At 35.8% G+C, this 144,179-nt stretch overlaps 7 protein-coding genes, 2 long non-coding RNA genes and 1 pseudogene across 30 annotated transcripts; 3 read left to right on the top strand and 7 right to left on the bottom strand.

The window, feature by feature from the left end:
- Window positions 1–3,238: 3,238 nt before the first annotated feature.
- Window positions 3,239–7,325, top strand: LOC18429283 (epoxide hydrolase 1). Its single transcript, XM_006838569.4, has 4 exons — window positions 3,239–3,660; window positions 3,844–4,026; window positions 5,772–6,013; window positions 6,811–7,325. Exons 1-4 carry the CDS (start codon window positions 3,379–3,381, stop codon window positions 7,049–7,051), a joined length of 948 nt encoding a protein of 315 aa, XP_006838632.1. The 5' UTR covers window positions 3,239–3,378; the 3' UTR covers window positions 7,052–7,325.
- Window positions 7,326–13,537: 6,212 nt separating this feature from the next.
- On the bottom strand, window positions 13,538–17,013 carry LOC18429282 (epoxide hydrolase 1). The gene is made up of 4 exons (XM_006838568.4): window positions 16,695–17,013; window positions 16,370–16,552; window positions 15,301–15,542; window positions 13,538–14,086 (listed from the first exon to the last, which is right to left on the bottom strand). Exons 1-4 carry the CDS (start codon window positions 16,983–16,985, stop codon window positions 13,837–13,839), a joined length of 966 nt encoding a protein of 321 aa, XP_006838631.1. The 5' UTR covers window positions 16,986–17,013; the 3' UTR covers window positions 13,538–13,836.
- A 13,751-nt stretch (window positions 17,014–30,764) lies between these two features.
- LOC110006832 (epoxide hydrolase 1-like) lies at window positions 30,765–39,534 on the bottom strand (annotated as a pseudogene).
- A 2,962-nt stretch (window positions 39,535–42,496) lies between these two features.
- On the bottom strand, window positions 42,497–52,472 carry LOC18429280 (epoxide hydrolase 1). The gene is made up of 4 exons (XM_006838566.4): window positions 52,082–52,472; window positions 51,728–51,910; window positions 43,807–44,048; window positions 42,497–43,052 (listed from the first exon to the last, which is right to left on the bottom strand). The coding sequence occupies exons 1-4, from the start codon at window positions 52,370–52,372 to the stop codon at window positions 42,803–42,805; spliced, it is 966 nt and encodes a 321-aa protein (XP_006838629.3). The 5' UTR covers window positions 52,373–52,472; the 3' UTR covers window positions 42,497–42,802.
- LOC148782957 (uncharacterized) lies at window positions 46,475–48,116 on the bottom strand. Its single transcript, XR_016051655.1, has 2 exons — window positions 47,126–48,116; window positions 46,475–46,645 (listed from the first exon to the last, which is right to left on the bottom strand). It is a non-coding gene; the product is annotated as an uncharacterized LOC148782957 (long non-coding RNA).
- A 12,928-nt stretch (window positions 52,473–65,400) lies between the features above and the next one.
- LOC18429279 (putative ubiquitin-conjugating enzyme E2 16) lies at window positions 65,401–79,684 on the top strand. Of its 2 annotated transcripts, XM_011623237.3 has the most exons (6): window positions 65,401–65,479; window positions 65,628–65,731; window positions 65,855–65,957; window positions 66,121–66,184; window positions 79,065–79,153; window positions 79,263–79,684. In XM_011623237.3, exons 1-6 carry the CDS (start codon window positions 65,456–65,458, stop codon window positions 79,356–79,358), a joined length of 480 nt encoding a protein of 159 aa, XP_011621539.1. In that variant the 5' UTR covers window positions 65,401–65,455; the 3' UTR covers window positions 79,359–79,684. The 2 variants fall into 2 exon arrangements, with proteins under 2 accessions (XP_011621539.1, XP_088717408.1); XM_088861282.1 differs by lacking the exons at window positions 79,065–79,153; window positions 79,263–79,684 and adding an exon at window positions 74,222–74,346.
- Window positions 79,685–83,608: 3,924 nt separating this feature from the next.
- LOC18429277 (Tetrapyrrole (Corrin/Porphyrin) Methylase) lies at window positions 83,609–98,512 on the top strand. 17 transcript variants are annotated; one of them, XR_016051650.1, is made up of 10 exons: window positions 83,649–84,036; window positions 89,270–89,337; window positions 90,588–90,683; window positions 92,115–92,211; window positions 92,313–92,441; window positions 92,630–92,711; window positions 92,805–93,021; window positions 96,356–96,398; window positions 97,088–97,244; window positions 97,501–98,512. XR_016051650.1 is itself a non-coding variant. In XM_088861276.1 (10 exons), exons 1-10 carry the CDS (start codon window positions 83,851–83,853, stop codon window positions 97,611–97,613), a joined length of 1,143 nt encoding a protein of 380 aa, XP_088717402.1. In that variant the 5' UTR covers window positions 83,649–83,850; the 3' UTR covers window positions 97,614–98,512. The 17 variants fall into 17 exon arrangements, 8 of the variants coding, with proteins under 8 accessions (XP_011621535.1, XP_011621536.1, XP_088717406.1 ...); XR_016051649.1 differs by having other exon boundaries at window positions 97,088–97,261; XR_016051647.1 differs by having other exon boundaries at window positions 92,630–92,738; window positions 92,858–93,021; window positions 97,088–97,261.
- Window positions 98,513–100,381: 1,869 nt separating this feature from the next.
- LOC105420251 (uncharacterized) lies at window positions 100,382–100,723 on the bottom strand. Its single transcript, XR_016051654.1, has 2 exons — window positions 100,636–100,723; window positions 100,382–100,495 (listed from the first exon to the last, which is right to left on the bottom strand). It is a non-coding gene; the product is annotated as an uncharacterized LOC105420251 (long non-coding RNA).
- A 3,863-nt stretch (window positions 100,724–104,586) lies between these two features.
- SAE2 (SUMO-activating enzyme 2) lies at window positions 104,587–124,869 on the bottom strand. Of its 4 annotated transcripts, XM_088861275.1 has the most exons (12): window positions 124,771–124,869; window positions 124,535–124,624; window positions 124,048–124,107; window positions 122,704–122,787; window positions 120,821–121,039; window positions 119,708–119,809; window positions 115,978–116,433; window positions 115,639–115,868; window positions 107,098–107,191; window positions 106,817–106,999; window positions 106,301–106,398; window positions 104,587–105,269 (listed from the first exon to the last, which is right to left on the bottom strand). In XM_088861275.1, the coding sequence occupies exons 4-12, from the start codon at window positions 122,779–122,781 to the stop codon at window positions 104,900–104,902; spliced, it is 1,830 nt and encodes a 609-aa protein (XP_088717401.1). In that variant the 5' UTR covers window positions 122,782–122,787; window positions 124,048–124,107; window positions 124,535–124,624; window positions 124,771–124,869; the 3' UTR covers window positions 104,587–104,899. The 4 variants fall into 4 exon arrangements, 3 of the variants coding, with proteins under 3 accessions (XP_088717401.1, XP_006838625.1, XP_088717400.1); XM_006838562.4 differs by lacking the exon at window positions 124,048–124,107; XR_016051643.1 differs by lacking the exons at window positions 107,098–107,191; window positions 124,048–124,107.
- Window positions 124,870–127,990: 3,121 nt separating this feature from the next.
- On the bottom strand, window positions 127,991–143,838 carry LOC18429275 (GTP-binding protein, HflX). Of its 2 annotated transcripts, XM_088861273.1 has the most exons (14): window positions 143,407–143,838; window positions 141,965–142,107; window positions 140,646–140,762; window positions 137,299–137,355; window positions 137,097–137,211; window positions 136,579–136,716; window positions 132,473–132,568; window positions 132,251–132,364; window positions 131,142–131,210; window positions 129,788–129,858; window positions 129,560–129,653; window positions 129,297–129,425; window positions 129,122–129,211; window positions 127,991–128,329 (listed from the first exon to the last, which is right to left on the bottom strand). In XM_088861273.1, the coding sequence occupies exons 1-14, from the start codon at window positions 143,767–143,769 to the stop codon at window positions 128,237–128,239; spliced, it is 1,689 nt and encodes a 562-aa protein (XP_088717399.1). In that variant the 5' UTR covers window positions 143,770–143,838; the 3' UTR covers window positions 127,991–128,236. The 2 variants fall into 2 exon arrangements, with proteins under 2 accessions (XP_088717399.1, XP_006838624.1); XM_006838561.4 differs by lacking the exon at window positions 137,299–137,355.
- Between the last annotated feature and the right edge of the window lie 341 nt (window positions 143,839–144,179).

Raw genomic sequence — 144,179 nt, 5'->3', positions numbered from 1 at the left:
ATCCTTCAATATGACTTTTGTACCATTATTGAAAAATGAATTTTCAGAAGAAAATGGTCTAATAGGCCACATTTCCAACAAATAGTGCACATTTCCAACAAATAGTACACCTTGTAATGCATTATCGATACCATCAATTTTTAATATTTTCAAATGTTCACATACCAGCTTTGATTTATCTACACTATTTTTGAACAAATAGTGCACCTTGTAATGCATTATCGAGACCGTCAATTTTTAATATTTTCAAATGTTTACATATCAGTTTTGATTTATCTACACTATTTTTTAAGCTTTAAAGTTTATGATTAGATATTAAAATAAATTCAATCCATCGTAGAAATTTTCAATATTGAAATGACATTAGTCACTAGTGGAAGGTCCACCGTACTTTGATCATTTGGGACAAGCAAACCTCACCCGATTCTAGATGTCGCAAAACAAAATTTGATGGATCAATAAAAACGGTGGGTAATTGATTATGATGCAACAACCTCCGCAAATGGTGCAATGGAGGTGGAGACAGGTGATGGACAAGATTCAATACTGCATTTAACACAAGGAGGTCATTTTCCAACATGTTAAAAGAGAGAGGAACAATGATGCTGATTTTTTGGCTAAGTCAGGGGACTTACGGAGCTGGACTCCATTGAACCAAAATCACTAATTGAGAGGACAAGAAGAGGCTCGGACTTTGTCCAATACTGGCCATACATTTTTTAAGGTTGGTGTCCATTCTTGTGACTAGTATCATCTAATGGTTGCAAAATATATATATATATATATATATTTTTAATAATTATATTTTTTGAGAATTTAGTGAGTAGATATATTTTTATATTGCATACAAATAATAAAAATATTTTGGGTAAAAAATTGACTAAAGTACCCCTAAATGTTTTAGGGGTATTTGGGTCAACTCAATATATATTTTACTACTTTTATATGGCACTTCATATAAAATTGCAATTACTCACTAAATTTTGGATAAACATGATTTATAAATAAAATAAAAAATAAAAAATAAAACTATTTTGTGGCCTTGGATGTGCTTTGTTAATCCAGTTCTCATGAGGTGGATTGGGGACTTTGTTTGTTTTTTGAGTCTTGTTTGCATCTTGTAAGAGTATAATTTATTATTTGTACCTCACACTCAATGTACTAGAAAATACTACATTGATGAAGTATACTTAATATTAAAATAAAAAAAAAACAAAAAAAAACAAAAAAAACAAAAATACAAAACAAAACAACGAAGGGAATCATTTGGGGAAAGCATCAGAGGCAATGGAATGGAATTATGTGGTAAAAGCATCAAAGGAAACCGAATGTAATTATGTAGGGAAACCATATTAAAACAAAAAAACAAAAATAAAAAACGAATGGAATTGTGCGAGGAAATCATCGAAATAAACAAGGGAATGGGGATAAGGCATTGGTGGTTACAACTCAGTAATCACCAATGCTTCAACATTACTATTAAAACAAAAAAACAAAAAAAAAAAACGAATGGAATTGTGCGAGGAAATCATCGAAATAAACAAAAGAATGGGGATAAGGCATTGGTGGTTACAACTCAGTAATTACCAATGCTTCAACATTACGACCCACCTTCCATTTCCACTGTGAACATGTCGAAAAAAAGAAGAAGAAGCGGAAATTGGGTTTGTAAACGTGTGGATAAACCTTGTTGAACACCTAGCTTGCTCCACACCTGCATGTTGCTTTTTGTTTTGTGAAATTACAATGGTATAAATGCCCTTAATTATTTTCATTTGGAATAGACCCATGCATATTGACTTTAAAATAAGCCTACAATTTCTTTCTAATGAAAAGGAAAATATAATTTAAAGGTCATAAGCCTTAAAGAAATTATTATTAAGGGGGTAAAAATATAAATTTTAATTTTTATTTCACTTGTATACCTCCTCACAATATATTATTCGAAATACCTAAAGCGCAATTCAGGGTTGGAATGTGAACAAGTGAGGTCCTTTTAGTAATTTAACCAATCCAAAACAAAGAGGTACCAACAAAACGATGGGAGGAAGGGGCGGGCCCATGCTGAGCTGTACCAACACTGGCCCTAAGCTGGCCCGGTCCACACAAGCTAAAGCGGCGCTAACCTTAGGCCTATTAAGGTTGCGCACATCGGTCCTAGCCAAATATAATAATAATAGTAAGCATAAAGAAAACAAGGTTGGGCTGCCCCGATTCGGCCTGACTTATAATGCCCCAGGCCTTAGTTTTTTTAAGGCGGGGCGGACCGCCCCTTTGCCACTCCTATCCTAGGAGTACCGTGATTGTTCAAGGGAGATAAAAGTACTAAAATGCTCCCTACTTGTTAAGGAATGAAAATTTAAAAGTAAATCCATTAATAAGAGCTTTTGAACCGTTGTAATTATAATTTCCAGGCAGTGTTGGGTAGGGGTGGCAATGGGTTGAGTATGGGTCAGATCCGGTTGGATCCAGACTCGGATTCGATGCGTTGGGTCCAAAAGTTGAACCCATACCCGTACCCGTTGGGTCTCGGGTCTGGTCTTTTTTGTATCCTACAATTGTGAAACAGACAACTAATTTTTGAAGGATAGGCGATTAGAAGTCCATTGCCACATTCACCATGAACTTCTTTTTTGTAGCCTACAATTGTGAAATTGATAACTAATTTTTGAGTAATAGGCAATTAGAGAGATAGACATTCGAGATCCAAAGAGAGAGATAGCTATGTCTCCAACAAATTGAGAGAGGGAGGATGGTGATGGCATTTGGCCGTTTGAGGAACTAGAGGAAAACGAAAAGTATTGAAACGATTTAGGGTTGGGGCTTTGGCCTTTAGATCTATTGCCACCGTCACCAAGTCTAGTCCTATATTGCAGGACCCGTACCCAGACCAAAGACTATCTGGGTATCGTTTATTGGACCCGGACACTACTCATAGGTCCAAAACTTGGACTCATATTCGGACCCGTGTCGGGTATAACCCCCGGGTATGGTTCGGGTCGCGGTCTTGCCACCCCTAGCGTTCGGAACTTAAATGTTATCACGTGGGAGAACTTGGACACATACCCGGATCCACGTCGGCTATAACCCCCGGCTATGGGTCGGGTCCCGGTCATTACACCCATAGTGTTCGGAGCTTAAATGATATTATCCATTTTTATGAAATGTTATCACGTGGGAGATGAAAGAGTAGCTCTACGAGGTCTTAAACGGACGTGCAATAATGACACCCGATACTGCTCAACAATCAAGTAAACTACTTGCAACTCTGCAAGCTGCAAACGGGAGATACAGAGAGTAGAGAGAGAAAGAAGAGAAACGGTCGAGAGAGAGAGAGAGAGAGAGAGAGAGAGAGAGAGGAGAGAGAATTAGGTGGAGATGGAGGTGGTGCACAGGAGTGTTAAAACGAATGGGATGGATATGCACGTTGCGGAGCAAGGGAGCGGGCCACTGGTTCTGTTTATTCATGGGTTTCCTGAGCTCTGGTTTTCATGGCGGCACCAGATGGATTTCATGGCGAGGCATGGGTACAGAGCGGTGGCTCCTGACCTTCGAGGCTATGGCGACACCGAAGCCCCAGCTCTGCCTCATACCTCTTACACTGTGTTCCACATTGTTGGGGACCTTATCGGCCTTCTCGATGCCCTAGGACAGGATCAGGTGTGGTTTCTATCTCCATTCCGCTTTAGAGAGAGAGGAGAGAGAAATTCACCATGGTTTGGAAAAAAATCATTAGTTAGTTTTCTTTTTTAGTAGGAATTAACTTCTGTGCTAGAGAGAGAGAGATCATATTTATAAGGAGAATGATTTTGAGAATAACAACAATTAGGGATATTTTTTCAGGTTTTTGTGGTTGGGCATGACTGGGGTGCCATCATAGCTTGGCACCTCTGCCTCTTCCGGCCCGACAGGGTGAGGGCTCTCGTCAATCTTAGCGTCCCCTATCACCCTCGCTCTCCACTTCACAAACCAGTCGAGTCGTGGACTCGAGCCTTTGGTGATGGCTTCTACGTCACCCAGTTCCAGGTTAGGTTACAGTTCTTTTGCTTGGTTCCGGTGCTATGTATTCTGTACGTAATGTTGCAAACATTGAATTGGGAGTTTACTAATGGAATCCTTTGTTTCATGAACAAAATAAAAAATTATGGATCATTTGTTTATGATTCTTACCGGTTGAGGATGAAGGCATAAATGGCTCAGGTCAGGTCCGGACCTTGCCCCGACCTGACAAGTCCAAGTCCGGCTTAGACCCCTGGAGACAGAGTCGGGTTTAGGTCGATCGAACTTGGACACGACCCGGACGGGTCCGGGTCAAAATATACATCGTTATCATTCCAGCCTTATTGACCGCATCAAAGGGTTATGCCCTCAATTGAAATTATCATTATCTTTTCTCCCCTGTTAAAAAAAGAAGAAGCATATTTACTCCCCCTGTTAAAAAAAGAAGAAGCATATTTACTCCCCCATTAAAAAGACTTATTGAGAGGATTTTTCTCTGTTTGAAATTTGAGGTACCACATCAGAATTGAGATTGATTATTTTCAAAAGAAAAAATTTGAATTTTGAGATTCTTTTACTCTTAGATATCTGCCCTTCAAAAGTTGGGCCGAGAAATTATTTTTCTCTAGCTGATAGAGTGCTCAATTTGGATTTTTTTTTATTGAGGTTAGTCTATAGGTTTAAAAGGTTATATCTTCAAAATTTGGGTTCCTAAAATTACTGCTATATTGGGTATGTTGGTTCTACTGAAGGGAATAAGTGGACAATATACTGCCGTGAGAGTATAAAATCTTTTAGCTTAAAAAGTATATTTATTATTTAACATTTTAATATTTGTGATATAAAATGTATGTATATACATGTGTGCATGAATGTATATACATATACATGTACGCCACTGATTAGGCTATGGCTAGACCCTAATCCAATACCACGTGACTCGCACATCCGTGCTTCTGGGCAAGGGCCTGACCCTCCGGGTCCTGAAGTCAAACTTGAACTCAGACCGAATTCAGGCCCCCCTGCCCAATTTACAGACCTAATTGAGGAGGGCTTGGGCTCGACTGCTTACGGCATGGACTATCATAACAATACGTCCTAAGTTCAAATCCCTTCTCACAGGAGCTGAACAATAAAAGCTCAAATCATCTCAAAAATAGATCATGAAGAAGGGCTGCATATCTACATATGAGCCATAGGAATCATGAATACGAGTCAATAGGAAACATGAAAACTATGTCCCTTTTTTATATTTCATTTTTTCTAAGTTCATTGCAAGGGTGACGAGATTGCATCTCCAAATCTTGGGCTTCTATAAGACTCCTAAGTTTGGTTTTAACCGAGGAAAGGAGTGAATATAGATATATAGAAGACTTAAGAGCCTGTCACAAGCACACAATTTCCTTTTCTTTAACGCTCTCTCTCTCTACCATTGGATTTATATTTTTAGTAAGAAAGAAAAATGAATATCTGATTGTCAGCCAAACATCCAAATTTCAAATTTACCAGAATTGTTAATACAGGTTCATAGTCAGAATTTTCAAATTTAATAAGATGGGTTCACATATTTTACTTATTTTGGTATATTTCCATGATACTATTCTTGTTTGTATCCTCTGATGATATAGTTATTGAAAAACAAATCCCATGCTGACTTTTCTCTTTGGTCGTATCCATTCATTTTCTGAATGCATTCGATATATATTTGATGAGTTAAAATATCCAACTTTTATAACCTACTTCATATATTCCAATCAAAATTGTATTTGTAGGAGCCTGGAAAAGCTGAAATGGCCTTCGCCCGATATGATACTTTGACAGTAATCAAGAAGATTTTACTGTCAAACACCTCAGACCTATTGGCAGCTCCTCTTGGGAAGGAGATCATTGATATTTTGGAAGCTCCATCGTCATTACCATCATGGATTACTGAAGAAGAGCTCCAATATTACGCCTCCAAATTCCAGAAATCAGGATTCACGGGCCCGCTGAACTATTATCGAGCACTGGACCTGTATGTTTGATACTCAAGCTATTACTTCATAAATTTACTAAAAGAGAAAGGGAATTGTATGTTGATCATTACTTTCCAATTTCATTTTGTTTTAAATACTCAATTTACTGATGGTCCATCTATGCTTAGGTATTTTATTTGAATAGCTGGATAGAAAAATATTCATTAGTACCCCAAATGTGATGGCAGTTGGACAAAATATTTGATCGATTTTCACTGCTTTTCTAGCTTACTGTATTCACCGTACATTATCAAGTTACAGATCATGAATATTTGCCCCGATGGAAAGGAGTGTCTTGTTTCCCTATTGAATCTTGAAGTTAACCTTCTAGGCGCCTCACATGTACACAAGGTACCTTCTGAGAAGGTGTAGTTTCAAAGATGGATCTATGGAAAAGCGAACTAGTTAAACTTCATTCTCACATTTTTCAAAGTAAAATTCTCAATTCAAACTGATGATATGGTTATTTGAGAAATATCTATTTTATTATTGTTATATCCTTTTAATGTATTTTGGTTATTAATTCAAAATGATGATGAAAGGTATTTTATTTCCTTCACCTTATTGATGGAAATATGGAGACTCTGGTTTAAAAGGCATAATGTTGGAAGCATAGTTATTCATCTATGACAATTCATTTATATTTTTTTTCAAGGTTAATGGAATGAATCTTCTGTGGATCATGTTAAACCATTTTTCTTGTTCACTCATGCATTCATCTGGTCATATGCACTTGGTATTTCTGTGGTACACACACTAGAGATCTGGGCTGATGGATCATACTAACTTGTTGTAGGAATTGGGAGCTTATGGCGCCATTGCAAGGGGCCAAAATAAATGTCCCCACAAAGTTTATAGTGGGCAATAAAGACTTTGGCTTTGAAGCTTATAGGACAAGGGATTATGTCCTCGGATCCACATTTAAGGAATATGTACCAAATCTCGAAGTTGTTATCATTGACGGGCATCATTTTATACAGCAAGAGAAGGCAGAGCAAGTAAATGATGAGATACTTTCCTTCTTCAAAACTTATTGATCCTGTAACCTATTCCACACAAATGCTTAAGTCCACCACCTCTTGTTGTTTATTTGTTGTATTTCTTATTTTCTCTGGGTGTCTAATGAGATTTCTCAGCTACAAGATTATACAAATAAAACCAAATCATGTATGTTACGCCTTGGCTTTTTGAGGACTTGCTTTTAGTATGTATATGGAGTATTTGAATCATATTTTGAATCTCATTAAGAGTCAAAAAGTGATGCATGAATTGTATGATAATAAATGTTTGTATCAGAATTTGATTGCTGGAGATGATTTGAGTTTAAATTTTTGAGATTTGGTGTTGAGGCTTTTTTCTTGTGTTTCTTGTATTTCTTATTTTCTCTTGGTGTCTAATGAGATTTCTCAGCTACAAGATCATACAAATAAAACCAAATCATGTATGTTACGCCTTGGCTTTTTGAGGACTTGCTTTTAGTATGTATATGGAGTATTTGAATCATATTTTGAGTCTCATTAAGAGTCAAAAAGTGATGCATGAATTGTATGATAATAAATGTTTGTATCAGAATTTGATTGCTGGAGATGATTTGAGTTTATATTATTGAGATTTGGTGTTGAGGCTTTTTTCTTGTGTTTCTTCTTTTGAAGTATTGGGGGGAAAGGTATGCCAAAGGCAACTTCATTTTTTGAGCAAGTATCATGTGCAAGCACATTGAGTTTCCTACAGTTTCGTAATAACTCTCCATCAATGTATATAAATTCTGCCCGATTTTACTAATTTTCTAGCACCTCCCAAGCCATCATTGGAGGTTCTCATGCGTCAAATCCAAATTTGTCGGTTACGCTCTAAATAACTTAGATCGTAACCTCTCCTTTAAATCCTTTTGATTTAAATGGGTTCTTTCCTCTGTATCTCATCTCAAGCATATATTTCTAATTTAATATTTGTTCGCATCACAAAGCCGACTCTCTGAATGATAATGTTATATTTGTGAAGAGTGTCTGGTTTTTGTGAAGAGACTTATGGCCTGTTTGATAACTGGCTGTTATCAAACATGCCCTTAGTGTCCATTTATTGATATGAATATACCGACTTATCTTTTATAGACAAATTACAGATGACACTAATAGAAACTAAATCATAGACACCTAAACTATACCTATAGTTATCATAAAATACAGGACACAATATCTTACCCTTTCCATATTTACTGATTACAATATACACCTTCTATATTATATTAGCCAGATGTGCAATATATACTTTCCTTTCACACTCCCCTTCAAACTCAAGATGCTATGAAATAGAACAGTTGGATCTTCACGTGCATACTCAGATTGCTTGATCAACAAGCACAGAAAGCAACGGCGAATCAACAAACCTCGAGAACAAATGGCTTTAAGAACTCTTGAAAAGATCAAACAGATAAGAGAGTTGAAACACGACTCGGCGTAGAGACAGATCAGAGAGTCGAAACACGACTTGACAGAGAGACAGATCAAAGAGTCGAAAAACGACTTAGTAGAGAGGACAGATCAAATAGTCGAATCACGACTCAATATAGATGACAAATCAAAAAGTCAAAACATAACTCAACATAGAGTTGAAACATGACTTGAAAAAAGTTGCACAACTAGGTGAGCAACAGACTTGTCGTGAAAATTGGCAACAATGCTTCAGGTACGAGGAATGGACACAGCTAAGATGAATTTATAAATTTGGCTCTGATATCATGTGAAGAGTGTCAGGTTTATCTGAAGAGACTCAATGTCCATTCATTGATACGAATATACAAACTTATCTTTTATAGACAAATTATAGATGACACTAATAGAAACTAAATCATAGACACCAAAACTATACCCATACTTACCATAAAATACATGATACAATATCCTACCCTTTCCATATTTACTTATTATAATATACACCTTCTATATTAACCAGATAGACAATATATACTTTCCTTTCACAATATTCATATCACGAAGCAGATTGTTCTATGTGATCATTCAATGAGATCAATACCCTATACATAGAGGTCAGAAACACCCTAAGCCACTAAATGTAAAATTACACGTGCATTATCTCTTTGCACAAAAGCAATGGCAATCTTTTGAGGATTTAAGCCTGATTAATACCACACCCTCACCCTTCGATTTTAAATTTGATGGCTAGAGATGATTTTAACTTTCAGTAGAAAAAGTAAACTATCGTATACTTTTATAGAATGATGTTTTTGTGTACTTTATATATATAGAATGAGGTTTTTGTAAGGGGCATGGTGAGTGAGTGAGTGAGTGTAAGTGAGTGAGTGAGTGAATGACTGAGTGTGTGAGTGTGCATGTGTGGGCATGCATGTGTGAATGCGTGTGTGTGGCATGCGTGCATGTGCGTGTTTGTGTGTGGCATGCGTGCATGTGCATGTTTGTGTGTGGTATGCGTGCATGTGCGTGTTTGTGTGGCATGCGTGTGTGTGTGTATATATATATAGAAAAGTTTATATAGGGTGTCAACTTTATACTATAGAAGTAAGGTGTGCCTATAAAACCATTGGAGAAGGTTGTTATGATGCTAGAAAACCCTCACATTGATCATCTAGGCCTTGAGATTCCTAGACATAGAAAAACAAGATTTTAGGAATTAAAAATAGTTTTTCTTCAAACACATTATCTAGACCGTCCATTTTTAAGATTTTCAAGTATTTACAGATTTGCTTGATTATCAATATTTTTGGAACTTTAAATTTTATAATTAGTGATGATGATAGATTTCATGCCAAGCAATGTTTTCTGACACCACATCTTTTGGTGTAGTTTTGAGGTGCACCTTTCTTCAACAGTATAAGGTGACACCTTACATAAATCTCGCCCATATATATATATATATATATATATATATATATATATATATATATATATATATATATATATATATATATATATATATATATATATATAAAAGCTGGGATTAGCCCACTAGCTCATATGAACATTTGAGCCCAACGGCCCAGATTGAATCTGGGTCGATCTGACGATCACGAAAGTCTGGTAGTGCTTGAATTTTATTTTTTTTCTACAAATCCAAATCACTTAAAATTTTAGATGTGTGTTCTTTTCATCAAAGCGCACTTAATAAAAACGTAAAAAAAGATTATTCGTGAAAAAAAGACCAAAATACCCCCCGAATCTTTTTAGGGGTATTTTGGTCAATTTATTTCATGTAAAATATTTTTTTGATATTTTTCGAAGATTCATCTATTTTTTATGAACACATGCCTAAAATTTCAAGTGATTTGGATTTGTAGAAATAAAATAAAATTTAAACACTACCGGACATCCGTGATTGTCAGATCTGCCCAGATTCAATTTGGACCGTTGGGCTCATATGTTCATATGAGCTAGTGGGCTAATCCCATCTTTTTCCTATATATATATATATATATATATATATATATATATATATATATATATATATATATATATATATAACAATCAAATTAGAGCCTACCTTCAAAATTTTACTAGAAAAGGTTGTTTTGATGCCCAAATATCATCAAATTGATCGTATTGACATCAAGATGTGTGGACATGAGAAAAAATGGATTTTAAATTTTGGAAATAGTGCATTTTATAATGCTTTTTTGGACCTTCAATTTTCAAGATTTTGAAGTTTTCAAAGATTTGCTTGATCTATATTATTTTTGAAGATTAAAAATTTATAAATAAAAATAAAAATATATTTTAAAGCTATCACAAAACTCTCTAATATTGAAACCACATTCTCGACACTATTTGAAGGTAGGCTCTAATTTGATTGTTTAGAACTTAGGCTCTATACAAACCGCACGCTCTATATATATATAACATTTCACAACCATTGAATTGCAAGGGTTAACACTAGAACGTATTGCATGGTGGATTTATTAACTATATACCACACTCTATATTAGCTCCCTTGGGTAAAAGAGATATTTCAAAATTTTTGTTTTTTTGTTTATTTTTTTTTCGTTCTGAGTTTTTGAGATCCAACTAAAAATAACTACATGATTATTCTCCAAAAAAAGAAGAAGTGGAGTTTGAGTTCTTCAACACATAGATCTTGCCATTTGAAAATTTGATGTTCCATGTTCATTCTTGGGATGTTATTTTTTCAAGCACATAAAACATGCGATTTTTTGAGTTTGATCGATAGGATTAAGGCGTTATATCCCCAAGCCTAGCTTGAGATTTACCCGAGGGAACAAATCGACAGTATGCTCTAGCAGCAGCAGCATATCTTTTAGCATTAATAAAATAATTCTGATCTAATTAAATTGATATCCTAATGATAATTATATTACTATAAATATTAACGAAAATAAAAATATGAATAACCAATAATTACAAGAGTTGTATAATTTACACAATAATTTTCATGAGTGCTGCAATCTTTTCTACCAAGAGATGCTATGAATGGCACAACTCTACATAACAAATATCCGAACATTACAAATGGTTTCCCCATGTTTGGGCAAGAAACCTTTTGGGACTCCAAAATCAGCAATATTTCTTTTTCATTTTAATCCTGTTAAATGCGTGGACTTTAATGATCATATATACATCATTTCCAGAGTGTATGTGCACTGTAACCAAATTGTTTTCATCAATAAATAGGGGCCGGCCTACGCACTTTCATCACTGTTATAGCCTTGTAGTTTTGCTCCAAATCCAGTTGGAAGTGATCGATTTGTTCTAGCCAAAACTTTCCTTGATCGTATTGACCATATCCAAGTTGATTCTAGAGCTTAGTGTTTTTAAATTGACATGTTCTGAGCCCACACGCATGCTCCCCAAGGGCTATAACTGGGTCTAATCAGCCTCTGATTTAAAAAAATTTGAAGCATTCTCCCTCTTTAACATTGACTTTGGTCATTTTGACCTTCATAGCCTCTCTTTGCTCTCACCACGGTTAAGCCTTCTCTTTTGTTCTTTTGAACTTGGGTTGATAAAAAAACCACCTAAGACTGTTGATGAAGTTGCTACAGCCAACCATACTGGAGATTATTCTCCCCGCTTTTATTTTTATGCTGAAATCTCCCCCAATGCAGCATGGCAGGGAGTACTCAACTGGACGTGGTGTAGTTCAGCCCAAGAATCTTCCCTGAGACTGGGGGTCACACATGGTCGAAAACCACAATTTGAAGCCATAGGAGGGACAAGAGAACAAAATTGACAATAAAAACAAACCAAGATTATGAAAGACTCTGGAGAAGACAGTTTGTAGCCCAAATAACTCGAAGGCAGCCTGCTCAAGAAGGCAGCCTAAGCAGGGATAGTGATCCATATTTTCGCAGCTCCAAAAATGGTACAGATTTGATGATTTATAAAAGAATAACGTGAATGGTGCAAAAAAGAATTTCAAAAAATCCATTTTTAAATTTAAAAATTTATTTATTATTTTAGATTCATGATCACCGTGATCAAGACCGATGACTCCAGAAATTTTGGATCCAAAATCCATGTCTAAGATGGATGTTGGAGGGGGAATGCACATAAACAAGTTCGTCAGCTAACACAATCAAACTTCACCCATTGCTGAAAGGACCAGGTTTATAGGAGATCTCATCAATCCAAGCTTTCAACCATACTCTCTTTTGTGTTTTCGGCCCCTAAAAATCCATGGACTCAATTTGAGACACGCTCTTGTAAAATTACATATTTATGGTGTGGTGAGCTTGCTGAGCTTCGCTATAATTGGGGAAGAGAAGAGGAAGAGAGGCAAACTCCATAGTTTCCTTGCCCACATTATGATGCCACTGAGATTGCCTCAAGGAGGGGAGAAGGTTCAAACACAGGAGGAACTAAGTAGAGCAGTCCTTTTGGCATAGTGCTCCTCATGAACTGAAATTGATGGATATGCTTCATTCGAGATTTGGTTTATCTGTGAGGGAAGAGCCCAGGGAGCCTGGATGGGGTATGGATGTGTTTCTGAGCTTACTAGGTATGGTTAGGGAGATTCACAGGGGATTTAGGGTTTGTGGGTGACGAAAGTTTGGATTCTGGTGGTTGCTTTTTGGAGAGACCTCAATTTTTTGGTTAAGTTCGGAGGTTTTGGCAAATGTTCTTGTAGGTCAAGGTATGGATATGGAGATTTGCAATATTTTGTTTTTGGGTATGGTTAGGGAGATTCGGAAGGGATTTAAGGTTTTGGCATTCTGATGTAGGGTATGGAACTGTGGAAGGGATTGCTGACAGGGTATGACACTCTGCAGGAATGCATAGGTTAATTGGAGTGGAGAGGGACTGAGAAGCTCTCTCACTCTTAAAGACATGATTATCCCCTGGAAGAGAAAACATTCTGGCAGATGGGGACTATAAAGAACATAAACGGGGAGAAATCCTCAGTAATATAGCTGAAACCGTACACTCATGAGGATTTGGGCTCTTGGCATGGTGCCAAGGACAGTGCAATGTAATGTCAAGGGCTTGAATTCCACTGCTTGTCCATCCAAAACGAACAGAGAAATGATGATGTCATTGTGAGAAGTCCAGCACCCATACAAGACTTATTTATAATACAATCAAGAGAATAATTACTATTCACATGCTTTCAAAGAGACTCAATAGACATTTTGATACTTGATAGCTCACTCAGGTCCTTCATATACAGGACATCATAAACAGGACTGTTTCATTCATATTGTTGTGAAGCAAAAGAAACTTATTTAGCAACTTGAGCCATCAAAGAAGAAAAGGAAAACAAGGAAAGAGAAACTCTAACCCTTGCTCATGAGATTGGTGGAAAGGTGTTGCTAGTGCATTTTTTGTGGGATGGGTTACAGAGCTGAACGGTTTCCAAAGAAGGAGAGTATCTCATCATTCACTTGTTTGGCCTTCTCTTGCTGTATAAAGTGGTGCCCCTCAATTATCATGACTTCAAGATTTGGTACGTACTCCTTGAATGTAGGCCCAATGACGTAATACTTTGTCCCAAAAGATTGAAACCCAATGTCTTCATTACCTACTATAAATTTTGTGGGGACACTGATTTTTGCCCCTTGCCATGGCGCCATAAGCTCCCAATTCCTACAATAGGTTATTCAATACAAACGTTCAGTCCGATAACTTTCTAAATTTTGAGAGCATTCATAAACCAATTTGCAACAATGTGAGAAATAGGAAAGTCAAAGAAAGTTCAGAAACTATAGGGATAAATCATTTACTAAATTTCCGCAAACAACATCATCATTTCCTAGTTCCTAAAACCATGATGCCATACTTGCCGTACATGAAAACCATTCACACTCGGTTCATATACCAGCAATATAAGAGCTGCTTTTGAGTGTCAAAAATGTAAAAGTAATAAGAAATTAGCAATTAAATTGAACATTCTCCCAATAGATTAGCTACTACATTATAAACCCCCCACCTCTCTCTCTCTCTCTCTCTCTCTCTCTCTTTGTAATGTTTCTGCACATTAACGGGTCTGTGGGATGCTAGACTGAAACCTTGAGGTAAGGTACATATAGATTTAGTCTACAACCATATTTTGACATAGTTTGCATCTACTAATTTTGAATGAATTTATGAATGCATCATAATGAATATATAACTAAATTTGAAATATTTCTGTGTCTAACAAGTGCCTCTGTGCAGATATAAAGCAGTTGTAGTATCTTTAATACTAAATATATAGATATAAAATGTCTTTCATTACCATCTCCAATCTAATAAACAAAAGCCAGTAAAACAGGTAAAAATAACAAGATATTTATTTGTCAAATAACGATACCATTTGCTTATATTGAAATTGAAGAAAATAAGCATCAGAATAAATATAGTTTATAAGTAAATCAACCCTTTCATGGACATTTCTTTGAAGCTATGCCTTCTCAAACCGTATGAAGTTATGTACGCACCGGTGTAAGGGACAAGAAAGCCTCTTTTGGATAGACAAGATAGGCAAAGAAGAAAGTTACTCCTTTTGGGGCACTATACATGATCTTTTAACTTGCATGAGTTGTAAAGAAATTGTAGAAAGCATACCATCAGTCAGATCAAGCACAGAAAATCATCTGATCTATTTAAACATTTAAGCCAATATTACTTAATTGCTGCATACTCAGCACAAAATCCTCGTCTCTCTCCAGCCGTGAAATAAAATAATAAAAGATAATATACATAGATTATTCGGTAACTTCAAGGGTTAGAGTGGAGCAAAAATCTAAACAAACTTAGCAAAGAAAAAACAAGCATCTTTCAGTAAAAATATCAAGTAATGGCTTGGGTATTGAACATACAGATCCATCGCTCGATAGTAGTTCAGAGGCCCCGTGAACCCCGATTTCTGGAATTTGGAGGCAAAATATTGCAGTTCTTCTTCAGTAATCCAAGGTGGTAGTGATGATGGAATTTCCAAAGAATCAATGACCTCCTGCCCAGGCGGAGCAATCAATAGATCCTGCTTGTTGATCAGCAAAAACTTCTTCATAATTGTCAAAGCATCATAGCAGGCAAATGCCTTTTCAGCTCTTCCAGGCTCCTACAAATACAAAGTTCACTAAGACTACATATGGAGTAAAATTTCAAATTCTTGTAAAATTGTGAATTACCAGTACTGGAACATAAAGAAAGTCTAATTTTTATTTTTTTTGGGCAATTGAAAGTAAAAAATTTTCATTTCATAGAAAGTGACATCACTGAATAAGAATAAGCTCAATTCGTGGAACAACCTGAAGGAAGGTGAAATATTTAACTTGTTAAAGAGGGTTGTAAATTTTTGTTTGCTATCATAAATTCATATACTGTTTGGATACCCTTGAGCGCGTGTTATAATAGTATGCAAGTTTTTCATGTCCATTGATTGTCCAAGTATGAATTGGACCTATGTTATGAGGTACAAAAGTGGAGTATTTGATCTGCTAAATTTCTAAGTACTAATCAATATGGAATATTCACTCAAGTTGAGAAAAAATGTTGGAGAAGAATACAACGACTGAAATGAGTTTGGATTGTATCATAGAGTTTGTGATATCGAGCACCAAACCACTTTCCCCAATTCTCAGAAAAAAGATGCATCAAGTAAGAGATTACGAGACCATGAGAAGGTCTTCAGAAGAAAGGTGTTTCTCAAAAATTTTCAGAGTACAAAACTAAATATCACTGATGAATGAAGAAGGATATAGATAAAAAAAACTACTATATAAAAAACTTTAAAAACAAAAAACCCAGATTACCCATGAGGAGCTCAACAGGAATCAATTCTAGAGTCCAAACGAAGATCAATTGACAAGTCCCTATCCAAATTTTAGTATAGAAAATTAGATAACACATGAGGTATTTGAGCAAAGTAGATAGAGAAATTGTAACCTGAAACTGGTTGATGTAGAACCCATCGCCATAGGCTCGAGCCATGGACTCAACGGGTTTGCGAAGCGGCGAGCGAGGCCAAAAGGGGACGCCCAAATTGACGAGAGCCTTGACCTTGTCGGGCCTGAGCAAACAGAGGTGCCAAGCTATCAGCGCACCCCAGTCATGTCCAACCACAAAAGCCTGAAAAAGTTATCGTCAGTGTCATTCTCCCTATAAATGAAAATCTCTCTCTCTCTCTGGAAGGAGAGCAACAAATTATTTCTCTCTCCAATCACTGTGTTTTAATCTCTCTCTGAAAAGGTTATAGATAGAGAAAGTACACCTGCGCCTCTCCTAGAGTATCAAGAAGGCCGACAATGTCTCCGACAATGTGGAACACCGTGTAAGACGTGTACGGCAGAGGCGGGGCTTCGGTGTCGCCATAGCCTCGAAGGTCAGGAGCCACTGCTCTGTACCCATGCCTCGCCATGAATGCCATCTGGTGTCGCCATGAAAACCAGAGCTCAGGAAAACCATGAAGAAACAGAACCAGTGGCCCGCTCCCTTGCTCCGCTATGTGCATCTCTATCCCATTCGTCTTGACACTCCTGTGCACCACCTCCATCGTTGCCATCTCTCTCTCTCTACTTGCTCAGAAGCACTGTTGGAGTCTTGGTCTGCGTTTCATATTAAAGTCATGGTTGGGTGACGTAGAATCCCGGTAAACGTTGAAAGTCCGTGCCGTTGCCGGGTGATAGTCTCGGCTTTTCTCTGGCTGCTATCTCATGGGGTGTTTGGTGCAGCCGCGGCTGCGGGGGCTGCAACCTTGTCCCAAATCCAATAAAAGTTTATGGTGTAAATTTGTCAAATCTGGTTTATTTTAAGGGTGTGATTTAAATAAGGTTGCAATCATTGACAATCGAATTAAGGCGCACTTTTAATTTTATCATAAACAAAATTTTGATAAAAAATTTTTCTTAGAATGGCTTGAGAATCTATTTTTATTTCTAATTATAAAATTTTAAAATATAAAAAAAAATTCAGATCAAGTAGATCTATGAACACATGAAAATTTTAAAAATGGGTAGTCCAGATAATGTGCTGCACTTGAAATCTTTTTTTTCTTTCATATTCATACAAATGATCAATTAGAGGGTTTTTCAACTTCTAAACAACTTTCTATGTTATTTTGTTCTATTAAAGATCATATCCTCATTAAAAGTAGTTTTTATATCTTTTCTCTTTACTTTCAATTATGCCCTTTTGGGCTTACGTCTTGTTTAGGGGTGAGAATGGATCAGATTTTGATCTGGATCCAACAAGATCGAGATCTGGATCTAAATACTATACATTAGATTCTTGTTGGATCTGCGTTCAAATTGGATCTTGGATAGTTGGATTTGGATATAGATTCGAATAATATACATCGGATATGCATCTGGATTCAAATCCATATTATATACTATTTTTTAAAAAAATTATATATAGAAAATAAAAATTTACTATTTTAAAAAATTGGGTTGGATTAGGATCGGATCCACCTGCCCAATCCGACATGAATTTCAATTCGGATTTGATTTTTGGATTTGAAGCCGGATTTTAGATCCAAATTTTGTGTCCAACCCAAATCTGAATAAGGTCCGAAATCTAGGTTTCGGATCCAAATTGGGTAAATTTTTACCCCTACCCTTGTTCCATTTATTTGAATTACCTAGTATTCCTTAACGAGCATTGTTCTAGGCCTGCATCATATATGGTATTGTATTGAGTCTGCTATCATACATGGTCAATCCACCTTAGTCTACTTTTGCATGCTACATTACATTCTTCACCACCATGGCACCCTCTTTTGAACGAATGAGCTCTCATAGGCAACATGAGAGGTGCATCAGGGTCCTCTTCCTGAGGGTTTGAGATCAACCTGCTTCAGCAAATCTCTCTCTTCTCCCATTATACTTGTCATGGGCCTCAAATCAATATTGTTGCAGACCACGGAGGGAGGCGGGCATGTTCGGTAGACGCATCCTCAACCCATGGAATGGAAGAGTGAGGGCTGTTGAGGGGCATGTTAGGTAGACGCTATGGAAGAGTGAGGCCTGTTGAGCGATGCTCTGACCACTCGCCCCCGATACGTCCAAGAAAAAGAGCATGCCGCCGACTCGCCCCAGATACGTCGGTCCAAGAAATAGAGCATGCCGCCGCACTCAGACATGACAAGGCGATGGCGATTGTGCTCTTCTTTTCCTCATCGAGGAAACTCTCCGAGACCTCAATCACTGTAAAACCCACAGAAACAAGAAGGTTGAAATCAACCTCAAGGGAGGAGGAAGCATCAATGCTGATGATCTGCTTAAGGAATGTGGTCTTTCCTGTCTTCGAGGAGCCAAATAGAAGGACAGATTTGAAATTCTGGTCGATGGAAGAGCATGCGCTGCGTTGCTCGCTCTAGGTATTCCAAAGTGGAGCCCAGATTTGTGACCCACGCGGACATTTGAGCAAGCAATGGCAGTGATCTTCAGAGACTTGCAATGTCTAAGAGATTTCGCCTCTTTCAAGAGGCGGCCACAGTCCTTGCAGATTTCTTCGATTATTTGTGACCCACGCGCACATTTGAGCAAGCGATGGCAGTGATCTTCAGAGACTTTCACTGTCTAAGAGATTTCGCCTCTTTCAAGAGGCGACCACAGTCCTTGGAGATTTCTTCGATTATTTGTGACCCACGCGCACATTTGAGCAAGCAATGGCAGTGATCTTCAGAGACTTTCACTGTCTAAGAGATTTCGCCTCTTTCAAGAGGCGGCCACACTCCTTGGAGATTTCTTCGATTATTTGTGACCCACGCGCACAGTTGAGCAAGCAATGGCAGTGATCTTCCGAGACTTTCACTGTCTAAGAGATTTCGCCTCTTTCAAGAGGCGGCCACATTCCTTGGAGATTTCTTCGATTATTTGTGACCCACGCGCACATTTAAGCAAGCAATGGCAGTGATCTTCAGAGACTTTCACTGTCTAAGAGATTTCGCCTCTTTCAAGAGGCGGCCACACTCCTTGGAGATTTCTTCGATTATTTGTGACCCACGCGCACAGTTGAGCAAGCAATGGCAGTGATCTTCCGAGACTTTCACTGTCTAAGAGATTTCGCCTCTTTCAAGAGGCGGCCACATTCCTTGGAGATTTCTTCGATTATTTGTGACCCACGCGCACATTTAAGCAAGCAATGGCAGTGATCTTCAGAGACTTTCACTGTCTAAGAGATTTCGCCTCTTTCAAGAGGCGGCCCCACTCCTTGGAGATTTCTTCGATTATTTGTGACCCACGCGCACATTTGAGCAAGCAATGGCAGTGATCTTCAGAGACTTTCACTGTCTAAGAGATTTCGCCTCTTTCAAGAGGCGGCCACACTCCTTGGAGATTTCTTCGATCATTTGCGACCCACGCGCACATTTGAGCAAGCAATGGCAGTGATCTTCAGAGACTTTCACTGTCTAAGAGATTTCGCCTCTTTCAAGAGGCGGCCACACTCCTTGGAGATTTCTTCGATTATTTGTGACCCACGAGCACATTTGAGCAAGCAATGGCAGTGATCTTCAGAGACTTTCACTGTCTAAGAGATTTCGCCTCTTTCAAGAGGCAGCCACACTCCTTGGAGATTTCTTCGATTGCAGTTCCTGCGGCAGGCTTTCATCATACTCAAGTGTGCTTCATAACAACCTTGCTCTTCTGGGGGAATCCATGGTTCTCATCGTCAATTTCTCCATTTTGGTTTTTTTTCCCCATTCTCCTCTTCATAAATGGTGGTGTTTCTTACGAGGAGAGCTCGACGTAGAAACGAGGGATATTAAGGAATCCGGGAAAATAACCACAGATCGTCATGAGAATGCGGAGGAGGCTGCGGCGAGCATGCATGACCTTGCGCAAGTAGAACTCGCCCAAGCATTCGAGGAAGGGGATCCGTTTCAGAGATAGGGAATGGGTGGTGCTGGATGGGGGAGAAGATGATGTCGAGAAGCTCTTCGCATGAGGGCACAGCCGTAAGCCGCTAGAACCTGTAAGTCATCATTGTTGCACTCTCTCTCGGTGTGAGTTGCGTTGCATAAGCTCATCACTCTGCAACTTCCTCCTCTATTCTGCAACGTCGAACCCTAGTCACAAATTCGTTAGGATTAGCAATGCAACATATTTATGATATACCTTATGAATTATCATCGAGTACCGGTAAAAATCTCTTATCTTTTTTCATGGGAAAATTCGATTTGATTTAACATTCAAAAAAGGAAATATATACATTCGAATTGATTTCCTAATTAAAACTCCCAATAAAAATTCTCTTTATTTTGAATGTCACATTAAAGTCCCACTCTGGTTATGCTAACTTTTAGGCATTCATATTCCTCACATGTAAAAAAATATTACAAAATATAATTAATTTAAACAAAAATAACCAAAATGCCTCTATCACTGTCAAAACTTTAAGGAGTATTTTTTATTTAAAATATCTTTAGGTAAGATTAACAAATCTAAGATGGTGAAAAGCATTAACTCCCAAAGTTTAGTTTACTTTTATGTGACGAAAAGAAAAGAAAATAAAATTAAAATATTATACACACTTAAAAAGGTCGGACTCGAGCTACAAATAGAAAATATACATGATTATTTTTTAATTTTGAACAAAAATTGGGAATCTTTATTAAATTTGTTTAATTTTTTGACATCACATTAATCTATCTCATTTATAAAAACTAATGGGGTGTAAATTACTTTAATGCTAGTTGATATTTTTTTATTGATTATAATTAACTTATAATAAAGCGTAGAATTACCTCGAGAAAATCTTATCGTAGTCAATAATAATTATTTTATCAAGTAATCACATGATTATTTATTGAGTAATGATACACATGATTATTTATCAAGTAATCACCATTAAATTTAGACAAGATCTCTAGGAAAGTTATCAATAAACCCATTAACGTCTCACACCCATATGATAACTTTTTTAGAGATCTGTGTAAAAAACTTAATGGTAATCTTTGGGGGTCCTACTCACATGAGTGTGGGAGGGTCTCATAGTATCATTACTCTTATTTATTAATCATATGACTGGCCCAATACTAAAATTTATGAAATAATTAAATAATAAGAAAATGTAATTTTGAACCCTAAAAATATTACTTATTTTAATCCTCAAACTAATTGTCATGTAGCACTCACATCTTATCTCTCTATTCCCTCTTAACTTCTTATTTCTCAAACTCTCTATTCCTTCTTAACTTCTTATTTCTCAAAATAATTTGTATTTTGGTGAATCATAAAAGCACATAAATCACCACCAATATGCTTCAATACTTCATGCTACCATGGGAGGGCCGCAAAGGGTTAGGTTTTGGGTTTTGAAAAATAAAAAAAAATAGAAAAAAAAAAGAGGAAAAGGACATGCGTGACATCTACGAATTAGTTTGAGGTACTTAATATGGATCAAATTAGAAATCGTCAGCAGGAGGGAGAGGAACAAAATTCAAACCCTTGATAGGGATGAAAGGTGGGGTACTAACACGAAATGAGTGGGATTTTGAGAAGTCCGCAAACTTATAGAATCACCAATATAAAAGTGGAATAATTATTACATCATAAAAGCATCATTCTTGCACCTATTTTAGTCGGGGATTGTATACTACGAGGCTACTTTTCTTTTTTAGAAAACTGTTACATGTCAAATTGGATGGCTTATAATTGCAAAGTTTTAGAAATTTTTATAAATTAAATGGCTTAGAGCGTTATAAAGTTTAAGAAATTTTTTTTCAACTTGAGTCAAGTCAATCACACATTTCACACACCAACCGATTTGAAATATGATGGACAAGATCGACTGCAACCTATTTTGCATTAAAAGTAAAAGGTAACTTTGTATACTTTCATTTCGTTATATATAAACTTCCGAAGTTTTGATCCCATTAGTCAAAGACAAGTAATAACACTCTTGGATACAATTCTAAATCCATTAATTCATGTATGCGTTTAGTTTTTTATGTAGAAAGTCTTTTTAAAAGAAGTATATAATGAGACCATTTACGTTTGGTACAAGATAGTCACAATTAATTTTGATCAATGGATGTGAAATTGGATGGTTGCATTCATTACATCAACTAAAACGAACATTTAAGTAATTTTCCCTATAATAAAACATCAACTAAAACGAATATTTAAGTAATTTTCCCTATAATAAAATATCAACTAAAACGGATATTTAAGTAATTTTCCCTATAATAAAACATCAATATTTAAGTATTTTTCCCTATAATAAAACATCATAGTAGTGCCCAAAAACCAAAAGAACTCAGCGTAAAACATAAATAAATAAAGGACAAGGGACTAAGGAGTAATTATGTATAAAATTAACCCGATCAGTAAGTAAATGTGCCTTTCAGGTAAACCGGTTCATCTTCTTCCCGTGGCCTGCTAGCTGAAGCCCCTCTCGCGCCTCCACTTCCTCCAGTCAGTCTTTGGAAAATATCAGGGCACACTACTTTTAAATCCATTCTCAACAATACTTCCTCCTCCGTTTCTGAAGCATCATTCAGATTCATGGAGTCCTTCACGCCGATCCCGACTCCTCCTTTCTAAGATTACCATTCTTCACCGCCATGGCGCCGCGCCCTCCTTCTTCGGAATGAGCCGGCAACATGAGCACTGCATCGAGGCCTCAGCTTTAGTCTGACTCAGCAAATCCCTCGCCTAAACTTTCCATAGACCGACCTCAAATCGATTTTGTTGCATTCCACTCTACGGACAAGGGTTTGTTTCTGCCTCAACTTGCGGAAAAGTAAGTGAGGCCTGAGCAACGGTCTGACGACCCTGATACATCGAATCGAAGAAGAAGAGTAAGGTGCAGGCCCCCACACGACACAAGACGTTATGTGCATGAATTCCCACAGAAATACCTGCGTATCAATGCAAGTGATCTGCTTAAGGAATGAGGTCTTTCCCGTCTTCGAGGAGCCTTGCTCGCTCTAGGTAGGTAATCAAAGGCGGAGTCGTCGCGCTGCTCATTCGAGAAATGGCAGCGACCTTCAGAGATTTGAATTGTCTAAGAGTTTTTGCTTCTTTCAAGAGGTGGCCGATTCATGTGTCTCTGATTAGGGTTATGGCTCCTTCCATAATAAATAGGTGTGCTGCATAAAGGTCCTGCTCTTTAGGGACTGCATTGTTCTCGTTGTCATCCTCTCCCGGGTATCCATCGTTTTCATTGTCATGCTCTCTAATGGTTTTGTACTTACTCCTCTTCATATATGGTGGTGGAGTCTTTGTGCAGGTAGAACTCGCGCATTAAAGAAAGGGAATAGGTTTCGGAGATGGGGAATTGGTGGTGCTGGGTGGGAGAGAGGATAATGTCGAAAAACTCTTGGTATGAGGGCACAGCCTTCATCCTCTTCAACCTGGAAATCACCATGGTTGTACTCTTTCTCTTGGTCTTGGTGGGAGTTGCAGAAGCTGATTTCCTCTATGCCTAACCCTAAGCACAAATTAGTTACGACTTACGATTAGCAACTCAAGTTATTTATATTATGGGTGCCGTTTGTATAGAGCTTAGGCTTTAAACAATCAAATTAGCGCATGTCTTCAAATAGCAATGAGGAATATGATTTAAATATTGAAAATCTTTATGTTAGACTTAAATTATATTTTTATATTTATTTATAAAGTTTAAAGCTTCAAAGCTAGTGTAGATCGACAGATCTATGAAATTTTTGAAAATTGACGATCCAAAAATTCATTACAAAATACACTATTTTCAAAACTTGAAATCCATTTTTTTCATGGGCATACATCTTAATGTCGAGATGATTAATTTGAAGATATTTGAGCATCAAAACAACCTCTTCTAATGAAATATTTGTGGTAGGCTCAAATTTGATTGGGCTTTATGTATACTCTTCCCTGATAAATTATAAATGGCGTGATGTCCCTTTTCATCAACTACCTGTAAAATCTCTTATTGTCTTTCTTCACTAAAATGCGTATCCTTTGTTACTCAATTATTCGATTTGATTTTTTTTTTAAAGTTTATTCGATTTGATTTCCTAATAAAAACTGCTAAGCAGCCCGTGCAATTGCAAATCATATCAATCAGATCGTCCGAAGTTATCATCTAAAAGAAGAGTTTAGGAAAATAAACTTCCAATATCATCATCCAAGCTTTATCGCAATTATTTTGGGTTGGCAAAATCAAGTCTTAAGATATTTGTTATAAAAAGTTCAGGAAAACTAACAGAAAAATCTTTTTTTGTTTTAAAAAGGCAAGCTTTCGATGCTTCTCTTATTGCAAAAAAAAATTATATATTTCTCCTATCCAATAATACATTCTGAATAGACCGCTGAGATAACACCAATCACAACGTCATGTTTTTATACTATTTTATTTTTAGTTATTTTTATACAAACTATTTACACACCAAATTTAGGGCGTCCACTCCTCTCTTAAAGTCCTACTTATAAAAAAAATTATTTTCAATAAAATAAAACGACCAAAAATACCTCTGAAAGATTCAAAGGGTAACTTTATCATTATATTATATTGAATAACTCTTTCTAATATATTTTTAGGTGCATCCGATGGAGAAGATGACACGTACCAAATTTCATATTCATACAATTTATAGAGAAAAAACTAAAAATAAACTTCTCTCAAGCATCAGATCTCGATCAAATGGTAAGTAGCTCACTTGATCTAAATAGAACCACTGGATGAAGGGTGAAGTATATATCTTCTATGTTGTAGAGGAAATATAGAAATATTTTCCTTTTAAAAATTAAAAATAGTTCTACAAATTTTATATTTTACACCTAGTTTTTACCGTAAATATTTTATTTTGGGTTCGGTTTGTATAGAGTCGAGCCTCTAAACAATCAAATTAGAGTCCACCTTCAAATACTATCGAGAAATATGGTTTCAATACTGGAAAGTTTTGTGATAGCCTTAAATTATATTTTCATCTTTAGTTATAAAATTTAAAGCTTTAAAAATAGTGTAGATCGAGCCGAAGTATGAAAATCTTGAAAATTAATGGTCCAAAAATGCGTTACAAGATGCACTATTTCCAAACTTGAAATCCATTTTTTTTCTCATGTCCATGCATCTTGATGTCGAGATGATCAATTTGATGATATTTGGGCATCAAAACAACCTCTTCTAGTAAAAATTTTGAGTTAGGCTCTAATTTGATTGTTTAGAGCCTAGGCTCTATATAAACTTTTCCCTTTTATTTTAATTTTATTTATTTTTTTATATATACAATTATGTTAAACTTTTAGTCATCCATACTTCTCACGAGATTGGCTTTTTTTTTTTAGAAAATATAATTAATTTAAATAAAAAACCAAAATACCCATATAAGTATCAAATTTTAAGGGGTATTTTAGTTATTTTATTTAAAAATATATTTTGGGTATTTTCAAATGCGTGGTACAACCTTGAGTTTATTTTAATGTATAGCAAAACTTAAAAACTTGAGTTTATTTTAATGTATAGCAAAACTTGAGTTTATTTTAATGTATAGGCACTTGAATGTCCTTGAAAATTTTCAACATAACGAAGGATGCACTATATATCTCTCTAAAAATTTTATATACTTTCTCTCTTTAAATCTCAAAATTTGTGATAGTGTATCTATAAAAATTTTGAAACAGTTTCTCCCTAAAATTTGATAGGGTTTCTCTCTTTAAAATTTACTGTACTTTCTATCTAAAATTTAAAATTTGAAATTGTCTCTCTAAAATTTTTGAGATAATTTCTCTCTCTAAATTTTTTAGGTGTTTACTCTCTCCAAAATTTAATAGCGTTTCTCTTTCTAAAAGTTTAAGAAACTCTCTTTTTAAAACTTAAAACTTGAGATAGCTGCTCTCTTCAATATTTTTGAGATAGTTTCTCTCTCTAAACATTTTTAAGTAGTTTAGCTCTCTAAAATATGATATAGTTGTTTTCTCAAATTTCAAAATACTTTCTCTTCCTAAAAGCTAAAATTTGAGATAATCTTTCCAAAATTTTTGTGATAGTTTCTTTTTTTTAAAAAAATTATGTACCTTCTCTCTCTAAAATTTGATAAAGTTACCTCGTTAAATTTTAATATGCTTTCTCTCTCTAAAATTTTGAAACAGTTTATCTCTTTAAAATTTGATATAGTTTCGCTTTGAAATTTGATGTACTTTCTCTCTCTAAAGTTTAAAATTTGAGATGCTTTTTCACTTTAAAACTTAAATTTTGAGATAGTTTCTTTTTAAACTTTTTGAGATAGTTTCTCTCTCTTAAAATTTCATGAATTTTTTCTATTTAAAATTTGATATAATTTCTTACCAAAATTTAAAAATATTTTCTCTCTCTAAAACATAAATTTTATGATTGTTTCTCTCTCCAAAATTTTTGAGAGAGTTTCTATTTCTAAATTTGTGTAGGTAGTTTCTCTCAATAAAATTTGATATAATTTTTATGTTTAAAACTTTAATATTTTTCTCTCTCTAAAAAACCAAATTCGAGAAAGTTTCTCTCTAAAAAATGAGATATTTCTCTTTAAAAAAATTTTGGCAGTTTCTCTTTCTAGAATTTATAATAATTTCACTCTAAAAGTTTAAAAATACTTTCTCTCTACAATTTTAAGAATACTTTATCTCTCTAAACTTAAGATTTGATCTACATTCTCTCTCTAAAAATTAAAATATGAGATTGTTTCTCTTCCTAAAAGTTTTGAAATAGTTTTTCGGGAAAATTTCGTATAGAATCTTAATTCCTTGTATTATTTTATGGTAAACCGTCTTTGTGTTTTTCTTTCAAATGCGGCATAAGGAAATCTCTAAATATTTTATCGTACCCCTTCATCTTTTTTATTGACTTTTAATCATAAAAATTAGCTCCAACAAATCTTTTTATACCATTTCAATCCAAAAGAAAAAAATTAATTTAACCCTCTTTTTCCTTGCCACGTATTAAAAAAAAATTTGAGTAAAATGATTTAAAAAAATTTGTTGGGGCAAATTTTTAGGAGAAAAAATAAATAAAAGAAAGAGATAGAGATGAAGGGGTATGGTGAAATCTTTAAAGTTTTTTTATGTGGCTTGAAATAAAAACGGAATGAGGGTAAATAATATGAGAAATTAGGGTTCTATACAAAATTTTTCTTAGTTTTTCTCTCTAAAAAAATTGATATAATTTCTCTCTCTAAAAATTTGCATGTACTTTCTCTCTCTAAAATATCATAGTTTCTCTCTAAAATTTAAAATTTGAGATAGTTTCTCTCTCTAAAATTTTAAGATAGTTTATCTCTCAAAAAAAATTGGTACTTTATCTCTCTAAAATTTTAACATATTTTTTTTAAAAAATTTTAACATACTATCTCTCTAAAAGTTAAAATTTGATATATTTTATCTCTCAAAAATTTTGAGATAGTTCATCTCTCTAAAAAAATTTGGTGCTTTCTTTCTCTAAAATTTTCACATATTTTCTCTCTCTAAAGTTAAAATTTGAGAGTTCTCTCTCTAAAATTTTGAGATAGTTCATATCTCCAAAAACTTTGGTACTTTCTCTATCTAAAATTTTAAAATACTGTCTATCTAAAAGTTAAAATTTGAGATAGTTTCTCTATTTAAAAAATTTAGATACTTTCTCTCTCTAAAATTTTTATACTTACAAAATGCTCCCTATGTTAGGGGTCGACGGAGCCAATGAGTGAAATCCATGGGCATTGGAAATGCAAAAAAAAATATTTTTGGTGTAGAAATGAAATCATGGAAAAGTAGGTCTTATTTTCATGATTTTGATTTTCCTGATTTCAAGTATCCTAGTCATTAAGCAATCCAAATGGGGTATTTTGGCAAAATCCAAGATATTAGGAATCCATGCCTTGAAATTTATGTACCCAAACAGGAATCAAAATCATGGAAATAAGACTTACTTTTCCATGATTTCATTTCCATACTAAAACCTTTTTTTTGAAGTTCCAAGGCCCATGGATTTCACTCATTGGCTCCTTCGACCCGAGACATAGGGAGTATTTGATAGGTACAAAATTTTTATCCCATAATTTTTAAAGAAATAAACTATCTCACATTTTAACTTTTAGAGAGAGAAAGTATGTTAAAATTTAGAGAGAGAAATTACGTTAAAGTTTTAAATAGAGAAAGTACCAAATTTTTTAGAGAGATGAATTATCTCAAAATTTTAGAGAGAGAAACTATCTCAAATTTTAACTTTTAGAAAGAGAAAATATGTTAAACTTTTAGAGAGAGAAAGTATATTAAATTTTAGAGAGAGAAAGTACCAAAAAATTTAGAGAGAGAAACTATCTCAAATTTTAAGTTTTAGAGAGAAACTATCATATTTTAGAGAGAGAAAGTACATGCAAAATTTTAGAGAGAGAAACCATCTCAATTATTTAGAGAGATATTTCAAAATATTTAGAAAGAGAAACAATCTCATATTTTAATTTTTAGAGAGAGAAACTACATCAAAATTTAGAGAGTAACTAAAAAGTTTTAGAAATAGAAACTATCTCAAAAAAATTTAGAGAGAAACTATATCAAATCTTAAGTTTTAGATAAAATTGTAGAGAGAGAAAGCATTCTTAAACTTTTACAGAGAAACTATTATACATTTTAGAAAGAGAAACGGCAAAAAAAATTTAGAGAGAGAAATATCTCGTTGTTTAGAGAGAGAAACTATTTCGAATTTTGAGTTTTAGAGATAAATTATCTCAAATTTTGAATTTTAGAAAGAGAAAATATATTTAAATTTTAGAAATAGAAATTATATCAAAATTTAGAGAGATAAATTACGTAAAAAAATTTAGAGCTCAATATTTTTGTAGAGAGAAAATATTGCAAAATTTATGTTTTAGAAAGAAAAAGTATATTAAAATTTGCAAGAGATAAACTATATCAAATTTTAAATAGAAAAGTGCATGAAATATTTAGATAGAGAAACTATCTCAAAATTTAAGTTTTAAAGAGAGAATGTTTCTCAAATTTTTAAACTTTAGAAAGAAAATGTATATCAATGTTTAGAGAGACACTATTTCAAATTTTAAAGAAAAACTGTTTCAAAAATTTTAGAAAGAGAAACTATCTCAAACTTGAAGTTTTAGAGAGAAAAACCATCTTAAAATTTAAGAGAATAACTATATCAAAGTTTAGAGAGAGAAAGGAAAAAAATTTTAAAATTTTTGCGAGATTATCTCAAAATTTTGCTTTAAGAAAGAGAAACTATCTTAAAATTTGAGAGAACAGCTGTCATATTTTAGAGAGTAAAACTACTTAAAAATGTTTAGAGAGAGAAACAATCTCAAAAATATTAAAGACGGGAACTATCTCAAGTTTTAAGTTTTAGAAAGAGAGTATCTTGAAATTTTAGAAAGAGAAACCTTATTAAATTTTACAGAGAGTAAAGCACCTAAAAATTTTAGAAAGAAATTATCTCAAAATTTTTAAAGAGACGATTTCAAATTTTAAAATTTGGATAGAAAGTATAGTAAATTTTAGAGAGAGAAACCATATCAAATTTTAGGGAGAGAAACTATCTCAAAAAATTTATAGATACATTGTCCCAAATTTTGAGTTTTAGAAAGAGAAAGCATATAAAAATTTTAGAGAGAGAAATTGAATCAAGTTTTGTTACCAAACAATGGACATGGAAGTGAATCCATGAATTTTGTATAGTTTATCCAAACAAGAGATTTGAGCAATCCATGATAAAAATACTTAGATATTGAAAATCCATAGATTTCTTTCGGATTTTAAATATCCAAGATTCCTAATTTCTTCCTATCCAAACGGGCCCTAAAGAAAAATTGATAATCTAGGGTTTGGACACTAAGTTAGCCAAAGGAGGTCTCATAAGCTTTTAGGGTTTTTAGATGAATAGTTTGAGATATATGGGCAACTTTCATTTGACAATATATATGGCTTGTAGAAGGTTGCAACTTTAAACAATCCAATTAAAAACCCACCTACAAATTTTATCATAACATGTAATTTTGATGTAAAACATTCTTAGGATTTATCTGAAAATCGATTTTCATATCTAATTATAAAATTTTAAACTTAAAAAATGGTTAATAGCAAGTAGATCTATAAACACATGAAAATCTTGAAAATAAACAATCTAGATAATGTGTTGCAAAATGTACTATTTATAGGGACTCAATTTTTTTTTTTTTTTAATAATTATTTATCTCAATGTCTATTTTTCAACATTAAAACATAGGTTTATTGAGGTTCATCTTTAATACATATATTCATTAGAATACCATGCAGGCGTCAATAATTAACTCTTAGTGAAACTCAAGAGATGTACTCCATAGATCAACATAATACACGCGACTCCTCACAAAGAGAGGCCATTAGCTGCATGATATACTTTTATTTATGCAATCCTAGAGCTGAACCCAGCCGTTCAATGGGAAAAAGACACCTAAAGGAAAGAAAAAACACAACAAAAACACAGGAAGAGCTTATAGGGCTGGAGCAAATTCAGGCTTGAGCAGTTGCGACAATGGGTTACAGTGCCGATATGTTTTTGAATGATGGAAACTTGGACATTTGGTCCTATCTCCTCCATACACATAATCACCTATCCCATAAGCTTCAAACCCAATGTCTTCATTACCTGTTATAAACTTTGTGGGCACATTGATTTTGGCCCCTTGCCATGCCGCCGTAAGCTCCAAATTCCTGCAACAAGTTACTAAGTATAATCAACCGATCCACTTGTTCAATGTGCATGCCATAGAAATGCACAGTGCATATGAACAAATGAATGCATCAGTTGCAAAAGAGAACTGGTTCAAAAGGTCAATACAACAATCGTATTACATTAACTTTGAATAAAATTCCGAATGAATTGCCATGAATAACTGTCATGGAGTTTAATCCACTCTACATCAATAAGTCGAGGAAAATAATCTCTCACACTCATAACTACTTTCGAATTATTAAACAAAAGTTGAATTATTAAACAAAAGTCATTGGAAGAGGTATAAACAATGGCTACTTCTCAGATTACCATATCATCAGTTTAAAACTGAAAATTAAGCTTTGAGTCTTTGACAAATATGAGAATCAAGAGAAACTCATGAGCATTTCCAATTTTTCATAGACCCATCTTTGGGATGAAGCCTAACCAAAAGGCCTCTTATGTACATGTGGGCATAGAAAGATAATTTTAAGATTCAATCAGCAAACAAGACACATTTCCTTCAGGGCAAATGTGAGTGATCCATAACTGGACAGAATTAATGTACAGAGAATACACTAAATTAGATTAAGCAGTGGAAACCAATTAGATATATGATTATTTGTTTAAATGGCATCTCAATGGCATTATTAAGCTAATAGTTTTCTCTCTCTGACCATGCAAATAAAGGTTAACGTGGAGTATAAAGTAACTACTGAGTATTTAGAACAAAGCAAAACTGGTAATCAATTATCAAAAGGCATTTGCCTTTAGCATTCAATAAATTTATTGAAGTAATATCTTGAGTACTGAACATACAGATCAAATGCTCGATAGTAGTTCAGCCTGCCCGTGTAATGACGATGGAACTTCCAAAACATCGATGATCTCCTTCCCAGGAGGAGCAACCAATAGATCTGACTTGTTGATCAGTAAAAACTTCTTGATTACGGTCAAAGTATCGTAGCCGGCAAATGCCTTTTCTGCTCTTCCAGGCTCCTAGAAAAAAAAATTGGAGTAGATGCTTAAAGTTAGATATGTCATCTCATCAAATATATATTCGAATGCATTCAGAAAATGAAAATTTGCAACCGACGTAAAAACTGAGCAAGGGATTCGCATTTAATAGGCCATATCACCATAAGATAAGAACAAGAATAATGCATGGAAATATCCCAAAATTAGTACAGGAAATGTTCAAAAAGGGTTGCAAGCTTCCTTTTATCATCATGGCAATTCGTGTTTAATTTTGTCCATCAATTCTCTGTGATGCATCAAAAAGACATACAAAGAATCCATATTTTCCTAAGTGTTCATAAATCATAACCAAAGGAGACATTGATAAGCCCACCATTCAATCTTTGTTCTTTTGGGGCCATTTGGATCCATAGAAAAAGATACGTGGAAAAATTTATTTCCTTTAAAATGTATTTCTTTCGAAAAGTATTTCATATAAAATAGATTTCTGCTGTTTAGATCGAACATGGATGCATAATATTTTCATGGCTTTTTATTTATTTATTTATTTATGTTTTTCGTTAAATGCTTTTGATTGTATTATTAGTTATAATGTCATTTTTTTTATTAAATTTGAGATAATTTCTCTTTAAAAATTTTCATGTAGTTCCTCTCATAAAAATTTGATACAGTTTCTCTCTCTAAAATTTTAACATATTTTCTCTCTAAAATCTTACGATATTTTTTCCCTTAAACTTAAAATATGAAATACTTTCTCTCTCTAAAATTTGATGTAATTTCTCTCTAAAATTTTAAAATACTTTCTCTCTCTAAAACTTAAAATTTGAGATAGTTTCTCTCTCTGAAAATTTTCAAGTACTATTTCTAAAACGTAAAATTTGGGATAGTTTCTCACTAAAAATTTTCAAGTACTATCTCTAAAACATAAAATTTGAGATACATTATCTTTAAAAATTTTGAGGTAGTTTCTCTCTCTAAATATTTTGAGATATGTTCTCTCTAAAATTTTGTAAGTACTTGCTCTCTCAAAAACTTAAAATATGAGATAATTTTCCTCTTTAAAATTTGATATAATTTCTTTTCTAAAATTTGAAGATAGTTTCTCTCTCTAAAATTTAAAATTTGAGATAGTTTCTCTCTTTAAAAATTTTGATGTAGCTTGTCTCTCTAAAAACTTTCAAGTTCTCTTCTCTCAAAAATTTAAAATTTGAGATAATTTCTCTTTTTAAAAAATTTGAGATAAATTCTTTATCTAAAAATTTTGAGGTAGTTTCTCTCTCTAAGACTTAAAATTTGAGATAATTTCTTTCTTTAAAAATTTTGAGATAGTTTCTGTCTCTAAATATTTTTAGGACTTCCTTTATCTAAAGTTTAAAATTTGAGATAGTTTTTTTCTCTAAAAAAATGTAGGTACTCTCTCTATAAAACTTAGAACTTGAAACTTGAGAGAGTTTCTCTCAAAAGAAATTGAGATGGTTTCTCTTTTTTAAAGTTTTGAGATAATTTCTCTCTAAAAATTTTGATGTACTCGCTCTCTCTAAAACTTAAAATTTAGCTGGGGTTTCTCTCTTTAAGATTTAAAATTTGGGATAGTTTCTCTCACTAAAAATTTTGAGATAGTTTCTCTCATTAAATTTTTTTTTGTACTTTCTTTCTATAAAATTTATAATTTGATAGTTTCTCTTTTTAGGTACTTTCACTTTATAAAATTTAAAATTTGAGATTGTTTCTCTCTATTGATTTGGAGATAGTTTGATGCAGCCTTGCCCTTTGTGACTAGGCCAAAGAAGGGTCGCAAAACCCAATAGGAAAAAAAATGGCAATGACGTAATAAGGAGATATTATTAGGGTTATTAATGAAGATTATTTTAATTATTCTTTTGTTTAGCGAGTGCGCACGGATAATTAGCAGAGCAAAATTTTAGAGTTTATATTGTGTTTGTCTTGTATCGATTGGGTTAGTTAGAGAGATATAATAAGGATAACAGTAAATTTAGAAGTGAGTTTATCTTTATCAACAATAATTAACTTGGAAGGGTTTTTTGGTAAAACAAAAGAGGGAAAAGGTTGCTATCTAAAAGCCCAATTTTGGCACATGAATATGAGAGAGAGAAAATAGAAATAGGTGTAGAGAAAAGTTTTTTATTAGTTATTGTTTAGTCTATTTAAAGGAATATATCCTTTCATTGTAAATCAGTCTATGTATTGAATAAAAATGTCTTTTGAAAGAGTTTGTTTTGGGGGCGGATTCCCTTGCACACATTTGAGAGGGGGTATTTTTCTCTCAACCTTCTTTCTTTTTATTGTCAATTTCTTGGTTTTATTCTCTCCCTGCATCAATTGGTATCAGAGCGGGTTCCGATGGCGTCACAAGAGCACCACTCGATGGATTAAAGGTATTGATTGGATTAGTTCAAACCTTAACAGAGAGAGTAGACCAATTCGTGCCTGTCGCTGCGAAAGTCGATGAGCTTGTGCAAAGGTTCTCTCAGCTTCAAGATGGAAGGAATCCCGAGACCAGTGATGGAACTCAAGGAGACAAAGATGAAAGAAGTATGCATCTTGTTCCTAACCACCTCAGTTAGCCTCGGCTAATAACGAATTCAATGAACGAATTCTTTGTTTGTTGGAAAGAAAAAGAGAACCTGGAATAAAAATTGATATTCCAGAGTTCCATGGTCGATTGCATGTAGATGATTTTCTTAATTGGCTAATTAAAGTAGAGAAATTGTTTGAGTACAAAGATATTGCAGATCACAAAAAAAGTAAAATTAGTAGCCACAAAGGTTCCTGACCATGCATTGGTTTGGTGGGATGATTTGCAACATGATCGTCTTCGACAAAGCAATGAAAAGATTAATTCGTGGGAAAATATGAAGACGAAGATGCACCAAAAATTTTTACCAGTAAATTATGCTCGAACTTTGTACCAAAGGTGTCAAAACCTCAAGCAACTATACTGAAGAGTTCTATATTTTGACATCTAGGGCAAATTTACAAAAGTATGAAGATCAAAAAATAAGTCGTTACTTGAATGGGCTAAATCAAGCCATTCATAATGAATTGCCCTTCAAAGATGTCTATAAGATGTTTGATGCCTATAGTTTGGCCATCAAAGCAGAGGAAATAGTCAACCTGGGCCTTGAGAGAAATAACTCAGTGACAAGAGACTCTACTTCAATATAGGGGCAGCAAGCTTTAAACTTTAGAAGACCACTTATAGGGCGTAGAAACCAAACCTATTAGTATTTCCTAACTACGTCAAACCCTAATATGGGGAGATGTAGTGTTGGGAGAGGGCTGGGAGTACCTAAAACACTTCGTGATAATACACAAATAGTGTGTTTTAAGTGCCAACAGCCCAGACATATAGCATTCAATTGCCCCTCACGTCAACCCATGGTCAAAGTTAATTTGGCTGAAGAAAATTATGAAGAAGAAGTTGATGAAGAATACACATATGAAGGCCAAGGTGATATTGGGACGAGCCAGTCTTATGAAGGGACTGAGCCTTTCAAAGGTGAAGTTGAGGATTTGTATGGAGATGAAGAGGGTGAAGCCTTAATTGTCCAGCAAACTATGTTATCAACCCCAATACCTAATGAGGATGAGAAGTGACTGCGACATAATATTTTTCGAACAATTTGCACATCAAGAAGCAAGTTATGCACAGTACTAATTGATGGTGGGAGCAACGAAAACATTGTGTCTAAAGAGATGGTAGCTCAACTTCAATTAAAGGAACATAAACACCCACGCCCATATCACATCCAGTGGTGAAAGGAGGTAAGGTACTAGTTTTTACTTGTTGTTTAATCCTTTTTTCCATTGGTGCTAATTATAAAGATAAAGTTTGGTATGATGTAGCACCTATGGACGCATGCTACATATTATTTGATAGACCATGACTTTACGATCATGATATGGTGCATTAAACTAAACCAAACACTTATTCTTTTGTTAAGGATGGTATTAATATAATACTCCACCCTATAAAGCAGCTTCCTGCACCCAAATCCACTAAAGATGAGGGTTCAAAGTTGCTTAATGTTCAAAAATTAAAAAGGGACAGCAAGGATATGGATTTGATTTATATATTGGTTGCAAAAGAAAATTCTGCACTGACTGCAATTTTTAGGTCTCTTGAACCTCTACTTGATAAATATAAAGATTTGATGCTTGAAGAATTACCTGGTGGTTTTCCTCCGATGAGAAATATTCAGCATCACATTGACTTGGTGCCCGGATCTAGCCTACCAAATTTGGCTCATTATCGAATGAGCCCCATGGAACATGAGGAGTTGCACAGACAAGTTGTTGCTTTGCTTAGGAAGGGATTGCTTCGAGAAAGCATGTCATCATGCGCCGTCTCTGCATTACTGACTCTAAAAAATGATGGGTCATAGAGGATGTGCGTGGACAGTCGGGCAATCAACAAAATCACAATCAAGTACCGATTTCTCATACCTATGCTCGATGATATGTTAGATATGCTTAATGAAGCCAAGGTTTTCTCAAAGATTGATTTAAGGAGTGGGTACCATTAAATTCAGATTCATCATGGAGATGAATGGAAAATCGCAATCAAAACTTGAGATGGACTGTATAAGTGGCTTGTGATGCCATTCGGCCTTTCTAATACACCAAGCACATTTATGCGCCTAATGACTGAGGTACTTCGTCCTTTTATTGGCAAATTTGTGGTTGTTTATTTTGATGATATCTTAGTTTTTAGCGCTAACCCACATGATCATCTTAACCACTTGGAACAAGTTTTTTATGTGCTAAGGGAAAAATCACTTACTATGAATTTGAAAAAATGCTCATTTATAACAAACAATGTCGTCTTTTTGGGTATATTGTTTCATCTGAGGGAATTAAAGTGGATAAAAAAAAAGTAAAAGTCATAACTGAGTGGCCGGTGCCAAAGTCACTCACTGAGGTGCGTTCTTTTCATGGCCTAACGACTTTTTTATCATCGATTTATCAGAAATTTCAACACTCTAACAGCACCAGTGACTGATTGTATGAGGGCTGGAAAGTTTTCGTAGAGTCCCGCTACTGAAAAGAGCTTCACTCTAATTAAACAAAAAATGATGCAAGCACCATTACTTGCCTTACCAGATTTTTCTAAGGTGTTTGAGGTTGAAACTGATGCATCAAATGTTGGCATAAGGGCAGTTCTAAGTCAAGAAGGATGACCATTGGCCTTCTTTAGTGAGAAATTGAATGATGCACGTAAGAAATGTTGGGTTTATGACCTCGAGTTTTATACAGTCGTGCAAGCCTTACGCTACTTGATGCACTACCTGATTCATAGAGAGTTTGTTCTATACTCAGATCATGAAGCACTACAGCATTTGAGTTCCCAGAAAAAGTTGAATGTGCAACATGCTAAGTGGATGGCATTCCTTCAAGAATACACCTTCCTATTAAAGCACAAGGCTGGAACCCAAAATCAGGCAGTTCATGCTTTAAGTAGAAGGGTACTGTTGCTTAGAACTTGGTCTATGGAAGTGTTGGGGTTTGAAATGATAAAAGATCAATATAAAGTTTATCCAATTTTTAACAAGATCCTTGAAAGGTGTATTGATAGGCGAAACCCTATGGGTGAGTATCTCATACATGATAGTTGGTTACATAAAGGTGTGCGGTTATGTATACCTGATTGCTCCCCAAGGGAGAAAGTATGGAGCTTCATGGTGGGGGCTTGGGTGGATATTTTGGGAAGGACAAAACTATGGTTAAGGTTGGAGAAAAATATTTTTTGCTACTTATGCGACGAGATGTTGATCAATTTGTGACCCGATGTCGAACTTGCAAAGCATCTAAAGGTCACACACAAAATACAGGCCTTTATACTCCTCTTCCTGTTCTAGATGCCCCATGGGTTGATATTTCGATGGACTTTGTACTTGGACTTCCACGTACCACACGAATTATGGACTCTATTTTTGTTGTTGTTTATCGATTTTCCAAAATGGCACATTTTATTCTTTGTAGAAGAACTATGGATGCTACACATATCGCGAATCTCTTTTTCAAATATATTGTAAGGCTACATGGTGTTCTTAAGTCTATTACATCTAATCGAGATACAAAAATTTTAAGTAATTTTTAACGCACTTCATGAAAGCGCATGGGAACCAAACTTCAATTTTCTAGTGCCTATCATCCTCAATCAAATTGACATAAGTAGTTAATAAGAGCCTTGGTAACCTCTTGAAGAGTATTGTTGGTGATAACATATCTCAGTGGGACGTCACTTTACCTTAGGCTGAGTTTGCTTACAACAGTTCAATAAATCGATCTATAGGAAAATCACCATTTTAGATTGTTAATGGGCAGACGTCTAATCATGTGCTGGACCTAGTGCCATTACCCATGCCATGCAAGATAAGTGATGCTGGTAATGCTTTTACTGAGCATATTCGAGATTTGTAAGCTCGAATCAAGAAGAAAATTGAGGAGAGCAATGCAAAATATCAAAAAGCCTCAAATGAGCATAGAAGAGAGAAGATTTTCAAGGAGGGTGACTTAGTAATGGTGCATTTGGGAAAAGAAAGGTTTCTGTTGGGAACCTATAATAAACTCAAGTCCAAGAAAATGGGTCATTGCCGCATCTTGAAGCAATATGGGAACAATACATATAATGTAGAATTACCAAAAGCATTGGATATATGCCTGATATTTAATGTTGCTGACTTATTTGAGTTTCATGGAGACCTTTTAGAAATCGCAGAAGATGTAGTTGATATGATGAAGAAATTACCAAGGAAGAAAGATGATGAAATTGCGCAAGTTTTGAAAACTGAAAGCTTTTAAACTCGAAAGGGTTCTTATCGCCAATTTCTAGTCAAATGGAAGGGCAGATCATACTCTGATAGCACGTGGATTTCTGAGCCAGAGTTCAAAAGAGTGGATCTAAACTTCTATTATATATATAATGAAGCCCAGTCATGCCCTACCACAAAAGCCTGAGAAGAAAAAAAAAAATCCTAAATTTTTATCGTCAGGGTCATTCTCCTCGTAAATGATCTCTGTCTCTCTCTCTCAAAAGCACAAAGGTTGATTCCTAATGATATTTCCAAATCATAATGGATTTCTCTCTCCTCACTCTGTTTTCCTCTCTCTCCAAAAGGAGAAACCAAACCTGGGGCTCTCCTAGGGCATCAAAAAGGCCGATGAGGTCCCCAACGATGTGAAAAACCGTGTAAGAGGTGTACGACAGAGGCGGGGCTTTGGTGTCGCCATAGCCTCGAAGGTCAAGAACCACCGCTCTCTACCCATGCCTCGCCATGAACTCCATCTGGTGCCTCCATGAAAACCAGAGCTCAGGAAAGCCATGAAGAAAGAGAACCAGTGGCCCACACCCTTGCTCCGCCACGTGCATCTCTATCCCATCCGTCTTAACGCTCCTGTGCACCACCTCCTTCCCCGCCATCTTTCTCTCTCTTCTCTCTCCCTCTCCCCCTCTCTCTCTCCCTCGCTTGCAACTGAATGTGACAACGTGTTTCTTGCGTTGTGCAGTAACTCATCTCTCTGTTGCAACTGAGTGTGACGACGCGTTTCTCGCTATGTGCAATAATTCATGTGGTTTGGGCATACGAGAAGACAAGAAAACCTTATATTCATGGGAAGTGGAGGACATTTTTTCACTCTGGAGGCCAAAGTGAAGCGACTCGTGTGGCCACCTTTTAGCAACCCAGTTCCTTTTCATTGATTGTTTCCCCGAGATAACTTTAGGAAACCGTGATTTGGGACCTTTGGGGCTGGGAACGGGTCATGTAGTTCGGGTCAATCTGAACCCGAAAATCCCTACATGGGACCTGGACTTGACGAGGTCAATAATATCTCGACCCAGCCTTGGATCCAGATTTTAATTGGAGGACCCGTACCCGTATCCTACGGATTATGCATAAAATAAATAAATAAATTTTAAACAAATAGCTAACCATTTAAAAATTACCAAAAAATGTTTATCCAAAAATTACCTAAGAAATACTAAAAAATATTTAAAAAAAGTAAATACCTAATAAAAAGATTTGTAAAGAAAAAAATAGAAAACAAAATATAAAATTATGTATATTAATCTATGTAACCTGTGCAACGTTTTATCAAATAACATTGAAGTTACGTGCGGTATAACACTAATTCTTAGTGTCAACATCACTCATGCGGTCAGCGGCTCTAGATTTTAATGGGATGGATGGAGGCCGTGGCTGAAGCTACATGCGGGCATCCACATAGAGGCAAGAATTAGAAAGAGCACCCTTATTACTTTGGATCAAAATAGTGAAGGAGACATTAGCGTTATAGGAAACATTGACTTAGAAATAAATGCACAAAGTGTACATTTGGATCCCCGAAAAAACGTAATAATTTGTTTTAAGTAAAAATTACAAAATTCCTCTCAAGTATTCAACTAACCCCAGCTAATCTTTCCTCTTAACTTTTTTTCCCACTTTCTTCTCAAAAACCCCCATCCAAAATAAAAGAAAAAAAAAATTAAAATACCTTTATGTCTTTCATCATGGCTTTTACCCACGATTCTCTCCCCATACGTTCCGGCATTCATTTAAACACTCTGACAATGAAAACAAGCGATGCGGCAATGCAAGAACTCGCTCCTACAGTACATCTTCTAGAGCCATAGTGCTCCGACGATTGAATAGATCGCTCCGGCAGTATAAAGACGTGCTCCGGCAATATACCTTCTGGTGCCACATCGCTCCGGCAGTTGAATAGGTTGCGCTCCGGCAATAAAAACAAGCGCTCTGGCAATACGCTACTTGGGAACGTCAATTGACTTTTTTTTTTGGTAGGGAATAGCATTTCCGTCCAAAAAATAACAACTTTTTACCTAGGGGGTTTTGTGAGAAAAGGTGATTGTGGAGAAAAAAGTGAGAACTAAAGTTAGCTAATACGCTAATTGGGAACGTCAATTGACTTCTTTTTTTTGGTAGGGAATAGCATTTCCGTCCAAAAAATAACATAGCATTTCCGTCCAAAAAATAACAACTTTTTACCTAGGGGGTTTTGTGAGAAAAGGTGACTGTGGAGAAAAAAGTGGAAAAGTTAGCTAAAGGTAAGTTGCATAGATAATATACGTGAAGGGGGTTTTGTAATTCTCTTATTTTTTATCAAAATTTTTTTTTTTTTTTTGCTTGCTAAAAGTCAATTTTTCCATTTTGAATCCAAAAAGCACTGACTATGATAAATCCTAGCCCTACAAGCTCTCTCTACATATATCTCTTCCCTTTCTCTCATCCAATGGAAGCATACATTTGCTCTCTCTCCATTGTGTGATTAGGCTCCTTTCTTCATATCCTTTTTTTTAGTTTTGATGATCGCCTCGCACCCGTAGAAGCCTCTAGCTATGGTTTTAAGGCATTTTTTTTAAAAAAAAAAAACATGCTCCATGAAAGTTCCTAGATTTTCCTAAAAAAACTGATAATCTAGGGTTTGGACACTATCTGAGTTAGCCGAAGGTCTTGTAAGCTTTTAGGGTTTTTAAAAGCATAAATTGAGATATATGGGCCATTTTCATTTGGCAATATATAAAGGCAAGCTTTCTATACTTCCCAGCATAAAACTTATATACTTCCCCTTATCCAACCATCCATTTTGAATGGAAGGCTAAAATTGTCCCAATCCCAATGTCACGTTTCTTCACTATTTGATTTTTAATGTTTTTTCTATAAACTATTTTGACACTAAATTTTGGAGATCCAATCCTATATTAAACTCGCACTAACAAAAATATAAAAACAATATTTTCAATAAAATAAAATAATCAAAATACCTTTGAAAGTTTGAAGAGGCATTTTGATCATTATATTTTATCAAAAAATTATTTTTAATATTTTTTATAAGTGCGCCACAATGAAAATATCGCATGTACCAAATTTCGTATTCATACAATTTGTATAAAAAAACTAAAAATAAAATACTTTGAGGCGTCGGATCTAAAATCAAACAGTGAATGGCTCTATTGATCAAAATTGGACGGCCGGATGATAAGAAAAGCATAGATTTTCTATACTGTAGGGGAAATATAGAAACATTTCCCACATATGAACATACTATCATACTAAGCATACCTTAAAAATATAAAACAACAAAACAACATCTCGTTTCTTTGATAAAGTAGGAATCTTGTTAATGAGTTTGAGAATAATTACAAGTAAAATTAATTCAATGAATTTCTCTCAGACCAAAAGGTAGAAATGCATCTTCTCGGTTCATCCGGACGCTATCCACATAGCAAAAACTCGAAACATTTTTCATAGGATATATATATCACAAGGAAGAGTTTTTCTTGACAATATTTTTCAAAAATTCAATCAGCCCCTAAAAAAGAAAGATAAAGACCTCTAGGAAATAGATTTACTTTGGGTTACCTTCCCTGCTACTAGTTGCAAAGGACAAACACGAATAAAAGTCTCAATCATCTCCAGTAATCAAATTCTGATACATATATTCATTAAAATACCATGCAGGCATCAATAGTTAACTCTTAGTGAGACTCAAGAGATGTACTCCAAGGATCAACATAATACACGCAACTCCTCATAAAGAGAGGCCATTAAGTGCATGATATACTTTTATTTCTACAATCCTATAGCTGAAACTCTTATCAGCCAAGAGTTTCAGCCAACCCAGCCGTTCAATGAGAAAAACACACCTGATGGGAAGAAAAAACACAATAAATACAAAGGAAGTGCTTATAGGGCGGGCTTGAACAGTTGTAAGGATGGGTTACAGTGGCGATATGGTTTTGAAAAAGGAAAGGATCTCATCATTCACTTGCTCTGCCTTCTCTTGTTGTATGAAATGGTGCCCATCAATGATGGAAACTTCGAGATTTGGCACTATTTCCTTGAATATGGCACCATTGACATAATCACGCATCCTATAAGCTTCAAAGCCAATGTCTTCATTGCCCGTTATAAACTTTGTGGGCACATTGATTTTGGCCCTTTGCCATGGTGCCGTAAGCTCCCAGTTCCTGCAATAAGTTACTAAATATAATCAACCGGTCCACTTGTTCAATGTGCATGCCATAGAAATGCACAGTGCATATGAACAAATGAATGAATCCCCAGGGATGCATAACTACAAAGTGTGGAGTTTAAACTGTAAACCAGAGTATCCATGGATACGTCATCTGGACTAATGTCTCCATCATTAAATTGAGGAAAATAAAATATCTTTCATAACCATTTTCAAATTATTAACCAAAAGTCATTCAAAGAGATAAAAAAAATGGCTATTTCTGATATTACCATATTATCAATTTAAATTGAAAATTTATCTCTTGAGTCTTTGACAAATATGAGAATCAAGTTGAACCCATTAGCCTTCCCATAGATCACCTTTGAGACTATGCCTTCTGAAAAGGTGTCTTATGTAGATGGAGGGCCTTGAAGGATAATTTTAAGACACAATAAGCAAACAAGACACACATTTCCATCAGGGAAAATGTGTGTGATCCATAACTGGACAGAATTAATGTACAGAGAATACACTCAATTAGATCAAGCAGTGGAAACCAATAAGATGTATGTTTATTTGTTTAACTGTCATCTCAATGGCATTATTAAGCTAATAGTTTTCTCATGCATAAAAAATTTAAATGTCGATGGAGCATAAGATAACTACAAGTATTTAGAACAAAGCAATACTGGAAATCAATTATCAAAAGGCATTTGCCTTTCGCATTCAATAAATTTATGAAGTAATAGCTTGAGTTCTGAACATACAGATCGAATGCTCGATAGTAGTTCAGCGGGCCTGTGAAACCCGATTTCTGGAATTTGGAGGCATAATATTCGAGCTCCTCCTCAGTGATCCATGATGGTAATGACGATGGAACTTCTAAAACGTCAATAATCTCCTTCCCAGGGGGAGCAACCAATAGATCTGACTTGTTGATCAGTAAAAACTTCTTCACTACAGTCAAAGTATCATAGCGGGCAAATGCCTTTTCAGCTCTTCCAGGTTCCTAGAAATAAAAATTTGAGTAGATGCTTAAAGTTAGATATGTCATCTCATCAAATATATATTCAAATGCATTCAGAAAACGAAAATTTGCAACCAAAGCAAAAACTGAGCAAGAGATTCGCTTTTCATAGGCCATATCATCACAAGATAAGAACAACGATAATGCATGGAAATATCCCAAAATTAGTATAGGAAATGTTCAAAAAGGATTGCAAGCTTCCTTTTATCATCATGCCAATTTGTGTTCTAAAAGTTTTTGCAACCATTCACTCAATTGTCTGGCATTTCTCTCACTTGTTTAATAACGCGTTCATGTGTCACATTCTTTGATGATCACCTGAGAATGATTTGGACATCATTTGTGAGAAGCAAATGTGAAGAATCTCATCTGTTCAAAATGCCTCATGCGATGGTCATAAATTATAAGTTTCTAATCCAAAATCTAATATCATCTAAATTTTCAGAACAAGCGATGGAGAATGTAGATGATAAAAACCATGGTTTGGGTAAAAATGAAGGGATTGATAATTTGTTCCCAAATTTAAAAGAATGATATATAGCGAGATATGTGGTTCGGCAACTGCCTACATCGACGGAGCAGCAAACTTCTCTTCCACTAATCAGAAAAATACTATGCAAGCATAGAGAGTACTAGGTTTCAAGCTCTCTTTCACAAGCCCTAAAACAAGATTTTTCTCTCTCTAGAATACCCACTTAAAGGACTACAACAACTCATCTTTCTTTTTTTTGAAATATGTTAAACTCATCTTTTTTCTCCCTCTTTTTTCGTATTAACTTCCTCTCTTTACAACTAACCCTTTATAAAGAGTAAACCCTTCCTAATCATTTTTCTAGTTTTGTTAAGTTTCCTACATGCATTAGGATTTCATACTCTATGAAATAAGAATTTTTATAGGAGTCAAATCAATTAACTCCATGAAACATGGTTTCACGCTAACAGAGAATATGTCACATCAGTTTTTCATCCATAAAATTGTGGTATTGTGCATGAAACTACCTCCCTTATACATCAGACAAATGAACATAACAACCAGCTCCCCCTCTTCATAAACAAAAATGGAAAGGAATGGGCTCTAGTGGGGCATGAGCAAGTGTGGTGAAGTCATCAGTAACAAAATAAAGGAGAAAAAAAGAAGAAGGTGAAGCCCATTTCCAGTTCTAGTTCAAATTGTCTCAAGTACCAGAGTGTGGTGAAGTCATAAGTAAGAAAATAAAGGAGAAAAAAAAAAAGGTGAAGCCTATTTCAAGTTCTAGTTCAAATTGTCTCAAGTTCTGGAGTTTTAGAAGTGATGGTTGTAGAATCCAAAGTGCTTCCACAAAGAAGCCAAAGGACATAGACAATGGGATAATGGAGAGGTTTAGTTTTAAGCTGGTTTTTTTGTTCCCACTCAAATGTTAACTGGGGTCTGGTGGGAGACATCGCATTGTGAATCGCACCCTCACCACCTCACCTTCATCTTTATCCATGACATTCCATTATTAACAAGGGGGGAAGACTTTGATGAGCAAATGTTAATTTCTTGGAAGTTGTCCAAAACTTCAAAGGAGACTTGCATTATAGGTCGATGCATTATGTTGTTCCCCTAATAAGCTTTGAATTAGATATACAATGACCCCAAGATCTTTTTACCAGTATTTTTCTTAGGGTTAAGTAAGATCTTGTTACTATTTAATAATTAGAACAGAAGAAAAGAAAGACAGCCCCAAGATGACAACAGAAAGGCCTCAAGTAAAAGCACTATTAAAAAAATTTAAGAAAAAAATTTAAAAAAATTAGTATTGAGCATTGCAGCGACATTAGCATTAGAGCTTTCAATTCAACAACAAATAGTACTAGAAATTTCAGTGCCCATGTTTATAGATTTCATATTTCATCACAATTCCCTTTTGAAAAGGACAGGCTTGTTCACCCAAAAATGGACTTTCACTTTATCCAAAAAAGAAAAAATAAAGAGAAGATATACAAAGTATACATTAATCCAGCCCAAAAAGTGATACAGTCCTGCTGATGTCATCTCCAACATTAATTCCTATTTTATTATTTTACTGTTCCATGGTTAGTGTTTGATTATTATTCACAGATTACTGTTTGCAAAGGCATTTCTGGATTTTTTTGATATTTAGGGGTGGTGTGGAGGTTTTGAGAACTGTTTGCAATTTATTAATTAGTAGGGGTATTTTGGTATTTTGTTACAATTTAGGGTTAAACTTTGCAAAGAGGTTAGAGAATAGTTTCGCAAATTTTATCATTGCACAGAGAGACTTTTCTCAATTGAAGCATCTTGAGCTTCACTTTTAATGAGTCTATTGAATCTCCATCCCTAATTTTTGTTTAATCTTGTGCAGCAATAGTCCGTGCTACATCAATTGGTAATAAAGCATATAGATTTTTTCCACGCACCACGGTTTCTTTGGAGACAAAAGGATGGTTGCATGAGGGTTGCAAGGAAGAGGCCCTGTGAGAGGAGGTCGCAGTTGACATGCCAGAGTTATACCCAGGATCGTGATTCGTAGGCTGTTCCTCAAAGATTTGACGCACTTACTGCCGAGGTGCGTCAAATCACGCTAGAATTGCACCTACAAAGGGGTGAACAAAAGGATAATAACTTGCATCCCCAGAGTTCTAAACATAAGCCAGATCCAAATTCGAAAGACAATTCAGACTCAGATAAGCTAGGATCACATCGGAAACAGGCAAGAAAACCTATCCTGTTTAAAGATCTGTTGTTTCAGGAGCTGGAAGGCTCTAACAAAGTATTAGGGTTGATGTGCCACATTTTACAGGGAGATTACAACCAGATGACCTCTTTGACTGGCTTGCAAGTGTTGACCAAGTTTTTCAATGGAAGGATATGGAGGAGCATAAAAAATGTACCATTTGTTGCTACTAGATTAAAGAGACCATGTTTTGTTGTGGTGGCAACAAACACAGGTCGATCACACAAGAAAAGTAAAGCAAAAGGCGCGCAGTTGGGAGAAGATGAAGTGGTACTTGGAAGAGAAAATTTCTACCCTCAGATTATATGCAAGATCTTTAACAATGACTGCATCACTTACCAGCAAAAAGATGTCTCAGCACAGGAATATAAGGAAGCCTTCTATCAATTGTTGAGTCGGAATGATATTCAGGAATGGCAAGATATATCAGTGGCAGTGGGTTGCATGTTGCAATACAAGATGAGTTATCTATGCATCAGATTTTTACTTTGGATCAGGCACATTAGCTTGCTTTGAAGCCCAAACCAAATTGCTTGGATATGGGCCCAATCATTTTGCAGATAAGCGGCCAGCCCCTACAAAATCCAAAGGCACACTGGGGCCAAGCTCTAACCACTCCCGTGGTGAGGAAGGAGGGAGGTGAGGAAGGAGGTTGATTTAAGGGCCAAACCCATCAAAGCAAGCCTAACACAGAAAAACAGCCCCAAAACAGCAGTAAACTAGAAACATGCTTCAAGGGTGGCGAGTTGGGACATAGGTCTTATGATTACCCAAAGCACCAAGCTGGTGTACACTTACAAGGGATCATCAGAGGGCAATGAGGAGGAAAACGTACACACTGATGAAGGGATTGAAGTTGATATTAAGGAGGTGAAGAGGACACATAACCCGATGAGGGCGAGTTCTTGGTGATTTGACCTATGCTAGCAGCAGCCGTTGTTAACGAGCCATAACTCGCAATAACATGTTTCGCACAAGATGCAAGGTGCAAGGGAAGATATAAACAAACATTGTTCATAGCAGGAGCTGCAGGAACATGGTATCTGAAGAGATGGTGAACAAATTGAAGTTAAAGAATGAGAAGCACCCCACCCAAACAAGATACAATTGTCCAAACAAGGTAACAAAGTTCTTGTTGATTCTTGTTGCTTGGTATCTTTTTCTATTGGTAAATGGTATGAAGACTCTGTATGGCGTGACGTATTACCAATGGATGTCTATCACTTGTTGTTGGGACGTCCTTAGCAGTACGACTATTACGTGATTCATAATGGCAGGAACAATACGTATTTGTTTTACCAAGGATGGCGTGAATGTAGAATTGTACCTCCTGAGACATGAAGATAAAGAGAGGGTTAAGGTGGAAAAGAGAAGAAGCTCTGTCCATGAATTGTTTTTTGGCTGAAAGTAGTGGAGAAAGGGTTATGTTTGCCTTAATTATGGAGGACAACAATGGTGTTCAGGTAGAGAACGAGGTAGTTTAGCCATTACTAGATGAATTCCAGGATTTGATGCCTAAAGAATTACCCAATGGGTTACCTCCCATGAGAGATATCCAGCACCCCATAGACTTGGCTAGTTTACCAAACCTACCACACCACTGCATGAGTCTCTGCGAGTATGATGAACTCCATAGGCAAATTTATTGGCTATGGGTTCAATACCTGAGAATTTAACTCTTAAGTGCTATCCCAGCACTATTGACTCCCAAGTAAAGGGCACCTGGTGAATGTGTGTGGACAGTATGCCATAAAAAGATCACGATCAAGTACAGATTTCCTATACCCGGCTTAGATAATATGTCAAACATGTCATCAGAATCCAAGGTGTTTTCCAATCGACTTACAAAGTGGGTATCATCAGATCAGGATTAGACAGCGAGGTGAATGGAAAACAATATTCGAGACTCGAGAGGAATTATATGAATGGTTGGTGACGTCTTTTGGCTTGTTTAACGCACTCAATACCTTTTTGTTAGGTAATGGATCGGGTGCTAAACCCATTCATAGGGAAATTTGTTGGATTATATCTCGAAGGCATTTTGATTTACAGCAGTACAATGGAGGAATGTTTGATACAGACTCTTGAAACCTATGGGATGAAAAGCTAGTTATCAGTCTTAAGTAACGAGCATTCTTTATTGACTAATAGTCTTATTTTCTTGGGTTATGTGGTATCTACTGAAACAATTAGAGCGGATCCAATAATGGTTCTTGTGATTGTCGATTGCCCAGCACCAACTTGTACTGGGGAGGTGCGAAGCTTTCACAGCCTAGCTACATTTTATGGTGGTTTATTAAAAATTTCAACAGCTTAGTAGCTCCCATTATAGCGTATGCAAAGGGACAACTTTGATTGGGTAAGATGTAGCCATCGATTGCTTCCTGTTGATTAAAAATAAATAAATTACACAGGCCCCCATCATATCTTTGCTGAATTTTGACAAAGTCCTTCAGGTGGATTGTAAGGTATCCCATGTTGGGATTTAGGTATTTTGAGCAAGAGAGGAGACCTGTTGCTTTCTTTAGTGAGAAGTTAAGCAACTCTAAGTTACGATATTCAGACATATGATTGGAGTTTTATGCGATAGTGCATGCACGTAGGCAATAGAGGCACTATTTAATTCAGCATAAATTTGTATTGTATTCCAATTATGAGGACTTGAGGTTCCCAAGTACTCATAAATGTCCGAAAAGAAGGCATGCCACATGGGTTTCGCACTTGTAAGAACTCACAGATGTGATCAAGCACAAGGTGGGAAGTCAAAAATCGATAACACTGCCTTGAGCAGGAGATCTGTGGTGTTAAGTGTTACGTCAAAATCAAATTGTGGGCTTTGAAACAGTCCCACAAGAAGATGCTGCAGAGCAATATTTTGTTGAAATTGTTAAAATGTACAACAGAGAGATCCAAAAGGTACTAAACATTATGTTTTGCAAGATGGTTTTCTTTTCCTGGGAAATCACCTTTGCATACTAGATGGCTCCTTAATGTTGAAGATACTTTCTGAATTGCACGGTGATGGACTGGAAGGTCACACTGGTATAAACAGTACTTTAGCTTTGGTGAAGGACATGTATTTTTGGCCATGACAGAGAAGAGATGTTGCTAGGTATGTGGAGATATGCTGCATACTCCAGCCTGCAAAATGAATGACTCATAACACGGTTGTACACTCAGTTATCGGTACCACGACACCTTGGGAAATGTGAATATGGAGTTTGAGGTGAGATTGCAATGAACAGCCCGACGAATGGACTCAATCTTCATAGTAGTTTATCAGGACTCGAAGATGGCGAATTTTATAGCTTGCTGAAACATTTTGGATACTACAAAGTCCGCCACTTGTATTTCAAAGATGTTCAGCTTCACGGTGTTTCCAAAAGTATCACTTCAGATCGAGATACACGCTTCATGAGCCACTTTTGGAGGACCTTGAGGCATAAGATGGGGACAAAATTGCAGTTCAGTAGTGCATAACATCCTCAAACGGATGGTCAGACGAGGGCAATTAACTGGAGTTTGGGCAAACTTGTATGTTGTTTGATACGGGGACAACTGGAATAGTGGGATTTGTTCGTCTCAAGTTGAGTTCACATATAAGAGTTCCAGAAATAAAACCACAGAGTGATCAACTCTCGGAAGTAGTTTATAGCAGAATTCCGAAATAGATATTGGATCTAGTGAATTTGCCTGGTACGGAGTGAGTTTGTGATATGCAGAGGCTTAGGCAGAACATATTCGGGACATCCAATCCGAGGTGACAGAAAAGTTGAAGATGAACCCAACACTTTACAAGGAAGTCGACACATGCAGGAAAAATAGTTTTAAAAAGGGAGATTTGGTTATTGTCTATCTAAGGAATGAAAAATTTTCTCTCAGGCAGTACCATAAGCTAAAGTTTAGGCATGTTGGGCCTTGCAGTGTTCTGAAGAGATTGGCAGGGAATTCGTATAATGTGGAGCTTCTGGCAGGTTGATATTTCACCAATACTTAACATTGATGATCTAAATGATTATCATGGTGAAAACGAGGAATTGATGGAGATTGATTGGCAGGACCAATTGCAGAATTTAAGGCCGAGGTGATTGATTATGTGCTTGATACTAGGACTATTATTACGAGCCGTGCATACATGATCTTGTGCACTTGAAAAATAAATATGAAGCTGAAGATTCGTGGATTTTTCAGAGACAGTTTCAAAGGGTAGATCCTGACAGTTTTAAGTATTCACAATCTTCCGGTCATGGATTACCAATCAACGGTTCCCATTTCCAAGGGCATTTATGGGTTTTTCATATTTTTTTAGGGATGGTGTGGAGCTTTCGAGAATTACCAGGAATTTATTAATTAGTAGGGATAGTTTGGTATTTTATTACAAGAAAGTTTGTTAAGATGTTGTGGGGGCAGATTTCCTAACGAGAAACGGATTCTATAAGACCCTCCCCCACTCCTATGTACGACTTTAAGACCCTCTTCCGTACTCATGTGCCAAAGGATACTATTAAATTTTGTGCGGATCTACAGAAAAATCAAGTCTTACACGCTCGAGGTAATTTTTCTAGTTATATGCGTAAGCCAACTTTAATGTTGATTCTGTGAGGTCCTGTGCATTGGTGGGGAGGGTCCTATTTGATCATTACTCTTTCCTAAATTTAATATTTTAGAAAGAAAGAAGTTTCCCTTTTCTTCATTGAAATATGTTGATCTTCACTTTACTAAACCTAAGGAGTTCTCTCTCAGCCTTAATTTCTGTTTAATCGTGTCCATCGATACTCTGTGCTGTATCGAAAGATATATAAAGGCTCCATCTTTTTTTTAACAATTCATCAATCATAACCAAAAGAGAGATTGATAAGCCCTGGGTTCAATCTTTATTCTTTAGTGAAGAACATGGAAAAGGCATGGTATTTGAACAGATCAGAGCAACTGTAATCTCACCTGAAACTGGGTGATGTAGAAGCCATTGCCATAGGCGTGAGTCCATGACTGGACTGGTTTGTAGAGTGGAGAGCGAGGTTGATAGGGGATGCTAAGACTGACGAGAGCCCTCACTCTGTCGGGCCGGAAAAGGCAGAGGTGCCAAGCTATGAACGCACCCCAATCATGCCCAACCACAAAAGCCTGAAAAAAATAATCCTCAGGATCATTCTCCTTGTAAATGATCTCTCTCTCTCTCTCTCTCTCTCTCTCTCTCTCTCTCTCAAGAGCACAGAGGTTGATTCCTAATGAATTTCTCTCTCCTCACTCGGTTTTCCTCTCTCTCCAAAAGGGGAATGGAGAAAGAAATCAAACCTGAGCCTCTCCTAGGGCATCGAGAAGGCCAATAAGGTCCCCAACAATGTGGAAAACCGTGTAAGAGGTGTAGGGCAGAGGCGGGGCTTCGGTGTCGCCATAGCCTCTAAGGTCAGGAGCCACCGCTCTGTACCCATGCCTCGCCATGAACTCCATCTGGTGCCGCCATGAAAACCAGAGCTCAGGAAAGCCATGAAGAAACAGAACCAGTGGCCCACTCCCTTGCTCCGCCACGTGCATCTCTATCCCATTCGTCTTAACGCTCCTGTGCACCACCTCCATCCCCGCCATCTTTCTCTCTCTTCTCTCTCTTCTCTCCCCCTCTCCCTCGCCCTCTCCCTCGCTTGCAACTGAATGTGACAACGTGTTTCTTGCGTTGTGCAATAACTCATCTCTCTCTTGCAACTGAGTGTGACGACGCGTTTGCTTTGTGCAATAATTCATATGGTGTGACAACGTGTTTCGCCCTTTGTGCAATAACTCATCTCTCGGTTGCAACTGAGTGTGACAACGCGTTTCTCGCTTTGTGCAATAATTCATATGGTTTGGGCATACGAGAAGACAAGAAAACCTCATATTCATGGGAAGTGGAGGACATTTTTTCACTCTGGAGGCCAAAGTGAAGCGACTCGTGTAGCCACCCTATGAGAACTTGTATGAGCATTTTATATAGTGAAACATAAACTCTGTGAGAGTTATGGTCCTCGTATAGACCATACCAGGTAAATGTGATTTGTCGATATTCGGATTAAGCTCAACATGCTAAGCCAGGCGAGTTTATTTAGAAAAACCCAAGATACTTGAGCATAGGGATCTTTCGAGAATGGTTTGGTGAGTTAGCCCTGAGGTCGAAGTATGCGTAGATAAGCGCCCAGGGACTGTGTAGCCCTTGCATGTGATGAATAGCCTTTAGAGACATAGCTAAAAAAGTCATCATTATATTATAACATGATATGTACATAGATAACCCTATTGAGATTCACCAATGAGAGTGTAGCGTGTTTGAAATTCATAAACTATAATTGCATCACCTAATATATTAGCTAACTTTAATTGTTCAATCATGAGCCTTTGCAGTAGACTAAGGGGTCACCTAGTCTATTGGCTAACTTGAATGGTCTAGTCATGAGCATTTGCAATAGACTTAGGGTCATGATAACTGCTAGGTCAGTTTGAGAAAGCTAGGTGGATCATGGTCCACAATTGAAGATGGAGTGCTCCTGTATATTGATAAATTCATAGATCTAACGGATCTGATTCCCATCAAAATTAATTCGTTTTAATTAATTTTATGTTATATGATTATTTAGAATGTTTATTTAAATTTTTGTAAATCTTCTGATATTTTATCATTTGGATTTATAAATTAAAATAAATTAATTTTTTAATGTTTTAAATAAAAGATGAGATTTAAAAATTCTAAAATCAAAATAAAATATTTTTTAAAATTATGTGGACCCTCCATAAATATGGGCCCAATTTATCACATGTGGGAATTGGATGGGGCCCACGTATGGCCACCAAAGGGTGGCACGCTCCACCCATAGCGACAAAACTTGATTACCAAGTTTAGGATATAGTTATTCCGTATAGGTTGGTTTTTCTTTTTAGGATAAAGCCAACTTACATCGTAGACTTATATATTTGAAATATTTTGTAAATATTTGAATCAGTATGGCTTGATCCAAGAAATAACAGATATACTAAAATAAAAGTAATAGGTATACTTTTTTTTTATTTAAAGATATGATGGGAATAGATTTAGAAGATTGAGGATAAGACTCTAGGATATCTCTTTGAATCTTGATAGTAGAACAAAAATATGAATGACTCGCATTTCTCATCCCACAATCAGCGGTCAATAAATCCTAAGGTATAGAAAAGAGGCTCTCCCACTTCATAGATCTCTACATGCATATTATCTCTTCTATTTGTAAGGGGATATCTCTCTCTACAAGATTTCTCCATAAGGTGGCACACACCACCCAAGGCTTCAATCTCTCTCTCCAAGGTTTAAGACGGGAACACGACCCAATCAGCATCGTCTCTCTTTTTCTTGCTTCTTGTTGGAACTCCCGAGGTTAGGGTGGTGGTGGTTTTTTATATTGGGTAGTAAAGGAGAGGATTCCCTTGTTAGTAGATTTCTTTTTCTCTCGTTAATTTTTGTCACTCATATCTCTAAAGATCAAGCCAAGGGGCTTGAGTAAAATTAAAGCATTGAGTTCTTAATTAGTTGGTTCTAAGTTGAGATCTATACCAAAGGGCTTGAGTTAAAGACTCAAGCACTGAGGCCTTACATATTTGGTTTGAGATTGAGATATATATGCCTAGATTGAGATTCATATGCCATTGAAATAGTTTTTGCCATAGAAATCATATATCCCGAGTACTATCGAAAAGATGAGACTCGGTGTGGGGTGTACTAAGCCCGATTGAGGTAATATTTTACAATTTTACTTCTTTAAATCTTTATTTATTATTTGCTATTCTCTTCCCATAAAGCAATAAGTATTGTTTTGATTGTTGAATAAAGACTTGTATTTGAAGAGGTAGCAATTGAGAATCGCTTTTTTATTTATTTCAAGAGTGGTTTGTTTATACTTGGGCACATTGTAAATTATCTTTGCTTGTTGATGTAGGAATAAAAAAAAAATTTAAATATATACACCGTGCTTGATCACATAGTCCAAGTTTCAACACAATCACAACAATATCGACCAAACTATAGCTTTCAAAAGAGGAATTTCTAGTAAACTATGAGGTCACTGTTAGAGTTATTGAGACAGTTATAACAATTTTTACTAAGTTACAAAGTCATCTGTAGAGGGCATTGAAACTTATTCTCCTTCCCATTAAGAAATTCAACCTTTCACATGCATCGAGTTATGGATTACCGGACTCTTGGGATTGTGGTTTGGAGCTGATTATTAGGCTATAGTTTGAATTTCCGCTCCGCTCAAACAATATGGCGTGTTTGATTTTTGGATGCGGTGGCATCTAGAACCATCTCTTTCAGCCATTGTAGCACTCCCATATTTGATAATAGGGGAAGTCTTATGCAAAATTTGGAATCAAAAGAGTTAAAACAGTGGTTTAAAAAAATAAGTCGGTGCCCCTGATCGGGTACCCAAAAACCCATCTTTTTAGGTGCATCGGTGATTCGGATCAGGTCGATTGAATCGGTCGGATTTAATCTTAAAAAAAATCTAAAAAGATTATTAAAATTTATTATAAATGTTGTTTTTTAGGAATCCAATAAGTAACGGGGGTACTCCATTAAGAATTTTCTTTTTTTTACATGAATATGTGAATATTGAGATGTTCTTTACCTCCATGAACTAATGTTTATCATTAAATTTACATAACACAAAAGTATAAGCATAGAATTATCATGGATGAAGTATATCATCATACATGGACTACAATAAAACATATAATTCGTAAAATAAAACCTAATAATGAAATGAAAGACGACGTCGTTCTTCTTTTTGGTCACGTTGGTACCAATGATTGAATTCGTGTGACAATTCATTACAAATTAATATATTGAGATTTATTCTAACTGATTTGGTATCTTTCCATGTTCTCCCGCTGTCTCTTTTCATTATCCACTACAATATGCATATGTTGAAGGGTTTAAACATATAGAGAGGAGTGAGGATCTTGAGAGAACTTTAGAGGAGAGATATAAGAGCGTCATATTTAGGAGGAGATTCGGAATTTTCATTGGGGACCTAAAATATTGGAGAGAGATTTTTGGATAGAAAATGCAAGATGATATAGGGAACAATGTGCTTGTCAATGGAGAGAAAATGCATAGCAGAACAATGTGCTTGTCAATGGACAAATGTGCGTGTGGGCATAAAAGAGAGAGAGAGAGATGTGAAACTTCAGGTGACAGTCTTTACTATTTTACATCTATGAGCTTCAATTGAAAAGCAGCACCCTGGTGGATGTAACAAAATTACCCATCCCAGCTTATTAACAATCCATAGCACATGAATACATACAATGGGAAGAGTTTAGCGATACTGCATATTGTGCCCTAAACTTGAAATTGTTACAATACAGTAAATTTACAGGGAAAATGCATGCACCTTCAGTAATTACTTCACTTCTGCTGAACGAACAGAATCCAATATAGTTGTAAAAACATTAAATATACATACATTTGATGCATCAACATACATTTTTTTGTCTTAAAAAATTTAGCAATAAAAATAAAAAATACAATTTATTTCTCATGATAATCAAAGCTTGGTCACGATTTTTCAGAAAATCACGTTTTTTCAATAAAAAATGATCATCAAATTTTCATTTTTTTTAAAAATACAGCCACAGCTTCATTTCTTAAAAAATCGAGCAATAAAAATTGCTTAATCCGATAAATTACACCCAAAATCATATGAAGAACAATATACCTTCAAAAACCTCAAAAATACTTCATAGTGGTGCTTCAATTCGTCCCAAATTTGTAGTTTGGCGTGAAAAAAAAACCCCTATCTGTTCTTGACAAAACCGTGACTCAAAATAAAAAATCCAGACTAAAAAAGAGAAAATAAGATACACATATTCATTAATAACATCATAAAGAACTAAAATCCCATGATATGAACAAAAAATTTGCTAAAAATAGATCAGAATCAATTAAATGGTGGAAAAGTACCTGTTTTCCTGAAACCGTGACTTCAAATCCAAACTTCATTTGTAATCGACCAAAATAAAAAAAATGGTGTACAATTTCTATTGAATACACACAATCACAAGTAATTACCTTCTGATTTCATAAAAAATAGTGGCCTATTTCTTCTATAATCCAATGAATGACGGAAAACCCTAAAAAACATGCGTTCTTGAGAAAACCCAAAATTTGTGATCCAAAATGGAGCTTGAACTCCATTATAATGGTGAAAAAATACGATAAACACATGAATTATTGATCAAAAAGCCTGAAAGATTCATCTTTACATGAATTATTGATAAAAAAAAATGTCAAGATTCAATGATTTCTCACGGGTCTTAATGTTCACCGAGTCGTAAACAGTACGTGAGCGTGTTATCTCTAAAAACTTGGCGAGTTTCTCTTGAAACAGGCATTTCAACGTCTTCATACTTGAACCGTTTTGGGGGGTCCAAAAATCGTGTCGAACCGGGCGATTCTGGTTCGACTTAGCGGTTTTTTAATCATCAGTTAAAAATAATGTTGAAAAGTGGATATTAGGGGTTTTATAAACCCATTGATATCCACGTTTTTTGAAGACGTAGTTTCCAAAGTCACGTCTTTCAAAATTCAAGTGCGCCACAGTTTTAGTGTCTCTTTGGGTGTTGCCATCAGTACTGTATGTCTTAATTTATAAGATGCACTTTATTAAATGGATCCGGTTTCTATGCAGTCAAGCTTACATATGTAGAAATGTGGGTCTATTAATAAATCTATTTTTGAGATGTATTTTTTAACTTAATTTTTAAAGACATCTCTAACATGGACATCATGAATATGAAAAAATAAGTAAATTTTAAAAACTAGAAATAATAATTCTAGTAAGAAAATATTTTGACCGTTAGTTTCCATTGGTTTTAGATGGAACACCTACTTGCATCTATCTTTAAGATGGATGCTTTACACTTTATGGACCGTATATGTAGTCATGCGGTCCAGCCCGCATGAAACAATTTTCCTTATCAAATTAATGATTCCTTATTTTTAAGAGATAATTACTTTAATTGGCCTAGATTAAAGTTTCTTCACATAAGACCCTATTAATTTTGTTATTATGCCTAATTATTTATTAGGGTTTACCTTTGCAAAGACATTACTGGTGAATTTTTTGGGCCATTTTAGATGAAAATGCCCTTACAACGTGAAAATTAGTCTAAACCTTTTTTTCATTCTATGTTCCACGAATCGAGGTTGCTTAGGTACTAAAAGGGAAATTGCACATTAAATATGCCTTGGGGTGTGTCACGAAATTCAATATATTTTTTTGAACTTTAAGTCTAGTTAACGATACTCTTATATCTATCCAATTTGAAATATGACTGTTGAGACCTCCTTATATTAAAAATAAATAATGGATTTGTGTATTTTTCAAAGAATGAGTTGGCCTATGTGGTAACGTCCTACAGTGGAACATCTTGAGATCCATTTTTACCATATCCAAGTCAACATTCAAAAAAGAAAAAACATTTATGCAATCTACACGATGCAGTCAGATTAGCGGCCATCATTCTTGGTTGCTTCTGGTTTGCACACATTTGGAACCCTTGATTCAATGTAAGTCCTTATTTGCTCAGGGAAGAAGAGAGACCTAAAGTTAGCAGAGAAAACATACAATGAAAATGGAAGATGGGTAAACAAAAAACAAAAAAAAAAACACGCAAATAATTCATGGGCCTGGCAACTGGCCAATCCTGATGTTGGACCAGGCCCAGCCTGAGGCCAACGGGGTTGTGGCCTAAAACTACCCCTAGACCTAGCTAGGGCTGATTTAAGAAAATAAACAAAAAAAAAAAAAAATTGCAAAGAACAATAGGGCTGGGCCAATTCGGGTTGGCCCAGGCCCGTCCTTGGCTTGGCCCTCGGGACACATTTTCCCTTATTTTTTAGGGCCATTGCCACCCTTAATAAATCATTGTGCGTTTTCTCCTTCAAGCATTGATTTTAATGGTTCCAAAATTAGAAGGACTTGCCAACAATCATATTAGTTATCGTTCATCGACAAGGTTATCATACCAAATGGATGAGATCATTGGATAAACTGGGGGTGCATGTCTAGAAAGCTCCAGCCATGGTTTCTATATGATCCACACTCACAATACAAGCATTGGTTTTCCTTCCAGCCAGGGTTTTAAAAACGAGCTTTTTGTTTTTCCGACCTTTTGCCCCCACTTTCTCTTTGATTCACGTGGGAATTGCCGATCGAAATCAAGAATCGAGCCAGTTCCATCAAGGAGCCAAGATAAGGACCAGCAGATCGCCCATTTCCCACACATCACGTCTTCTTTTTTTCCTTTTCTTTAATATTTTGATATTTTTTTAGTATTTTTATGGACCGATTCACGCACAGAGAGTTGGTCCAATTTGCTGAGCTAGATTGGAAATTCGCTGATTTGAACCAATTTTCCAGAGGGCTAACTGGCCGGGCTGATGCGATGTCGCTAAACATTTCATATTCAGGGTACACACACCCGTATACCAGTCCATCTCAAAGTAGGCCTTGCTTCTTTTTCTCAATATCATGGAGCAACTTAAATACACAAAAGATCAATTCTAAAGAAATGTGATGCAGGAATTTATCTTAGCTATCAATGCATATAATTTTATTCCCTTCTAGTTACTAATCCTAGTTCTTATCTACCATGCATGAATGTCCTCTCTTATATATAAATGGGTCCCTCTTCTTCCCTTTTACTTCATTTCTATCTATATTTCAATACATTCGAAAATTTCTATTTGATTTCTTTTTCCTTTATTTGTAGCTTTAGCCACTTGCTTTATAAAGCTCCTCGTCCTTGGCATCCAATTCTCTTGAATATCTTACACACGTATTACGTTTAGCAACTTTCATGCTTTATCAAAGAACACACATTCCATTAGTCAGAAGGAGGTAAAGAAAAAACAAGCAATTCTTTCAAAAACATGGTTTCTATAGGTCCATGTAGAAATGAGTCACCTCTTAAATATCTATTTTTTAGATGGATTTTTTACCTAATGTTTAAGGACTTGTAATCTCTAACATGGACATCATGAATATGAAAAATAAATAAAAAATGAAAAAATTGAAAATTAAAAATAATAATTCTATTAGGAAAACATTTGAACTGTTAGTTTCAATTATTTTTAGATGAACCACCTATTTGCATCCATCTTAAAAGATAGATGCTTTATAACTTGGGGACCACAAATGTAGAAATACGGTCTCCGCCGCATGAAACAATTTTCCTTCTTTCAATGCGTGCATCTGAAGAAGCAAGTCTATAGGGTAACCAATATATGGTCATTGCATGTTTGGATGCTACTTCAAAATTTGGTTTAGTGAGCCAAACCATGACCTGATATAACAAAGTAGGTTTCCTATTTGAAGCATGTTTGAATGCCCTATTGCATATAAATAACCATCTATGATTAATGTTCATAATAAATAGTTCATAATAAATAAATAAAGGAAAAGTATAGAAAGAGACCATTACTTTTTTATACAAGAAAGACACAATTGCACTTGTCCATTTTAAATCGGGTGGTTGTGAGAGTGTCATTGACTAGAGTAAAATAATTTTAAAAAAATTCATAACACACCTTAAACCATCCAATTTGACATCTAATGGTTAGGAGAAATTGTGACCTCATTGTACTGAAAATAAATACTCTCATAGTGTACAATCCCATAAATAAATAACCCTATGAGGGTTAAACTATATCATTATCACCGTCATCCGAGCCTTATCCTAACTAAGAATTGGCTGCATAAATCTTGTTATGTCATTCCGCTCTATCAAGGGTCATACTCTTAGGCAGACCTTAAAGAGAACGCCCTAACATGAACATATAATGTTGAATCAAAATTCATGATAGGGATGTGACAAAAGCTTTTTGTTGGCTATCAACCTAATACAATCGGCTTTCTTTTTCATCCGGGCTTTCGACGGGCAATGGCGGAGTTATGGGGTCAAACTACATATGAAAATAAAAAAAGAGAGGTCTTACCCTCAACTAATAGCATCTCTCACGCTCAAGAAAAGCTCCCAGTATCTGAATAATTTGTTTCATACGCATGTAAAAACTAAAATGTATTGAGAATCGAATATATCCTAATGCATTATCTTGGGTCAAATGGAACGAGGGAAACAAATGTAAGAAGTTACCCTTTATCCTCCTATGAAGCAAGGATAAAGGTGATACCCCCTATATTTTCACAGTGAGAATATTTAAAAGCACCAATAATTATTGAACAACACCCTCACAATATATTCTTAGACGGTCTCAAGCATAATAAGAACAGTGTAAGCAACTGGAGAAACAAAGCTTGAGAGCCTCGAGAAACATTGGATCCAGATACTTGTCTGCCACTCCACAAAAAAGGCATAGACATTCCAAAAGAATACACCTCAGATGCACTTCTAGAACAAGGAATATCCTTTATGGGTTGGAAAGCTATCCCAAAAGTCATGAGATAACCATTTTACTAGGTTCGCAATGGACCCCGACCTGGGTATGAGTTGAAAAACTGCACCCGGCTGATCAGGTACGGGTCCACATGGACCCGACCTGAATAGTGTTATTATTTAAATAGTAGTTAATATATAATATTTTAATAATATTTAATTAATATTTAAATAACTACAATTATATATTTTATTTATAATATTTAAATAATAAATATATGCATTTAATATAATATTTAAATCTATTTATATATATATATATATATATTTATTTATATATTATTTTGAATTGAGTCCGGTCGGGTCTGGGTCTGATAACTTCCGGTCAAATTCGGTCCTACATTTTACTAAAAGAAAGAATATGGCAATGTAGTGGATGATGGGGTTGCCATTGAAGATAATTTAGAGACAAACAAGATGAAGACATGCTATCTCGTCCCTCAAGTATCCAACATCATAACAAAAAAGAGCTCACTACTCTCCCCTTCAATCCTATTTGTGGATATATATTCACGCAAGGACTGCTATCGTAAAGAAATGTATGGGGCTGAGGCCCGAAACAATTAAAATAAGGCGCGCCTTTGAATAGTATTGGAGCATGTTTTTCGGAAATATTTGTGTTGGCTTGAAACTTTATTTTCATAACTAACTATAAAGTTTGAAGCTTCAAGAATATAGTGTATATTGAGTGTATCTCTGAACACTTGAAAAATCTAAAAAATTGACAGGTTAAAAATACATTACAAGATAGACAATTTCTAAGACTTGGAACCTATTTTTTCTCAAAGCCATACATCTTGAGGTCGAGATGACTTATTTGAGGATTTTTGGGTATCAAAATAACATTTTCTATTGGATTTTTGAAGTGCTCCTTAATTTAGTTCTTTGGGACCTTGCCCTTATGTAAGCTTTTTCCTCTAGATAAAGGGGGGCGCTAGGGCTATAAGGTTATATTAGAGTACTTTTACAGTGAAATCTCAACAATAAAGGTTAATACAGATTTCTAACTTTTCAAAATATCAAACACAAGTGTCGTGACACAACCTGCACAAAAAACCATAAACACGGGTGTCCATGGGTAAGGCCCAATAGAAACCCTAAAAATTCATCAAGAATCTCATTCTATATGCTTTTGGTACACACCGCCCTTCCATTTCATGTAAAGTGTTCATGCATAGTGGGGAATAAGGGTGGAAGTCAAACAGGGAGGACCACAAAAGAGACTTCAATGATTTACTAGGAAAAATAATTGAAAAAGAAAGAGATCCCAGATGAGGGCAAGAGAGAAGTGATCCCTATCCCCCCAGTTCAATGATGGAAGGAAGAAGGATAAGAGAGAACCAACAAAGGGCGGTTGTGATGAATAAAGGCAAAGGGGTGATGCCGGAATACTCTACCCCACGGGCTTTGCAAGGCCCGAGGAAAGGGATCACGGCAAAATCACACCCCTTGACCATTTTTTCAGGTTAGAGATAGAGAGAGAAAATAATAATAATGACTAAAATGCCCCTTATCAGTTTTTCTGTCGGCTGCACGGCATTCGTTACAGGGTGAGGTTTGTATAGAGCCGAGGCTCTAAACAGTCACAGTAGAGCGCACCTACTAAAATTGATGGGTTTTCTATGAGTCGGCCAACTCATATGCATCTCCCTACTAAAAAATTTCTTAGATGATTTTTTTTTCTATTTTTTTTTTTTAGATCCATCATCTAGGCTAAGATGATCAAAAATATGAAAATAAAAATAAACTTTTATAATTAGAAATATAAATTTTTTAATTTTTTTTTATGCACAGCAAATATCTTATTTATGGACAATACACTTTAGGTAACGTGAAACAATTTTCCTTCATTAATTTAGTAAGCAGGTATGTTAGTAGTGAGGATCATTGAAAAACCCATAGTCCCCTAGAGGGGATTGAAACAATCTTGGTGGTTCTCATAAATGATGGAGGGAGAGTAGGGCTTATTAGAATTTCCCATGACCACAATTGTGGACAGAGTCCATCTCCACCACCTTCCACTATTTCCATGGACCATGATGATCTTTAAGGACTTTGCTGATAGCAGCCTCATAAAAAATAAAAGAAAAAGAAAAAAAAAAGTATTATGACCCTTATACAAAAAAATTAAAAGCTAAGTTAGCTTGTTGGGCTTTTTCGTGGCAAATTTCCCAGTTCAAACACTTGACTCCTATGTGCACCACTAAATTAGAGTACAATCTCATGACCATAAAATATGAAGTCAACCAACCAATCAATGAGGTAGGCGGTGATGGAGAACGGGACCTACAATGTGAGTCACGTTTTTGGTTTGGACCACTGCATCTTCTCACACTCCCATCGATTGTTTTAATGGTGATGACCACGTATTAATCATATTAATAGCATTATTAACCTTACACTTTTAAAGTCCATTATCCTTAGAATAATAGTAGACTTCCCCTAATTTCTTTATGGATGCAGTTTTTTGAAGGGAGTGGTTTTTATAAGGTTGCAACTTTAAACAATCCAATTAAGGCACACTTTCAAATTTTACCATAACATGTAATTTTGATATAAAAAATTCTTAGGATTATCTAAAAATCTATTTTTATATTTAATTATAAAATTTTAGATACCAAAATTGGTTAAAATCAAATATATCTATAAACATATGAAAATCTTAAAAATAGATGGTTTAGATAATATGTTGCAAGTTGCACTATTTTTGGGATTTAAATTTTTTTTTTTCTTTTCATATTCATACTTCTCAATGTCGAGATGATCAGTTGGAAGGTTTTTCAACATTAAAACAACCTTTTATTATGGATTTTTGAGGTGCATCTATAATTCTACATTTTATGGTTACAACCTTATATAAACTTTTTCCTTTCTTGAATGCCTAGAACTTATAAAAAAAAATATGGAAATTATTACAAATATACTTTAATTTTCGTCTATTAAAAACAATCCAACTTTCATAGACCTCGTTCACACCTTTTTTTCTTTCAATTTTGGTTGTTTTGTGACCAAAATAACCTTCACATAATTACGACTACCACAATAACTTGAATTGATATTACGATACTTTAAACACCGTAAAACCTAAACTATATTATACAACATTTTAGCTACAACATAAAACGGTATTTAGGTGGTATCTATCATCTCTACATATAGATATCCACAAATGGTGTTTATCCAAAACTATTTATCCTTAATTGTTAAGGGCGGATAAACACATCAAATAAACTCGTTTGTCAAAAAAATAAAATAAAATAAATATTATCATAATCAAGAGATATGAACACCAATCCATAACTTATGGTATTTATTCTTAATGTTACTAGCGGATAAATACATATAAATATCAAATCTTCTCATAATAATCAAGAGCTATGAACACCAATAACCTCAACATATATTTGTCCATATAGATATCTATATTGATATGTACCTAACGTATATCCATACGGTAGCTAAAATGATATCAATTCAAGTTTTATTTACCGTGAATGTTATTTTGTTCACAAAATAACCAAAATTGAAGAAAAAGAGTATTGATGAACTTTATGAAAGTTGGGTTTTTTTTTTTCTCTTTTAAATAGGCGAAAATTAATGTATATTTGTAATAATTTCCCAACTAAATAAAGCCCCACCTTGAAACTTCATCTGAAATATATTTTGAGTAAGGAATAACTCCGTAATGGCTCTAAAATCAATTTTTACCATTGGTTATGAAATTTATAATTCAAAAAATAATATAGATCTTACTGATTTATAAACAATTAAAAATAGATGGTCTAGGCAATGTGGTCTCTAATGTATAATATTTTTAGAGCTTGAAATCTTAATTTTTCAATGGTCTAAGGTAGATACGACTGATTTTAAAGTTTTCTTACGAGAGATCGCAGTGGGTTTTGTTACTTATTTGATAGGCTGCAGGCCCATCAAAATATTTTCTTTCATTTATTATTTACATTTTCTTTTATATAAATAATCGAATAACCTGCTCATAGCAAGGAGAAGCGTAAATGGAAAACCGAGATGGTGACGGAGGGTATTTTGGTCATATTTACAAAAGCTGGGTGTATTCGAGGTTCTCGCCAGAATTAATATAGAGGGGAAATATGGCAGTCTTCCTTCCACTTTGTTTCCCCACAATATCTCTCTCTCTCTCTCTCTCTCTCTCTCTCTCTCTCTTTCCCTTCCTCTCTCTTCCCCTTCTCAAGCATGAGCGCCTCTGCATCTCGCAAGGTTCTCTCTCTTTCTCTCTCCTCTCTCTCTTCTCTTTCTCTGATTTCTCATAGCTTCGCTTTAGAATTCAGTTCTCGTGACTTTTCTCTCATCTCTTCTGAAATCTAATGGTCTTGCTTTCTTTTTTGGTGTTTTTACTTTTATACAGGCCCTGAGTAAGATCGCATGCAATAGACTCCAGAAAGAGCTCGTGGAATGGCAAGTCAATCCACCTGCTGGATTCAAGCACAAAGTCACTGATAATCTACAGAGGTTCTTGTTTTCTTTTTTCTTTTTTCTTTTAAAATATTTTTCTGATTTTTCAGGGTTTTCAGTTACAAAAAAATTATATGTTTTTACCTTTAATTTAACTGTTTTTGGTATTTGTCTTTAAAGGTGGGTTATTGAAGTTCATGGCGCACCAGGAACTCTCTATGCGAACGAAACTTTTCAACTTCAAGTTGATTTTCCTGAGCATTATCCAATGGAGGCTCCTCAGGCAATTAATAACCTTCAGAATTTTAAGTTTTTACATTATTTTTTTTGCAATGCTATTTGTAATCTTGATAGTTTCCCTGTCTAGTAATTGCATTATGTATTGTTTTTTTGACAATAATTGCATTATGTATTATTTTTATTGATTTTGTTTTGTTTCATGGCAGGTTATTTTTCTCAATCCTGCTCCTATGCATCCTCACATCTACAGCAATGGCCACATCTGCTTAGGTAATTTTTTTTCTTTTGATTTGTGTAATAATTGTTTTTTTGTCTGGTGATGTGCATAACTGTATTCAATTTTTAGTTAGCATTTGTGTGTTAATATTGCATGTGAATTGGATGGATGATAAGAATATCTGCTTAGTTGTTTTAGAACATTGCGATCATATTTTCTAAGACATCATAGCAATCCTCTATGGATCACATCTGGGCATGGCCTTTAAGGTGATTCTGTGTTCTTGGTGATCATATGATTTTTGAGGACTACGGAATTTTTTTGGTATCCTACATTACATTCTAAGTCTAAAGTTTACATGTTTATTACATGCTTTCACTGTTTGAATTGAGGAAAACATGATGTTCTGTTTTTGTCTGCTGAAAAGTTGATGAGTTTTTTCTATGCATAATTTTCTGTCCGGGCATGTGATGTGCATTCCTTGTTCTTAGAGTCTAGATTCATTTCGTTGCTGCCTACCTTTTATGGTAATTAGCAACTTGTGTTTCTAAACTGGAAGTTGCCTTTCGTGTTTTTGCAGTGTTCACTTTGAATATATGATTGTAACTGTTGCTTCTTACTTAATAGGTTACTATTTTTAAACTGTGTTTCTCGTTACAGGATATAATCCATAATGTGCAATATCCCTTACCTTTGGCACCATTCAGAAAAAAATCTCTTGCCTTTGGAAGGAGTAACTCAGTTTTAAAGTTCCTATTAACTGCTTTCAACTCAATGTGACCTCTTTTCTGGCTTGATGATGGCAGTCTAGCCAATGGGGTTTTTTCTTGTGTCTATTTGAGTTGTCTTTATTGATTTTTGGCTGTGAAGGCTTCATGTGAATCAGGGCTCATCACAATGAAACTAGAGATTGCCTTCTCTAAAGAAGTTGGACCTGATCTAAGAAACCTCTTTGATTCTAAGAACAGTTATGACTATGTTTAAATAAAAGGTTATGGATTGAGATGCAAATGGTTACATGATGGAACTGTAAATGGAAGTTTAAGTGGTTCGTGAATGATAGAGACAGATATGAATGATAATTGATTGAATTGCATATGTGGATGATTCCAATTATCTTTGGAAAATTGTTTATTACTATCCAATTATTATTCAAAACATATTTATCAATCAAAAGATATTTTCATTGTTTTAACTTTTCATATCTAAAAAAACATCAAATATCTTCTAGAAGAGGTTGAAAACTAAAGAGATCCTGAATCAAATATGAGAACATTGGGAGATGCATTGATGAACCATCATTCCCAGATAGATCTTTTCACAAATTTGGGAATAGGTACATGAAACAGAATGCAAGGAGTGTTGCGAAATTTGGGATATGAGTTTCCTTATAAGCATGATTGTCCATGTGGTCCAGAGTGTTTTGAGGTGATCGCCATGGTACAGAAGCATATCTGGGATGTTTGGTGGTGGTGGTGGTGTTTGAGTTTACCCTGTTGGTTACTATCCCCTAAGTAAATACTTCTGCATTCCCAATCTCCCATTATTAGGGGCAAAGTTTGGTATATTTAGCAAATGTGATATCCTGAAAATATGCAGTTCCCCATATGAATCATGTATTATTTTATGCAAATCATTTGGCTTTACATTGCTCTTGCACACATTGATGCCCAAGTAACCTGGCTCGAAAAAGCTGGATAACACTTAATAGACTTTGAAAGGTCTCAAGCAGAGTGATTTTGAGGATGAGGAAACCTAGGACTGCAAGTCACTCAGATCCTCCATGTTGACCATCGACTAAAACTCTAGCTGAACCAAAATTTGTTAATTCTTTTGGCCTTGAGAATCACAACTGCAGTGTTAGCTCAGGAGATACCATTCATCCTATACCTGTACATCCTTACTGCAACAAAAGTTTGTCACACTTAATAATCAGAAAGAAAAAGGACTGCAAAATTTGGTTTGACATTATTTGGACAAAGTCTGGATGTCATATAATTGTGAAATTATGAAGATGAGAAGAAGTAAAGACGATATGGTTTATCATGATTTTGTGAAAAGAGAGCAGTTGCCCTTATGGAGGACAGAAAGATACGATTAAGTAAAAGGGTGGGCTTGTGTTCTCAGCAATTGTGAAAGGAGAGTTAGCAATACTTGAGATGGACATATCATGAAGATGTTTGCAAAGTTGCTATTATTATTCTTCGGTAAATCGATTTGTTGCTTGTACTATGGTGGCTGATGCGAATGAGCTGTTCTAGCAGTTTCTGTTGTTGCAAAGATGGAATAACTAACTGTTGAACTGTAGGCTGGAGTCCATGGGCTTGTGCATAGTTTCATCTATGGTACTGGTGAAGTCTTTATATTATTGACAAGTTGATTGCATGGCTTCTTGTCCCAGTTGCACTTAAAAAGAAAAAAAAAAGTGAAAGCGACCAGTACTCTGTCTTGTGTAATTGTTATCCCAAATGAACCCCCGGGTCCATGAAAAGCCCATGGACTCCCTTGAAATTATAAAAGTTGTACTTTAAACCCCCTCTATTCTTCCCCAGTCCAAATCACAAAATTTACCCCTTTAAATAATTCCCCTGTTATCCACACCCTTAAAAAGCTCGCTCTCTCTCTCTCTCTCTCTCTCTCTCTCTCTCCTCCCCCGTGAACCCACCTCTCACAGCCTGAAATCCCCCTTTGTCTCTCTTCCTTTTACCCTATGAAGTGTGAACGTCTCTCTCTCCTCTCCTAAAAACTCCAACTCTCTCTTCCTCACCCATGAACCTTTCTCTAAACCTGTTCGTGTTGGTTATTTTCTCTCTCTAGAGTTGCCTTTCTGCTTACTTTTTGGCTCTGAAACTTGTTTCTTTCTTCTTTTTTTTTGCTTTTCTCTTATATTTTCTTAAACCAACTTCTAACTTCTCTTCATGTCTGCCTTGCGTTTTGAGTTCCCTTCTCATCACAAAAACTTGCCTTTGGGTTCTTCTTTCATCATAAACTGGCCCTTGGAGGGATCAGAAGCTCATTTTCTCATTCTAAATGTCGGGTTCTCTTGTCATCATTAAAACTGGGTTCTTTGAGGGATTGAAAGCTCATTTTCACAATAAAAAGTTTGGTTCTCTCTGATCCTTCTGGCAGAGCAGTTCTGTTTGATATCTTTTACCTAAAACTCAACAGTTCCCTACACGGATTTCTTCAACTCTGAAACTAGTCAAAATGTCCCCAAAAACATAAATGAGAACTCAATTCTTAAAATCTTGCCCAAAGAAGTTGCACAGAGGAAAACCCAAGTCTCATGAGAAGTTACAAAGAAGGATGTGGATATTAAAGGACAGTTTGCTGAAGAAAGTGGGGGGAAAGGTGGGTATCGGAGATCAGAGAACCAGGAAAGAAATTAAAGATATGGCTTGGAAGTTTTGAAATGCCACAAATGGTGGCCTCTGCTCTTGTTGCAGCTATTTTTTGCCTCAAAGGAAGATCATCTCACCTGAATTTCCTCGAATTTACTGATAAACTCCCAAAGCCATTAAACGAAGACCCAAAAGACATAAGGTCAGTGGGTCTTGAGGCAGCTTTAAGCAAAAGGAGAGAGAGAGTTTTCTGGAAAAAACCAAAGCTTTCCAGCCATCCAGGTTCCAATTTGTCAAATAATTTATTAGTTTTCGTTTCTTTATCTTTTTAGCTTTCCTAGCATTTTCTTGGTTTTGTAAAGTTTTTGCTGCACTTTCGTTCTCCAAGTTTCTTTACCAAATCTGCTAACCAAAGTTTTCCCACAGTTTCTCTCTCTAGCATTATTCCCCATTCCTTTCTTATGTCACCACCTTTTATTTTAAAATGTTTCTCTTTCTCTCTTTAGAGAGAGAAAGGAGAGAAAGGAACTGTCAAGGGAGAAAGAAGGGGAGATAATTCTACATATGTTCGATAGAGGGGTTTACAGGTGAGGAATAGAGAAAGTGGGGTTTTAGGAGGGAGAGAAAAAATGGGGTTCACACTTGACAAGGTGAAGTAAGAGAGTGAGAGTGGGGCTTCGAGGGAGGTTGAAAGAGAGGGAGATGAGTGTCACGGGATAAGGAAGATAGATTTTTGGGTCAGGACGATGGGGAATTCGTAAAAAAGGGGTAATTCTATAATTTCTACAGTGAAAAAAAGCAAAGAGGGGGGGGGTTAAGCATCCCATTTTTTGACTTGGAGGTGGTCCATTGGTTTGCCATGGACTCGAGGGTCTCTTTGGGGCCACAGTTACGCAGGGAGGGGTATAGGTCTTTTTCCGCAAATGAAAATCAGTAGTGTTAGAAATCCTAATAGGATGAGTTAGTTATTTATGGTTGCAATTTGTTAAGTTTTTGATAACTTAGGAGGCCAGGAAGTCTGCACCATGGCATATCACGTCTTTTCTACTTGGACATTGGCTATTCCGCGTAAACAAAAGAAGGCTGGGGTTGCTGGTTTCACTTTTGTTTGTGACAAACTTCAAAGGTTGCAACCCTTGACCACTTTCACCCAATTGATATGTCTACCACAAAGCTGAAGCCCAAGGACACTAGCTATGGCCTCAAATCGAGAGACCTTAAGGTCTTGACCTCTTGGGATATATGTGCCACTATGGTCTCTAAAAGTCAACCTGGGCAACAGCCTGGAAACATAAAGAATAGCCAAGACCGATCATGTATTCCTAATCGATATGTGGAATCTCAGCTTGCATTTGATAGTACAAATACAGTTGTGCATGTTATATGTTCCATATTATATTGATTTAGGCTCAAAGTAATTCACATACAAGGGAACATAAAAACTGGTGTGCCACAGGAGCTATAGTTTATCCTTTTTGTTCCCTTTCTTTCTTGTCTAGGTAAAATAGGTACTCCTTTGTTTCTTTGTGAGAATAGCCGATCTTTTGATCAAGGGTGTAAAAAAAGGCACACTTCCAAACCTTGTCAGAAGATGCAATTGTGGTTTCAGAAATCCTTATGAGGGCTTTATGATCTATTTTCGTCGAAATTTGAAGCTTAAAAAATTGTACAGATCGAGCAAATCTATAAGCACTTAAAAATCTTTAAAAATGGACCGTCCAGATAATATGTTACAAGATGCACTGTTTTTTTAGGACGTGTCGACTTGAAATCTTTTTTTTTTTCTTCTCACATTCATACATCTCGAGGTTGAGATGTTGGAGGGTTTTCTGGTGTCAAAACAACCTTTCGGTTTGTTTTTGAGGTTAACCTATCTTCTACAACATAAGGTTAGTGCTTTATATAAACTCTTTTCTCTGATCAATAAAATGTTAACTATCAAATGATAAAAAATGTAATACTAACTGTATATTGGAATACGGGCTTGGGCAAGTTTGCTTAAGGCAGTGACATTTGTGACACTACGTCCCCAGTTCTATTCGTTGTGATGAACTAACCCCAAAAGACATGTTAATTCTACGAGTGCTGACAGACTTCCATATGAGCACTTCTTTAACCTAGTTTTCGTTCATTGAGTCTTAGTCTTGATCCTTAAACAACATGCCATCTTAGTCTTAAAGTATTAGTGGTGGAAACTTCCCATCTTTTGCATGTGGGAAACATTTCATGATGGAAGACAATCTAAAATGAGGTATATGAAGTGTCCATTTTTAATACCGACATAGAGGTATAATTCGTGAAATTTGTCAAGAGAGGGCTACTTGTGTTTAAACTGATAGAGAAATGTCATATAATTTCTGAAGCAACAAAAAGCTAGGGTCTTGAGTCCCGCTTAATCATCAGATTGCAGCAATATGTTGAGGCAAGAGTTTTGGGCATACTCAACAGATATGTGCCGCCCTACTCATATTGTTCCTATTAATGCAAAAAATTTAATGCATGCGACTTAAAAGGTTGGTTTCAAAACAATTATGGATCTCACCTTGGCACTCGTAAAAGAGTCCTAAATTTGAACTGGAGTACATGTGTCATTGAATCATGCATAACTAGATACATGCAAAAACATTCTTTTGCATGTATGCAAATATATAGACACAAATTGATTAATATGTATTTATATTTGTACGTGTATAGAGATGTGACTGATTGATTTGACATGAAAATGTTATCTCGGCATAAGTTTCTGTGCTTAATTCATGTAAACAATAAGGGAAAGGATGCTCAAAGACTCCTAAGGTTTGAGAAAATATTTTCACAACAAAGAAAATTTATTAGGAAAAACAGTACCGAATTGACAAGGCCTGGAGAGTGACGAAGTGGAGGTATATAGGGAAGTTTGATAGTTCAGATATTGATCTTAGACAAACGCAAATAGACATGCAAGAAAATGCACTACTAGTATGTGCTTTGACCCTCAAACTTTAGATTTTCAATGCTTTGAAACTGTATGAAATTGAAAGGAAATGGCCAAAATCCTCTCCTAGCTCGATAATAATGGAATTAGACCTCCTCTAGCTTGCATAAGCAATAATATGATCTAAGGTTTTGTAATACAGACCCAGTGTTTCAAAAAGCGCTAGGCGGCACCTAGGCGGTCGGGGGGGTCTAAGCCGCCCAGCACTTAGGAGGGCGCCCAGAACCTAGGCGGCCCAATAGAAAAATAGTTTTTTTTGGGTTTTCTCTCTCTAAAATAGCCTCTAATGGGTTTTGGGTTTCAAATGAACCTAAAACCCACAATTTTACCCATTTAGTATTAAAAAAAAGACTAAAAAATACCTTCAAGGAGCCGCATTTTTGCCCCTGGGTGGGGCGTAGGCCTTGGGCGGCTGCCTAGGCGGGTTCAGGTAGGCGCCCGGGGATATCCACCCAGGCGGCCTCCTAAGCGTTGGGCGGTTTGCTTTTTGAAACAGTGGATAGACCTAAGTGTTACGCTCCTTTCATCTTACAAATTTTAGTCATGTGGGTACTTAAGCACATTTCTTTTGTTTTCATCTATGATAATCTGCACCTTCAATGATTGGTTTGATTTGTGGAACACATAAGCAATAATATGTTCCGTCATTTCCCTTTATCAAGGGCCATACCCTTGGTCAAACCTGCAAATCATCATATACTTTCTCACTACTTCTATCCATGCCCTTTGGGGCCTTACCTTTACCTTTTTAGAGTTTCCACTTGAACCAAGTTACCCCTCTTATCCGGTGCACTTTTAGGTCAACACTGCACATGACAAGACCACATAAGTCGACTTTTCCTCATTTTACTGTCTATTGGGGTTCCCCTTAAGTTCCCTGAAATATATTCCTTTATAATTCTATCCCTTCGTTGTCTTGCTACTTATCCATCTCAACATCCTCATCGCAGCTACGCTCATTCTATGGATAAATTGTTTTTTGACCGCCCAAAATTTCGTCCCATAAAGCATGATTGGTTTTACAACCGTCCTGTAGAAGTTCCCCTTCAGTTTCATTAGTATACGAGGATCGCATAAGATTCCAGAAGCACATCTCCACTTCGTCCACCCAACTCTTATTCTATGAGCAACATCTTCCTCAATCTCTCCTTTCTCACAGTTTATCGATACAATATATTGAAAATAATCTCTTTAGTTACTTCTTGGCCATCAATCTTAATTAATTCCTATTTATGCTCCTATTATTACTAAAAAAATTGAGCATCTCTCCAAAGTACTAACTTTACGTTTACATGGTCTCCAATCACATGATAGGTGTTATTTGCCAGAGTAGGTGTTATATACCATTAAATCTTCATGAATTTGCCAGATATCTTTATAGCTGAAGATTAGGGGACTTGTGGTTTCTTAGTGCGCATGATTCAAGTTCTCATTAGAACTGTGTCTTAGTTCAGTACATTTCCATTGGTTTTGTTATAGAAATCATTACTCTAACCAACTATGCTCCCAAGACAATTACCAACTTGTATTTTCCTTTTGATATGGGTAAATAAAAAAGATAATTTATATCATGAAACCATGTAAAATTTGATATTTTCTTTCTTAGCAATCCCAAAAGTTTGTTATTTCATCATGATACTCAGCAGATTTTGTAAATTCCTGGTTTATATATTTTTGTCTGCTTCTTAATTACTTCCATTGACTTAAAAGAGCTTGATTATAACTATTGTTGAACATATCATTGTACGTTGTATCAAATCTGATGTGAGAATCAGGTGCCAGTGGTAGGATCAAGCACTGTTTTCATCAAACCATCTCAACTTATGGTGCGTTATTTCACAAGTGATAAACATTTAATTTGGGCCGGAGGTGGATCCCTTTTTATTGTTCTTTCTTAAAAGATATGTATGACTGGAGTCTGTAAAGGACACAAGCAAAGGCACCTATGGGAGTGTGATGAATATAGATTCCTACCTTGTCCAAAAACAAAAAAATACTAGGAGTCAATTTTAAGTATGATTGCAAAAGACCAACAATTAAAACCGTAACCATTCACCTCAGAAACTTCGTAAGATCTAAACCAGTAAACATAAAAAAAAATTACAGCATGGAAAAATTAGATGAACCGCAAAAATATCATATGCTTGTAAGCCAGTAAACAGGACAAATGTACTATAGTAGGCAAAGGTATGGCGATAATTATGCTAAAATGAAGTTTCCCTGCTCAGAATTAAATACTATTATTGCAATTAAAAATTGAATGTTTCGAACTTTCATTGTGATATTATTTTTCCATGAATATTTTTAATTGCAGTATTGGTATTCTTCTGGCATGAGTAGAATTTTATTGTAATATTACGTCTGGTTCTATGATTCAATCCCCCTCTTGATTTAGGCCAAGGTGCTCCAACTAAGAATAACTCTGGTACCAGAGGTATCAAAAATATTTATCAGAAATGGTGTTATTTATCAAAATATCAGGATTATTTATTAGAAGTATTTATGGTAGAGGATAAGGGGACTTGTAGTTCAGTAGTGGGCGTAATGCATGTTCTCACTAGAACTATCTCGTAATAACTACGCTTCCAGATATTTTGCTACAGAAATTATACCCGATAGTAATTATCAACTATGCACCTAAGAGAATTACTAACTTTTAGTTTTTATTATCAATAAAGAAAAAAAGTTAAAGAAACCATACGAAATTCTGATACTTTCCTTTCTCTGCAATTCTAAAGTTCTATTATGGCAGTCAGTAGTTTTTGTAAATTTCTGGTTATATTTCTGCTTTGTAATTTCTCTCTTCTAACTTGAGCTTGATTAGAACTAGTGTTAAACATATCCCTATACCAGATTTGTTATGAAAATCAAGCACCAATAGTAGTATCAGGTACTGTATTCGTTAAAGTACATTCATGTGAAAGACTAGTTCCCCATTTCTCTTTGCCCTATCTCACTTGATGGTGTTTTATTTCCAAGCCTAATAATGTTCAGGCTGATGGACTTAACGATGGATATTTTTTCATCGTTCTTTTCTGGAAATTTGTTTGACTAGGAGAGATAGAAGCAAAAGGAAAGGCACCTGCGGGGATTAAGACTCCCAAATTCCCAACTTATTCATAGTTGTACTGAAATTTACCTGTCATAATGTTTACAAAATTAAATTTCATAATATTTCTCTCATTTCTGTCACTATTCCCCATCTAATCTCCAACTGGTTCTGTTATCCTTTGCAATCATCTAATGGATTTTGTGAATGGTTGTCGATAAATGATGTTCAGCTCAACATTATATTTGTTTCTTTGGTAATTATTGTTCACAAAATAAAACTTTATAATGTTTCTGGTTCCAGTTACTATTCCGTCTGATCTCCATGTGATTCTGAAATACTGTGTAGTCATCTACTGCATTTTGTGAACTGCTGATTGCTGGCCTCCTGGATTCCTAGTCCTAGGCCAGAATGGGAGATGTTAGTTGTCGGGTTTGCTTTTACTACATTTCAAATAGTTCAGTAGAAGTCGGGCCGTGCCAATAATAAATTGGCAAAGATTATTGGATTACTGCAATGCAACCTCCTCTAAAGTTGGGCAAAATTTTCATGACTATGCTTAAGTAGAGGTGTTGGTCAATTGATCATGGTTGAAAATCCTGTATCGATGGTAATGGTTCTTTTTTTTAATTATAATGTGAAATCCTGTTTATATGCTCAATTGTGCCATGAAGAGTGGGCGCTATGTCTACCTACAGATATAGCGTTTAACAAGATCAACATAGATGAACGAACTTGTCAAAGCAGCAAAAACGAAGGCTATGATTAACGCTTTCTAGCCTTCTATACCATTAATTACGTGTCTTTTTACTCCTTGGGATGCGCTTTGATTTATTGTGCCTAGAACATGTCACTTAGTTGCTGTTTAAAATAATATATTCAGAAAACTTGGATTAGTGGTTGTTCTATATATGTTTTTGGATTACTCATTATTGTATTCAAGTAGCTATGGCATGTGCATACATGATATTCCAACTGACAAATTAAGTGCAAATTAATTTTTATAATATTGGGTTTAAGTGGAATTTTCAATCTAAATCTTATTTTATTTTTAGGTCATCCAATATTAGTTAAATAGCTGTTTAATTTTATAGCTAAATATTTTATATTTTTTGGATTAGGTAAATTCTATTGTGGAATTCCTATTTTGGTAGGGTAGGAATATCTAACATTTATGATGCCTTTCTTAAATTTTCTTCATTATGGATGAGCCATGTACGTTGACATTCACTCTTATTTCTTCTCCACAATGGATTATTTCTTAAAAAATGGGATTTGGATAAAACACGAAAGATATTTTTAAGGGGTGATAGATACATTTTTTTCTTGTCAACTTCTTCATTGGATTTAGATGACAAACCACAAATAATTTTAAGTAGATATTAGGGATTATTGATAATGAATGTGTGTGTGTGTGTGTGTGTGTGTGAGAGAGAGAGAGAGAGAGAGAGAGATGTACGATGCTCCTGCTGAGAGATTTGCTGAAAAATAAAATTTATTAATTAAAAAGGAATGTGATGTTTTGTTTATAAAAAATGTAATGTTTTTTTTTTTCACTTTTTAGTCTTTCAGTATTTAGTTGTTTAATTTTCTATCCATCCATTTCATTTTATTTTTTTCTTATGCTTTTGTTGGCCAGTTAGAGACACTATGAAAAGTTCCTATTTTTTATAGCAATAAGTATGATGTAAATCTATTTCATAATGTTTAATTGAGTTTTCATTTTCTGCTTGTTCCTATTTATTCTGCATAATATATTTCTTTTAAATCAGAATTCTAATAAAACACATATATTCAAAGGAAGATGGATATGATTTGTATGATTTTTTCTTTTGGTACTTCTATCATTGCATTTTGAACAAATCAAAGAGATTTTAAGTTTTAGAGATTTTTGGATGAACGTTTAGGGAGGAAGATAGAAAGGTAGATTTTTTTCTGAAATTTGGAGGAAAAATAAGAGTGAAGAAATTTGTAAGTGACACTGTCCCTTCCCTTATAAATTAAGAAATTTCAAGAAGGAATCCACTACGCAACGCCTATGGGAATGGTGCCATCCGATTTAATCGGAAGCCACTGATAGAACAACCGCCATGGACATAGCATGTCCGTGCCGGTCAAAAAAACATGCGGTACTGCCACGAACATGGCGCCTTCCGTTGGGGGTCCGTTTAATAAACCGCCACGATCATGCTATGTTTGTGGCGGGGTGAAACGCTGTTTAAAATCGCTTAAAAGTGTTTTCAAGACTTTTCCTTTCAAGAATGATCATCGTAATGATCTTTTGTTTGTATTGTATTCATACTTCTCACTATCACACACTTTTAAAAAACACAAACATAAAGATTTTAAATAAATAAAATAACTCTAAAATTTGTACCAATATCTTAGTCATTTTAATTAATTATTTCTTCTTCTTTTTTTTGCAAATGTGTGATAGTGAGAAGAATGAGAAATAAAATTTGAGCTCTAATTTTTATTAAAAAATATAGAATTAATAAACTAGACATACTCTTACAAGTAGGACATGAATGTAAAATAAGAAATATTAGGGATATTTTGAAGGGAAATTATCATATATATCCTATAACGTTCTCCTTATTTCGAATATATCAAAATTTACCGTTTAATACACCCATAGCCATATTTTCCTTTTTTTTCATAAAATGACATTTTTGCTCCCACCACAGACATAATAGGTTTGTCGCAGTGTATTAAACCTCAAACCCACCCATTGCTCTTGGTTTACACTCCTCGCTGCATCTCTATTAGAGTCGTAGCGATTCAGATGTTCCTGAAATCCCTTATGGATGCCTTTAGCATGTGAGGCTGGATAAACATTACAATGGTAATAATTCATTGTGCCCGAAACTCCAGGATATCAGCTTATGAAGGCAAATATCGGATCTTCTGATTGAAGCAATTCAACAGCCTAATGCTTTATGTGATAAAAATCACAAACTAGGTTTAAAGGAACTCTGGATGGGAATCAGAATGTTGATTTGGACCATGACTTGATTGTTTCTCTCTTATTCTTGAAATGAAACTTATAACAGAGTCAATTTTGGTTTGAGGGAGTGAGTATCAAAATCATTCCTTGTAATACTGTAGTTCACCCATAGTAGCTGCTTTGTTTTGCTTTGGTGTCATACGCTTTTTTCAGCCCATATTTGGCATGTATAGGCATTCTTTTCAATGAATGAAAATTAATCATCAAGAAATAAAATAACCTCTGTAGCTTCATTAATAGATGATATCAACATTATTAAAGCAAACGTTTGAAATATCAAAATTATGTGAGTTTTAGGTGTCAAGATCAACTTCAGGAAGATGGGTTTCTTTTTTAAATTGGCCATAGATATTTGATTGCAAATGTTCCATCTCCTATGCTATGCCACTTTATCCCTTTTTGTTGTTTGTGTATTTGCTGCTGTAGTAAGACTTGAACTTGATGCAGATTGCATCTGTATCCCTATTTCTCTTTACATGAACATGTTTCTCAACAACATATGAATATGCTATGTAGTTTACTTAGCTTGTGATTCCTTGGGTGTTTCTTATTATTTGGGCAGATATTTTGTACGACTCGTGGTCCCCAGCCATGACTGTTAGCTCCATCTGCATCAGCATTCTATCCATGCTGTCAAGCTCAACTGTTAAGGTCTCGCCACAACTCTCTCTCTCTCTCTCTTTCTTTCGCTCTCTCACACACTTTTGACATGTACAAATGCTAATATGATTATTTTTGGCTCTGGAAACTTTGGGTACAGCAACGCCCTGCGGATAACGATCGTTATGTGAAGAACTGTAGAAACGGGAGGGGTCCGAAGGAGACGAGATGGTGGTTCCATGACGACAAAGTGTAAATAATGAGAGCCAATGCCTGAAAGAGTTGGGTCACTTCACAAGCGTCTGATCAGTCTCTAGGTTAGAAAAAGAAAGATGGTGGTTCCTTAAGCAGCAGTCGTAGTGAGCTTTCCTGACAGTGCCAGTCCCAAGAGTCACCTGGTTAAAAGCCTTCTTCAGCTGCTGTATATTTCCATTTTAATTTGTGTAAAGGGAACGCTCTGTGTTGTATGTAGTCGATAGGACCAAAAGACCTTGTGTCGCGTTTTAAGTCAACTTGTGTGCCGCCCTCAGCCAACTCATTCCGGACTAATCCTCTTTAACTGATTCGTGAGTGGTTCATTTTTCTCTTGCTCTCGTAGTTTGGTTGTAGAGGCCCAACTAATTAGGGAAAAGGTTGAAATAATGCTTAGGTCGTGTAGAAAAAGTAAAGGCGCACCTTAAAATTTGTAGTTTTGGTGTCGAGAAATCTTCAAATTAATTATATCGACCTTGCATTTTATGGAAGAGGAAAAAAATAAGGATCTTGAGTCTTGAGAGCAGTGTGATTATGTAGATCTATCTATCTTGAGTCTTTAAGAGCAGTGTGATTATGTAGATCTATCCATAGATGTATAAGATTTGTATCTTATTTGGAGCTTCAATTTTTATAATTATAGGTAAAATAGATTTATGAGCAATAATAAGGGTTTTTATAAAAAAGTTTATTTTGTGATCGGGTTTAGAAGTGACCTCCTTTTTTCCCTGAAGTCTAGGCTGTTGTAGCAAGTGTGAGGTTGCGGCTTTATGATAAAAGTAAAGCTACACCTCGAAACTTCATTGGAACATGTGGTTGATGAAATTTGAAGATCTAAAAAAGATGTGTGGTAAATCTGTCATTTTTATCATCAAAGCTTTTTCTCAACTATCCGGTGTTGGTTATACGAATCTTGGTTTGTCATTGTGCCTCTCAGTGTTCCATCAAGAGCGATACTTTCTTTATTTACTACTAAAAATGTCTTTTTGAGCTTATCTGTTGTTCTTTTGTAAGCTTTTCATTGCAATTAACTCTACCTCCTAACAGGTGTGTGTGTCATATTTATGAACAACTTAATAACAATGTAAAAATTCTCATAGATATAATTGTGGTCCCTATTCTTCGAAGTAGACAAAGATTGTAGTCAAATGTTAGATTCTCTAACTTTGACGGGCAAAATTTAAAGGGAAATTTAGGAATAAATCATATTCTTTTATCAAATTAAAAAATAGCCATGTATATTTATGTAGACAAAGTTTCTACAAGGTACAATCAATGTTATATTATGGGAATTAAGGCATGCCTTAAAAAACCTAGTAGAAAAGGTGGTTGAGGTGCTAGAGTATCTCCAATTGATTATCTGGACTTTAACGTGCGTGGATATAAAAAAAAGAAAAGAAATAAAAGAGGGTTTCAAGTCCTAAAAGCACATCTTGTAATACTATATAGATTTTCTATTTTTAAGTTTTTCAAATATCTATATAAATGTGTTTTTGGGGCTTTAAATTCATAATTAAGGATTAAAACAACATTTTTCGATGGATTTTTGAGGTGCATCTTTAATACATTGTAATTTTATTTAAACTTTTTCTATATATATGTATATGTATATGAGTAAACATTACAATAGCTGAGCTACTATAATGAATACTAATATAGGTGGAATCGCAACCATCAGATTTTCATCAAATGGTTCATAATACATATCATTATATGAATTTTAATTTTTTCTATAAATCTGATTAAAATAAAATTTTGGTTGTACATACCTACCACTATTGCGCATCATATAAAAATATAAAAAAATTATTTTCAATAATTTAAAATGACCAAATTACCTTTGCTATTGTTTAGAGGTATTTTAGTCATTTTATATTTTAGAAAATATATTTATATATTTTTTAATTGTGCGTCTTATTTTATTAGGATCTAATTTCTAGAAAAAATATTAAAATTCATATAATAATTTGCATTTTGAACCACATGATGAAGATCTAATGGTTGGGATTCCACCTATGCTATTATTCATTATAACTACCACGATATTATTATTATTTATATATATATATATATATATATATATATATATGGTTTCTATCAGTGTTTAAAAAAACGCCGAGTCGAACCGGAGGGAATCGCCATGGACGGATCGAATCGGCGAAAAAAACGGGAATCGTTCGGTTCTAGAGAGAACCGGACGATTCTGCACAGTGACTCACCGATTCACTGTACGGAATCGGCGAGTCCCATACAGTGAATCGGCAAGTCCCGTACGGATTTTTTTTTTTTTTTTTTTTTTGGTAATCCATGATAGATTTTTTTGTAATACTTGATCGATTTTTTTTTAATCATGATCGAGTTGTTTTTTTTTTTTTTTTGTAATCCATGATCGAATTTTTTATTTTTTTGTAACCCATGATAGAATTTTTTGTAATCTATGATCAAATTTTTTGTTTTTTTTTTTTTTTTGTAACCCATGATAGAATTTTTTGTAATCCATGATCGAATGTTTTGTAATCCATGATCGAAATGTTTGTTTTTTTTTTGTAATCCATGATCGAAATGTTTGTTTTTTTTTTGTAATCCATGATCGAATTTTTGGTTTTTTGTTTTTTGTTTTTTTTGTAACCCATGATAGAGTTTTTTGTAATCCATGATTGAATTTTTTGTAATCCATGATCGAATTGTTTTTTTCTTTTTTTGTAATCCACGATCAAATTTTTTGTTTTTTTTTGTAATCCATGATCGAATTTTTTTTTTTTTTGTAACCCATGATAGAATTTTTTGTAATCCATGATTGAATTTTTTGTAATCCATGATCGAATTGTTTTTTTCTTTTTTTGTAATCCACGATGGAATTTTATGTTTTTTTATGTTTTTTTTTTTTTTTTTGTAATCCATGATCGAATTTTATGTAATCCATGATCGAATTTTTTGTAATCCATGATCGAATTTTTTGTAATCCATGATTGAATTTTTTGAAAATTTGTGATGTTTTTTTTTTTAATCCATGATCGAATTTTTTTTTGTAATCCATGATAGAATTTTTTGAAAATTTGTGATTTTTTTTTTTTAATCCATGATCAAATTTTTTTTTGTAATCCTTGATAGAATTTTTTGAAAATTTGTGATTTTTTTTTTTAATCCATGATCGATTTTTTTGAAAATTTGTTATTTTTTTTTTAATCCATATTATTCAAAGAAAAAATGAGAGAGACGATGATTCTGAGGCCACCCTATCCAAGCCATATTATTCACATATCGAGTCCCAACAGCAACAGTGTAAGGATAAGCATGACAGTGCAGGTGAGCATGAAGGATGGACAAGCTTTGGGGATTTTAGATTGGGAACACAACAAAACACTAACACTCAGGGATTTGGGAATAGTCATACGCCTGCTAATATCGATGATTCGTTTTTAGATCGAATCAATGAATTGTTAAACGAATTCGATCAATGGCACCAACATGACCAAGAAGAACAATAACGTCGTCTATCATTTTATTTTTAGATCATATGTTACTAATTTTATGCTTTATTGTAGTCCATGTATGTTGATATACTTATTCCATGATAATTCTATGTTTATCCTTTTGTGTGATGTAAATTAAATACTGAATGGCAGTTCATGCAGAGAAAGAACATAACAATATTCACATATTCATTCAAAAACATGTAAATTCTTAATGGAGTACCCTCATTTTTTATTGAATTCCTAAAAAACAATATTTATAATGAATTTTAATAATTTTTTCGGATTTTTTTTAAGTTTTATTCTGACCGATTCACCCGATTCCCGATCCGGATCAGTTTTTTGGATGCCCGATCCCGGTCATCGATCCGTTTTTTAAACCATTGGTTTCTATAATGTTGCAACTTTAAACAATCCAATTATGGGGCATATCCAAATTTTATCACAACATGTATTTTTGGTGTAAAGCTGTTATGATTATCTTAAAATCCATTTTCATATCTAATTATAAAATTTCAAACTCTAAAAATAGTTAAAATCAAGTAGACCTATAAACATATGAAAATCTTGAAAATAGACGGTGTAGATAATGTTTGCAATATGCATTATTTTTTGTACTAAAAATCTTTTTTTATTTTATTTTCATATTCATACATCACGATATATCGAGAAAAATAATATATATAAAAGTCGCCCAATTTTAAAACGGTTAGACCTTGTTAAAAAATTAAAATTTCACTTTTTGTTTTGAAAATGATAATCTAGTGGTTACCAAATTTTCAGATCGAAAATAAATCCTCAAATAGGTCATCTGAGGGAGCAGAATCAAAGTATTTTCCTTAGGGAGCAAAGTATACGCACTCTTTCTCCAAAACAAGCAACTTTCTCTCTCTCCCTCTCTCTCGCACATCCCCAACTATATTTGGGCGACCCTCTCTGACCATCTCCAAATGTACTTGGGCAATCCTCTTCCTCTCTCGGATAAAACTACCTGCTTCCTTCTCTCTCTAGACCAACTGCCACATGCTGACCTCTGTGGTGATTTCATGGGGCACTCTCAGGATTCCCAATCTCCTTGTTTCTCTTTCCTCCTCTTCTCCCACTACCAGGAATTGTTTTCTCGCCTTCCCCCGTTGCTTCTCCTCTAGGCCTTTCACTAATTCTCGGCCCACTTTGAAGCTCAACTCTGACGATGAATCCCCTAAAGAGGCAAGCATCACGTATTATTTCTGCTTTTCTTTGTGTTTTTTTCTCTTACTTCTACTAACCCTTATCTTTGATTTCTCCCTATATGCTCAGATAGTCATTTTTTGAAAGCAGAGTTACTGTTTTACCTATGGATATCTATTTTCAGTTTGATTACATTTCTCTGTGTTCTTGTTTATTCAAAATTTCATTGATATGGTGTATGACTATGCTTGGCTACAACGAATAGCAACCGAGTGAATGGAGAGTTATGAAAGGGAGAGAGAGGAGGATAAAGCTTGAGAGGAGAAAGTACAGGTGAGAGCCAGTGGAGAGCCATGAGAAGAGAGGGACACTAAACACTGAGGGATAGAGGAATATAGAGAGTGAATCAGAAGTGGGAATGGTGGAAACTAGTGTTTCAAGACTCGGCTGAGTTACTCGGCCTCGCCATAAGGGCGAGGCAAGTTCTATCCTAGTAGGTTGTACTGAATTTTCGATAATAAATATATATTATTATGTCCATTGTATGTGCTTGAATGACCTTCTTAGCTTACACGTGCTTTTTGAGGTGATTAGGATTTGATTCATCTAAGACTTTTTTTTTTTTCTTTTATTTAGGGCCTTAAAAAAAAAAAAACAAAAAAAAAAAGAACAAAAAAAAAAAAAAAAAAAAAAACAAAGAAAAAAAGAATCGTGGGCTTCGAACTCCATGGGCTCTTAAATGAAACGTACAAAGGTGGAAAGCCCAACCAATATGACATCCAACATGTTATTATATAGTTATACAGGTTAAAAATATTGACTTTTAGACAATTTTTTTACTTTTTTGTTCTTTATAAAGAAGAGCTAAAAAAATAAATAGTGCTCCTGGGAATTGAACCCACAAGCTCTTATAGAGCAACATGTGAAGGCTAATGAGCCATCCAATACGGCATTCAATGACTTATGCTAAAGTGAGGCAGGTTATAATATTTATTATGTCTTTTGTTTTGTTTGTGTCTTTTATTTTGGTGAACACGACTCGGACAAGTTATTAAGACTCGGCTCAGAGACTCGCCTCGGCCATGGTCCGAGTACCTTGGCCGAGTCGTGTTTTAGAACACTGGTGGAAACTATGAAGGTCAGAAAGGAGATGTAAACTAGGGGTGAATGGAAAAATAGGATAAAAGGAATAGGTACATGGCTCGAAAGAGAGTCTAGAGTCTAGATAGGGGAGCAAGGAAGTAAAGGGCAAGAAAGAGAGATTGGAGAGGTGTTAGCGAAGGCATTCTCCTGTCAAGCTAGAATGAGGCGAGGAGTGGAACCTTTGAGGGAAAGAGAGGAGGGAATTCACAAGATACCTTGTGGTAAGACTGCTATGCCTGAAGCACCTTCCTTTGCTAGCCTGCCAGAAGTTGTGTCGTCGTCTCTCTTGATTTGTCTGAAAGTCATTTGAATGGCCCTGTCAGGAAGTCAATGTGATCAATAGTGTGAGCTAATCTCTAGGGGTCTGAGCGCCTTGGATGCCCAAGCAATGGTATTTCTGTAATCTCATTTGACTATGAGGCTCTTGTGTTTGGAGGCTACAGGGATGGACTTTTTAAGACCCTCTAACAGAGCCACCACTTCAGAAGTATATGAATCCACGAAGCTAGAGTTTGAGAACGAAGGATGGATCCTCTTGCTATTAGCAAGAATACCACCAAAACCCAAGGGGCCAAGGTTTCCTAGTGAGCAACCATCACTATGCAGCTTGAGAGAACTAAGACGAGGGGGAACCCATATTGCTCAAATCCAGTGTTTTGAAACACGACTCGGCCAAGGTACTTGGATCTTGGCCAAGATGAGTTTCATGGCCGAGTCTGAGTAACTTGCCTGGGTTGTGTTCATTTTAAAAAAATACAAAAACGAAAAAAAAAACATAATAAATATTATAACATGTCTCACTTTAGCATAAGCAATTGAATGCCGTATTGGTTGGCTCACCAACCTTTGTATGTTGCGTTGTGAGAGCTCATGGGTTCAATTCCCACAAGCGCCATTCAATTCCCACATGTTGGATGTCATATTGGTTGGGTCGTTTGCCTTTGTACGCTTCATTTAAAAGTTCATGGGTTTGATTCCCGCGATCCCTTTTTTTTTTTGCTCCTATGAAAAAGAAAAAAAGAAGTCTTGCTCGAGGGGAATCGAACCCTAGTCACTTTGAAAGCATGCACTTATGCCGTTCAAAAGGCCATTCAAGCATTTATGACATACAATTGACATAATAATAATATATATTTATTATCTAACAGCCTACTCGGATAAAACTCCCCTCGCTCCTAGGGCGAGGCCGAGTCTCAAAACACTGCTCAAATCCTAGGCGATGTCTGGAAGGACAACAAACTTTCTCAATTATTAGGGAAAGTAGAGATACCTAGGTTGCTACAGACAGGCAGCTTCTAGGTTTAGAAACAAGTTCTACTATGATGGAGTCATATAGAGATTGAGTTTGAGTAGGAGAGCTGCGAAAGATAAACGCATTTCTCTCCTTCCAAACCCTCCTCAGCAGAGAAAAGTCTCCCATAACCCAAAGACTCCTACCATTTTTAGGAAAAGGGAGAGAAGAGAAGGCCAAAAACAAGTAGTGATATGGGAAGTGGGGTTACCCAAAGAAAACCAAAAGGACAAAGCAGTCTAGACCACGGAGTGTAGGTGACCTGCAAAAAGGTGATTAGAAGACTCCTCTTCCTGGTGGCAAAGGGAACAATGATCGAGGAGCTGCAGACCTCTCTTTTGAAGTTAGTCAGCAATAAGGATCTTACCATGAGCTAGGATTCACGCAAAAGCATGGACCTTATGTGGCACAAGGGCAGATGAAATTTTGTTAAAGAGAGGACAAGAGTCATGTGGAGGGAGGAGGGAAGAGTAAAAGGAAGAGACATGGAAGGATCTTGAGGGAGAGGGAGAGGGAAGAAGTTTGAGAGTCTGTGATGCCTCTCCTGAATAAGGAAGTCCACACACACTAAAGAATTTTCCTTTTGCTCTACATACTCAGCAATTGTGGCTTCCTCATTAGAGACAATGGAGAAAAGTGAGGGCCCCAAAGTTTGGTTCCCAAATCATCGATCTCTCTAAAATCTAAGTCTCTACCCGTTGCCTATTTTGAATCTAATGTTTTTAAAAAGTCTTCTACTCTTAGCAATACTGGTCCACGCCCTTGAAGCTACACGTCAGGGAAGTTGGTAAGCCCACCACCATCATCCAATCCATATTTAGCTTCAATGACCTCCTTACAAAAGGTTTACCTTACTAGTTGTAAACCTCCATCCCCATTGTCCTAGTAAGGCAAGATTATTTTCATTGATTCTCCCTATCCCCAACCCACTGATTTTTTGGAGCACAAACCTTGTCCTAGGCAATCAGGTGGAATTTGTCGCCCTCTAAGGCCCCAGACGAAAGGAAGTTCCTCATTAGCTTCTCTAGCTTGGATGCTACAGGGAAGGAATACAGAATATTGTAATTCGGACATTGGCCAAGGTCTCTTTTATGAGGTCGATCCTGCTTCCCAAAGAACGCCCTTTCCATCTGGCTAACCTCCTATTGAATTTGTCAACTCCTATATTGTAGAGGTGTTTTCTCGGTTTTCCTATGCAGAGAGGAAGTCCAAGGTAGTTGGGAGGGAAGGCTTTTATATGACAACCCAAGTGGTGGTCAAGTTCACTGATGTCATGGGCTCCTATCTTGATCCCTAACATCATAGTTTTAGACATGTTGACCTTCATTCCCATGGAACCATCAAAACTTCTAAAGAAGAGCTAGAGGTTATCCAATTGGGTAGCTTCAAAAGATTAAAAATGTCATCTGCAGAAAGGAGGTGGGAAATTTTGGGGCCATTGATGGAGGTTTTGAAGCCCTCGAGGATACCTAGACTTTACAGTCTTGAGATGGATTTGAAAAAGAGTTCGTCCATAATGGTGAACAAGAAGGGAAATAATGGTTCACCCGGTCTAAGACCCCTAGATCCTGGAAAGAAGTCTACCAAATAACTTCCTTACCTCTAATGGGTCATTTTGAACCTTAGGATATACACATTCAGGTTTTGTACATCCAGGTTTTGATGGCTTAAGGTCGTTTGAGTGTAGTTTTCGAGATCATATCTTGGATATCCACATCCTCAAAACCACTCATATCCAGCATTTGCTCATTCCAAAAGAAAATTGGAATGTGCAAATGCAAGGTTTGGGATAGCTAGCTTTTGCATTGGGGCACGTGCCTCCTTCCCTTTTTCTTTATCCCTCTTCATAATAATGATATTCATAGTTATAATATGTTATATTTAATATTTATTATTATTATTACAATTATTATTGTTATTGTTATTTCAAATATTAGTCATAAAATATCATCAACATTATTAATATTAGTACTAATGTAATAATATTATATTGTAATCATAGTTATATTTATATTACTATATAATTATTATAATTATGATATTATTAGCTATAATATTTATATGTATTATCATTTTTATAGTATTTATTACGAAATATCATCAACATTGTGAATATTAATACTATTATATTTTAATGATATTATATTTTAATACATATTATTAAAATATAGTAATACTATAATATAATTTATACTAATAAAATGATATTTTATTATTATATAATAGGATATGTTATTATATAATTGTTGTAATTGTGATGATGATGATGATGATTATTATTATTAGTATTATTAATTTATTATTATTAGCTGTCTTATGATTAACATTATTGTTGTTGTTATTGTTGTTGTTGATATTATTACTATTATTATTTATAAAATATCGTCAACATCATTAATATTAGTATTATTATATTTTAGTATAATTATGTTATATTGCCAGAACCTGGTTTTACATTTAAATGAACCAAACAGGGGATGTGTTATACATGCCAAGTTAATCCAGAAGGTACCCAAACGACATTAATCCTTAAACCATGTTTTACAAGTACTGGAATTTGTATACCCAGGATTTGATGCATAACCAGGTGTTGCAAATTCTGGACCCCAAACGACTTATAAATGAATGTGAAATGAGGTGCTAGCAAATTTTAGCCAATTAAGCCGAATTCTCTAAAAGTTATGGGCTTGAACTAATCAGAACCTTTCATTGCTTGTGCATGAATGGATATGTTTCTTTCAATTAGTGCTCTACCTAAGTATTTTCTTGTTGCCAATACCTAAGTATTTTCTTGTTGCCAATGAAGGTGATGCTGATACGGCTGAATATTAATTACAGGGTATTTTAGAATCTGGTCTGTATCTTGTAGCAACTCCAATTGGCAATCTTGAGGACATAACTTTGCGGTATGTATTTGAGCTCTATGGATTAGTGTTGTCTCAATGTTAAATAACAATCTATTACTTTGCTCCAATATAATATATGCTTTTCCACATTGTTGTGAGCTATTGTTCCTTTATTTCGTGATGAACCTGATGGGTGGTTGCATTCCAACAATTTGATGGATTACACTTTCTTCATTAGAGATTATGCTAGTGACTGGATGTGGTAAGTATTAGGTTTAAATATTTTATGGAAAAAAGAACAGAATTAGTTTGTAATCAGGAAGAAAGGATGCATTGTCTCTCTTGTGTTATCATGATTAACACATGCTATTGAGCTAAAGTATGAGTACATGGAGTACATGACATGTTTAAGGACTGTTTCACCTTCTAGCTTCATGAAGAGTTCATGCACTCATGGATGACTACCAGACTCATCTCTGTAATTCATCATTTCCTGTAAGCAAAGGCGTGCTTGCTTTATTCATTAGTGTGAGCAACACGTTATGGTATATTGGGGGATTATTGTGACAATGGAAACTGTCGAGTTAAAGGAGCTAAGCTTAATATCATAATAGATTATCAAACACAAACTTGTCTCACATTATTGTGACTTGTGACAAGTGAATCTCATGTTGCCTTCATATGATGGGCATAAACTTTCCCACGCAGCATAATTCGTGAAGTTTATGGCGGTCCTGATACCTTTGATCTTGTACACCTATTTTGTGCAATGTTTTATTGAAATGACTCTATATTAATACGAGTAGTTAATATTGTAACGGATTGTAGCAGTCAGTAAGTTCAGATATTCCTTGTGGAAATCCCTTCTTGTCTTGCCACTCATCCATCTCAACATCCTCATCCCATCTACACTTATCCTATGGGTAATGTTGTTTCTTGACTGCTAAACATCCCACCCCATAAAGCAAAGTTGGTCTCATAGTTGTCCTATAGAACTTGCCCTTCAGCTTCATTGGTATGCGACAATCATATAAAACTCTAGTTGCACATCTCCACTTCGCCGACCCAGCTCTAATTCTGTGTGCGACATCTTTCTCAATCTCTCCATTTTTCTGGAATATCGACCCAAGGTATCCAAAGTGTGCGCTTTTTGGTATGTCTTGGCCGCCAATCTTAACTACTTCCTTGTCTCTATTGTATTATTTGTAAACTTGCATTCTATATACTCACTATTAGTCCAGCTAATTTTAAAACCTTTAGATTCTAGAGCATCCCTCTAAAGTTCTAACTTCGTATTGACGCCGCTTCAGGTCTCATCAATCAAAACTGGCGTTTGCAAACAGCATGCACCATGGTACCTCATGTTGTAGGTGTTTAGTTAAGTCGTCCATAACTAAGACAAAGAGGTATGGGCTCAACGCTGACTCCTGATGTTGGCATATTGTCACTAAAAACTCACTTGTCTCTCCACTAGTTGTCTGGGTACTAGTAAACACTCGCTCATACATATCTCTCACCAAGTTGATATAGTATCTTGAGACTTCTTTCTTTTCCAACACCTACCAAATTAAATCTCGAGGTTACTTTTTACCCTTTTTTGGTTAAATGCTGATATTCCATTATAACTTCCATTATTATTGTAAGTCAGGCCTTTTGCCATGCTCAATTCCAAAAGGCCTTTTTTTAACAATTACAGCGATGATATCGGGTTTTTATTTAAATAATTGAATAATTTCAAAAAATGAAAATAGTGATTTTCATAATAACAGACGTGATAGCCGTTATTTTGAAAAAATGTCCTTGTTGTGAAAATAAGTAATTTATCTTGAACAAAAATTGAAAATAATGATTTTCATAATAATAGAATTGATAGCCGTAATTTTGAAAAAATGTCCTTGTTGTGAAAATAAGTAATTTATATTGAAGTTATTTCCCCATGAGTTTCTTCATTTCCCAGTTCTTTCCCCTTCTTTTCAAGTTATCAGAATAACATAACTAATAGCCTTTTAAATTTTTTACAATTTTTTTTCCATTTTTGGTTAAACGTAAATTTCTCTGACATAACACTTCAACATTATAGCATGGAGATGTACGAAACCCATCCCATTCTGCTATACCAATTTTTTAAATTGTGGTTCCAAAAAAAATCCTAAAAGTACAATTTGAAGACCTATTTAATGTTTGGTTTTTAATCGACGCTGTTTGTATAAGTACATTCAACTGCAGGTCAAAGTTACAAGGATATCTATCACATCGTTTGTTTCCATTTCATGATACCCACATATGACATTTTCCCCACAGCAAGGAGTGTATAACAATAAACAATAAGCAATTTTGTCAAGTTTGAAAGTGAATGAAATTCAAGAGCTAAATATCAAAGGGTGGAGAAATTGTGGGTGATAATGCATATTCTCGTAGGAAACTGGCAGTTTGGTAAAAAGTCATGTTTGTAAAAAAGAAAAATAAAAAGAAAAAATAGAAGGGTAAAGTTGGGGAATTTCTCATGTGGAATGTCATGTCCTTTTTGGGTAAGTATACTATAACCCAGTGGACTGTGGAAAACCGTAATCTATTGGAGTTGTAATCTTCCAGTGAAATGATGAATGATGACGGGAGAGAGAGTGGGGCCCGATTATCGACATGAATATGTCATTTGGTGGATCCCAATCTCTCTATCCCCATCCATCCCTTTGAACGGTGATGACCCCAATGGACTATGATTATACCATAGTGTTGGTTTATTTATATAATATACTTATCCTTCCAGTTTCTCTGTAATTTTTATGTTTTCTCACTTATATCTGCTATTTGATTTAGACCTGGTTTTGTTGATTCAGTGCATTGCGAGTTTTAAAGACAGCTGATGTAATATTAGCAGAAGATACGAGACATTCAGGCAAGTTGCTTCAGCACTACAATATTAGGACTCATCTTGTAAGTCGTCTCAACATGTTTTGGTTGGATTGTTTTGTGGAGATCTCCAGTGATTGACTAGTTGTCTCTGTGATGGCTGGTTTACTATTCTGTGTGTATAGCTGAGTTATCACAAATTCAATGAGTCCCAACGTGAAGCAACCATCTTACAGAGGCTGCAACAAGGAGGTGTTATTGCATTAATTAGTGATGCAGGGACACCAGGCATTAGTGATCCTGGGGCTGAGCTGGTTAGTATTTGCTTCTGTTGTCCTTCTTTTATGCATGCGCCCTATAATAGTACTTGGGTTTTCCGCCCTTCATTCTATTCTATATTAGTGGCCCTAAGCATATCATCTTTTTAATCACGTTCATTTCCCTGTTATTTCTGTTCTTGCTCCAGTCATAAAATGTGTATATGCCTTTCACGTTTTTGCAGGCAAAAATGTGTGCGAGTAAAAACATTGCTGTTTTTCCTGTTCCGGGCCCCTCTGCTCTAATAGCTGCCCTTTCTGCCTCTGGTTTGAGCACCAACGAATTCACTTTTGGTAATCACTCTTCTTACATATATTATGCATTGGAAGTTGTATTAAATGTTCCTTTTGATGACACAGATTTGCATTTGAATTATTCTACTGCTCAACTAGTTAGTATTTCCATAAGGTAGCCATTCTTCATATCAACAGTTGGATTCTTACCTAAGCATGCTGGTTCAAGAAGAAAAAGGCTAATCGCTTCAGCAGATGAAACTGCGACACAGATATTTTATGTTCCTCCCCATTCCTTTCATCAATGCCTTGAAGAAATGGCATCTATATTTACCGACTCCAGGTGAGGTTTATGGGTGAAATTTATTCTAGTCTTGTAGATTGTCTTATTTCAGTAATCAGCAATGTTTGTGTGTTGATAACATCATAAAGGGCTAATGAATCTAGTGCTTATAAACATATATGATAAAGATTATACCTAACTTCTTGAAAGTTTTTGCACCAGATGGAACTTATTTGTTGATCTCCTTATTTAATGGGTCCATTTACTAACTACAGTACCTAAGTATATCTTGCCTGGATATAAGCGGCTCCCCAAAGTGTCCATTGTCAACAATGGACAGTTGGGGACTGTCATTTTTCTGCTCAAATTTCTGACAGACTTTGAGGAGAGAATGGCACCCCCCAACCGTTCATTGTTGACTTCAGAGGGTTTGAAAAGTTGTCATACTCAAATGCGTATAAAGAAGTACTATCGAATATTTCCCTAGTGTTAGCATGAGGCCCCACCTCATTCAACAACAAAAACTAACCACATCTTTTTGATGGATCGAAGATCCAAATCTATTTTAAACACCTGCAAATCCATTTCTGCACCAGAACACATGTTGAGATGACATTAAAGAGGGAGCATTTTTATGGCCCCAAATCCATTGATCTTGATCTCAGCAGTCAAGAGGATGGATTGGCAGATATTTTTTGGTTCTCAATCATCGGAAATATAGACAAGTGAGGAGGTGCCACAAGTCAGCGGAGGCCCCTGTCTCACCAATTACCTTCCTTTATTTATTTTAGCTTTTTATTTCTTTCTTTCTAACTTAGCTATAGTATTTTATAGGAACAACAGGAAAATGCAAAAGATACATGCCTTGAATAATTATGAATGGTCCAATGAATCAATTGATCATCTCTGAACACTTCTATTTGCAGATACTCTCTGTGGCTCTCTCTTTTTGTTTGGCTAATGCACTGTTTCGTTAATCGTGTAAACTTTACAAATATATGTATTTGATCCCTGGATAACAGGTGTTGCAAAAACTTTGCTTCTAAACAGTACTGAAGAGAAAAGGTAATTGAATTACAAAATTTCCCAAAGATGAGATGTCATGGGTTTGGAGTAGAAGCTTCCAAATGTATTCGTAGATCGTAGGCGCCCAACTTCTTTTTGCTGAGTCAGCCTCTACAGTTTCTTCCCTCCAAGTGTGCCTGCTAAGGGCAAGGAGATCTTTTGTTTTTCGAAGAAGTCATGTTTGCTGAATTGCTTTCGAAAAATAGATTGGTGCTCAAGTTCTTTCCAACCAGCAGGTCTAGTGTTTCAGCTTCAGGGGAGTCACAAAGTCTAGCTGGTCCTGCATATGATGCTGTGTCTGCCATAGATGATCTGGAAAGGTCATCTAACAGCAGCTGGGCATGGGTTTGCCTCTGAACTAGTGTCAAGGCGCAGTTTAGTGGTGCCTCATGAGGGGGATATCCAATGTGAGGATTTGTTAGTTGCTGAGGTTGGGAATGGATGATGTTTTTCACTGACTATTAAATAACCAAGGCTGAGTATTCCTTGAACCCTTTTCTAGTGAGTGCCTGAGTGTGATAAGGGCTCTAATTCGGGCAATCAGGTAGGGGTCCTTGAGAATTTGCCTCTTGAAGTTTGGGCATTGCTTTCTAGCCAGATTGTTCAGCTGAACAGTATGACGCTGATCTGCCATAATACCTGTCCATTTTTGGGTAGGCAGCAACAGGTAGTATTGTAGAAGTTTGGTAAAAGATTTTGGGCATGCCCAGGTGATGCCGAACAGTTGAAGAAACTCTAACCATATTCTTACTGCTATGGTACACAGTTTAGGAAAAGGTAACTGTTTGATTCCTCCTCTTCTATGAACATAAACAGCTGCTAGGAATTTGCATTCCTCGATGCAATGCTCAATAGTTAAAGCATTATTTAAGGCCACCAACCAACTAAAAGCTTGAGCCTTACATGGGGCTGATATGGCCCCAATTCGGTGAGCATTTGGAGGTCTAAGATTATTAGCATTGGTAATTGTCTGTTTGAGCCCGTCGTTCTACCCAGTCCTTTTGGCAGCAACCCTGTGGGTTTGATCCCTTTATGTCCAATCAATGTTTCACAACAGTTCTCCTGGTGTGTGGCGAAGCGCCACAGTGGGTTTTTTCAGTCTTCTAATGCCCAAACCTCCTTTTATTTTTAGTTGGCATTCATTGTCCCACTTAACTAAGCCGAACTGATGCTCCATGTTCCATAGGAATTCTCTTTGAAGTTTTCGAGTTTATGTACAATGTTTGCAGGCATGTGAAGCAAAGACATTTGGTACTTCATTATGCTCGCAAGCATGACTTTGAATAGGCGCAAACCTTTCCAGGATGGCAAGGCCAGGAAACATCCAATTTGGTGAGGATAGATCCGTCTGGCGATTGGACCAAGTACATATGGTGCCATTGAGGGGGGAGGTATGTCAGCTCGTGTCTCTTGATTAGTGAAGTAAGTCCTTCTCCATGCTTCTGGTTCTGGATCAACCACAGATGACCACAGATCTTGCGAATCTCAGCAAAATTTGGGACCTCCTGTATCTTTTCTGTGATTGCCATGATGTCACATGTCAGGTTTGAATTTTGGGGCTAAGTTTTCAACGGGTTTTTTTCTAGATGGGCTCGTTCAATCCCCAGATATTCCATGCTATGATCTCATTGGGAGGGGTAATTTGTTTGGTTCAACGGTGAGACAGGCCTTTGCCCCTGGTTGCAGAACTCTGGTGTGGTATATTTGAATTGGTATTGGTATTGCTGTTTTCCCATAGTTGATGTTGTGAGTCAAACTTTTGAGCTCTTTCTTCCCCTTCTCCCCTCTCCAGCTTTTTTGTGGTTATCTGACTGTTCTGTAGTGGCATTTGCTGGAAAGGTTTTACATCCAGCTGTCTGTTCTATGATAGACCCTGTGATCTCTATGGCTCTTTTTCCGGATTTTGTATGTCAAGGATTTGAAGGGCCATGTATCAACTCTCCAGTGTAAGCAATGCCTTTGGATTATAATCCCAACTATTTTCTGCAAGAGCAAGCAGATCTCAGTAAATCCTTATCACTTTCTCTTCAGGCTCAGAGTAAAGGGTGCAGGTTTTTGATGTTGGGTATCCCTGGCTAGTCAATCAATAGAAAGCTCTATAGCAAGTGTTACTAGGTTTTACACTCCTTAACAAGTCTCTCCTGAATGAATTATGAACATATTGCATTTGGAGTTGTGATAGACTTATTGATTATTTGGTTTGGATAATCAATGATATATTTTTGCCATGTTTTGTTCTCATCGTAATGTTGGTTGCGCCCATAATGGATAGGAGTTCTTAATGGTGAAAAAGATTATGGTAATGAATGTTCGGAATTTAATTGTGCAGGAGTTGTGTTGTTGCTCGGGAACTAACAAAAGTTCATGAAGAGGTATAGTTCCACTCTGCATCAATTTCCCTACATTGTGCTTGAAAACCCTTAATGTTGGTCACAATTTTGAAAAATGTATTCTTGTAGCACCTGGTGCTTTTATTTAGGGTAAATTTGCGTATTTTAGATGTGGCCATCTTTTTTAGTAATATTTTTGCATGTTCTTCAAATTACCTTCAATATAATTGCATCCCAGTCTTTTCTTTTGTTTGATATGTTCATGGTGGGAATGGAGGGTGGGACGTTATGTTGAGGCATCTGCCCCCCTCGCAACCAATGCCCCAACCCCATTTCAATTGCATGCCATTTTTTCTAACCAATGACGAATATTATATTTTTGTTATCATTCTCGTCCTACCTGACTGAATCCTGACAGTTATCTCCATAAAATGGACACTCATACACCACATTCTGACGATTAGTAGTTATTCCAGGGCCAAATCAATATGTAGGCTCTTCTTTTTTTAGAATAATGGCAAAAAAATCAAAATATCAACTTGGTGAGTCATGTAATGAGCTCAAGTTGGCTCAATGACAAACCATGAATATTTATATTGGCTTCTCTCTCTCCATCCTTCCGTTTGTAAAATCTGTCTTCATGATTTATAATTTTGTACATGGTTTGATCTGGTATATGCCTTGAAGTTGCTTCCGGAATGCTTCTTACTAACCTAGATGCCTCTTTTTAGTTTTGGAGGGGCACTTTGGGGGAAGCAAAGGATGCCTTTTCTTCTCGTCAACTGAAAGGGGAGATTACGCTCTTGATTCAAGGGCAATCCAGTCTGGCTTCTGATAATAAATCTGAAGCTGAAATTGAACATGAACTTAGAGAACTAGTATCCAATGGTCAGAGCCTTTCCATGGTAATTGTTTATATTAAATTTCCCAAATAGTTACTCTGCTAGTTTAGTATGGCACATTCCTTAGCCTTACCACACCCATCTGCATGTTTAGTTTTTGGTATTCAGATCATGACAGTTTGGTGAGTCTTTCATGTGGTATTTTGTTCATTTTCATAGTCTAACCATGATGGTGAGTCTCTCCTTGCATAAAGGAATTTATGAATTGTTTTCTTTTTTTTCCCTGGTCTAATGACATACAGGCGGTGAAGTTGGTGTCTCAAGGATCATCTGTGAAAAGAAAAGCAGTGTATGCATTGGCATTGAGGATATTTGGGGAAAAACTCTAGAGAATTGTTCGAGTAAGACTGCTTGAGGTATCACAGAGAGCGACATTATTGTAGAAAATTAAAGCCCTCTCTCTCTCTCTCTCTCACTCTCTCTCTCTTTCTCTTTCTCTCTCTCTCAGCCAGCACTTAAATTGCATTGAAAATAAATTGAGGAAAAAGCGGGTATCCTAATTGTATTAATTAAGAACTGGATGAATCGACGCGAGAGACTCCAACGAAGCTCCTTTGAGACCAATTCAACACATACTACAGAAGGCTTAAAACCCGGAGTTTGGAATTGATAGTGAACTGGGTGTTGATTAGAAAGGAGTGCCTGGGTATCTTAAAGATCTGATATATTAGGCAATAAGTTGTGAAGATGGGCATACATAAAAGGAGGGTGGATGTAAGATGGGCATACATAAAAGGAGGGTGGATGTCTTTGGAAGCCTCCTTCATGAGGGACCACTCAATTATGATGGAACCTCCAAGGATAACCCTAGTCCTATCAGTATTGGAGGACTGATAAGAGAGTCTATGGGTAATGCACTGACTATTGATTACTTATTTGGGACCATGTAGATCGACAACAGCAAATGAGGCAAAACTTGGAGCTATCCTCCAAGTCTTGAAGATTATATAGGCTAATCAACTTGGAACTGTCATAATTGTTGGAAGGGACTCTTTGAAAATTGTTGAATGGTGCAAGATTGAACAAAGGTTCCCTTGGAACTCGAGATCGATGTGGTTCGAAATTCGGGATAGCTGTGCTAGTTTAATAGTTTGTTTAGAGGTTGTTTGGTTTGTGTAAAAGTTCTTTCCTAAATGGAGATTTCACACATTGGATAGTCTGCCGATGAGAAAGTAGATGTGTACCTCATTAAAATTTGTTTTTTATGATACTTCCCATATTAGTGAAATTTAAGTGATTTTGTTCAAAAGAAAAGATGTATCTTTTTAATCTTTATTTTCCTTTTGTGAGACGTTTGCAAATAGTAAAACAGTTTTCCTCAAATACCCCTTGGATTAGGACTTTCCAAGAGGGATAAATTTGACCTTGTTGAAAGATTTAACTTTTGATTTCAGAAATTCATAAAATTGTTTGAAAATTCATTCTCGAATTTAAAATTTTAAAAGTGGTATAGATTAAGTAGATATATGAATATTTAAAACTCTTGAAAATAGATGGTTTAAATAATTTATTACAAGATATGTTATGTTTCTTTCTATCGAAATATCTCAATGTTGAGATGATCTGAAAGATTTTCGAACTTTGAAATACGCTTTTCTACGGGATCTTTGGGGTGACCTAATCTATGGTATAAGGTTAGCTCATAAACAAAGCAAGGGCTAAAAAGGGCTTGTAGGAATGACAAATATTTCCTCCAAGCCAATTGTAAAGGTAGTTTCAAGATCGTACAAATTATAAAAGGGTGTGGTTTGCATAAGGTTTCAACCTTAAATAATCAAATTGCGGTGCACCCCAAACTTTCAGTGACATTTTTGGTGTCGAAAATTCTTAGGATGGTATGAAATCTAATTTTATCTTTATTTATAAAATTTTAAACTCTAAAAATAGTTCAAATCAAGCAAATCTATAAGCTCGTGAAAATGGACCTTCCACATAATGTGTTGCAAGATGTACTATATTTAGGATTTGAAATCTCTTTTTTTCTTAGTATCTATACATTTTGATGTCGAGATGTTCAATTAACATTAAGGATTTGAAATCTCTTTTTTTCTTAGTATCTATACATTTTGATGTCGAGATGTTCAATTAACATTAAGACAATTTTTTCTAAAGATTTTAGAGATGTATCTTTATCCGACATTTTAAGGTGTCAACTTTAAACTTTTTCTATCATAAGGTGATGGTGTAAGGAATGGGCTCTAGCTTAGGTAGTCAGGATGGCAGGGCTCTGCAAGCATTTGCCTCTTCTTTTTTTAATCTTTTTTCAGAAGCATTTGCCTCTTCTTTTTTAATCTTTTTTCAGAGATTTAGACAAGAGAAATGACAGTCCAAACCGCCTAGTCTTACATCTCATAAGTAGATGGTCTTATCTATCTTTTTGTCTAAAATTAACTGTATCTTTGTGAATAGAAAAAGCCCAAATAAAACACATGATCCACTGCGAATACAAATACAAACAAAGACTAGAATCAGATTTGACCTTAAGTGCTTAGTGGTACAACGTCTCATGTTCAATTCCTTTCTATCACTGAACTACTCAAGAAAAAATATTGTGATCTCCACCGTTCATCAGCCTTAATAAACTTAATCACGGGCCAAGTTAATGGACGGTGGAGATGAGCGACAGCATTTGACAAGCATTTTGTCTCTGAAGCCCTAATATAATCTCCCATTGACATGAAAACCTTTCCCTTTTTTATGCCCCCAATTGCTATATTTTGGTAAACCCGAAAACAGAAAAATTGTGCCATTTATGGTGCAATTAATTGGACAATCCAAGTCTCTAGTAAATTGTCTTAGAAAATAAAAAAATATTTGTTTTCCTTATCTCACAACACCAAAAAATTACAAATAAGAACCAAATATTTGCAAAACGGCATGAGCACTCTCCACAAAAAAAAAAAAAAAAAAATCCCGTGGCCTTTTACTCCTTCAGTGTAACACCCCAATGCTTTATAGAGGTCAATGTGTAGAGCTCCTCATCAAAACTAGAAAGAGAGAGCAAAACTAGGGAGAGAAACTGTGTAAAGCTCTGCAACAAAACCATTTAGGCTTTGATTGAGGGGTTGTGTAGGAAAAATGTTGTGATGGTGGTGTACGTTGTATTTGTTCCTCTTCCTCCTCTTAGAACTTGGAGAATCACAGTCGTCGCCTTTGCTCAAATCATCCACACTCTCCACATCTCCAATGGACGCAAAAGATTGAGACTTGCCAGAAAAGAACTTGGACAAACCCCTCCTACACAGCCAGAAAAAACCCATGTCAAAAACAAGAACAAAAACCAACAAAAAAAAATTGCATTCTCATTCACAGTTTCTAACGAGAGGAGAGAGAAATCACTAACAAAGAAAGAGGGAAGTCAGTTTTCTCTCTCTTACTTGCGAGGCAGACTTAATCACTAACAAAGAAAGAGGGAAGTCAGTTTTCTCTCTCTTACTTGCGAGGCAGACTTAATCACTAACAAAGAAAGAGGGAAGTCAGTTTTCTCTCTCTTACTTGCGAGGTAGACTTTCTCTGAGAGAACCCATGTCGAAAACCGGCTTCTCGAACATGTCCACCGTTTCCTGACCGGAATTTGTTGCACCCTCCATTGTGACACAGTGAATGATGAGAGACAGAGAGGTTTTATAGAGAGAGAAAGAGGTTTTAGAGAGAGGGGTGGGGTTTTAAAGTAGGGAGGAGAGAGACATATGGGGACATGGGGGTGGACAACGTGGTTATAAGGAAGGAATGGAAGAGAAACGGTTGGAGGAGGAGGAGGAGGAGGAGGAGTTACAGGGTGTGGAACCACGTGTTAAGATTGGGAGAGACAATCTCTACTTGGCTGAGGAGGAGTTTGTGGGTCCATTCGTTGCGAGCTGCCTCACCACTTTTGGATTTGCACATGACTTGGATCCACATCTCCTCACATTTATTTTCTATCTCTCTACAACCTTATCTTTCCCCATATTCCTCTCTCTCTCTCTCTCTCTTTCTCTCTCTCCATATTCCTTTGCAACCTTATCTATCTCCTATCTCTTGTCCATATTCCTTTGACAATGACCCGGAATTATTATGATAATTCGAGCTCTATCAAAACAAGTGAAGCACATTTAAGCATGGGAAAAGTTTATTTAGAGCTTAGGCTCTAAACAATCAAATTAAAGTCTACCTCAAAAAATTAATTGTTTTGATGCTCAAATATCATCAAATTGATCATCTCGACATCGAGATGCACGGATATAAGAAAAAAATGGATTTTAAGTTTTGGAAATAGTACATCTTGTAACGTATTTTGGGACCGTCAAATTTCAAGATTTTCAAGCTTTCATAGATTTGTTCGATTTACACTATTTTTGAAGCTTTAAATTTTATAACTACAAATAAAAATATAATTTAAGGCTATCACAAGACGTTCCTGTATTTAAACCATATTTCTCAACATTATTTGAAGGTGTATTCTAATTTGATTGTTTAGAGCCTCGGCTATATACAAACCGCACCCCATAAGTATTACAAAACCTTTACATCAATAATCTTGGCTTTGAACATTAAGGTTGTGAAAAAAAAAGGATTTCAAACTATAAAAATGGTGTATATTGTAACAAATTATCTAGATCGTCTATTTCTCTCTAAAAATAAGTGTTCATAGATGTACTACTTTTTGAGTTTTGAGAGTCATGGTCGGTGTTGAAAATTAATTTTGGAGTCATATCTAAAGTGGCTATATTGGAAGTATGCCCTTTGTGCCCTTTATTTTTGTAAAAAGGGCTAGCCTTTATGCCTTTTATTTTTGTGAAAAGGGCTTCGCTTTATGCCATTTATTGTTGTGAAAATCAATTTCCATGGCATAAAGCGCTTTGGGGGGAGGTGTATTTTAATTTCATAAAGCCTAGGTCTTATAGAAATGAAAGAAAGGTTTTTATACTTCCCCTATAGCATAGAAGTTTTCTCTTCCTCCTACCATCTATCTGTCCAATTTTGATCAAGAGAGCTACTCACCGTTTGATTTCAAAGTATTTTTTTTTTTTTTTTTTTTATACAAATTCTATGAATATGAAATTTGGTATGTGCCATCTTCTCATTGGGACGCACCTATAAAAAAAATATTAAAAAGAATTTTTCAATAAAATATAATGATGAAAATACCCTTTGAAACTTTCAAAGATATTTTGGTCATTTTATTTTATTAAAAATATATTTTTTATTTATTTTTTACTACTGCGAGTTTAAAATATTTTTTTTATATTTTTTATAGAAAAAAACTAAAAATAAAATAGTATAAAGATATGACATTGTGATTGGGATAATTTTAACCCTTCATTCAAAATGGACGGTTGGATAAGAGAGAAGATGAAAACATAAAAAGCTGACCTATTTAATAATTCATTATCTTCTATCTGCTTGGACACATTTTTTCAGCAAGAAAGAGTCAACGGGGGGAGCAAGTGAATCTCAAGAAATATCTATTTTTAAGTTATTGATAAGACTTAACAAAGTTTTAGAAGAATTAATTGGCACATTTGATTTTTTAAGAAACTATAATTAGGCTAGATCTTCCTCGGGTAGCATAGATAACCTAAAATATTCATAGAGTAGCATAGATAGCCTAAAATATTCGTAGCGTAGCATAGATAACCTAAACTATTCGCATAGATAAAAAGGGTTAGAAGAGAGAGGGTTGGTAACAAAAATTGTTTTGACACCAACAACTCAATGAACATGGGTCGGTGATATTTCCTCTATTCAACAACAACATGTGTACATGTTTCATCTGTTTTTTATGAAAATAATATGTTGTTCCATGGGAAACTGAATTTCTAAATATTTTTCACAGATATCATTTAAAGCTTAAATATTTTTTCAGATAAATCGTTAAAGGATTAGTTTGCATGATTGCTACATTTACCGACATGTCAAAAAATCAAGCATCTATTTCATGTGCTCATGTGGAAGGTAGCATAGTTTTCCTTATTTATTTTTATTTTTGTGAAAAGGTCATATGCTTTTTTTGCGTTTTTTGTTTGACCCTTGATAAGTTAGGATCTTTTGAGTGGACGCAATTTGTAGTCTTCTTGTCCACACAAGAGGTGTGGATGCATCTTTCTAGATTTTGGGGTGATTTTTCTTATGCCATTAAACTATTATGACATAATTTTTGATGATTTTTTTATACGTCATTAAACTACCGGTGTATACAAAAAAAAAAAAAAAAACGATAAAGGTTTATGTGAGGCTTAGGCTTTATGAAAACAAAATAAAGCCTCATCTAAATACTTATCCAAAAAGTACTTTTAGTGATCGAAATCTTTATGCTTGCTCTAAAATCAATTTTCAATACCTACAATAGAATTTGAAATTCAAAAAATTATACAGATCTTATGGATCTACGAACACTTATTTTTAAAGCAAAATGAATAGTTTAAATAATTTATTATACTATTTACTATTTTTATAACTTGATATCTTAATTATTTTCACAATCATAATGTTCAAGTCGAAATGATCGATGTAAAGGTTTTTCAATGTTTGACTTGCAATTTTCAATTAATTAAGAAGTGAAAATTTAGGGCTGCAAGTCCTATTAAACTATTTTCCTTAAATATTCTCAATAGGCCTATAGTCCCCTATAAAAATAAATAGAATCTCACCTCAAAACTCACTGAAAGTAACAGTTCTAGCATTGAAAAACTTACCAATTGATCTCGGTCTTGACCATTACGGTGCAAAAAAAAATTTCAAACCCAAAAAAATAGTATATATTATAATATATTATCTACACCATCCATTAACCTTAAAAATAAGAGCTCACATATCCGCAAGACCTATACCATTTTTTGAATTTCTAATCTCATAATTATTGAAAATTGATTAAGGTGAAGATTTACTTTGTTTTCATGAAGCCTAAGCTTTATAGAAACCGCATCCTTTGCATATGCAATTTCACTCAAAAGACGTCCAACGCATGAAGAACGCAGAGCATTTGCATATGGACGCATGTAAACTATTGGAATATGCATGAAAGGCCAACAAAAGCATTCCTGTGTGTGCTTTATATATATATATATATATATATATATATATATATATATAAAGAGAGAGAGAGAGAAGGGTGCTTTCGCCAGAAACATCCACAAAAAGAAAATTGCTTTGATCAAGGCAAACCCGGGTTTGTGGAGTTCAAAGAAATGGACACAGGTTTCATGCCATGCAACATAGCAACATAGATCATCCAAAAACACCTGGATTTGGTGCTTTTTGCTTATTATACAGAGAGAGCGAGAGAGAGATAGTACAAACATGCATTTAATGCATTTAACAGAGAGGGCGAGAGAGAGAGAGAGAGTACAAACCGGAAACCACAGAGGGCTTTCACTCAAAGGGATGGACATCTCTTTACATATGTATCAATCCCCATTGATTCCAAAACTGATAAATGACTGAATAATTCATTGCAATGTAACTCTTTAGACTTAAATTACAGAGACTACGTCAGTTTGTCGATCAACCTCACCCCAAAATGAACTTCTCCCTTCATCATTTACAGTCGAAGGTTGATTTTTCCTGGATCCAAGAACTCAAGGGCGAAAGAATGCCCCAACTACTTTACAAAATTAGCATGGACAGATACATGTTCATCAGTTCATGACTCCACCAGATGTTTTACACCAACTTTGCTTTTTTCCTAACATCCTCGTTACAAGCTTTCATAACGACCACTTCATCGTCATGACCATCATCCAATTTTCCCACATCATTTGCCACATTGATGCCATCTTTTCCCTTGGGATCATGACTATTTGTGATTGATGTCTCAACCAACTTCCTCTTAGACCCTGCAAAGCGGTTAGACTCTTCGAGTACAACAATTTCTATCTCATCATCAGAATCGGATACAGTGGCTGGTTTTTCTTGGGGCGCCATGGATGTGCTTTCCTCAGTTGTAGCAACTTTAGACGGTTTCTCATATAGATCAGGTGTCAGTCCTAAGAGCACCATTCCTTCGGGTTCCTTCTCATCATCAAATTCTTCTCTGCGGAGTTCAAGAAAAAAACAGGCAGCGATAATTTTCAGCGCAGATGATATCCCAGTATTAAGAAACTCTCCCCCCCCCCCTTCTCTCCCTCTCTCTTTCTCTCATCATCAAGTTCTTCTCTCTATGATGTCCAAGTATTAAGAAACTCCTTCTCTCCCCCCCTTTCTCTCATCATCAAGTTCTTCTCCATATGATGTCCAAGTATTAAGAAACTCCTTCCCCACAGGCACCCCCAACACCCACCCCCCCCCAAAAAAAAAAAAAACACAGGGCTCTCTCTCACAAACTTGAATCCTTCATCGATTCATGAATAATATCACAAAACCCACACACAGCATCTACACACGAGTGATCATATCATACAGCTCCTCTACATGCTCGTGCATTCACAAATGTAAGCCTTTGGGACGGCTTTTTAGTTCTCTAGGGATCCACAATAAATAATTAACCAGTGTGGTTAACTCAAAAGCTCTAATAAAAAAAAAAAATTTGTTTCTAGTGGAGAGGTGCAAGGACATTCTGTGACAATGAAGAGTCATCTTATATGAAATAATTTCATCAATCAACTATAACACAGTTTCTTTCTTTATATGCAACTGTCATGATACTGAAAGCAAAGAATGAAAATAATAATAATAATAATAATGTGATAATAATTATAATAATAATAAGGAAAATTGTTTCATGCGGGCTGGACTGCATTTCTACATATGCAGTCCAGAAAGTGTAAAGCATCCATCTTAAATATGGATGCAAGTAGGTGCTCCATCGAAAAACAATAGAAACTAATGGTCCAAATGTTTTCTCACTAGAATTATTATTTCTAGTTTTTAAAATTTATTTATTTTTTCATATTCATGATGTCTAACATATATATTACATGTCCTTAAAAATCAAGGCTTAAAATCCATCTCAAAAATAGATTTATTAAGAGGCCCGAATTTCTACATATGCGGGCTTGGCCGCATAGAAACCGTGTCCTAATAATAATAATAGCAGTTATAATAATAATAAGAGTTATGGAATACCTGTGTGTGATGTTGATACTGCATGTGAATTCTTGCTGAAAATCTTCAACAGTAAGGACTGTCCCACTAGTGACTGGAGAAGGAAGGTCACATAGTGCCTGCAATAAAGTAATATTTGTTGAGGAATTGTTTTTAATTTTTTTCTTAGGGCATGCACAATTGCCAAGTTTCCTAACCCCAAACCAATACTACAAATCTAAGAAGTTGGGAACACCATTGGAAATTGAAAACGCCCACTTCATTATAATGCCAATGGATTCTGCAAAACCATAATCCATTGGGGTTATCAGCATCCAATGAAATGATTAATTGCGATGGAAATATTGGAACTCACCAGAATAGGACATGACCCAATGGTGGATCCGCTAACTCCATCACTGTCCATAATTTCACTGGACATGGCAATGACCCCGATGCACTATAGTATTCCATATGTCATTGGACTATAGCATCCTTTCCTACTAAAAATAATTTGCAGAATCCTGGCAGATGAAGCAGTGAAACAGAGGGATGCACCTTCTCAAGATTGAGGGCATAATTGGCAACCATATCTTCTTCTAGATCATCACCAGTCTCAAATATCAAGGTAGACCCATGCATAATGATCGGCAAATTTACCCCAAGCTTATTTTTCACAATTTTCTCAACAATCTCCCGAAGCTTTGTCTTATGGGTATTGACCTCTAGTGTGAGGGGCATCTGTTTCCAAGCACATTGGGATAAGACTAGCATCTTTGAGAAACATTACTACCCAGTTGATATTAATTTTTAAATTTCCAAAGGAGCAGGTGAGATACCTCGGAACATACGTAACAGGATTTATTAGGCTCAAATGGCTCTACTGGCATTAGAAGCATCTTTTTCAAGGGATGCTCCACACAGTATGTCATTCTGCAGACATGGTTCACATAGAGATTCAACAATTTCTATAAAAGAATTCGACAGCAAAAAAAGCATAACCATCTTTATTAAAAAAAATAAAAAACGGATAAACCCATATAAATATGCAAAAACAAACACTATGGTTTGCCTATAGAATTTTGCATTAGAACTAGTCGATTGATTTATGAAGGCTATATTGAAATATGTAATACTTCACATATATAACAGCAGAAGAGTTAGCGGAACCACAGAACTGTTCCATAAAACTAGCATGGTAACATATATCAGATATGCTTGTCCATCACGAAAAGAAGCAATTTAAATAAGAGTGATGCAGATCAGGAGATGGATGGATTCAATATTTTTATTCTTTTCAATTTTAGGGGAGTTAATCATTTCTTTATTCTTTTGACGAGTCAATCTTTAGGAATTTTATTTATTTTAGGGGTTAGCCTTTATTTCTTGGGATTTAAGTTTTTTTGGGATTCTAGGGTTTTTTTATTGTTTTATTTACTATTCATAAGTACTATTCAAGGGTTCATAGTATTGTTCACAATTACTGTTCACGGCTGTTGCGCAAACGAGAACAATAGTGTGCCCCAAACAACGACAAATCTACAGGGATAGATCCAAATCATGAGGGGCTTTTTGAAGAATGGCATGAATCAAATTCCAACTCAAAGTGGGAGTAAAATGATGATGGTTGAGTCTATTTTTTAGAACCGTTTTATGCACATGCTGCGCTTTGGGACCTCATGTTCGGGAAAGTAGATTGTGGAGTTGTAATATTGAGGTTGATCTACCTGAGTTTGAACAAGAACAAAAATGATCCAATGTTCAATTGGATTCAATCTTCTTTGAATCAATGCATAGTCCTATCTTTAATAGTGATCTTATTTTCTTTAGGAACCAAAAGATCTCATCTTTGATAAATGTCCTATTTCTTATTAAGGAACAAGATGAAATGAAAGAAGTTGGCCTTGAGGCAACAATGATATCTAATTTCCTCATCAATGGATAGATAAAGACGCAAGATGCTGACTTGAACACACAGGAGCTCGAGCTTATGGAGATTTTAGAAGAAAGGAAACAGTTGAGGAAGGAGGCACAAAGAGGGAAAGCTAGAAATGAAGATTTTAATAATATGATCAAGACTTATAAGAAACCATGGAGGTTGATGATGAAGATGGATCTTATTTCACTAATAAAAGATTGATGATGAACATACATTATCGAGTAGTTTTGTATCTACAGACATAAAAGTTTGAATATTGCTCTAAGAATCATGACAAGGCCTTCAAGATTGAAGAACATCATGGGTTGGTAGGATTCATCCTAGCTCATTTCAAAACTCGCCCATCATGGGTTGGTAGGATTCATCCTAGCTCATTTCAAAACTCAAGGGCGGGTTTTCTCCAACCAGAGGAGAATAATGCAAATGAAGAGATGGATGGATTCAATATTTTTATTCTTCTCAATTTTAGGGGAGTATTTCTTTATGGGTCAATTTTTTGGAATTTTATTTATTTTGGGTTAGGGTCTATTTCTAGGGTTTTTATTTTTTGGGGATTCTAGGGGTTTTTATATTTGTCATTTACTATTCACAGGTATTGTTCATGATTACTAGTCACGGGTACTACTCATGAGAGAACTATTCACATAGGTATTTCTGGAATTTTAATATTGTTTAGCAATATTTTAGGGGCTGTTTGGGAACCTGAAAATCTACTACATGAAAATAGATTACACGAAAATATGACATTTCCATTGTTTGGGTACACTTTAATAGTAAAGAAATGGAAAAAGATTACCGAGATTTCCCCAAAAATCAGGAAATCTATTATACGCAGTGAAGGGTAAAAACTTTGACGAGTAATCGGGAGGAGCAATCTTCTGCAGCCAATAACTCCCTTTACAAACTGAATCGCACATATATTTAAACCTCAAAAATCTCAAAAATCACAAAAATAACACAGCAGCCCCATCTTCTAAAACTAGCATCTAAAACAACTAAAACTCATCTGCTTCTTCCACTACCAGCTAAAACCCGGCAGCCCCATCTTCTGCATAGATGGTTGTAGCTATTGCTCCATAAGTGTAGCGGTTGTAGCTATTGTTTATTTCTAGATATCGATTTATTTTTTGGGTTATGCAACCACAGTTGTAACTATTGTTCCAAAAAAATGGATTTGGGTTCTCTGCTAAGATCAGCCTGTTTATTTTTTTGCTTTTATTTTTTCCTTTTTGCTGCTATTGTTTGCTGATAAATTCGAAATATTGGAGTTCACCCACAAAGAATCGTCAAATCAGTGTACTTAAATTTTATTTTATTTTTTTCAAAACTTTTTTAAATTAATTTACCGCTTCAATCTCCTCCAATGCCCCAACATAATTTCTCCCCCAATACATCTCATTTAGTCATAAAGCCTTCTAAGTTACTAGCCAAATTTCTCCAAACTTTTTTTTCTTTTGAATTTGCCATGGAAGTTTTTTGGAGAGCGATGATCGAAAGGCTTTAGCACAAGAAAAAAAACATAAAAAATATGATGGCTTATCATAATAAAAATATGTTATTCTAAAGTGTCAACATCTTGAAAACATGTGATTCCAAGTCAAGATGCAAAGGCATACAAAAGGTGTGGCTAATTCTTATGATTGATGCAATTATAAAGTTTAATCTACATATTAATAGGGATAAAGTTTAAGCTACATACTAATAGGGATTGTACGCTCAACCATGTTTTGGGTATAAAGCCAAAAAATAAATAAAAAATGTTGGTAATGCATTTCCCATATTTCTTCTGGACATTAGCCAAACAGTAACAATGTATTTCCCAGGTTGCATCTAAATACTACCCCAGTAGTGACAATCCATTTACAGGTAATGTATTACGCTAGTAATATATTTCACGGACAATATATTTCCAAGTATCCAAACAGCCCCTTAGAGTCTTAAACTCAAAAAAGTGGACCACCCAGCGCCTAGGCAGTCCAGAAGGCCTCGGCGCATCCCTGGGCGGCCGCCTAGATGATCCAGAAGGCTTAGGCGCATCGCCCAAGCCTAAGCAGCCAAACTGGGCGGTGGTCCTTGGGTGGCCCGCCTAGGGCCTGCACCTCGCCCAGAGGCGGAAAAGTTTTTTTTTTTTTTTTTTCGTTTTTTTCAAGATATAAAAGTTTAGAAAGATGAATTTTAAGTTCATTTGAAACCTAAACCTCCAAGAAACCCTTTTTGAGAGAAAGAAACCTCCAAAAACCTACATTTCATAGGATCGACTCATCAAAGTGTTTCTCAAAGTTTGGCGTTCGAGCAACCAAAGTAAGTGCAACTTTTAGATTGCTTGTTTTATTTTGAGATATGTTCTTCAGGAGTTAGTCTGAGTGGAGATCTGGGTTGGAAATATAGATACAACTCGAATCCAAATGAAAAAAATTGCGTTAGATGCAATTTTTGTGAAAAAGATACAAAGTGAGGCATAAACCGGTTTAAGAAACATATTGCCAGTATTAAGGGGGATGCTGCCCCTTGTAAAAGTGTTCCTGAAGCTATCAGAGAGGAGATTAAGCAATTAATAAATTATGTAAAACAAAAACAAGAGCAAAATCCTTGTCATAGATATATTTCTGCTACTCCTAGAAAAAGTTATCCAGGTTGGAAGTATGGGTACAACCCAAAACCAAATGATAAAAATTGTATAAAGTGTAATTTTTGTGAAAAAGATACCAATGGGGGTAATAGCCGATTCAGAAAACACATTGCTGGTGTTAGAGGTAACGTTGCTTCTTGTACAAAGGTTCCTGAAGCAGTTCGGGATAATAGTAGACATCTTCTGAATTTTGAAGAACTAGAAAAGGATAAAAATAAACTTTGTTTTATGGAAGTATCTTCTCCAGGTTCTGGAAGGAGTGGTGATCCGGGTCGGAAGTATGGTTATAACCCGAATCCAAGTGATAAAAATCGTATTAAATATAATTATTGTGGAAAGGATACTAAAGGGGGCATTTACAGGTTTAAAAAACACCTTGTCGGTATTAAGAGGGATGTTGCCCCTTGTAAAAATATTCCTGAGGCTACTAAGAAGGAAATTATACAATATTTGAGTTCAGAGATGCACAAAGCAAAAGGTAGAGCAGCCAAGACTCTTAGGGCCTCATCTGCACAGACTAGTAAGAGGAAGGTAGAAGAAAAGGAGGAGGAAGACACAGATTCAGAAGAAACAGAGGAGGGCGAGCGTTATATTGAAGAGGGAGATAACTCTGATGATGATGGCCTCAACTCTGAGGCATATGATGAGGCTTGCCCTATTGATATTCTTTCTGATGATGATGACAACGACTGAAGACTCTTGCCTCTTGTGCTGAGTGTTGAGTATGTTGACTGTTGTGTTGAGTCACGAGTGTTGACTTTTGTTATACTGCATATTTTGTAAATTTTTGTTGTGTTGAGTGTTGACTTTTATATCCTACTTATACTTGTATGGTTTTACAGTTTACTGGTTTAACAATATGGATTATCAAAATTCTCTTCTCAACATCTATCTTTTCTTTTTGAACTTGGAATATCGTATTATATTGGTAATAATTTGGTATGGTTTTTACTTTTTTTCAAATTTCAATAGGCAACCGCCCAAGTTCTGGGCGCCTGCCTAGGCGTTGGGTGGCCTGGACCTCCCAGGCTGCCTAGGATCCGCCTAGCGCTTTTTGATACACTGGTCTTAAATGTTTACTTGGATCCCAAGAGTTTCATAGGCTTATAAAAGGTTGGATGTCAAATTTTGGGATGCTTATGTTATTTGAGAGTGAATTAGGTTTTATGAAAGAAGAAAATTCTTCCTTTCTTGACTTAATTTATAGCCATGTTATTTCTCAATTATTGAAAAGGTGGATTCAATTTCCCACCTTTCCTTCTTGCATTAATGAGTCAGTTCTCTTACAACATGCATAGTTCAGCTTGATTATACAAATCCAATCATAGTGATGCTCCAAGTTACATGAGATAGCCCTTTCCTATTCTGAACATCAATTGAGATGCCCTGTAATGCAAGTGCAACGAAAGCACATATGAGGAGGCTGATCTTCAGCTTCATGACTTCACTTATTCAAACATTTTCAGAACTAGAGAATTGAAGATTACTATGAATAGGATGAAAGCAAAGTAAAATTACCATTTTCTTCTAATGAACAGTTCATTGAAAAATCATTTACTCTGATGCCTTTCATGATGAGTCCGGTGTGGGTGAAGACTCTAAAAGCACCCCTCAACGGTCCAACATGGGTGAAGACCTTAAAAGCACCCCCAATCAGTTCACATGGGTGAGGACCTTAAAAGCGCCCCCAATATGTCCAACATGGGTGAAGTAAACATCAAGTTTGCACCAATAGCGGAAACAAATAGAGACATATCAATTGGAAAGTGACAAAGTGAAATAGTTCCCAAACAAGAAAGATTCTCTGCACAGGCCCTCGCAAGATAGAGAATAAGCTTCTGCATGTTATCAATCATATCCTCCCAAATATCCATATTCCTCCAAGGTTAAAGAGAGCCTAGAGTGGGGAGACCACTGCAAGCTGTTGTTCTCCATTCAGATGACATATCACTTGTTCATTTATGGCTCTCTTGATATCACCACAACCCAAACCCAGTCTCTCACCAACTCAATTCTAGAGTAAACTCTCCATTTTTTTTTATATTATTTTTTTTGCCATTCCAAATACCCCAAAACATCTCCAAGGAAGCATACCTACATTGATCGACCTTTCTGCGGAAAAGGGAGAAGCAACCAACAACCCTTAAAAGAGTAAAAGAATGGATATACATGACAAAGGAGATATCCCACCTACTCCTTGTCACCACATAGAAAACATACATTTGGGAATTGGAGATCACAAAGTTCAAGATGGTCCTATAAACAACAACGCTCATAGTAGTCAGCTAGCCAATTGTAAGCAACTCAGCATGTTTGGTAGAGGTCAGGGTGTCGAAACAAGCTTTCCTCTATGCATTGAATCTCTGGCAAAGAACCATCGAATACCTAGACATGACTACCACAACCAGATCATCCCATCCAAACCCTGAAGGTCGTGTATACAGTACCTCTAAGCAACAGAAGTGATACAGCTCATCTACCTTCCGGTCTCCCCAATCAAACATAAACCATACCCCCTCACCTGCCCCGCAAAAGAAAAAAAAAAAAAAAACATCCTCCACAACACACACACACACTTGTGAACCAACCTTGAAGGAAATATATAAATGGTTCTTCACTTTCTTGTAATTAATACGATTCCGTTTATCAGATGGTTTGAAGAGATCATCATAAATCATCAACCGAACCAAACCCAAATTGACAAGCGCATAATTATCAATAACCAGCTTATACTCTTTAACTGAATCCCAAGAGTGAACTATAACTTCTCCAAAAAAGGTGGAGCATATAGAGGATGGCAATGGGCGAGGCTCGTTTGGCAAAGCCCAGTAGGACCAAGCCAGGGCCGTTACTTTAGATTTGGCTGGCAAGGATGGGCCAGCCCAAGAACTTCCCAATTAGGGGTGGGCAACAGGTCGGGTCGACCCAACATGGGTCCGGGTCTGGGTCCTATTTCTGGACCCAACAGATTGGGTCCGGGTCCAGAAGTAGGGACCCAAATCAAGTCAGATCGGGCCCGGTTCTACGATGACCCGACCCAAATATTTTTGATGCACTATTTAAAATTTATTATAACAATATACAATATCATATATAGACCCAACCCCAATTAGCTGGGAAAAGGCTTTGACGATGATTATATATTGACCCGACCAAACCCGATCCGACTCGAATATTTTGTCTATGCATTATATGACATAATTATTAATGTAATATACTATTATATGATATCTTACAGCTAGAAGCTCAAAGGGATTCCTAAGGAGAAGGTTTCTCTCTTCTCTTCGACTATTTTTTAAAAATAAGCATTGCTTGACCTGACCGGGTTCGGGTAGGGCCTGGATCCACTTGACCTTGATCTAACCAACCCAAATATATTGGTATAAATAACATATAAATAATCTAAATTATATTGTACAAATATATAAAATATTTTTTAAAATATTTTTTATTTATAGACCCGGACCCGATCCAAACCGACCTGACCCGGTGGATTGGGTCCGGTTCTAACTTAGACCTAGCTGGGTAGGGTCTAGGTCGGGGCCGACTTGGAACCGAGCTGACCCATTCCCACCCCTATTCCCAGTCCATGTCAGGCTGGACCATGACCCACCAGGCTTTACAGGGAACATATGCTGGCCCAGGCCTCGGCTTAGCTGAGCCAGCTGCACAACCCATTGGCATCCTTACATGTAGAAAATGACTCCACATTCAGATGTCTGCATCAATACAAGAACCAAACCCAAATTTCAAACACAACGACCCAATGGACTCCATTTAATATGCCTTATAAACGTCATATAGGCTACAGAACCCTACACTAACCTCATTTTCAAAGGAGTAAACTGTAGACTAAGAGTTCAAGCAAACCGTAGACTACGAGTTCAACTTCAGCTTCTGATTGACTCACTGAACCAATAGAAAGAAATTGAAATCTGAGACAGGCCGCACAATAAAAATCTAAATAAGTTTCAATGGTAACCTTAATTAAGATCACTAACAAAAAAGAAAAAAATCCTCGACTTAGAGCAACATATCATCCCTAAGCAATATCCTTTTCCTGAACCCCCTACTTTTCCTGAACCGCCCCACTAAGCTATAAACAAGATTCCCTTACCTCTACAACCACTAACAGGAAGAAGACATGAACTGCTGGCTGGTAAGGGACCTTCACGATACCTAGGATGGCCATCAAAAGAACTGCACTTTTATTAGACAACCTCTAAAAATATGCACATTTCCAGATGGGAGAGACCAAAATAGAATTTGTATTGCAAAATTTCTTATAAGATCGACATGTATAATATGGGATACACAGACAGAGACCCACTGCCCATCATTTGGAGGACTACAGAGATGAGCCAGGGTTCTGTTTTAATTCCTCATTGTCCAACAGTATGGAATAGCAGCCAATCTCCACCATGAATTGATGATTACGGGCCGTAGATGGCAACTATGTGTTCAATTAGTATATACATTGCACTATAGCATATGGACCTATTTTGTTCTCACATATACCTTGCCGACCAAAACTTGCCATTACAAATCAAAATTATCTCATCATCTGCATCCCAGAGAGCCATGGTAAGAAAACTATCCACCTATTAGGAAAAAAAATGCTACTACATATCACATGCAATTTATGAAGCATCCTAAAGCATCATTACATAGTACATCAATAATTCGCCCTCTTTGCACAAAAATTATCAAATCAACAGCCTAGCATTTATAACAAATCTTATGCATCTAAAAAATACCTTCCCAGACAATATCACAAAAACGCAACTGGGAAGAAAGATTCAAGAATATCACCTAAAGCTGTTAGCAGCATTTTTCAGCACCTTAATTGCTTCAATCACAATCAAGCCAGCAATAACTGCATTCGTTGTGGCAATAGCATGTACGATGTTACCAGCAATTCCTTTTGATTCAAAAAGGCTGTGCATGGGAATGCCAAATGAAGCAGCCCTGACATTAGCAGCAGCAGTAACAAACTCTACAGATAGTTGGTCATCTTTATCAAAGCTGAGGCTCCCAATATCCTAGAGACACAAGAAAGCAAGGCAACAACAATCAGAAATAGAGAATCTCCCAAAAAGAGAAAATTGCAAAATCCACCAACTTAGAAAATAAATATAAACAGAGCCAGACCTTCTCTCGCTTCTTAAGAAACAATGACAGAGCCTCCAAGAAAACCTTGCTGTTCTCAGCAAGAGTCCAAGTATCTTGTGGATTCATGAGCCCCAAAGAATGCATTGCTGAAAGTGATGATTTATCCGTTATGTCCAGTGTATTATTTGTGCCATTTTGATGCATGCCTGGCTCAGGCAGGACATCTTTAATATATATTGGCTTTGGTTTATTTCTGTTTTTCCAGGTTTCTTCATTAGAGAGAGCCAAATCAATGTTATATCCAAACACATGATCGTATATTCTTTTTCCATATTTCTCACAATCTTCATCATCTCGTTGGACAGATATATCTTCATTATTTTTTGACGAATTTGTAGCATCCGCTGAGTGCACATTGAGATCATTATCTTGCGTTCTATCTCCAAACAACTTGGCAAAGAGGAGATCCTTTGCCCAGACAATACAATGCACAAACTGCACAAGCATTAATACAAGAAGAAGCATTAATAAACAAGGAACAGGGATCTCATATTCCCATACAAAGATAATAAGCTCTAAGATACACATTATGATTCCCCTGGAATAAACAACCTCATAAAAAAATCGAATTATTGAAAAACAAAATGCAGCAATTTGAAGTCCTAAGACAAATTATGAAATATGATAGAAATTTAGAACCATAACTAGCAGATCCCATGTAGAACTGATATCTTAAGAACATGAAACAAGTTGTGTGAGACCAGCATGCACAGCAGATCCCAAGATTGCATTGGGAACAACCATAAGACAAACCACTGTAGATACTTGCAATATGACATAGAGCATTTTTAAACATTGAAACAATAGAGGCAGAACTAGGAGTCCTGCTTATGGGCAGCAAAACACATAAGAAACCTTACTAATAGCATTTCATTCTTGCTAGACAAATCCAAGAACGAGAATTCAATTAAACAGATGATCTCCATACTAAGTTAAATAGCACTCAACAACAAAAAATACACCATCTTTCAAAAGTGGTCTCAAATCAATTATGTATAGCATCATTCTAGAAACTTGAGTAATTTGTGTAGCATTTGATTAGGACTCTAGATAGTCATGTGAAACAAATTATTCGCAAATTTCAAGAAATATATGTCACAAATTATTCAAATATTTCATAAATGCATACATCACACGAGCACACATGCAACAGTTGCATCACTAATCCGCATATATATATAGTCGTGCTTCAGCAAAGCAAGAAAATAATCATACATCTGGCATACGAGAGAACTACTGAAAATCCCCTAATGCATCGACTTATATCTACAATTTGAACATTTCATAACTAATAGTCCAACACAAGCAATCGTTTAATGTTCTAAAAACACAAATTCGTATCTCATTCTGAAAAACCCATCAATAAAACTCAATCCACCATCAAATTGACATTCAACCACATAAAAGTGCAGAAATGTCTAAATCACAGGGAGGCAGCAATTCAAATTGAATCTGAGGACATCTTGCTGAAATCGTTTTTCCCATTTTTCAGCCAAGATTATTTATCACTGTTAGAATGGGTGAGCAAGGCATGTCACTAAAGAAGCAAATACCATACCCGATATTCTAGAAAAGTTGGGATTATCTAGGAAGGAACAGTATCCTGGAATATTATTATAGCTCCATGAGAAAAGTGTTGTAATCTTCTTTTTTCCTTTTATTTCTTTTGTTTTTTTTTGAGACTAGAATATTTGACTTATATTATATGAGAGATAGGGCATTGCATCATTTTCAAAAGATTGCACCCCACAAATAGGGTTACTCTATACAGTCATAAATACCAAAAAGATGGGGTGCTTGGAATGCCCCAACAATAAAGTGTTGTAATCCTCTGTACTACATGTGTTAGGTAAAGATAAATTTATATAAAAGTTTTAAAAGAAACAGAGAAAGTATAAAGATATTGGGAAGGCTATGCTCTTTGACAATTATTAGTAACCCAAAAGAAGAGAAAAGGAAAGAAGAAACTTGATAATCTCGTGACATATATTCATTAACCACTTGCCTAAGTCAATCAATGTTTTCTAGGAAAATGACTATCTGAAACTGGCAGTACTGAAAAGACATACTACTTTAGTATCTTTCTTCAACAACAAAAAAACCCCAAAAAAGAGAGAAAGAAGATGATGGGCAGAGTTGTCCCATTACTTCAAAGGACATATAAGTCATACAAGATAAATCAAGTATTTAAAAAATAACCAAGCTATACTTGGAATCATCTGAGTCGGCCTGGACATGGTGGGTCACCGGGCTGAGTCTCAATCAGATTCAGACAAGTTGGCTGGGAAACCCACCTTTTCACCTTAAAAACAACTATTGAGCAGTAATTTAGACTACTCAGCCTATAAATTATGAACTTTGTTGGCTATAAATGCACCCCAATGGATCGATTACAGCAGGAAATCGATCAAATTCGAATACAAAGAATTCCAAAAAAGTCATTTTTTTAGCCCCCTCAAAAAAAAACCTATCCCACCATTTTGTCGATTTCCCTAGCAAATCTACATGAAGAAATTTGAAACTTGTTTTTAATTGTTTGTGCTTGATTACTCCATCAACGCCCTATCCAAATTTTGTGGGTCAACTCAGATTTCAAGAAATCAAGGGTCAAAAATTTCAGGTTTATTCATCACAAGTCTCTGACTTTAGATCCAACAAATTTTGGGTTTAAAGAAACAATTTTTGGGGTGATTGTGATCTAGAGCTATTAGGATCAATCAAAACCAGGTATATGATTCTTCAATATTTATTTGTATCTATTTTAATTGTTTTCGCTTGGTTTAGGGTTTTCTAAAGAAGTACCATGAAATTTCAATAAACCAAAACTATTTGGTAAATACTATGTTGGATATTCGCCTCTCTTTATTTTCTTTTGTTTTTCTTGTTGGAGAGGTAGGATGAATGGAGAGGGGGAGGGGGGGGGCGGGGGGGTGTTCTAAGTTGGTTTAGGAGAGGATTATGAATTCTGTGTTGATCATTCCCTAATTTACGATGAAATCTTTTGAAAAATGGGCCGAAATTTTGCAAGAAAAAAAAAATGAAATTATTGGCTGGAGATTTTTTGGGGTGTTTGATCTTTAGATTGAATTAGGACCACTTATAGATAATTTTTCTGTTCATTTTTTCTTTAATTGAAATGAAATTATTTTTCTTTTTCTTTTTTTGCTTGGTCATCTATTTTTCAAAAAAAACGGACAGGAACAATATTCTCGGTATTCACACCTTTTCAAAAATTCAATCATTATGTGCTACATATTTATCAAATTTTTCACAAATCCACTTTGATTTTAGAATTTTTTGAAACAAATTTATCAAATTGTTCACAAATCCACTCTAGCTTTAGACTTTTTTGAGATTTTTTCAATTTTTTTTCTGCTTGATAATGTTGAACACGGCGAGCCACTCCATGTTCGCTGGGACACCAGGTCGATTCACACCGGCAAGTGCCCAGGTTGCCTACCCAAGTCAGATTTTGAAACCCTGTCATAAATGATAGAACAGTAGTACATAGTAACGCACTGCAAAAAATAAATACTTTGGGGCTACAAGGATAACATTTGCCAGCAATAAAAGGCCATGAAGAGACAACAACAATATTTTCTCATACGAAGACCTGACAATCAATTCAAATAGGAAGCTAGGAATAGAATGATATCAATCTGCCTTCAATTCTTAATAATTACAATAATAACAACAACAGTAGTTCCACCTTTGTTGGAGTACTAGTAATAGTGCAGACTGGATATGTCTTGGGAGTAGGTTTCGGTTGGCATTCATAGCACTCTGTCTGACCCTTAACATGAACAGTCACCTGCTCTCAATTGGAAAGAAGTAATGTTATTAAGATCACCAAAGGTGACAAGCAGCTAAGTACTAAAAACACAAACACAATCTTTGAATAACAATAATAATATGATCAGCAAATTCTGCCACTTACGTCTAGAAAAAAAAAGGAAAATAATGTGAAAAAAAATAGGGCAGTTTCTCAATCACTAAAAATTGTTTAAACTCAGCCAAAAAATAATCAACATGAATGACACTTAATAACTAATGTTCCACTGCAACAAGGAAAATCATTTTCCATTTACAAATTTCAATGTTTTCTGCAACACATTTCATTCGTAATTGCCAGAAGGATATAGATTCAGCAAAAAAAAACAGGAAACTGGATCTCAAAACAAAGAGAACAAAGAGGATAATTTTAGTTTGAATTTTTTGCAATTATAAGAAAGTAAGATCCTCAGGTGGAATACAAAACTACAACCTTTGTGTTTTGTGACAACATAAGTGATGAGTGTGATATTCTAAGAAGGCCAATCCATTCTTACAAGCTCATAAAAAGCAAGTTGGGACTGACTATCACATCATACACTCTTTCCTATTTATTTCAAGTTTCTTCCAGTAGTGAGATTTGCCAAGTGGTCTCCTATCATATGCATGCCAAGTCCCCAATTGGAATTTAAGTTTTCTGCCCTTTTTCATAAATATTAATTTTTCATCAAAGTTATCCATTCAAATATCCATCCAAATATCCATCCATAAATGCCTACTCATGGTCACAGAATACTCAATCTAATGCAGATAGAAGAATGGTTCTTGAAGATAATGACTGACTATAACAGTCACATAAAATCCAAAAAAGCAAAAACTTGTATAACCAAACAAAAAATTATTACCATGCATGACCCATAAGATGCATGTTCTCCAGCACCAGCACCATTACTATAGATTCATACTGCATCGTTACTATACATTCATAGTAACTAACAACTACAAACAATAATAATAAACAGCTGAAGAACAAGGAAAATAATAACATTACCTGGCCCAAGAATCCAGTAGTTCCACTTTCAACTAACGGAACACCAGCAGCCAAGCACAACCGATTGACATGCCTCCTTGCGTCCAAGTTATCAAGGCCATTTAGAACCACATTGAATTGCTTGAAGAAATCTACATTGAACTCAGAATTCTTGACATTCGCATGGTGTGCAGTAATATTTATGTTGGGCCTAAATTTCAATACTGCTTCACGTGCGACCTAGTCAAAATAATTGAATTAGAAATCTTTATACAAATAGTGCACACCTCTATGTTTATGTAGAAATGTAAACAACGGGTAAACTTTCTGTGGACAGCGTCATTCTTTTTTATAACATTGACAGAAGCACCAAAATCCATCATTTCTTAAACTGCAGTTCCTGCTCTAACTACTACTCTGTATCATCCATGCATGAGACAATAAGATTTACAATTTTAAGAGCTCAAAACTTTTCTTTTTTAGGATTGATCAGCGGTGAATCAAGATGTTTTTGCAAAAGTTTGGGTCCTAAAAGTCCTAAGATGATTTTAGGGCTTCTGTCGATACTGCGGAGATGGACAGCCCCTCCAACGGATATTTTTCCAAATAAATGAGTTCATGGAGCATACATGTGCAGCTGCCTAGGAACATAAATAAGAATGCATGAAGAATATATAGAAGCAAAAAAAAAAGAGAACTACAGAAGCATTGCCGACTTCTCTCTCTCTCTCTCTCTCTCTCTTTATATATATATATATATATATATATATATATATATATATATATATATACATATATATATAAAGATATATATGGAAATGGATGATGGACGCTGTCAGCCCATAAGCTGATTGCTACAGTGACAGCCAATAGCCCATAATGAATCTGAGCCGATCTGACGCTCACGACTTTATTTCATATTTGAATTTTTCATTTTTTTTTTTTTCTACAAATCCAAATTACTTGAAAATTTAGGCATACATTCTACTCATCAAGGCGCACCTAATAAAGATATAAAAAAATTAATTCGTAAAATATAAATCGACCAAAATACCCCCAAAAAGTTTCAGTAGTATTTTGGTCAATTTATAGTTTTTGAATTATTTTTTTTATATTTTTATTAGATTCTACTATTTTTTAAAAATAGATGCTCAAAATTTCAAGTTATTTGGATTTGTATAAAAAAAATGAAAATTCAAATACGAAATGAGGTCGTGATCATTGGATTAGACCCAAATTCAATCTGGGCCGTTGGCTGACATTGTAGTTGTCAGCCCGTGGGCTAACGAAATGAGGTCATGACATTGGATTGGGCCCAAATTCAATCTGGGGCGTTGGCTGACATTGTAGTTGTCAACCCGTGGGCTGACAGGATCATTTTCCATATATATATATATATATGGGAAAAGTTTATATAGAGCCAAAGATCTAAACAATCATATTGGAGCCTACCACAAAAATTTCACTAGAAGAAGTTGTTTTGATGCTTAAATATCCTCAAATTGTTCATCTCGACATCAAGATGTATGGACATGAGAAAAAAAATGGATTTCAAGTTTTGAAAATAGTGTATTTTATAACACATTTTTGGACCATCAATTTTCAAGTTTTCGTAGATCTGTCGATCTACACTATTTTTAAATCTTTAAACTTTATAAATAAAGAAGAAAATATATTTTAAAGCTCTCACAAAGATTTTCAATATTGAAACCACATATCTCGACCCTATTTGAAGGTAGGCTCTAATTTGATTGTTTAGAGCCTAGGCTCTATACAAACCGCACCCTATATATATATATGATCATTTTCTATATATATATATATATATATATATATATATATATATATATATATATATATATGATGTATGTATGTATGTATGTATGTCAGTGTTTTTCACTTACCTTGGCCTTCGACTGCCCAACATGACATTGGCGAAACAAAAACTGCCTGTTCAAGTTGCTCACTTCAATTGTATCCATGTCAATCTGCACAGATGATGCAATAAATAAAGGAAAATACACAGAGGGAAGGAACAAAGTGGAGCATTTGTTTCAATTTTAAACTACTCTTATAGAACACCATAACAAGTGGGTCTGTTGGGACATCGTGGATTCTATAAAGCAAACTGCTAATGCATACAACCTTGAAGGATCCTCATCAATTTATGAAAGATAAAACATCTCCAAGATGGGTAGATTACAAAATATATGTCTAATTTCCTTTACTAAGTATGCAAATTCAGATTCCTTTACTGAATATATTCTCAAGAAATTAATTTCCTTTACTCTGTGTGTATGTCTGCGCGCCCTGACCCATCAGGAAAAAAAAAGCAAGATGGATCCAGTTCAACTTAGGAAAAATGAACCAATGAAAACCTGAAGGGGTCCTAATGCGGGTGAGATGAGAATGCAATCTTAATGAATTGTTAGACGGAAAACCCAAGAAAGCAGGAAATAATGGCATCGTAAAGAGACCTTGAAGGGAAGTTTGAAACTCAGTCTGCGGTCCTTTTGACAATCACCCAAAGTCATAGCTGGTCCTAATAATTTAGGTTTAATAGACAGCTGAGTCATGTAAGAAATTTGGTACTTGATCACACTCCTGTTCTTGATTTTGTTAATATGTTAAGGGGAGTCCATTGAAGCCCAGCCAATTTAACCAAAATGGAAGAAAGTGAAAACCTTCCTGGCATATGCATGGGCAAAATAAGTCATCAAAAACTTACCAAGAGGAATAGGTTTTGAACCAACATGCCCTGATACACATACGGATACGAATAGTGGAGATGTGATTGTATATCTTTAAATCTAGGAAAGGGATAGGGATACGATTATCTATCCCACACATTGATAAATATACAAAATCCAACACACATGCATAAGCGCACCATATATCTTTTTCTTTTGAGAAAATGCATATGCATACCACATCATAATTCGTTACACTGTATTTTACGCATATTATGCTTTTACAGTTATGTTGATTCATATTTACAAGTATTCAAGGAGTAGCTGGTAATTCGTAGTAACAATGTATTTAAGCATATTATGTTTTTACAGTTATGTTGATTCATATTTACAAGTATTCAAGTAGTATCCGGTATCAGTGTTGGCAGAGTACAATATCACTGTGTTAAAGCAAACACAAATAACCGTGCATCATAGGTTTTGAAGCTATCTGACATATAGAAATGTGTTTTAGCATTAAATAACAAAAGGTGTCCTAATATAAGGAGAAGTGCTCACTAGAAGGTCTGAAACTCTTCCCTTCCATGTAATGGAGCTTACCAGTCAAGATCTGAAACTCTATAAAACTGATATAAAATTAGTTGCGCAAATACCGTTCTTAATTTAGGTCTATAAAAAGCAGGGAAATAAGTGTGATTTTAACCCCATAAAAAGCAGCAAGCCAATGGAAAAATCAGAATATCAACCAGTGTCAGTTACCCCCACTTGAAATAGAAATTTAACCCAATACTCACTTTTAAAACTAAGCAACGCCAATTTAAGAAAAAGCATACAAGAATCAAAAAGCCCAGGAACCATAAGTCTAAAAAACAGAGAGCGAAGTTCAAAACAAAAATAACAAAGGGAAGGGTTACTACTAAAAAGATTGAGATGACAGAGCGAGAGGCATGTACCAAAACCTAAAAGAATGCTTGTTCAAAAACGAGTAATGAATCGCACAGAGCAGAGTGAGTGAGAGAGAGAGAGAGAGAGAGAGCAAACTCACGATATGAATATCTTCAAACCCAGATAGGGCAAGAGTCTTGAGAAGCTCGCAACCAATGCCACCAGCTCCAACCATTAAAACTTTGGCGCCCTAAAATGGTTTATCAGGAAAGCATTTATAAGTAAAATACACAAAACTAGAAGCTTTCACACTTTGGATCAACACAAATCAAATCAGACAAGAAGACCGCATGAAAGGAAAAGGGGAAAGAAAAAGGATCATAATATTTATGCCACCTTGATTGCCTGCAACTCCTGTTCAGACGCCATTGGAGAGGACAGAGGAGAGAGAGAGTGAACACCAGAGTAAGTCTTCCTAGAGAGAGAGTCAAGAGCGCCAAAATGACATGAATCGCGCTGTGTGAATAAAAAGGGCAGAGAGAGAGAAAGAGGGCGCCAAAAGGGAGGGGGAGTACGCAACCCCAAAGACCCGAGACGAGAGGCGGCTCTACTCTCCCTCTCTCTTACTTCATTTTACTTCACAAATCATGAACTTCCTATTGCATGTGCTATTTACCTTACTACGTGAAAAGTGAAGTATCCTATGCACCCTTGGGACCATAATGTAGAACGGCGCCTAGGGAGAATTCATCTTGTTATATGGGGCATAGCAAATACTAGACTATTTGGAGGAAATTCACACTGCCCAAGCAACGGTGGACAATGCATGCCGATCAATTCCATAAATCTCTGCCATCCATTAGGGATCGGAAGGAAGATGCTCCTAAGGTGGGATGCTATATATATTGGATGCCCAAAAATTATCCCTCAAGATCGTGGGATGTGCAAGATACTCTTAATAACACACGGGGTGTTTAAAAAAAAAAAATTTAATCCGAAGAGCCGTTATGTTTTTTCATAGATATCGAGACCGTGATGGACTAGTGATCTAACCAGTGGGGTTGCTTACTATAGCCTTTGTTGGTTTAGCCATGAATAAAAATACGAGTTTTGAAGAAAACTAGTGAAAATCAATTTTTGATAAGTTTTGGCAGTTTTAATCAACCAATTTTGACTGGTTTAAATGGTTGAAAAAAAATAGGCAACTTTTTTTTATATATATATTGTATATTTTGAAACTATTATCCATTTTTCTCTTTGTTATATTAAAAACCTGGTGCAATCGTTCACATTGGTGATATGATTGGTCTTTATCAGGCCAAATCCCTCACTAGTTCAGCTGTTGGCCCTAGCCTACATAGATATATAATAAAAAAGTTTATAAATTGACCATTTACTTTTAGTAAAATTTTGAATCAGGTAGTTGTTAGCATGTCATTGAATAGGTTCAAAATTCCAAAAATAAATTTTAAAACTTCGATACACCCGAGCTGTCCAATTTGAAATCGTATGGCTTGGGGTAGCTGTGACCTAATAAAGGTAAACGGGTTATATCATACGTAGCCATTTAATTGTTTTTATTAGAACTACATGCGTCGTCCTCCAAATACCGCGACATACAAAACTACGAGGGTTTGGACGCTCCGTGCATGTGGATGGGAAGGAGTCCAATGATTATCAACTTTTGAAGGGAAGGGTTCGGTGTTCCCATGCACATGGCATATTCTGGTTTGACTTTTCACATGCGGGCCCATGAGTGCACGCGCATAAAGAAAAGATACATGACCAAACTTAGTTATAAATAATTTCAATTCACAGTTATTAGTTTAATTAACAAATAATCGTTAAATATTATTAAGAGTATCAATAATACCTTAAAAAACTAACTACTAAACTATTTGATAAAAGCAGTAGGGCTATGTCTTACCCACTTAATTACCAAAAAAAAAAACGAAAAGGCCAAACAAAAAAAGAAAACGTTTTATTGATTCTTAAGAGCATATTAGTTATCACTATTGCCTATCTTAGTTTTATGAAAAATGTATAAATAAGGTTGCAAGTTTGTATGTTGAAGCAAGTTTACAAGAATCTACACTATTTATCTTAGTTGCACAGTGTGGATGAGAGACTAACTTAAAAGACTTGTCATGAATTGATAGTATTTTAAAAGACGTGTTAAATTTATATTTTACTAATTATCATGAATTGATTGTGTTTTAAAAGGCATCTTAAATCTATACCAAGTAAAATAGACAATATAGAGCATTGTAACCTTTCTTGTACAAGGTTGCAGCATTATACAAACGGCACCCTAATTTTATTAGGTGTTTCAAAGCAACAGAGTGTTTTGGTAGTCTTAAAGAGCAAATCAGAAAGATCTTTCAATTTTGAGAATTGAATCCACACGCAGGTTTAAGCAGAGCTCTCCTCCATCTATAACTGAGTTGGGGCATGTTAAATTGTTTTTCCCAACTAAACTCATTCACAGTGGTTAAAAGTTACAAACCTTGTTTATAGCTGTTAACCGTGGTTAACCGGGAAGCCCAAGATTTAGCCACAATAAAGCTCAATCACTTGCCTAACCTCCGCACTTTAATTATCAAATTTAGGACAGTGTCTATCCTTTCAACTACTCCCCCATGCTTCATTTTTTCAGTAAAAGATTGATTGTTCTGTTGAAGGTCCATACCATACATTCTTGTATTGAAAAAGAGATATAATTTTGAAGAAATATATATAATGAGACCATTTGTTTTTGACATACGAAAATCACAATCATCATTATTATCAATTTTGAAATTGGGTAGTTGAAGATATGTCATTATTTAGGCGTAAATTTGAAAACAAAATTTCTTGAATTTTGTGAGACTTTTGGATTTTACATCTACAGTCCCTTCTTTTAAGCCTTTTCATAACCAACCCCTCTATTTACAAATTCTGACCTCGTTTATCAAAGATACCACAATTTCTCCTAGATTTCTCACCCATTTGTCATAAAACATGTTTTCCTAGAGCTCATTATTGGAGCCCGCGTCCTATTCAATAAAAAAAAGCAAGTTGGTGGCCTTTGCAGTCCTAGAAACTTATTGAACAGTATGTTTCTGAGAAAACTTTAACAAGTGCTTCACTTGACATAGTTATATCCTAAACGTATACTCGTCTGAGCTCTATTGCTTCTCAGAGTTTCCGAGTCGAGGGAGATTGACGCCTCAAGGGCAGGGAGAATATCTCATGCATCAAGGCCCATAGCCAAAACAATGCCAAATCGACTTTCAAAAGCTCCATGCATGAAAACCCTTTGTTTTTGTCTGCAACTTCCTCAATTTATAGAGTTATCTCACTAGCTTACGATGACTCACTACTGAAATTTCAACTCTCACTGGCTTACGATGACTCACTACTTTCACCTTGATTTACAGGTGTACTGTAATTTGGCTGCAGTTAAGCAGTGTTCTATGAATCATGGCTGCAATTAAATGAATATAACATTTTGAGACCAAAGGGAAGTGTTTTAGACAATATTAATACCTTAATCGCAGGGCCCAAAATCCAACATAAAATACGTAAATAAAAGATTCAAGCCATCTATATGGCAATGAGAAGGTACATAGCACAGTTACACCACATCTCATAATCATATTATTTGATCATAACCAATGCTATTTTCATGAAATGTCAAATGCGACTGATCTTCGATGATAATTTCACAGCACCCTGAAACCCTAATCACAATGATTGTTGGTTTCATCCAAGGGCACAAAGTTCTAAAGAAAGGCTAATCTGAAACTGTACAAATTTACATAAAATTATCAAACAATATTCTCAAAGAAGTTTATGTACAGCCTTACCAGTAAAAATTTATTTATGATATACATAGCTGTCTCATGGGAGTCAACTGCCTTGCAAGAGGAAGGGGTACATGTCCTTTTATCAGTGTCCCTTGCTCTTTATACTCCTACAGTACAATGATGAAAAAGATTGAACGTCTTGAATCCAAAGTTACAGAGAAAAACTAATGGGACAGGCTAGCACTCGTAGTCACATGCAAACAGATGGGAAACATGAAGAAGACCAATATATTCATTACAAAACGGATACAAAAACTTATCTCCTATATAAACACAAACACACAAACACACACACACAAACACACACACACAAATCATAAAGCACCCTGAGGACTCCTACTTCACAGAGTGAAAATTAGGGCAGGAAGAATCTACCAAGCCCTCACACATACATGGAACTTCTGTATCCTAAAAAAGAAACCTTCAGTGCTATACGAGAATAAAACTTTTGAGATCAAAAGAGAAACTGTATCATATCGCTCGAAGTTTTCTGATCATAAAATAAATAAACAATTAATTCCAACCTATACTTATATTGATAATATAAAGGGAAAGTATTCTATGCTAGCATTTGGTTTCAAATAGTTCACGCCCTTCAGATGTCAAAGGAGGCAACTGGGGTGTGTCGTTCTTCCAATTACAGTCCACAAAAAATTGATGGACTTTGAAAGACGAACAACATGCCGCAACGGGTTGTTGACATTGCAAAGCGGAAGGTGCTAGTGAAATGCTTGAAAGCCAAATGCTAGCATAATATATAAACACTACTAAAAATTCCCAAGTACAATAAAATATATATCTGAACATTAACTCTCTCGTGCACAACATACTAATGAATATTAAAAAATTGCAATATAGTAACAGTCTTATCATTTTTTGGGCAATTCATGCAAACTTACCGTCCATTCCACCATCCCAATCTGATAAATGGTATTGAGGAGATCTCCTTTATCATAAGGAACTAAAGCTTCAATCCACACCATAGAATCCTATTACAAACGAGCAATTAAGCACAAAGTCAAGAAGATCATAATGTTAGAGAATACAGTATGAGATAATAATGTGTATAAGCACCTTCAGTTTTCCTTGAATTGCATCACACAATTCCTTTAATCCATCACCACTAAGAGCTGATATACAAATAACATGGTCTCTTTCCAGAGCTTCCATCTTGATTTTAGTAGGATCCATAGTTTTATCAACCTGCAAAATCAGAAGCCATTGAATTACGACAATATGTAAATTTGTTGTCTCAGTAGATTACACAGCAGCCAAGAATCGAAATGAAGAGTCTTGCTCCAAGGCAGGGGGTGGGTGCGATAGAGAGAGAGAGAGACCTTGTTCCATACTACAAGTTTGGGGATTGATGCCACATCCAACTCAGAGAGAATTTTGTCTACTGCCCATGTCTGCTGCTGTGCTAAAGGATGGCTGATTCAGCACATGCAAACAATAAAGTTATCAGAACAAAAAATTAGTGGAAATATTTCTAAGGTAGCAACCCAAAAAAACATTTCGACAAATTTTCAAGAAGGAAAAAATTGTAGCAGATATGACATATAAACCTGATGTCGACAACATGAACCAAAAGAGAGGACTCTGAAATTTCTTCTAGTGTTGCTCTAAATGCAGCTACCTGTGACAAATGTAGTAGTTATCAGAGACAATGACCTCCATGGCATCTCCAAATTACTTTTGCAGCAAGATATGAAGGGATATCCTGACTTCTATGCAGCTCAGAATCTAATGCTTTTGCCATGAAAAAGGTCAAAAACAAGAACCTTATCTCCAGAGTCACATAAAACAGGAAATGGTTTCCCCATGGAGTAAGTACAATAGGGGTGCAATCGGCCCAGCTCAGCCCTGGATAACCCAGGACCCGGCCTCTACTTTTGGCCCAAGGGTAGGGTGCAGGCATCAATTCCAGGCCCGGTTGCCTGGCCAGGCCTGGGCCACGAGTCAATAGCTGGGCTGCAAGGCCCAGCCTGACTCCCTCTCCCTCTCCCTCCCTCTCCCTCTCCCTCCCTCTCTCTCTCTCTCTCTCTCTCTCTCACACACACACACACACACACAAAGAGAGAGAGAATACTACTATAATAGACAACATAAAAAATTGAATCATCAACATACATCTGTGAGTAAATGTTGGTGAACCATTAGTTTAACACTGTTAATAGATAAATTTATTAAATGATGAACAATCTTTTAAGATAAGGATCTTATATGATCTTGCTTTTTATCATGCCATTCTCACTTATCCAAACCAAGATATGTATAAAAAGGAAGTGGCTTATTTTTAAGGAGTATTAAAGAATCATCCAATAATAATAAGACTTCCATAAAATTTCTCTCTTCCCATTTTAATCTATCGTGTGCAGCTCAATACATCTCTCTCAATACCCTAAAGAACAAGAGAAGAAGAGAGAAAAAATTATTGCACAAAAACAAATTATATATGCCTGGTGGATTGTTCTCTGAAAATTTCTTTAATTCCTTTCCTAAGATATAGATGGATGGGTTATGTGAGATAAAATCAATCTAGGAGAGGGAACATAGGAAGTACAAAGCTATATTGGAGTAGTGGGAGAGAGAGAAAGAGAGAGAGAGAGAGACGTTTGATATGCGGAAAATCAAATTATCTAAAATAGCAAAAGATATACATCATGATAGGAATGAGATCTATGTTAGATGATATAGAAAGGAAATAAATACAATAGGGCCAGGGCCACCCATAGACCAAGAGAGGCCGGCCAAGGCTCAAGCCAGGGTAGGGTGCCGGCCAGGCCTCTAGGATCAAGGACAGGGCAAAGGCCAACCCCAACCGAGCCCAAATCCAGCCCATTACCACCCTCAAGTATAAATAGAGCTTAGCATTAACAGTAATTCTGAAATGAAGTCAAATTTGGAAAAAGAGATTACCAGGGTTGTTGGTAGCTTCTGTATGAATCCGACAGTGTCTGTAAGAAGGAACTCCTTTCCATTATTGAGCTGTATGGATTCCAGGATACATGTACCTTAGTGCAAGGAATATCTAGGAGATAAAGACAATGGTAACTATGCAAACAAATTGATAACTTATTAAAGAGACTAAAAAATAAATGATATGCATTCCACCAAAAACAAATTCAAAATAGCCAACTAGGTAAGCAGATCCAATCACTAGTTTAGAGATCTCAGAATTCCATGTCAATCTCTGTAAGGTTTTAATAGTTTAAGCCTCATATTACAGTATAACAATGTCTAAAAAGTAAATCAGATTTGAGTTGCCTGATGCTAGTCGAGGAATAGGCAACTTAAAAAGAGAAGCAGACATTTTTCAACAATTTTCCTTTTCAACAATTTTTGTTTCCACTCTAAATCCATTAAGTACATATGCCCCTATTATGTACCAAATCATGTTCTAATTATTATATTACAGATACGGAAAAATAGATTTTAATATTCTTAAATAATTCTCTTTTTTTTTTTTTTAAGTTTTCTTTAAAAAAGGTAAAAGAGATGATCAATCTGACATAGAATAACTCAATCTGCTTTTGCAGTGTTGAATTTCTGAAAGTATAACGCATTATTCCCTTTTAACAGAGAACAATCATTCATCAGAGACCATAAAAAGTCACAAGAATGGACAATTAATGTGCACTAATTACGTACCCCCTCTTGACAAAAAGCCTATGCAGCCCAAACCTGGGCAAGCAACATATCAGATCATTTGATTTTCCCATGCGATACTAGTATTAATGAAACCAAATTTTAGGTTAAATAGTTTAGGAAAAATGAATCACATTAACATAAATAGAAAGACTCTGACTATCTGCTCATTTTCAATTTAGCCACAACAGAGGCAAAATTAGAAAGAAATCCTTTACTGAAAACCCTTCACAAATCACTTCACCACACATTTGGGTGCGATGTGCTTTGTTAAGCCTTCACACACAAGGATGTGGTGTTTACCATTTGTATATAGAATTTAGGCTCTAAAAATTTTATTTCCCTTTGTCACATAAGTGGACTTAGAACTATTGGCTAACCTGCACCCTTCTTGTCGTCGGGTCCAGGGTTGCAAACAAGCGATCCTCAGCAAGTACATCAGCTCCAGTTAGACGATTTAGAATTGTGCTTTTCCCAGCATTTGTGTAACCAACCTTGAATAGAACAAGATCGCATGTGAGGTAAGAAGGCTTTGAGCATCCAGAGATAAATAGGGTGAAAAGTCGGACACTAGAAAATAGATAGCCCATGTTTCTACTCACCAACGATACCACTGGAACAGGTACAGACACGCGACGATTTCGATACTGTCTCCTATGCTCCCGAACAGACTCCAACTCCTTTCTCAGAGCAGTAATCTGACCAAAAAAATTTGTTGGGCAGGCTAAATGAAGAAATGTGCACAACAATTAACAAGGGTTACAAAAGCAGTGGCAAATGTGCAATTGTATGTCTGCATGCTCGACTCACAGCAGCAATGTTTACTTTTTTGGGCATCATATCAAGACTTATGTTTCTTAATCGCTTCGTAGACCTGGGTACAGTACTAGGGAAAGAAGCCAAGAATAGATTAGTAAATATTCTAAGACAGAATTTAAGAGATATCTGTTTTAAATTTTTTGAAAACAAATAACAATCAATCACAAATGAAAGAAAAAAAGAACTCAGAATATATGATGACTCAACATAGAATAATAAGTCCATTTGAGATCCTATGAGAAGCAAACATGCTCTATGTTACATGCAAAACTGAATTACGGAGATGCAAACTCATACAAAAAGATCATTGAGCCTATCAGTGAAGTGTTTCTATATTATTTAGTAAGGGGGCTAGTTTATGCACCCAAGTCTTCGTCGTGGCACCCTTTGCACCAGCATTCCGGTCACCCGACCAGTTATAACTTAGTCATTTCAAACTAACTAAAAGAATGGAGACGCAATATTTGAATTTCCTTATTCAAGACTTATCAAAATGGTAAAGGAATTCCTTCTCACTCCGCTGGCCCTCCCTCCCTTTCTCCCTCCCTCTAACCATCTCTGCCTCCTTACCATTGAAACTAAGGTGATGTAGGCAGTCAATTGTGCTACCCAATTCACTTCAGATGCCCTCCCTCCCTCAGACCATTTCTGCCACTCTGCTTCTCATCCATCGAGTCTAAGGTGATGTAGGCATTCAATTGTGCTGCGTAATTCAGATGTTTGGCACTTCATAAACAGCTTTAAAAAAAGATAAGAGGGATTTTTGGATCACCACGGGAAACCAATTCAATAAATTTTATTTATTTTTTGGTTCCCTGAAAAATTCTCGAGAATTAAAAAATAAAAAACTAAGCAATGGGTGAGAATAGACGGCCAAAACAAATCATGCGAAAGAGCCAATTACAAGGCAGATATACCACAAAATCAGAATTTCCAAATGGAATCGCAGCCTAATGGGAGTTCTTTGGGCACGTCTATATAGTAAACATCAGTTTCATGATAATAATGAATAAGAGAAGAGAAGAGGACAAAAATGTCATTAATAACAAAGGGAAACTAGTATTTCCAAATGTTGGGATTTAATGGCCATTTAAAGGCCTTATGAGAGCATGTAAAACTATGACCTTAGTGATGTGATAAACTCCAATGGGAGTAAGGTCCAGTGGGACCAAATATTATGGTTGAGAGGGACCAAGGGAGGCATTTTGATGCCGTGACTCACCTGGACTTTGACGAGCTAGGCCCAGGTTGATGTCGAGAACCATGTAGCCTTGGGCATGCGGCACAACCGTGGAGGGTTTGTGAGGTCATCCCTTGATGTAGCCTTGGCCATGCGGCACAACAAGTCAAAGGGTGGTTGGCCAAGGGACTGTGTGACCCTTGCATAAAGTTGGCTGGCCTGAGGGGACAAGAGCCAAAAATCCTTATCATTGCCATCACATGATATCTACAATAGATAGTTGTTTGGGAAGTAGCCCATTGGAGCATGTCGTGTATAGAAGCGGAAGATATGGCTCCCATGCGCCATTACAATACTGTGTGAATGTCTATGTGACCTGGGCTTGTCTTTGGGGGGACTTGTAATCCATTGAATAGAAACATGTTCTCTTCGTTTAGTGGCCGACTTCGATGAACCAATCATAAACCCCTGTGATAGGCAGTTGATCATGGGTTTCTTTAGGTCAATTGGAAAAGATGATTGTAGTTCACAGCTACAAGAATAGGTGAAGTGCCTCAGTGACTCTGCATGTTACTTGACCCAATGGATTCAATTCCCGTTGAATTATATTTAAATATATTTTATTTGAATTATTGAACATTAAAATGAATTTTAAAATGCTTTGTAAATTTTATTTCATGAAAAAAGATGTTTAGAGAGCTAAAAAATTGATTTCTCATGCTATTGCAAATACAAAGCTATTTTAAAAATGCTTATGGAGCTTTTTAAATCCTTTTATTTATATTAACATTTTTAGGGGTCAGTGGGGCCCATTTGAAATAGGGCCTCCACCACATGAGAGCCCCACCTTGATGGAGCGTGGGGCCCACATAGCTCCCACACCCCACCTCTCTCTTCTCTCTCTCTTTGACTTGTTGGACAAGTCCAGAAAAAAGGCTATATTTAAGAAAGATTTTGGTTAAAAGATTGATTGGGAGAGAGGAAGGTATGATCTATTCAAAATTTAGTGAGTTGTTCCATAACTTGATATTTTTGGAAACTATACTCTATTTTCCTTAAATCGATATTTGATGGGAATGGGTCAAGAAAACTGAGGGATAATGGTTCCAAAACCCTTTAATCATGATTGCTGATTTAGGTAACGAGTGACTAAGATCTCTTCACCCCACAAATATCCTTAGATCGACGATCAAGATTAAGTCTCAAAAGGATGGCAAATACTAGAACCCCAGAAACCTCAGATTGTATCCATATATACACCTCAAGGGGGTGGCCTCTAGGTGAGTCTCTCTCTAGACCTCTCTCTCTCCTCCCTAACTAGCACGTCACTCTCTCTTTCTTTCTTTCTCATCACATCTCTCTTTAGGTTAGGGTAAATGGGTCGCCATGGTCCAAAGTTTACTCAAGAGGTGGTGCGCCCCAACTAAACCTAGATGTAGAGATAGTTATAACTTATATCCCATGGTAATGTGATGGATCATGCTCACATATTTTAGATTAGGGTTTGCCTAGGCTTCCCATTGTGTGAGACAAAAAGTTAAGAACCTCGATCCTATATGCTATTGGTGTGGATATTTGGAGTGGAGTGTAACAAGTCCTTGGGGGTAACTCTTAGCATAGTGATCTGGTATTTTACAGCTCCATGTCTCTTGATTCATTCTTGTATATTGCATTTTGATTTTAATTAAGCAAAAAGCTTTTTTTATGGCATGCAAGTGATGATCCTAGGTCATATTAAGGTTTTATTTTATGAATTAAAGATGTATCTTGGACACCTGTAAGTGTTTTAGCCAAATGAATAAAAGAAAGAAGAGAATTTTTAACTGTATACACTTGGCTAGATTACATTGTCCACCTTTCACCAAAATAGTTATCTAACAGTTCTATGGCTACAGGCATTCCAAGAACCCAGCAGGAGAACTACCTCTCAATGATCACCCTTTGCACCCTTCCACTTATAGTTGCATGCTGAAGAGAGAAAGAGAACCATACCGATGATTTTGGGTGGTGAGAGAGACAAAGGGAGATTTGGTAAGGCCTTGGAAGAACGAAGTCTAGAGAGAGAGAGAATAGTTTCCTGGTATGGCATAAGAGAAGAGGGGGGGGAATCATTTTTTGGTAGGAGAGATAGATGGGTTCCTCTACCACTTTGTGAAGCATTTAGTAGGGAAATTTTAAGGATTGAATTTCCATAGTCTTAGTAAGTTAAAAAATGATTCACTTATAACCTGTTAGGCGACCTGTGAGGCAGCACGAAGGGAGCAGTTACAAAAACCTTGCGTGCATAAACTAGCTCCTTTATTAATAATCATAAGTTGAGCTCCTTGATAATTCAGATATTATCACTTAAATGATTATCCCTTGTGTGGTTCCCTCCAACCCCACCTAAAGCTATATTGGGAGAAAAGCACAAACCAATGAACCAACATTATACAAGAAAAAAAACATTATACAACTTCCATTTATACTCAAGTTATTTTGTCTCTTGGTTTACAACGTCAAGTTCCCAAAAGGAGTGAATCATCTATGAGAATAGCCAGCCCTAAAGAATGTTTTTTTTCGGTAGCAGTACAATTTAAGTCTCCATTCAAGGAATTTCATTACTCCCAAGTTAGGTCATGCCTCAACTACTACTTTTCCAATGAATCCATGCATAATCACACATAAATAAATGAATGGTATATTTGATTCAACAAAATGCTCACTTACCTGAGTTCGTAAGATGCGCTTGTCCACTTCAATCTGCTTTTCACCCATACCTTTGACCCTTCCTCCTGCTTGCCGTTCCAGGTGGGACCACATCTTCGTCAGCCTTGGCAGTTGGTATTCCATTTGTGCCAGTGAAACCTGATAGCAATTATGCAGTATTGCTGATAAAAAATACTAAACACATGTGACTTCCTACCATAACATGCTTTATTTTGATAATGGGCATACAGTTAAAAACGTCTTATACACTACCATTGTGTGCATGGTGGTAGCATAGTCAACTTTCAGTCATCCAATAAAGGCATTTGGTATATAGGTGCTCATGAAAATAATAATGAAAATTGATTCTCAAGTATCACGGTACCATATACTATAGTTTAAGAAAAAAAGCTATCATTCGAGTATCAAAGATGTGATGCATAAACCTAACAATTTAGTTATATCATCATCATCCGAGTCTTATTCCAACTATTTGGGATCCACTAAATTTAGTTATATAGATAGGAAAAGAATTTTGCCTGTAAAGCCGCTTCATGAGTTGCGGCCCTCTGATTGAAGATATCCAGAATTAGGGCAGTTCGGTCACAAACTCGAACATCGCCACCGAATGCCTTTTCCAAGTTACGAAGCTGCCTGAAAATGACAATTACATAAAAAAATTGAACTTGGAGTATAAGTTTAGCAACTGACAAACTGTTGGTCAGTTGTTTGAATGAGAACCTGAAAGATAACGGTATAAAAGTTCCAACATGTTTTGCTACTGGTTGCAAAAAGTATCTGAGAATAGAATACCCCCAAGATAAGTTAAAGAAAATTACTGGGTAAAATCAATAATCTTTTAAGGTATAGCAAACCATCCAATCCACGAAATAGAAACGATACTACAACTATATCATTGTAATGAAGAAATATAATGGCAGGCTTTGAATGGGCACTTTTATCCTGTGTTCTCAATATTGAAGTAATAAAAAAGGCATAAAAAGGTAATTTAATTACAATAATTTCCAATGAAATGTATGTCATTAAATAAAGCTCACCCCTAGAGGACTTTTGAGGGGCAGTGGCAGTGATTGTGCTCTAATACCGAGCCATCTCACAGAAAAGAAGTTTAAGGAGCCACATTGGGGGGCATCTGAAATAAATTTCATGAGAGTGCTCAGGAGCAACGGTTTCACAAATTTGAGAAATGCCTCACAAAGATCTTGCAGGCATTAGAGCAACAGATATACGGTTTAATTGGATTTCATAAGCTCACAGTTGTGGCTAGTAGAGCAGATCAGCAGATAGTCCAGTAGCCCCACCACTTAGCTGCTCAAGTTTAAATTTAATGTAGTTCAATTAGGAACCCTAGCCTAACAGGAACAGGACAGATGATTATGGATCCACCCAATGCACTGTATCCAGCCCAATTGGATTGAGAGATTCTGTAGAGGCCAGATTCCAAGATCTATGAGCAGGATCAATATTAAAAATACCAGTACTAAGTTTTTGAGCTAAGGGGTGTGACAATACATTATGGAATCGGCCCCTAAATCAGGGTTTAGAACAGAAAAAATAATTATCTTTATACTTTAAAATATAGCAGTCTAAATGGTGAAATTTGGGAAATATTGGATATTATGGTGGTGCCATTTTTTACTTATTAATAAATTTCAACAAGTGATAGCTTTACGACAGCTATAATAGGCATTTTTTTTAACAAAAGGATATGAACAGATTTATATCAACTGTACATTTCAAATATATAAAAGCGATATGTCAACTTTATACTGATATAAAATGGCTGCTATTAACCTCAAAATTGTCAATATCCGACTTTATAAAGCGATTTTGATTATACAGATACACCATGTCACATCAGCCATATATTGGTGTGAGCAGGGCCCAATTCATTAATACTGGCCAATATAACTGATATTTTCTATTTTAAAACATTGCACAGAACAATGGATATTCCCTCAGCGTTGACCAGGGCCATAAGTCATTGAGGGCAAATCCCTCAATGTTATTAGATGGGTCACGATTGTATTAACTCCCCCATGACATTTGGCTCATATCTTCAATGAGATCAGGAGATTGTTGCTTAGGAAATGATTTCCCTATGACACTCTCCAAAAAGCCAATACAGAAACCAGCACACTGCTTGATATGGTCTGACAAAAGAACGTATTCTGATTGTGGGCATATAAATGTCATAATATAGAGGAGACCTAACTCCCTCTCCTCTATTACCATCCACATTTCTTCTCCTCTATGTCCCCTTTCTCCCACCCCCCCCTCTCTTCCCTCTCATGTATATTTCTCCATCCTTTCTCCCACCCCCCCTCTCCCCCCTCCCCGCTCTTCCCTCTCATGTATATTTCTCCATCTTATGCACACATCTTCAGTTTTTTTATCCCAAGAGTATATACTTTGCTTGCTCTTTGTCCCTCCCTCCCTCCCTCTAAACATACATGCACATATATTCATACAAACATCATAATCATCTAAGCCTTATCTCAACTATTTGGGGTTGGATACATGAATCCTGGTCCGTCATTGTGCTCATAGGTTCAGGGTGCATGACAAGATTTGGAAAAGTTTTATGTTGGCCACACTACCTAACTCAAACCTACTCCTTTACCCGAGCTTGGGACCGGCATGATCAGCTTGGAGCCAGCCAAAGCGGAGCTATGTAGATATATTCATACATACATACATATGGAAAAAGCTTCCGATAGGTTATCACCTAAAATGAATACTAATTTAGGTTATACTCCTAGATGTCGAATCTTGATTGAATGGTTAAAAATGCATGTTACTATTTGAATTTTTAATATTTTCTATAATTTTTTCTACAAATCAGATCAAGATGAAATTTTGGGCATATGTACTGCATAATAAGGAGTGCAAAAAAATATAATGCAAATATTTCCCAAGACTTAAAATGACCAAACTACCTTTGAAATATGGTGGGGTAATTTGGTAATTTTAAGTTTTATGAGGGCCGCAACTCATAAAACTGTGCAAAAGCTTTCCTTGGGGACTGTAAATGCATCCATAACTTGACCTTTATAGCATATTTAAAACAAATAACTTTCTTCATCCTTAAATTTATATACATTGTAAATTTGCAAGCAGCTCTGTATTTCTAAAATCCAAATTGTAGTAGTGCATGAAGAATCTGATTTTCAGAAGCTCAACCATTTCATTCACATGAAGCTCTTGAAATTCTAGTTTTAAGCAGAACAACATGAACTGGAAATTAAATAAAAATAGATGTGCTAGCATATTCAATAATATGAATAGCTTCAACTTTCTTCATCCTTAAATTTATATACATTGTAAATTTGCAAGCAGCTCTGTATTTCTAAAATCCAAATTGTAGTAGTGCATGAAGAATCTGATTTTCAGAAGCTCAACCATTTCATTCACATGAAGCTCTTGAAATTCTAGTTTTAAGCAGAACAACATGAACTGGATCCCAAATAAATACAAATAGATGTGCTAGCATATTCAATAATATGAATAGCTTCAGAAATTAAACAATTATATCCCCGGTCGAGTGACAAAAATGAAGCTTTATTCATAAGCGGTAAACTGCATGCAGATTTTCCTGCAAGTAAATATGAGCGGAAAATTCAAACAGTAATCCATGAAGAGCAATTTTCAACAGCAAGCAAAAGGCCTAAAAGAATTTCAGGTTTGTATCCTGCCACAAGAAAACAAACAAACTTATACACACAACACACAAGCAGGTGAGGGCACGCACACACAGAAAAAAAGAAGAGGGGGGGCGCTTTCGCAACGTGCGCACACGCACACGCACACGCACACACACAAAAAAGGCCCCCTCCTGGGGGGTGGGGGGCTTTCGGGATATATTCGGAACTGGCAAATTCTTAGTTGCAGAAAACAAGAAGTTCAGAACTTCAGATATAAGCCTGATTTTTTTGCGATCACTTCAAAATGAACTCATATATGAATCAACCATATGAAGGTGTGTGTAAAAAAACAACAGCATTATCATCCTCTCCCTAATTCAAGTGATCATGAAGAGAGCAGTAGAATTTTTTGCTCTAATTTACCCTGCTGATAACTCATCATCAAATATTACAGTCTCCACATCAAGGGCGTGAATAGCATTCTTGATTTCTGAAACTTTGCCGGATCCAATGTACGTTCGTGAATTTGGATGGGCTAGCCTGCCAATGTATATGTTAGTTTAGAATTCAATGCCCAAAAAACGATATTTGATGAGAGAACATACTAAAAAGTTACTTGTATACAATGTGCAAACAAAATATGAACTCTGATTAGCAGGTTTATCAAGGAAAAATTACTCATGTTAAACCTTTCCTGCATTTGTCAAGCCTCAAGACAGTATCACATGATCTACAAAAAACAAATGTTACATATATTGTTGTATTCTTGAATTGGATTACTATAAGTTGGGTTTATTTTATTGATTTATTCTCGGAGGGGATTCTTTCTCACTTGTGCAAGTTGGTACCTTGAATGCATGTCCAAATCCATTATGTTTCATAATTGGGAATTTGAGAGCTCTTCACATGTGTGTAAGATCCCAATGGTGGAAAATGTACTTGAAATATTTTGTATTTTGTAACAATGTGATGGTATCAGATGTAATTAAAGACAAAGTGGGATAAATATAGGTCGTACAAGGCTTTTTTATAAATCAGAACCCCAACAATGACATGGGTTTTGGATGAATCAACAAAATCATCAATCGCATAACTCAAGTCATGGCCTGTTTCTTCTGGCAAGCAAGCCTGGTGTATGACTTGACAAAAGCTGAATCAAGACGACTTTGGTAAACCATGACTCCACTACAAGTCTACGACCTTTGGAACTACAATTCAAGGAGGTAATTAACCACTTCATCACTGCATTGCATCATGTTAATCAATTATTGATCTTCATAGGAAGTGTATGACCTTTTTATATCTGTATTATAAATAAAGATTGATTAGTTTCTACTCTTTGCAACAATTGTCAACATTATTGTGTTATGGACAATAATTTGTTTTGATATTTTTAACCTTTAACTATGTCATGAAGAAATGCGTCATTTATTGGTCAGGTCAGACCATAATCTTGCTATATGATGCATGAAATCATCTCTCAAGAAAAACAATGATGCATGAAGGACCACTAGTGTAGAACACGCAAAATAAGAAGAGGAGGTGAGGTTGCCAACTGCAATTATCGCACTGGATCTATACAACTCCAAGAAATCAAAATCGCATGGAAAGATTCCGGAATGGAATCCTTAAAATAAAGTATGGAAGGCACAACAGAAGAGTGTATGCAATCAACACTACTAGTCCTGAAGAAGGGTTTTCGCCTACAATTATGGTGCCATAAGAAAAAGTGCAGTACTTACTTCTGATATGTACTGCCAACAACCAACAACCCTGCAGTGTCTGCCAGTTGGGCTAACTCCTCGAGTGACTCTTCTATACCCAAGAAATCATCTTCACCACGTTTATGTTCAACACCAACTAGGTAAGCTTTTTCCAAGTAAACCTACACAAGTTTGGTCAAGAATTATGGTACATCTACTCAAAAAGTTAGAAGAATCATCATAAGGCCCAAAAAAGAAACAAAACTACTGTTTAGGAAATCGCCTAGGCCAAGGGACTCGGTCCTCGGCCGAGTACTGTATTAGGGCAAAACTCCTGGATAAATTAATAAATGAAAATGGAAAAAATTAAAGAAATAAAATAAATATACTAAAAGTTAAATAAAACTTAAGGCAAACTTAAAAACTCCAAATAAGACTAAAAAATTATAGAAAAAATGGATTTAAAAAAAATATCATTCTAGTAGGGAACTTCTTAAAAAAACATCTAAAAAAATAAAATACAAAAAATAGGGTTACGTCAAAAAAACTCACCAATCTTTGCCAAAAAATCCAAATTACTTAAAAAAATTATACAACAATCTGACATTTTTTGCAATTTTTTTTAATGTTATTTTAATTTATTTTTTAGGTACCTGAAGTTGAACACGCAACAGTCACTAGTTCCAAGAATACTACAAAAGTTTTACAACGTCAAGAAATACTACATGCCATTTACCTATTACAAGGAAATAAAGAAAAGTCGTATCTACTGGCTAAGAACATTATCACGAATGACCTTAACTTTTCTGATTTCATGTATCTTCTTTGACAACAGTGGCGAGCCTCAAATTTGCAATAGCCCAATTAGTATAGTCGTGCAAGAAACTTAACAACTTTTTTTTTAATGACTAATTCTACTCAAGAAAAATAACACAATACTCAGCAGACTGCAACACCAGATCATTTTGTTTCAGGGAACAAATACATTGATATCTCATTTTCAATTCACCTCCACAGGAAACTGATAGAATTTTATGATTGTATTTCATACACAGGAGTTATCAATCTTCTGGTGCTTAGTGATTTTTTATGTTAAACAATAATAACTGAGTTCAAAAAATGGACATGGTGATTAATTTACTGTAGTTCAGTATTTCAGAACAATGGTCTATTTACCCCAAAAAAAAATAAAAAAGAAAAAGACCAATGGTTTGAAAATAAAATCAATGAAACTTCAAAATTAGCAATGAAACTTCAAAATTCGCAAACGAGGGTAAGCTAGAGCAATTTGAAAAGGCTAAAAACAAACAAATTATTGCCTTTTATGTAACATAAATCCAGGCAAATAAAAGACAAATAGACTGAACTATAGACCAAACATAAAAATGCCTACAACATATATACATGAATTTAGATGGAAATACACAGGAAAGGAAAATACCAACAGAGTGAAAAAATGAAGAAAGAGAAGAAGAACGAACCTCTCTTCCATTGCGCAAAGTGAACCTCTCATAGTCAAAGGTCCCATCCCCTGGCTTTCGATCTTTGTTTGAGCTTTTCTTAGGAAACCCATTTCCCTTATCTTCTTTAATGGACTCTTCAACAACTTCAGGAGAATCCCCATTAACCTCAAGCTCTGATTTTGCAACCATGGCTTCTCCTGCTGCTATAGCATCGACCTCTATAATCTGAGTAGGTTGCAGGTCTCCAATGGCACTCGAAACTTTCAAAGGACGTGTCCATAAGGGGAGCCAACAAGTGGGGTAGTTCTTCCATGGACGAGTGTGAAGAATTCTTGCTCCTAAGGGGGCTCTGCAACTCAATGGAACAACTGCAACGCTCATGTTTTCGTAAAAAAGGATGGCTCTCGCCCTCGGTCTTGCAACGGAGAGAAACCAATCAATTTAGGGGTCGTCGAACTCCCACGAAATCCTCTCTCTTTATTTCTCTCTAAGACCACAGCTCTCTCTCTCTCCGGAGCATATTGTATATTTGCTCCAGGGAATTTTGGGATCGATCAAATAAAATTTACGTACATGTCTCCCATAGTCCCAAGATTTTCATCGTTTAAACCGTTCCCTTCAATTTTTCATTTTACGATCATACCCATTTTTTACTTCACATTGTTATTCAAATCTCCTTACTTTTATATGTTGAGGGTCCAAAGTTTAAGTGTGTTTCTAAAAGGATAAATCCAACAACAAACTTAGAACTTTGAAGTTTCAAAGTTTATCTTAAAAAACACACATTGGAC

This window comes from Amborella trichopoda, chromosome 3 (genome assembly GCF_054954075.1).
Source record: "Amborella trichopoda isolate Santa Cruz 75 chromosome 3, AtrichopodaSantaCruz75HAP2 v2.0, whole genome shotgun sequence".
In the NCBI taxonomy this organism is placed as follows: Eukaryota; Viridiplantae; Streptophyta; class Magnoliopsida; order Amborellales; family Amborellaceae; genus Amborella; species Amborella trichopoda.
Note: the sequence above shows the minus strand (reverse complement) of the source record. Positions and strands in the feature narration are given on the sequence as shown.

Bases quoted from the DNA above. Each gene is read 5' to 3' on its own strand.
- LOC18429283 (XM_006838569.4), top strand. From the start codon at position 3,379: ATGGAGGTGGTGCACAGGAGTGTTAAAACGAATGGGATGGATATGCAC. The intron at 4,027-5,771 runs GTTAGGTTACAG...TTGTATTTGTAG, and splicing joins TCTACGTCACCCAGTTCCAG to GAGCCTGGAAAAGCTGAAAT. The intron at 6,014-6,810 runs GTATGTTTGATA...AACTTGTTGTAG, and splicing joins TATTATCGAGCACTGGACCT to GAATTGGGAGCTTATGGCGC.
- LOC18429282 (XM_006838568.4), bottom strand. From the start codon at position 16,985: ATGGCAACGATGGAGGTGGTGCACAGGAGTGTCAAGACGAATGGGATA. The intron at 16,553-16,694 runs GTGTACTTTCTC...TAACTTTTTCAG, and splicing joins ATACTCTAGGAGAGGCGCAG to GCTTTTGTGGTTGGACATGA. The intron at 14,087-15,300 runs GTATGTTCAATA...AACCTATTGTAG, and splicing joins TACTATCGAGCGATGGATCT to GAATTGGGAGCTTATGGCGC.
- LOC18429280 (XM_006838566.4), bottom strand. From the start codon at position 52,372: ATGGCGGGGATGGAGGTGGTGCACAGGAGCGTTAAGACGAATGGGATA. The intron at 51,911-52,081 runs GTTTGATTTCTT...TATTTTTTTCAG, and splicing joins ATGCCCTAGGAGAGGCTCAG to GCTTTTGTGGTTGGGCATGA. The intron at 44,049-51,727 runs GTGAGATTACAG...TTTTATTTCTAG, and splicing joins TCTACATCACCCAGTTTCAG to GAACCTGGAAGAGCTGAAAA.
- LOC18429279 (XM_011623237.3), top strand. From the start codon at position 65,456: ATGAGCGCCTCTGCATCTCGCAAG. The intron at 65,732-65,854 runs GTTCTTGTTTTC...TTGTCTTTAAAG, and splicing joins GTCACTGATAATCTACAGAG to GTGGGTTATTGAAGTTCATG. The intron at 66,185-79,064 runs GTAATTTTTTTT...TTATTTGGGCAG, and splicing joins CAATGGCCACATCTGCTTAG to ATATTTTGTACGACTCGTGG.
- LOC18429277 (XM_088861276.1), top strand. From the start codon at position 83,851: ATGCTGACCTCTGTGGTGATTTCATGGGGCACTCTCAGGATTCCCAAT. The intron at 84,037-89,269 runs GCAAGCATCACG...TATTAATTACAG, and splicing joins ACGATGAATCCCCTAAAGAG to GGTATTTTAGAATCTGGTCT. The intron at 89,338-90,587 runs GTATGTATTTGA...ACGCCGCTTCAG, and splicing joins CTTGAGGACATAACTTTGCG to GTCTCATCAATCAAAACTGG.
- SAE2 (XM_006838562.4), bottom strand. From the start codon at position 124,803: ATGGCGTCTGAACAGGAGTTGCAGGCAATCAAG. The intron at 124,625-124,770 runs GTGGCATAAATA...AAACCATTTTAG, and splicing joins AGGAGTTGCAGGCAATCAAG to GGCGCCAAAGTTTTAATGGT. The intron at 119,810-120,820 runs GTAATGTTATTA...AATTGAGAGCAG, and splicing joins CTACTGGATTCTTGGGCCAG to GTGACTGTTCATGTTAAGGG.
- LOC18429275 (XM_088861273.1), bottom strand. From the start codon at position 143,769: ATGAGCGTTGCAGTTGTTCCATTGAGTTGCAGAGCCCCCTTAGGAGCA. The intron at 132,365-132,472 runs GTGAGTAGAAAC...GTTCTATTCAAG, and splicing joins CTGTTCCAGTGGTATCGTTG to GTTGGTTACACAAATGCTGG. The intron at 129,859-131,141 runs GTAATCTCTTTT...CATTTGTCACAG, and splicing joins AGAAGCTACCAACAACCCTG to GTAGCTGCATTTAGAGCAAC.